The sequence below is a fragment of the Taudactylus pleione genome, unplaced genomic scaffold (assembly GCF_031769625.1).
Source record: "Taudactylus pleione unplaced genomic scaffold, aTauple2 ptg000095l, whole genome shotgun sequence".
Classification (NCBI taxonomy): Eukaryota; Metazoa; Chordata; class Amphibia; order Anura; family Myobatrachidae; genus Taudactylus; species Taudactylus pleione.
This window is the reverse complement of record NW_028284497.1, coordinates 24,207,236-24,351,414: the sequence shown is the minus strand read 5'-3', so window position 1 is coordinate 24,351,414 and position 144,179 is coordinate 24,207,236. Positions and strand designations below refer to the sequence as shown.

The 144,179-nt window shown below is 40.6% G+C and overlaps 1 protein-coding gene and 1 pseudogene across 4 annotated transcripts; both read left to right on the top strand.

Moving 5' to 3' along the window:
- Positions 1-23,575: 23,575 nt before the first annotated feature.
- LOC148526680 (spindle assembly abnormal protein 6 homolog) lies at positions 23,576-122,411 on the top strand. Of its 4 annotated transcripts, XM_088470062.1 has the most exons (17): positions 23,576-24,020; positions 57,571-57,631; positions 58,259-58,338; positions 58,602-58,706; positions 60,460-60,631; positions 63,807-63,884; positions 64,993-65,112; positions 65,500-65,691; positions 67,954-68,148; positions 68,372-68,461; positions 68,545-68,724; positions 79,825-79,906; positions 81,901-82,037; positions 105,287-105,445; positions 105,746-105,843; positions 120,306-120,394; positions 121,192-122,411. In XM_088470062.1, the coding sequence occupies exons 1-17, from the start codon at positions 23,956-23,958 to the stop codon at positions 121,281-121,283; spliced, it is 1,995 nt and encodes a 664-aa protein (XP_088326188.1). In that variant the 5' UTR covers positions 23,576-23,955; the 3' UTR covers positions 121,284-122,411. The 4 variants fall into 4 exon arrangements, with proteins under 4 accessions (XP_088326188.1, XP_088326189.1, XP_088326191.1 ...); XM_088470063.1 differs by lacking the exon at positions 105,287-105,445; XM_088470065.1 differs by lacking the exons at positions 105,287-105,445; positions 105,746-105,843; positions 120,306-120,394; positions 121,192-122,411 and adding an exon at positions 83,477-83,823.
- Positions 122,412-135,652: 13,241 nt separating this feature from the next.
- Positions 135,653-135,770, top strand: LOC148526679 (5S ribosomal RNA; annotated as a pseudogene).
- Positions 135,771-144,179: the final 8,409 nt, after the last annotated feature.

Below are 144,179 nucleotides of genomic sequence, written 5' to 3'. Positions count from 1 at the left end.
AGTTGAATAAATCTACAAAATTTGAGCCTGTAGAAATTGTTTTTGAAAACTAAAGTATTAGTGCTAAGTATACCCGAACCACATGATCCTATACTTTTGCTATAGGCTGTAGAGATGGAGTTAGAGGATGACATATTGTTCAGAAAATTACAGAACCTATAAAATAGTGATAATGGAAAAGTTTACTCTTCAAACATTGGAAGACTTCTTACCTAAAGTTCTCTTGTTGTCACAGAATTCTTCTTCCTTATATCCTCATATATACATGTAAATGAAAGGAAAAATATTTGATAGTGTGGTAACTTCCGGTTGATCAAATTACACCATTTGTGACACTGCATACACAGATCTTTAAAAAAAAAAAACCTCCTCAAGTGCAGAAAAAACAAAGATTTCCTGATACCCAATAACAAATAATTAAATATAACATCTTAATTCTTTATGGGAAACCTTTTGGCCGTATGCTTACAAAATAAAGTAAAAATGCACACGTTTAGAGGTTTCTTTAAAATGTCATCGCTGAAACAGGAACTCCATCAATGGAAAGAAACATAGCAAAATAAAATATATGCAGTGGTTCTCAACTTCTTTCCTCAAGTACAACCAACATGTTATGTTTTGTGGATTTCTTTAATCATGCACAGGTAGGATAATCTATTTTGCTGGGTCAGTAATTATCTCACCTGCTTCCACAGACAGAAATCCTCAAAACATGATCTGTTGGGAAAACTTGAGAGTTGAGGTTGAGAACCACTGACCTAAACTATTGTTTTTTAGATTTGGCATTAGCTGCCCAATGTTGTAATCAGGGGGTCTTCTGGCCTCAGCTGTTGTTGCCATAGAACTGGAAAGGGAAGAGAAAGTGTCATTTGGGGAATGGTGCACAATGATGAACAATTCTAGTTATGAAGTAAAATTAACTTTTAATAAATATACATTAAAAAAAGCCTAGAAATGGGCAAAATTCAGTGAAATATGTTTTAAATAAAGATACAGAAATAAGTCTAAAGTGTGTAATGAAAAGAAAGATGTGTAATAAAATCAATTATCCCACTGTGTGTTACTGTTAATTTGTGTAACTATTATAATTTATTTAGTATAATGAAATTATAAACTTATACCCAGTGGACGATTGGCTGGTGCATGCAAAAGCAATATCCAATACTTTATCAGAATAATTAAAATTAAAAGGATATTAATTAATAGAATATGCATCAGTTAAATTAGGATCCACTTATGATAGCATACATCTCATTCTCATTGGATCAAATATTCAAATATGGGTGCAATAATATAGGTCTTGATGTCTTTAACTGAGCCTCTGATATTTAATAGGCTTATTTTTATGGGATGCCATGCGGCCGGCGGTCAATCATACTGAATCCATTTTTATATGACCAACCTTTATACAAAGGCACCACATACAGATCCTTAGGAGGAGAAACAATATAGTCTGAAATGTTGCAAACCTCAGAAACGTGAGACAGTACATTTAGTATGATGTCATATTAATATAAGAGAAGTTGTACTCTCCCTTATTTAGCCCCTCACATAAAGGGCAAATATATATTGTGGGAGTATATAGTTAAACAACCCATATATATGGGTATTCAGACTATGTAAATATTACATCCTACTTATGCGAACCCTCACAATATATATGACAGTATATGCATATTAATTCTTTATTCTTTTATATCTACAATAATTATTTATAGATAATGTTCATTCATAACACCGCTTTTTGCCCTATTCAATTGTAAAACAGGCGAAAATGCCTGTGTGCGAATGCAGCAAAACTAGTGAAAAGGACAGTTTTTTGGGGGGGAAATCAGTCTGTACCCCTAAAAAGCTTAACTGTCCCAGGGAATGAATATAGAAGTGCATTAATAGACCCAATAAAAGTAATTAGGGATCTTATATTGTGTGAAAGGGCTGTTATATGCATATTTGTATAAGCGTAGAAACATTTTATAAAGCAGGGTCTTTTGTGAAAAATAATTGCTGTAGTTAAATTGGGGGTACATGTAAATGGGTACTAGTGTATTTTTGTGTTTGTAAAGTACAGATTTAAGAAATGTAAAAAACACCTGCTGCAGCCACCAGCAATCCTAAAAACACTTGTCCCATCCACAGAGCACCCCAAAATACCTATCCCAGTACTTTAGCCCTATTTTCAAACACTTTTTACATTTTCACCCCAAAAATGACATGCCTTTTTTAGGGGGTATTTAGAAATTTTAACTTTTTTTTTGCCTAATTAGTCATTCGTGGGGTGCCCAAAGGGTTCTAAACAAACTCCCCACATTTTAACTCATAAATAGGGATTTTGCACATCTTTTCTCCTGCCTATAGTGGAGTAACTTTTTCGCCTGTTTTTGCCTATGGAGTTTTCGCTCAGGTGAAAACGTCCTGGAATTGAATAGGGCGATACTTTGGAAAGTGGCAAAAACCATGCTTCGGCGAACACTTTTTGCCGATCACGGCTTTTCGCCTCTAATTGAATACGGACCTTAATGTCAGCACTGTAATAATATTTTCTATATACCACAGCTTACTTGCCATTTAAATTGTTGCTTATTTCCAAATGTACAGCATTTTCTTACTGTCAACAATGTTGCAAATTCACAGCTGTATATATATATATTATATATATATATATATATATATATATATATATATATATAGACCAAAAAAGAAGAAAAAGTCATTCCTTAGTGGGGCACTCACGAACTATTGGTCTACACTGTTTGACTATATAAATGTCAACTGAATTGGGGAGTTATCATGAACATAAAACATAACCTTTATTAACAAAATATAATAAAATTGTTGTTCGTGAAATATAATAGTACACATAAAAAATCCAAATGGAACAAAAATGAAAAAAAAAAATAAATGATTATGTTGTCACCAAGTTTCTGTGTAATATTGATATGTTATCATATTGTTTACTGATAATAATGATAATGGTATACCTTCTGGGTGTCTGTGGAACTGGGGATAAATCAAATGTTCAATTATCTTGTAATAAACAGTATCTCAAGGGTCCAGTCCTCTACCCTAGTTTTTCCTTATCTCTCTTATACAAAAACGGAGTACATAATCATAGGTCGTCCAACCTCTTATATAATGTTATGTATTGCTCCGACAGATGGCATAGATGTATCACAGAATAAGCCACCAAATAATGCTAATGTAAAAAGGTGCACATATACTGTATCTGGCTTACCGTATAGACGATGTCATTTCAGGATTACTTCATGTGAGTTTGATCACCCAGGAGTTAATGCAGTTCCCACAGATAGACAAATCTGTTAATAATACCCCTTTTACACCAACCGAATAACCCGGTTATTGCCGGGTCAATCCGGGTCGATGCTCTATGTGAACGGCTTCCAGAAATATTTCCCGGGTTGATTTACCCGGGAATCTTACTCGGGTTGAGAGCAGGGTTGAACACGGGTTGTTCCCGTGTCATGCGGCAGTGTGAACGGGTGCTACTCGGATTATTTTACACGGCTACATTCTGCTATTAGCTGATTGGAGCATCTGGGGTGCTTCTGATGTCATTTATCAGGGCCCTGCAGAGAGATGCACACGCAGCCATTACTTGCCTGCCTAACCTCCTGCACACAGCCTGAACCACAGCCTGACCAACTCCCACAAAATGCAGGCTGAAACACAGGCTGCCACAGTCAGAACTGCAGCCTGCACCACAGCCTGACCAGCAGCTACAAACGCAGGCTGATACACAGCCATAACAGCAGCCTGAGCCACACCCTGTTACTACAGCAGCATGTGTACTGCATCGAACTGGACCGATGCCGATATACAAGAGCTACTGCTCATCAGGGCGGAGGAAGAAATTAAACGCCAGATGACTGGCACAGTGAAAGATGCAGTAGTGTACCACAATATAGCCCAGATGCTGGAGTCCCGAGGGATAAAACGCACGCAGCAGCAAGTGGTCAATAAATTGAAGGCCTTGCGTAAGCAGTTCACTAAAGTGCACGATCATAACCGCAACAAAAGTGGTGCAGGCCACAAGGAATGGGTGCATTACCAATTGTGCTAGAGCGCTTTTGGAAATACAGCGCTTTCAAACCCCATAGAACTGTCCTCCTCAATTGCGCCATCCTGCTCCAGCCAGCAGGAGGATAGTCAAGAGGTACCGGATACACAGGTTACCCTGCTGTCCTCGCAAAGCAGACCATCATCACAGCTCCTACTGACCGATGAACCTGGAGAAGGTAGTGGGATGGATTCATCTCTGAATGCTGACAGGATGGATTCATCTGTGAACGCTAACAGAATCGCTTCCACCATAGATGAGGTAGTTGAGACAAGCTCAGAGACTGCGCCCCCTAAAAAGACCCCTCCGCTATGCGCTAATAGTAAGTATTTTAAAAAATAAAAACACCCACATTACACACACACATATTACATTCACTTAAATCCAAATGGTAACTGTTGCAGAGTGCTGCTAGCGTGCAGGTAGATAGAAGGCCACAAGCACATCTACGCAAACACCACTGCTATCTTTATGTCGGCTCAGTGCATATTATTATTTTTATTTTGTTTCTCCCCTTTGCAGTCTACAATGTGCCACCCAGAAAGAAGAAGCTCAACAGGTCGGAGAAAGCAGCTAGAGCGATGACTTCTGTGATCGTGGAACATCTCCGTGAATTGGAATGCCGATATTCAGAGGAAGGAGGATGCTAGATTGGATCGGTTTCTAGAGTCCGATAGGTAAATGCAGCAGTCATTTATGAGGCAATTAATGGATATGCAAGAGAGACAGATGTTGTTTTTTGAGCGCACATTTGGTCGTGGCTATCCAAACCAAATACATGCATTACCACAGGCCCCAGTGTACCCAGAACACAGATTTGGGCAGTGCAATATGGGGCCCAATTATTACAACCCTAGCACTAACCCTAACACAACAGAAACAAACCAAGAGTCACCACAGTATACAGTGTATAGGCAATAGCCATAAACATGGCCATTTTAAATATTTTATCGTTGTACCAACCGGTACATGTTCTATTTTAGTTTTGTTTTTTTATATTGTGTGGCTAAAATTATCATGTTTATTGTGTGAAGGCACTTTTCATTTTTTTATTACTTTTATAGTATATTGTTTTGCCCGCAGGGATCTATAAGGCACTTTTCTTTTATACTGGGCATACGATGTTTGACATATGTTTTATACTGTTTTTGTACTTTTTCTACAATCTGAGAATGTGTTAAAACTGTTCTATTAAAAAACACAATATATGCGCATGGTTAAAGTAAAAAAAAAAAAAACTTTACAACCAAATAAACCAAAAACATGTTTGGAATATCAAATTTTGCCTTTTTTAAATCAATAAGGGAAGGTTTGTGGAAATGGTGGCCCGGATGAGCTCGGCGCTGTCCTCATGCTCCCCCATGTAGCTTACTGCATCACTTGTAATGCCCCCCACCTCAGTGTCCTGCACATTCCACTCGGGAAGGAAGTGGTCCTTTTGAATTTCGCAAATGTTATGCAGTATGCAGCAGGCTGCTACTACATGGGACATGATTTTTAGGTCCACATCATTCCTCTTCATAAGACAGCGCCAACGTCCTTTTAAACATCCAAAAGCATTTTCCACAGCCATCCGGGCAGAGCTAAGGCTGTGAGTGTAGGTGACCTTTTCCGGGGACAACTGTACATGCTGTGTATAACCCTTCATTAGCCAATGCTTCAAAGGATATGCCGCATCGCCAATGATGTGGACCGGGACCTCCACGCCATCTATGGTCACCGATTTCTGTTAAACAAAAAATATGGTCACTATAATGAGAAGTGGCATAAGGTGTATTCATATGGTGGTCAAGTAGGTTTCAAAAATTTCATGTATTTTATAGCACAATATATATGTTGGCAAATACTTTGGAATATCATGCATTCCGCACCATTTCACACTTCATATTTTGCTAAAGCACATAAGAATAGTGGACATAAATAGAAAAAGGACCATATATTCTTACCTCTCTAGGGAAAAGCCATCCACCCCGCTGTTCCTCTGCTATGCTGTACAAGTCAGAGTTGGCTAGTACTCTGGCATCATGTGCCCGTCCAGGCCAGCCTATGAAAACATCTGTAAAACTAAAAAAAAAAAAATTGAGTATTCTACCAACAAAAAGCATAAAATAAAAGTAGATATGAAAGAATAATTTGTACAAATTTACTTACCAGTATCGGTGGTCCACAACAGCTTGAAGAATAATGAAATGCCACCCTTTACGATTATAATAATCCACAGGGTTTTCATGGGGGCGATGATGGGAATGTGGGTCCCGTCTATGGCACCAGCACACTGTGGATACCCATGCCTGAGGAAGCCTTGGATGGTTTCATCTAGGCGCTGTACTTCTGGCAAGGAGATAAAGCGCTAGTACAGGGTATCCACTAATGCCCGCGTCACCTGGTAAATGATCTTGCAGACTGTGCCAATCCCAACACCAAATAGACAGGATAGTGTGCGGTACTCTCCTTGGGTAGCATACCACCAGAGTGCAATGGCTAATCTCCTGATTGGGGTGATGAGCTTTCGGTAGTTGGTGGTCGGCATCATTAGTGCTGGTGCCAGTAATTCCAATATATAATAAAAGGTGGCACGCGACATCCGAAAGTGTTCCAGCCACTGCTCCACTTGGAAAGCTTCTACAGTCAGCATGAAAGCTTCTCCATGGTGGCGGTCTCTGGCCCACATTCTTCGATTTCTCATCGTGGTCAATCTCATCATGGTGGTGATGTTGGCTGCAATCAGTGCTCTCCTCCTGCGTAAATATTGGCATCGAAATCTGGCCCTCTCAGCCAAGAATTGCGCTCTCCTCCTCAAACCCTGCACAAGGTGCCACATCATAAAAAGCTGCATCCAATTCTCTGTTGCTGAAATCAACAGAAAGCTGAAAACAGTGAGGACATCGGGAATACCCACAGGTGCTCCGTCTGCCATCATTGCTGCAATGCTGTAAGCAGTCCCCCCCCTCTCTTTTGTTGCCTTTTGTGACCTCATCTTTGTCAGCCCTTAAAAAAGTAAATTTTTAATGACATCTATAGGGAAAAGCAGGGATTACCCAGGTTCAGTGTGAACGGGGAAAACCCGGGAATTGACCAGTGTTCAAATTCCAGGATCGGACCTGGGATTTTGGTGTAAAAGGGGTATTATAATATATTAGTACCATTTTATGTGGCAAGATCACCTCAATTTGCTCATATATAAAGAGCTGTATAGCAGATATCTTAATTCCTGCCATTAATGATGGGTGGCTCATTGATAAATGTTCATTTTTATTTTTTCACTCTAATAGATGTACCAGGGAATCAATATTAGTTCTCATAGACCCCTTATTATCTTTCATGAAACCTGGTATGCCATCTAGATAATACAATATTAGTAGGTAATAGCTCTGGATAGGACTTGGTGGACACCCCAGACAAATGGACATGTTTACACAGATTAACAGAGCTCAATGTTTCATATTGCATCTCATTCTGCAGCCTGTAGATATAATGTTTCACATAAAAGTGTAATCAATACACTCCATCCTGCGTACCCGCTGTCTAACAGACACCCTCTGGTCACAGTATAATGTGCATATTCTTGGTGATTTTTACAAACACAATTACAATAGTAAAAACATAGTACACGCTGGGTAGCGTGCACCACATGATCCTGACGTGCGTTTCGCTCCAACAGCTTAATAATCAGACACGCGGTGCATGCTACCCAGTGTGTACTATGTTTTTACAATTGCAATTGTGTTTGTAAAAATCGATTCTGTTGACATTTATATAGTCAAACAGTGTAGACTAATAGTCCATGAGTGCCCACTAAAGAATGACTTTTTCTTCTTTTTTGTTCTATATATACTGTGATAATTATTCCAGGGTGCACCTCCTTTAAAGATACTATATTCAGGAATCAGTGTTATATTATGGATCATGGTTATTAGTCATGATAAGGAAGGATTATTGATAAACTAATATATACCAATATCTGTGCGGGTATTTTCTCTTTTTTTAAATTCACAGCTGTGTCTGCTAAGACTGCCCAAAATTTTCTCTCTCTAGCAGTTAATAAGTGAAGTGTTGTTTTAACCATTTATATTGATATTAATTAACAGCAGCTCTATTATTCTGCTCATAGCCTTGTAATAGTGTTAAGGTGCCTACACACATAGCAATGTGCTCACGATCTGACATCGTGTACGATTTCCCTTCAAACTCCCCCGGCAGCTCCCCGGCAGTCCTGCTCATGATTTGGCACATGATTTGGTGTATGTACAAACGATCCATCGTGCATCCTTTCTTTTTTTTCAGTGCATCGTGTCCCAGATTGTCATATCTGCCCTACAGCATGGCAGATCTGAAAATGAGATGTGCGACCAGCGGGGACACACATCCGCATCATGATCATGAGTGGGGACTCACGATTAGGACATATTTTACATGTTGTCACCATGACTCATTGAAATCGGGCAAATCGTGTAAAATATCACTGTGTGTGTAGGCACCTTCAATGAGAGCTCCAAGTTTGACAGATATGTTCCATTTATAAATATCATACAGAAGGTTCACGTGTAACTTTGAGCCTTATGAATGAAAAGTGGGCCTGATTCAGAGGATTTCTGATTTGGCCACCAAGGTTCTTATTCAATGTGTGAGATGTCCATTTGGTTCTGTGAACATACCCTCTCACCAAAGAAATCATTCAACAATGTGGCCAATGGCCAAATATGAGTAAATCAGAATAATTTTATTCTTGATTAAATGATGAAAATTAGCATAAAAAGCAATTGCTTACATCAAATGTATAAAAAGAGGTGTCGTTGATAATGCCAATATGAAGGTATAAAGATAGCCTGGTGATTATCCCTTTGATTTTTGGATTCCAAGGCTGAACATAAACATGGACTTTATAAGTGGCAAACCAATGCTATACATTTCGTCCTTCTCCCAGACTTCATCAGAGGTAAAATCTTTAAAAAGGGTGATACAGTACATAGGATGAATGTACAGGACGGCACGATACACAAAATACATAGAATGCATACAACTAATGTTGCAACATACAATAATTGTTGAATTTTTAAACATATGTTCTATATACAATAATTGCATTTGCAAACACATACATACCTAGGAAAAATGGTAGCAACACTAATAGATGGTGTAGTCAACCAGAATTGGCTATGGGCATGGTGAATCCCACGGTAACTCTGGGAAGCCTAACAAATAACATAATGTTACTATTAAGTTAGGAAATTAGATCAATATATGAAAAATAAGCCAATCAAATGGGTCAAACAATTTAGACATAATGTTTTCGGCACCTAATATTCATATTAAGAAATAATGATGTGCACAATTATACAACTGTATAATGATATGGGCGAAATCTTCATACATAGGGGTCTCAGTATGTGGTGTCTCACACTTGGGCCAGACAAACCTGATGGTTTTTTATAATATTATATTATTTCATTGATAGCTTATGCTTATATTAAGTAACAAATATAGGGATTACACATTTAGAGTATTGCTTTACAAAAATAACTAGTGCTTAAGTTTGTTTTACAATAATTGAAAGCTATGGAATAACTGGATAATTGAAATTGGCATTTTTTACTATACCACTGGCCATGATGTAGATATTAAATTGACCTCACTTTAGTCTGCTGTTGTCGGGTCCGGAACAATATTACATGTCCCGCTGAACAGTCGGACAGTAGTAACAGCCGCAGCACTGATGTGATTAATTAAAAGTGTCAATGTATAATTACAACCTCGTATCTGGATGGGAACACTATTGTATGGCCCGCAGTCTATGCTGACAACATGTGCATCTATAAGGAAGCCGACAGCCGCCGATATGAATATTAGTATTGTGAGTGCCTACGGGAAACACCATTACATGCCCCGCAAGTTACAGTGACAGCAGGAGCGGCGTATGAGGACTGACAGCCGCATATGACACCACTAATGTTAACAACAGAATTGTGAATGCCAAGTATAATTACAGCTGTAAGTGCATACAAAATAACATGAAAATATAATAGATATTGGTGAGGAATAGATGCAACAAATTACTACACTCACAATTTGTTTGCTGATCCATCATGCTGAGGCAGGTGACTTTATAATCAGTAATAATATACTGCCTAAATTTATCTATCCTGATTACAACACGGGCTGGCAGAAGGGGATATGTAATATGAATGGCTTGTAACTATATTCCACATAAGCATTTAAATCATGGTGGTAATCATATTCAGCATCTCCATTGAGTGAATACATCTCCACATCTATAACGGCCCAATAACCTGACTGTTATATAAAACAACCACTCTGCAGGGCACTGTAAAGGTGCCCACACACATACCGACTTGCTCCCAATCAGCCAATGTACACGATTTCCCCTGAACTCTCCCCAGGCAGTCGTGGTCACGATTTGGAGTTAAAAATGTCCAATCTGACTTAAGATCTATCGTGCAGCCAGTGCATTGTATCCCAGATTGGCTAATCTGCCCTACAGCACGGCAGATCTGAAGATGCGATGTACGACGAGCGGGGACGCGCATCGGCATCGTGATCAAGTGTAGAAACTCACGATTTGGCCATTTTTTACATGATCTGTCGTCACGATTCGTCGAAATCTGCCAAATTGGATGAAAAGTCGGTATGTGTGTGGGCACCTTTACATTGTTAAGCATAGCAAAATGCTACTGAATTAGCAACATTCATGATACAAAATATCAGTAAGGAAGAACTGAATGAATGTATGCATGTCACATCAGAGAACATACTGTACACGGGGCCTGATTCAGAGCCGTTCGCTATTTGCGGTCGTTCGTTCAAAAACAAGGGGTGGCTATTCAAATGATCAGTTCGCAAATTGCAGTCTGTTCACACCTCTAAGTCTGAATGAGCGAGCAAAACATACGCTCGTTTATTTGTTAAAAACGCCCACTGGCCGCACGCACCATACGTCATGTCCGCTATTTATTAGATTAATCGAGTACATCGACCAGCGTATGAACTGCTCGCTATTCTTGTGGTTGGTTTTTGCTACCACAATCTTGCGAGCAGTTCTGGCTATAAAATAACCTAGTGACGTGGTCAATGACGCTGCTGTATTAATTATGCACACCCATAAAACGCCCGTTTTGACCTTTAAGCACGCCTGCGTTCGGATCTCCACTCCCCATTTTCAAGCACCTTCCCCTGTTACCACCCACATACGCCTCATTCTGTCACTCAAATTAGCAAGCATTCGCTATATTGCGAGCACATGAATTTCGGCCGCACTGACTGGTTCGCGCATGCGTATAACGATCCGTACGCATGCGCAGATGTGCGAACATCGCTCGGAACGAGCGTACTGCCGCTAGCGAGTGGCTCTGAATGAGGGCCACTGTCTGAATAGTAGCATAGATAGTTAATTCCTTAGGGAAAATTATTAAAGCAGACTAATAATATTGGCAATAGACCAATGGTACTAGCATGATTTAAAACACTAATCTTTTCAACACTACTTAATTCTATTTTTTCATTTGATATTTTGCCTAATCATCCTAAGAAATTAGTTTAAACATATGAAATAAAGATTATTATGTTTTAAACACATAACATTACCATTAGAAACAAGGTGAAACTATGGACCTCATTCAGAGTCGGTCGTACGCATCCGATGTTTCCAAACCACGCATGCGTACGGTTAGTTGTGCGCATGTGCATACGAGACCTTGCGATCCAAAATGCTGTCGATCATACGGCTTAGGAGCAGGAAGTGGCTTGAAACTCCATGGGAAATAAAGAGTGGACTATTGTAATCAATAATAGAAATAGCAGCTATACGCATTGAGCTATAGTCCCTTTGAAATTTTATTATACATATTGAGTTAGGATCTACTTCAGAGCAATGAACATATGACTGGTGCAGGATTACTGCTGTCTCTTAGTAATTGTAGAATGTAGTTGCTCTCCATTTTTACACAAAATAATCATTTTAAAATGTACACATTAAAGTTTGTATTTATAATTTGAATAGCCCCTAAGGGGTTTAATGAAAATTTGGGACTTTTGTTTTCTGTAATACAGGACCCTGTTTTTTGTTTCTGTTCTTTTATTATCTGCTTTGACTGTCATAGAATGTGTATCTATGGGGTTGCTTATTTATCCATCAGGACCATACTACACAGACTCCCCGTTACACACTATGGGCCTGATTCAGAGCCGCTCGTGAGCGCATAGAGCTCGCAAGCGGCTCGATGTTTGGCCACGGTGCATGCGCCGCGTCCAGCGTGCGCGAGCCCTGTCGAGCGACTGAACTTCAGTCGCTATGGGGCTCGCTACATGATGGGGTGGCTGTCGATGGTGAGTGACAGGTCACCCCGTTTTGTAGGCGGGTAGGGGGGGTGGCTGCACTGCATTCCCTTAGGAACGCTTGCCATTTGTGGGAGGACCTACTGACATCACTACTGATGTCAGTAGTGGACTTCCTGCTCTATTAGACTCGGGCTTGCGGCAGCCGATACCCTACCCCAGGATCTTGTTGCAAGCCCGATGGTCGCGATAATCGCGATAGTCTCCAGGCCGCTGGCACAAGCTGTGGGTGGACACCCACAGCTTTGCGAGTGGCCTGGAGACAAAATAATAATAAAAAAAAACACCCACAGACCCAGTGAGCTGCCTGCGGCAGCGAGCGGGTCTGAATCAGGGCCAATATACACATCCTGACATCCCGCAGTTTTTTGATAGGGTTGAATAAGTTTTCCTATTGGGGTTGCTACTGGTAACAGCCATGTAACCATATTTTTTTTATATCTGCACAGTATATGGTTTGCTTTATTATGATTATGCAACAGTATATTTTTTATGTTCATTGCGGTTTGTTGAACACTTTATTATATGATTGAATTGCTTTATGCTATGATTACTTTGTCCCGATCCTTTGAATATGTTATTATGTTGTCTTTGTGTTTCCCTTGGTGATGGCCAGATGGTGCTGACATCATTTGAATGCGGCGTCCTGCCAGAAGCCGGGTGCCGCGCGTGACACGTGGGGTGGTACTGGTGTTAAAAGTAAGTGATTGGATGTATGTCTTTTGTATCCTGATGATGGAGTACAGTGATCGCATATACACACTATAGTGTGTATTTTACCCGGTATTGAGTACCGGGGACTCACTTTTTCAAAATGGGTGGGTATCCGGGGACGCGCTCTGCTGCGTCCATTCCTGGCTCCCTGATGACCTGATGGCTCAGCTGCAGTCTAACTCGCGGGGATGGAGTCAGGGCAGACCTCATCGTTGGCACCTTATCTGGACTATGCAGTGGCACCACACTACAGTGATATGAGGGGGTTTGGTGGCGAGCGGGGGAGGGCGCTGCTGAGTCCCCATTGATTTTTTTTTTAATCACAGTACTGGCGGCAGCAGGTCCAAGCTGCAGCCGCCATCCGCGCATACCCTCGGGCACCCCTACCCAGCTCTAGCTACTCCCTCCCCTCCTCCTTAACAGGAACAGGGCGCTCCCTGCACCGATTATGTCCGGGCTCCCCTATGCTTGCACTGCGACTGCATTAAATCAGGCATGGAGGGCCGGAGCAGAGATCACATGACCTGGCACAGAAAAGGTTTGTTTAGTCTATACTGCACTCAGTATGGAAGTTAAGTGCCTTGCAGTGAGGGAAGCCACGGCCGCCGGAGGATGTAAGATTAGGTAATTTCATGTTCATGCTGTGGTATTAGGAGGAGAAAGGGAAGCCATGTGTGGGATTTGGATATGGGAAGGGAAGGAGAGCCATGTGTGGGATGTGGATAGGAGAAGAGGAGTGCAGTGTGTGGGATGTGGATAGGGGAAGAGGAACACAGTGTGAGGGATGTGGATAAGGGAAGAAGAGCGCAGTGTGCAGTATGTGGATAGGGGAAGGGGAGTGCAGTTTATGGGATGTGGATAGGGGAAGAGGAGCGCAGGGTGTGGGATATGCATAGGGGAAGAGGAGCGCAGTGTGTGTGATGTGGATAGGGGAAGGGGAGCGCAATGTGTGGGATGTGGATGGGGAAGGGGAGCGCAATGTGTGGGATGTGGATGGGGAAGGGGAGCACAGTGTGGGTTGTGGATGGGAGATGGGGAGCACAGTGTAGGATGTGAATGGGAGAAGAGGAGCCATGTGTGGGATGTGGATGGGGGAAGGCAAACCATGTGTGGGATGTGGATGGAGGAAGGGGAGCCTTGTGTGGGATGTGGATGGGGGAAGGGGAGCCATGTGTGGAATCTGGATGGGGAGCCATGTGTGGGATGTGTATGGGAAAGTGGAGCCATGTATGGGATGTGGATATGGGAAGAGCAGCACAGTGTGTGGGATGTGGATGGGGGAAGGGAAGCCATGTGTGGGATGTGGATAGGGGAAAGGGAGCGCAGTGTATGGGATATGGATAGGGGAAGAGGAGCGCAATGTGTGGCATGTGGAAAGGGGAAGAGGAGCACAGTGTGTGGGATGTGGATAGGAGAATAGGAGTGCAGTGTGTGGGATATGGATAAGGTAAGGGGAGTGCAGGGTGTGGGATGTGGATAGGGGAAGAGGAGCGCAGTGTGAGGGATGTGAAGAAGGGAAGAGGAGCGCAGTGTGTGGGATGTGAAGAAGGGAAGAGGAGCGCAGTGTGTGGGATGTGGATGAGGAGCGCAGTGTGTGGGATGTAGATAGGGGAAGAGGAGTGCAGTGTGTGGGATGTGGATAAGGGAAGAGGAGTGCAGTGTGTGGGATGTGGATAGGAGAATAGGAGCGCAGTGTGTGGGATGTGGATAGGAGAATAGGAGCGCAGTGTGTGGGATGTGGATAGGAGAAGGGAAGCGCAGTGTGTGGGATGTGAATAGGAGAATAGGAGCGCAGTGTGTGGGATGTGGATAGGAGAAGGGAAGCGCAGTGTGTGGGATGTGGACAGGAGAAGGGTAGTGCAGTATGTGGGATGTGGATAGAGGAAGGGGAGCGCAGTGTGTAGGATGTGGATAGAGGAAGGGAAGTGCACTGTGTAGGATGTGGATAGGGGAAGAGGAATGCAGTGTGTGGGATGTAGATAGGGGAGGGGAAGCGCACTGTATAGGATGTGGATAGGGGAAGAGGAGTGCAGTGTGTGGGATATGGATAGGGGAAGAGGAGCACAGTGTGTGGGATGTGGATAAGGGAAGAGGAGCGCAGTGTGTGGGATGTAGATGGGGAAGAGGAGCGCAGTGTGTGGGATGTGGATAGGGGAAGAGGAGCACAGTGTGTGGGTTGTGGATAGAGGAAGGGAAGCGCAGTGTGTATGATGTGGATAGGGGAAGAGGAGCACAGTGTTTGGGATGTAGATAGGGGAAGAGGAGCGGTGTGTGGGATGTGGATATGGGAAGAGGAGCGCAGTGTGTGGGATGTGGATATGGGAAGAGGAGCGCAGTGTGTGGGATGTAGATGGGGAAGAGGAGCGCAGTGTGTGGGATGTGGATAGGGGAAGAGGAGTGCAGTGTGTGGGTTGTGGACAGAGGAAGGGAAGCGCAGTGTGTGGGATGTGGATAGGGGAAGAGGAGCGCAGTGTGTGGGATGTGGATAGGTGAAGAGGAGCGCAGTGTGTGGGATGTGTATAGAGAAAGGGGAGTGCAGTGTGTGGGATGTGGATAGGCGAAGGGGAGAGCAGTGTGTAGGATCTGGATAGCGGAAGAGGAACGCAGTCTGTGGGATGTGGATAGGGGAAGAAGAGTGCAGTGTGTGGGATGTGGATAGAGGAAGGGGAGCGCAGTGTGTGGGATGTGGATAGAGAAAGGGGAGCGCAGTGTGTGGGATGTGGATAGAGAAAGGGGAGTGCAGTGTGTGGGATGTGGACAGAGGAAGGGAAGCGCAGTGTTTGGGATGTGGATAGGGGAAGAAGAGTGCAGTGTGTGGGATGAGGATAGAGGAAGGGGAGCGCAGTGTGTGGGATGTGGATAGAGAAAGGGGAGCGCAGTGTGTGGGATGTGGATAGAGAAAGGGGAGCGCAGTGTGTGGGATGTGTATGGGGAAGGTGAGTGCAGTGTGTGGGATGTGGATAGGGAAAGGGAAGCACAGTCATGGCATTTTGGGAGCAGCTGCAGGATAGAAAGGAGGGTCATGGAGGAGAAGCATTAGTAGCCTGCCTCTCTGACTGAGCCCCTGAAAAAAGAAGACCCAGCTGCTGCTGCTGTGTGACAGTCCCTAGGCTGCCTGTAGATCTTCTGTGCTGCTAGCCAGATTCAGCTGCCCGCAGAGACACTATGGTGAGTGAGATTTGTGGTGGAGGGAATTTGTGTGTTTGTGCTGTCAGTGTGTGTGTTAGAGAGTTGGGAGGGAGGCTGTCTATACCAGTAGCATTGAGTGCGGTGTGATAGGCAGCCTAGCAGAAAGTCAGATTGGCTGCTTGTCAGTACAGTGCAGCTACTTTGCGAAGCTCAGTGAGGAGAGCAGGGAACGTCCTGAGACAGCTACCAGGACCAATTTGTGTGGTTTTCTTCATGTGGGGGCCAATTTTGTTCATTTTTTTTCCTACTGGGGCCAATGTCATCTGCTACATGCTTCAAGGTCTGTAGCTACTAAATTGTTAGATTTACAGAAAACCTCGAAAAAGTCAAATAGGACCCCAACTTTTTAAGTGAGGGGTTCCTGGGACCCACATTTTTTTTTGTCTCAGCGCGATCACTGGAGTATTAAGATCTCTGAAACTTTGATCACCTATACCTGCATTTTCTAAGTATTGACCTGAGTGCCGCCGTTCAAGTGTGATTTTTATAATTTTCTTTATATATATCCTGCACTCACATGTCCAAAACAGGATTTTGGTACTTACTGATAAATCCCTTTCTCTAATTCCACAGGGGACACTGGAGTCTCATAACAGTGGGGATAGATGTATGCTAACCAGGAGCTGGCACTTTAAATTTAGAAAGAGTGACTAGCTCCTCCCCCTCTATACCCCCCTTCAAGCCAGTCTTAGGAAACTGTGTCCGTGGAGAGCTGGAAAGAAACAAACTGCAGAGGAGGAGGTGAAGCAAGTACACATAATGACAAACAAACACATAACATGTGTAAACAGGTTGCAACCAACAGTTGAATAAAGAAAACAACCAGTCATAACGTAAATGACAATCAACCATGGCAGAAAGGAACAGTGCTGGGTGGGCATCCAGTGTCCCCTATGGAATCGGTAAGTACTAAAATCCTATTGTTTTCTCTTTCATCCACTAGGGGACACTAGAGTCTCATAACAGTGGGGACATCCCAGAGCTCCCAAAAATGGGTGAGAAAGCGCTGAGAACCCTGAAGAACAGCACAGTCAAACTGCAATGCAGAGGCCATGAATGTATCAAAACGATAACATTTTACAAAGGTATGTCGGACTGACAAAGCTGAGCCATCGAAACCCCGCGGGCAGCCACCCACGAGGGACCGACAGAGCACTTGGAAAGCGCCGTGATGAGAACTGGAGGTTCCTTTGAGAAGGCCACATAGGCATGCCTGATGGTCAGATGGATCCAGCGTGCAATAATCTGCTTGGAAGCTGGCCCACCAGGATGAGCTATGTCCAGGGGCGTTTTAAGAGAGAAGAGGGCCCATGTGAACTTCTCGTGTGGGGCCCCCTAATCTCTACCTGGTGGCTGGCAGCCGACTGACGCGGCTGGCCAGCCACCAAAGAATTAGTAGACTCCGGGCACTAGGGTGTGCCCGGAGTCTACTGCGTATGCGCAGAACGCCGAAAAAATGGCCACGGCGGTCATTTTCCACCATTCTGTACATGCGCAGTAGACTCCGGAAAATGGCCACAGCAACATTTTTCCGGTGTTTTGAGCAGCAGTGACACCCAACGCAGGACCTCGGACAGGTAAGTTTAAAAAAAATATGGGTGCAGTGTGTGCGGTGCCCCCCTGGACCCGGGAGCCCGTGTGCCACGCACACACTGCACCCATTATAGATACGCCACTAGCTATGTCATATCGGACAAACAGGGAATCAGTTTTCCTGAGAGGTGTAGTCCTATCCACATAGATCCTGAGAGCCCTATCGACGTCTAGGGATCTGGGAGCCAGAGAGTCCTCTGGAAGAACCGGCACCACAATAGGTTGGTTTATGTGGAACGCAGATACCACCTTAGGAAGGAATTCTATCTGCGTATGGAGCTCAGCCCTATCCGCATGAAATACCAAGTAAGGAGGGTGAGAGAAAAGAACCCCAAGCTCCGATAAGAGAAGAACCACCTTCCACGATAGGTACTTCAACTCAACAGTCTATAATGGATCAAACAAACAAAGAAGACTGCAGGAAAGAGAGAACAAGATCCAAATTCCACGAAGCCGTGGGAGAAATAAAGGGAGGTTGTAAACAGATAACCCCCTCGAGAAAAGTCTGAACATCTGGAAGCAAGGCCATTCTTTGCTGGAAGAAAATGGACGGTGCTAACACCTGAACCTTCAGGGATCCAAGATATAGGCCCGCTGAGAATTCTGCTTGCAGGAAAAGTAGAAGCCTGGACACCTTGAATGCTGGAGAAGGCGATCCCTGACGTTCACACCAGATCACATGTCTCCAAATATGGTGGTAGTGCTTTGAGTGATGTCCTTCTGGGCCGGGAGCATAGTAGGGTTCACAGTAGATGGGATCCTCCTTTATTCTTAAGATAGCCCTTTCAACAGCAACACCAGCGAACATACCCACCTTAAGTCTGGAGATCCTCTTGCAGCGGTCAAGGTCACAGATTGTCTATCAGCAGTAGATGTACAGTAGGTAGGAATACCAAGCTCTTTGTGGCAAATCTGTGGCAAATCTAAAAGAACCGTGGCCATCTCCCTCTTGATGCATAGCAGAAGTCGAGGCAGAAGAGGAATCGGCGGAAACAGGTATACAAATCGGAACTGCCAGGGTGTGGAGAGTGCATCCACTGCCACGGCCTCTGGATCTCTTGTTTGAGAGCAGTATAGAGGCAGTTGAAGGTTGTGTCTGGACATCATAAGGTAAACTTGTGGAAGGCCCCACCTCTGAACAAGCTGTTGAAACACCTGGGATAGATCGTCCACTCCCCAGGATGAACATCCTGACGACTGAGGTAGTCAGCTTCCCAATTTTCCACCCCTGGAATGAATATTGCTAATATTGCCATTCCTCCGCCCAGAGTAGAATGCGGCTTACGTCTTTCATTGCCGTCCAACTTCTGGTGCCACCCTGTCGGTTTATGTATGCCACCGCCGTGGCATTGTCCGACTGGACTCTGACTGACTGACCTCGCAACAGGTGATGTGCTAGTTGAAGAGCATAAAATGCTGTCCATAATTCTAAGATGTTTATGGGCAGTCTCGTTTCCAGTTGGAGTCCAGCGGCACTGGAAGTGGTTCTCTAGAGTCACTGCCCCCCACCCTCCCAGACTCACGTCTGTGGGAAGGAGAATCCAATTCTATACTCCAGACCTCTTGCCCTGCAACAGGTGAGAATAATTCAGCCACCAAAGAAAGGATATCCGAGTTCTGGAGGCCAGCTTCACTCACTGCTGAAGGACTAAATGGGATCCTGACCACTGAGAGAGGAGGTCCACTTGAAAATGCCTTGAGTGGTAATGGCCGTATGGTATGGCTTCGAAGGCTGCCACCATCTTCCCGAGGAGCCATATACACAGGTGCACCGATACTCGTCAATGTTGTAAGAATGGAAGTTGCTTTTTCCTGAGGAAGGAAAACCTTCAGAGCTACCATGTACAAAATCATTCCCAGAAATTGAAGCCTCTGTGTGGGCTGCAGATGGGACTTGGAAAAGTTCAGGATCCACCCGTTTCATATGAGGAGCCTGTAAGTCACCAGTATATTTTGTAATAATTGGTTCCTGGAAGGAGCTTTAAGGAGATCGTCCAGGTAAAGGACAATTGTGACTCCCTGAGTCCAAAGGAGAGCCATCATTACAACCATGACCTTGGTGAATACCCTTGGAGCCAAAGATAGGCCGAAGGGTAAGGCCTGGAATTGAAAATGAGAGTCCCGAATTGCGAATCGTAGGAACGCCTGGTAAGGCGGCCAGATGGGAAGGTATAAGTAAGCATCTTTTTTGTCTAAAGACACCAGAAACTCTTTTTCCTTGAGCCCCGCAATGACAGATTGAAGGGACTCCATCTTGAACTTGAATACTCTCAGGTAGGGATTGAGGGCCTGATTCAGACCCGGTCGCTATCAGTCGACCTCTCGCTGCTACCGATGTTTGCTAATCTGCGCATGCATATGCATCGCAGTGCGCGAACTACTCATTGACATCGGGAAGTGCTCGCTCGCCCGGCAAAGACAGCCCAGTATAATGAGTGACAGGAGACTCCATTTGTGGCTGGTAACAGGGGCAGTCCAGTAAAAATGGGGGAGTGGAGGTGCGAACGCAGGCGTGCCTGAGTGTTTCAACGCCATTTCAGAGGCGTGCATAATTAACAGGCAGCGTCATTGTACACGTCACCTGCAGTTTTTTTTACACTGAAATGCTCGCAGTGCTAGCGGTAGCCCAGGGTCTACCACAAGCTTTGCGACCGCTTACGATAGTCCTCGATGTACCAATGTTTTTCAGCACTTCCTGGAGATGACGTGGGCTACTAGGGGGCTCACCATACTCTAACGGGCATCTGCATAAACAAAGTGATCGCTCGCTAAGACATGGTGGGCGTGCTTATGCCTTGGCGAGCAAACGCTTCCCGTGGCGTCACTTTGAAAAATTTGCATACACATCTAGTGAGCATACGCAGATAGCGACCGGGTCTGAATCAGGCACTGAGATCCTTCAGGTATAGAATAGGTATGACCGATCCAATCCGGCTTTGGGACCACAAACAAGCTGGAGTAGAACTTCTACTTTAGCTGGTGTGGGGACCTGTACCAACACTCGAGAGGTCAGAAGTTTGTCTACAGCTTTGTGTATCACTACCCTTCTGTCGTAGGAAACTGGCAAACCTGTGGTGAAAAACCGAGGTGGTGGCTGGATCTGGAAATCGAGTTTGTACCCCTGGGTGATGAGGTCCTGGACCCAGGCATCCGGACTGGATTGTGTCCACACTACCCTGAAATCTCGAAGATGAGCTCCCACCCTGGGGTCCTCCAGGTGAGAGGGAAACCCAACATGCATTGGGTTTGGCCGAGGGCTTATTGTCCTGGAGTGTAGAGGTTGCTTGGCTCTACCACTGGAGCCACGAGAAATGGTAGGTCCTCCTCTGGAATGGCCTCTGAATCTTCCTGGGGCACGAAAGAACCGAAAAGACGGTCCTGAAGAAGCCTTACGGATAGCCAGAGCAGCTAAGTTGACTTACCCCCATAGCCTGAGAGATCCACTTGTCCAGTTCGGGCACAAACAGGATATCGGCAGTGAATGGAAGTGCTTCCACTGCCCTCTTTGATTCTGCATCAGCCTGCCACTGTTGCAGCCAAAGAGCTCTGCGTGCCGATAATGCTAGAGCAGTAGAACTAGAGGAGAGATTACATACCTCTTTAGACACCTCGCCGATCTGTTCTGCTGAAGGAATAAGATCTTCAGCTGGGAGTCCTGTCCTTAATCCCTCGGAAAGCTGTTTAGCCCAGGCTTCAATCGCTTTGTTGACCCAACAGCCTACTAGCACAGGGTGAAAAATCACACCCACTACTGTGTAGATGGACTTTAGGGTGTTCTCCAATTTCCTGTCTGAAGCTTCTTTTAAGGAAATGGCCCCTGGTACCGGCAGAATCGTTTTATTAGACAGACGAGACACTGAGGGATCTGCCGAGGGTGGTGTCTCACATAACTTCCTGCTGTCTGTAGGAAAAGGATAAAAGTAGACAAGTCTGTAGGAGACCTGGAACTTTTTATCCGGGTATTTCCAGAGATGAGTATAGCATCCAGCTCCTCTGAAGCAGAAAAAGAGGCAGCCTGTCTTTGCTTTTTACTTTTAAGAGAGATGGCAGAGCAGAACCCTGGTCCGCTTCCTCCACTTTTAATACCTGGCGGATTGCTAAAATCAATGCCTCTATGCCCTGGGACGAAGGTTCCTCCCTAAAACTCTCCCTTCTCTATAGGGGGCATATCCTCATCCTCAGAGTCATCCGACTATAGGACTGAGGGCAACTGCCTATTATTGGAAACCTGTGGGGAAGACCCTGTGGAAGGGACACGGGACGTCATGGCTTTTGTGAGCCCCTCCTCTGATTTAGCTAGTGAACGAGCCCAGGCTGGCTCAGGGGAGAAATAGTAGACGTCTGAGATCTGGAAACCTTTCTTTCTCTACGAGAAGCCTCCAGCTCTGCAGACAGGTGTGACATAACAGAAGTGAACTGTACCGCCCAAGTCAGCTGTTCCTGTGCCTGGGGTGGTCCTTGAGCCTGAGACTCTGAATCACATTTATCACACTTTAGGGAGCTAGATGAACTTTTCTGCACAGTTCTTGCAAGTAAAAGACTTTTGTGAAGCCTTTGATTCCCTTCCAGCCATGGTGCACAAACACTGACATACAAACAATGCAGTAATGTAGAGGACAGTGTAATAATGGAGACTGAGATATGATATAGAGAGGAAGGAGTTAAGGGCAGAGAGGGGAGAGAGCCACACCCTCCCAAGCAGTGCTTTAGTGTTGGTTAATATATATATATATATATGTGTTTGTATTTGTATGTCCTGATTGTCTATATAATATTTGTGGTTTGTGTTTTCAGATGTCACTATGCCGACATCCCCACCAGTGGCTACATGTCTGCCCACTGGAACTAGCTGAGGACCCGGTGGAATGCAGGAGGATGAGAACCGTGGAGCGCAAGCAGCGTTCACCATGGTTACACTTCCTGTCGGAACCCGGAAGTGCGTCAGCGGGAGCCTGTTGGGCGGGACTGGTGAGCAGCACGGTGGCTGGGCGTCAGGTACAGTAAGGGGGGTATTTAAGGGGTTTACTGTTTGTATGTCTTTTGCTGTATGTGGTCCTGAGGAAGGGGTTGTGACCCCGAAACGTACGCTGATATGAATACATTGCATTTTTGTCCCATCAAAGTTTCTGAGTGCCGTTTTTCCATTGGAGCTGTATACTATTTTTCTAACGGACACCGGAGTAATTTATTCCTGTATTGGAGTGCCGACTGACTGTGGAACTTTATGTGTATATAATATACTATATATATATATATATATATATATATATATATATATATATATATATATATAAACACAATTTCACTGTGATGGAAAGTGAATCGTCTCTAATTGTTGCGTTTATGCACTTCATCGGCATTTCTTACAGTAAATTAGTGGACCCCATGGTGTTTTCCTTTTCCCAATATTAAAGGAAACAGTACTGCATACAGAAAATAGTTGCGAGTAATTTTATTTCCGAAGCGCGATCACATGCAGCAGCGTTGTTAGTAGCAGAAATCACTTCCTAAACACAATTCGGGGCTGTATTTGCACACCTGCCCTGGGGTCATATGCAGGTGCAGAGTGCTGTGTATCACACCCCAGAGCTGCTGCCGGAGAAAGAGCTGGGAAATGAGACAACAGGGAAAGCCAGAGGGCTGCAGCCGGCGGGAAGGTGGCGCGAATCCCCACGGGAGCCGCGGCTGCCTGAGAGTAGAGAGGATGGTCCTGGGCAGAGGGGGAGGTATGAGGACACATGGGTGAGGCACCTCGCTACGGCACAAAGCCAGCATGGTGCTGTTTGCTGGGAGATAAGCACGCCGTACACAGACCGCAACTTTTATTAGTAGTAGTAGTAGTATAGATAGCAGGTACCTGGTCTTTCTGGCTCCGCCCCACAGTCTCCTGTAGCCGCTGCGTGCCGGGCTCTGCTACCAGGTGCACAACGCTGAGCCACCCCGGGAGCCTGACCTGCTGTCCCGGAGAGGCCTCCCCGGGTGACGCGAGATATGCATACACAGCACAGGACATCACACCCGAGAACGCTGTCACCATGACTGAAGAGCTGTTTTGTAAAGTTGTCTCCATTATCATCAAATGTCGGGACTGTGAGGACAGGTAGGTGACTGCAGCCTGCTTTATCCTCCCAGGCCATTCCCTGGGTGAGATCGTCCGTGTGTTGGTCCTTTATCCGCCATATTAGACGTGTCTGTCAGATGGCTTATTTTGTATTATGAAATGATTTGTCAGGATGGAGGCAATGGAATTAGTCCACATTATTACAGAACGAGGACTACAGGGTGTAATACTGTATTTTCCTCTGCTGGCTTTCCCTGGTTGTTACACTCTGTACACTGGATTCTGCAATATGATGAATAACAATGATTGCTGGATCTGATTTATTGTTTAATATTAATCTAATAAAATGTTTTACTCTTATTCCAGCAACTGTCTCGCCCACGTGTAACTGCACAGAACCAAAACCATTGTCCCAAATAATTAGCCCACTCTCCCTGTGCAATTAAGACCTTTTTCTGCACAGTATATTCATTCTAGGTCACATGCTGGTTATTAGCATTTTACATTTAAGTAAAGGACCCCATACATCTACAGGGCAATCTGCCGATCGGACCGGAACCGCCGGTCATTGATGGTTGCCGATCCATTGGGAAATCTGTGACATTCGATCTTGATATTTGGGGATTGACAAACTGCCCCAATCAATTGTAGATGTATGGGGGCCTTTACTCACACATGAGATTTCAATCAAATTGATCAGACAGATTGAGGTTTTGATTGGTTTGTGCTGAAATGTCTAACTAGCATAAATATATAGATGTGTCCACATAGACACCTATCATTTTTGCGTAAGACTCCTGTTACGACTTAGGCGCTTTGTCACAATTCCTATGGCACTATTAGCTACTTAGTACACTATGAGTGAATTTTTCATCTTAATTTGCTAATAGTGTATAAAGTGCTGTATTTAGAATTGGCATTTAATATTGCAAAGGAAGTGGTACAAAGAAGCAGACACACAACTTAAGAAAAACCTGCATGGCAAAGTCCATGGCACACCAAACGTGGCTATTTGGCATAATTTGAAGATAGTTTTATGTGGACACATATGTATAGGCATTGTCAGCTAGCAGTGTGAAAAGTGTTCATGACCTGAGCTACAGGTTCATCATTCAATATATCGGTGGCTGTAACCAGGGGTGTATCTAGGGATCCGAGCGCCCCTGGCAATGTAATGGACTGGCGCCCCCCCTACCCCCCATAATTTATGAATAATTACACTATACATTAAATAAGTACTTACAATGTTTCCCCAGCTACCCCTCTTCTGTCTCCCCAGCCAGCCCACATGTTTCATCAGCCAGCACCTCCGTTTGTCTCCCCAGCCATCCCGCTATACAGTGCCCCGAGCAGTAGTACCCCTATGCATTGCCCCCAGTAGTAATACCCTCTATGCTGCATTGCCCCCAGTAGTAATACCCTCTATGCTGCATTGCCCCCAGTAGTAGTCCCCCCTATACAGTGCCCCCAGTAGTAATCGCCCCTATGCTGCATTGCCCTCAGTAGTAGTCCCCATATACAGTGCCCCCAGTAGTGGCTACCACCCCCCATAAAGAGCCCCCAGTAGCGGCCCCCCTATACAGTGCCCCCAGTAGTAGTCCCCCCTATACAGTGCCCTCAGTAGTGGCCACACGCCCCCACAAAGTGCCCCCAGTAGCGGCCACACTCTATACAGTGCATCCTAGTAGCCACGCTTCCCCCTGTGCCATTCTTATACACACAGAAAAAAACCCACAACTTACCCGAATCCCCGCTCCTGCTGTGACCGCTGCTGTCCGCTCCTCCCGGCCCGCTCTGCACTATGGGAGAGACGTCATGACCATCACCCGCTGCTGGGGGAGCCGGAAGGCGGAGCTCACAAGTGAGCTCCTGCAGGCTGCCTCTGTGGACGACGCAGCAGCTAATGAGTCTGTCTGACTCTCATTGGCTGCTATAACAAACATACAGGCGCCGCTGTACTCACTGCGGTCTGCCCTAAATTTGTGGGGCCCGGTGGACTAGCGGTGGCTGCACTGTCGCTAGTTCCGGTCCTAGTAGTCCCGGCCTGAGTCCACCTCTTGGCTGCTGGTGGCACTGCTGGACGACGCCCCCCTTTGGCCGGCGCCCCTGGCGAGCGCCATCCTGGCCAATGGGTAGATACGCCCCTGGCTGTAACAGAAGAGATGCAGGTATTACTGAGGTAATCTTCCTACCACATTTATCTCCTTGCCTGATAAGTCATGTGGCTTGAAATCTGGACCTTAAAATGTTCCTATTTGATTTATTGTCCTTTACATTTGTAGGAAGAATACAACATTGTTCTTTTACTGTTTGGAATATTTATTAGAAAACAAAAAGATCATCAAAAGAGATTATAAATCCTTTTTTACCATAGTGCAATTTGGATAATGAAAATAAACATCCAATTACTATTGTGGGCTAAAGGACTTTTTTTTTTTTTTTTCACTGCACCAGCTTTCACAAATGTTCTATGGGAGTAATAGGCAACATGATACAACTCAGAGGCTGCTTGGCAGCTCCCCAGCCTTCAAAAGGCCACAGATTACCCATAATCTATATAATGGGACCAATTTAATTCAACATGATGTGTTGCCAGCCATTTCCCCCCAAAAAGTTAGATAACACTTTTTTTATTAAATGTTTTATTTGTAATAAAATTTCAAAAAGTATTTTAAAAACAGCTGAAGGCTCAGAGGTTGGCTGTGGCATGTGTCTCTAGGGCCCCTTGTTGCCCATATCTGTAATGTTGCTATAATGTCACTAGCCATAATCTTAGTTTGGATGTATTTTAACATGTAATATTGTAAATTGTACTGAACAGAAACCGTAGTTTTGTTGTTGAACAGTCTATCTGGATGTATGCTAGATTTGCTTTATAAATAAATATTTTTATTTATGTCAGACTTGGAAGATGTTCTTCTGACCTCTGGGATTCTGCCTATTTGCACCTTTCAAACAATAACCTGTGTAGAATAGGTTTACGATCTATGGAAATGTCCCATACAGGAGCTAGTGTTGTGCAGTCATATTGTCTACATTGAGAATGTTGAAAACTTTGTGCATATGCAGTGCAATTCCAAACTTATTTGGAAATTCACTTTTTTTGTTCACACCCTGTGGGCGTAAAAGGTAAAAGGTAGGGAACATCTTTATTTTAAAGCAAAAATGGCATGACATAGTGCAGAACCTTTGCTACGGCTGTCACAATAAATAATTGTATAATAAATAATAAGTGCACTTGGGGGCAGTGGTATTTTAAAAGAGGGTGGCATGTGCAGCCTCTGTTTGGGTCCCTTCCTCTTTGGCAGTGCACCAGATTCTGGCTTAATGCCAGAATCTACTGAGCATGTGCGAGTCTCTGGGAAAAATGGCACCCACGGTTTATGCCCGGAGACATCTTGCATGCGCAAGTCGCAAAGAAACTAGCCGCCGCCATTTTCTCCTTGATTTTTGCTGCTCTCTTGAGACTACAGAAAGGTAAGTATAACTAAATATGGGTGCAGGGTGTGCGATGTGGATCCCCTGGACCCAAGGGGCCGTGTGCACCGCACACCCTGCACCCATTATAGACACGCCCCTGCTTGGAGGGGTTTAAATAGCATTATTTGGCCAATAAATAGGGTGAATTGTTCAGTGAATAAACAGTTAAGGGAATCCTCATATTTAAGGGGATGGTGTATGTAGAAGATACAACATGAAAACTTTTTTGAGACACGAGACATCATTATTACTATATATACTATTAAAATAATTTTTTGTTTTAAAGATTGACGGAATAGTTAGATTTTTAATACCAAGAAACATAATGCTAGCAAATTAATAGACAAATCCAGTAAATGAATAATGTGTCTTACATCAATAAAACAGTCAGTAGATCTAATCTAACACTGGATGCACTACATTTTTTAAGATTTCTGTATTAAACCTGAAAGTGTTCATTCACAGTTACTGTTCATTCACTGGCTAATTCGCCCTACATGTCAGTTTAAAGGTGATTTTCTCTAAAAACTCAATAATGGGTTAAATGAGGTGGAACAGGTATGTGGAGATGTTGTATTGATGATATAGGTGTATTAGAACTTGGAGGTGAGATCTAAAAGTGTTTCAACTTTTTACAAACTTGTATTAAAACACTGAAAAATTACTATACAGACAATTTTCTGGACCCTAAAATGCTGGAAAGACTTTAATTTGCTGAAAGAAAACGCTTGCTATCATTTTTTAACCAGTAATAAAAAGTGCAAAAATCAGACATTGACATCTTGTAAGAACCTCCAGTCTACTATATAGTCCTGCTATCACATTTGCCATTTTTTGGGGATCGAGGATGGTTTCCCCACATTTTAATGCACTTCTCCCAGGTCGCTCTTCGTAGAAAACTGTTGCAACCTCACTGCGAGAACCATAAATTGTCAGTTGTAATTGAATCTTGCATTTATCAAGTGCACAGAAGCACGCAATGTGAGTTGCATGAAGCAAACTTGCTCCTAATTGACTTGACCCCCTACGTCAGAGCTACCTTTGAGAAAAAGAACAAGACAGTAGGCTTCAAATCGTGGAATGGCCAGCACAGTCTCCAGAATTAAATCCTATCAAATTGATTTTTGGATGAACTGGACAGAAGGGTGAGAGCAAAGTAACCAAAGAGTGCAGCACATTTGTGGGAACTTAAGGCTCCCATACATCAGCAATCGATTGTAGCAATTCTTTAATTTGCAGATGATTATATAAATAAAACTGCAATGTATGGGCTTCACAGATCAGAACCAAAAAGTGATTGGAATTGTCCAACATGTTGGATTTCACAGGTCGATTGGGTCTGTAGATTGCTATTGTATGGAGATGATCAGCAGATTTGCAGAACGTTACTATTAAAAGGATGGGCCTTTCAAGATTGGCAGATCTAGTTTTGCTGAAAATGATATGCAAATCATTGAAAAAGATCTGTAATGTATGGGCGCAGATTGCTGGATTGCAAAATCCTAAAATCGGGCAACAAATCTTCAAATTGTTCAGTTGTGGTTTTCAGATTGCTGATGTATGGGGGCCTTAACTCTCTGAACAATATTTGATTTCCATTGCAGAAAAAATGCTACAGTGGAGTAAAAAGTCTTGAAAAAGTGTCTAATAACCCTTTCAGACAGAAAAAAACCCCCAGTAATTTCCCTGCTCTAGCTGGGTCGACTCGGGTTTTGTTTGTCTGAAAGGGTAAACACGGGATCAAATACCGGTACTTCGACCCAGGTATTTACCTGGGGTTTTTCCCGGGTCTTACACGGGTTGGCGCCGATCTGCAAGGCTCCGACCCGGGTTTTTCAACTCCGTGAATAGTAAGCAGCGCTTATTGGCTGAGATGGCGTGGCACTTGTATGATTGGGTGAACGGCAGGGTCTCCATGATTAGATGAGTGGGAGGGGCAGTGGCGCTGGCATCTGTCATAATTGTGCTGCTGAAAAACAGAGCAGTCACCACCCACTTTTCATGACCTCATCTCTGTGTGCCATAAAAGCAATCCATTTATTATGACACTGTATATTGTAGGGCTAATCTGGGTTCTGTGTGAAAGGGGTCGACCTGGGAATTTCCCGGGTCTTATGTGCTGTGTGAAAGGGTGTTAGGAGCAAATTCCCGGGTTGAAAGATATGGGAAAAACGTGGGTTTTTGGGATTTTTCTGTCTGAAAGTGGTATAAATTATTAGTTGGCTTTCATGCATTTTCCCTTGCCTTAGAAACTGTAACAATTTACCTTTTTAGCAATTCTTTTGCAGTAGATGTATATATGACTTTTGCATGTTATAGAAAATATTGTAATTTCTGTGGCTACTTTCTTGGAACTCGTTCAGCTTGTTGGTGAAGGAATGTAATTGTTCCTTTTGTTTGCTAAAATGTCAATTTCTCTATGTAATTTCACAATAGAAATTTTAAGAAAATTATTTGTTAAATGTCTTTGATGTTAATATAGGGCTTAACTCTGTACATAAACCCGATATTTACACACATATCTGATGACTTTAGATCAGCGCAGAAGCCGCACTGCGCATTTGTAGATCTAGGGCTGCAATGTCACTTGCAGTGCACCAAATGCTGCAGCTAATGTTTGGAGGTGGCATCATGGAGTGTTCCAGAAAACTGATGCATCAACCCCATTTTCTGGGCATGCCGAAGCCAGTAAATGTGTCATTGGATGCAGCTTCACTGGCTCCGTAATATGACTTTCGCAGATATACCGAGTAACCTGAGGGTTACTCGGATGTCCAATCACACAATTGATTGAATGGCTGCGTTGGATCATAGCTGGCAGTGGGCGTCTTTTGCATGTTTTGGCACAGCTGATGCATACAAAGATGTTACTGCGTTTGTCTCTAAATCAGACCCATAGGCAATTATTTCTGTATTCTGCATACACTTTGAAACTAGTCATTAACTATAGTTTAAAGCTGCACCGCCACCTACTACTAAAATATTAATATTCTGATTCCCATATTAATCTGCTGATTTCCCCATCCCACTGATGGGAATCCTCATCTTATACAAAGGCCACACATGAAGCCCTCCGGGCTTCAAATGGGATGCAGATTACCTTGAATTTCAATAATGAAAAGAACAAACAAGGCCCAACCATATTTCTCATTCCAAAATGCTCCCACTCGCTTTTCATTTGCTCCATAATATGTCACTCAGACGTCCTCACATGACCCCCATACCAATAAAACATGTCCCCCAGTCTTTGCCATATGCTTATGGGTCATTCCATGGTAACTCACCTGATATGGCAAACAATTAGCAATTCCTATATACAGTTTTTTTTAAAACTTGATCTGTCTTATTTTCTCAGTAAATAAAATTTCACATAAATTCCTTTGGTTGTTGATAGCCATGCATATACTTGATATGTCACTTTGTATAACGAGTTACCATGGAATGATACTTATCATATCTCTGCTATGGGCCATATTCAAATTGAGGCGAAAAGTCTGAGGTCAGGCTTTTCGCCATGATTGGTAGGGGAGAAAACACATGGCACTCAGAATGTGATGTATAAAATTGTTAAGGTGGGCTTTTCCGACATGTACAACATTATGCATCATGTCTCAGAAGCACCCATCACAATGTGTAATATGTGTGCACTATATAAATAAAAGTTCTCTTAAATAATGTTGTACCCTGCCTTTCATATTTAAATGACACATCCCTTCATAAACCCAGAAATACACAACTTATTTCTAGGTTGTTTGCTCTTAATTCCCTGTGCTGTGCTTTTTCCATGGGTCTGCAGTGTCAGTCCAAACCATCTGTGGCAGATGCAAGGCCACTCGTAAGGTCAAAACTTGTTTCACTGCAGACTAATCTCCAACAAAATGTGTCCTAGGTCTAACACAGACAGAGCAAATCCGTGTTAGAGGAAGAAGTAGGCTAGTGTTTCCTGACCGAACGAGTGCCCTAACATTTACCACCCCATTCCTACTGCAAGTGACGCACTGAGGTTGTGCTTTTCTTCTTTACTGATAATACCATGCATTTCCTTAGGGCTTATTCACTTGGTGTTTCCTACCTTTGTATAGATGTATATGTTTGGTTTATTTTGCTGATATGGTCATATGAGCCACCTTCATCTTATAGTTTAAATGGGCAGTGATCATTTGCTTGCATCAAAGTTTTCTGTTTCTGGGCCTTGTGCAGTTTGTATGCATCAGAATTATAAGAAAACTGCATAACCTATCTGTATGTAACTTTTTGGGAGAATAACCTCGTTGATCGTACCACTCTTCTTACAGTAGATACCCAGGTGGGAATGGGTATGTAATGCCGGCTGTCTGGATGCCTCCTGTCAGAATAATGACAGCGGCATCCCAATGATTGGTATACCGACAGGGGTCGGGTAAGTATACTTACCCTCCACTCTCCCCCCCCCCCAACCCTCCTTTCTTGTAGCCTAACCCTAACCTTCACCACCCTGCATTATAACCTTCCCCATTAGTGCCTAAACTTAACCTTCCCCATTAGTGCCTAAACCTGACCCTCCCCCCTTCGTGTCTAAACATAACCGTCCCCTTTTAGTACTTAACCCTAACCTTCCCCTAAAAAAACCTAACCCTAACCCCGCTACGCTACCTAACCCTCCCTCCACGGCTAACGCTAAGGGCGCCCTGGACTTACCACATTCGGACTGGCTTCCTTCGGCCTTCGGGTGTCTGGATTCAGGTAGGCGTCTTTATTTCGACACCTACCTTATGTCCCTTGTCGGGATTTCACTATTGGTATTGAGACCGGTGGCATCACGGCTGCCGGTCTCATAACTACATCCCACCCAGGTGCTAATACTGAATTGGCGCTATGGCATGATAAGCATAATTGGTTCTGCGCATGCCCAGAATACAAGCTGCATGCATATGTATGTATGGAGATGTTACACTTGCACCCAATTGCAACTTGAGCTGCAGGACTTGGGAGAATAGAGGTGGTCTAATGTAGGCTGAAAACATTAAGGGCATGTTTATGTAGTTGTGAACAGATGTAAAGCCCTGTACAGAGGCTTATCAGTTGCGACTGTTGACTGCTGTTGCAACTACACACTGATTATAATCGCCAGCACTAGCTAGCCACTTCTGATTGCGAATTCATGCTGGATCAGAAATTTACAAGTGTAAAGCTGGCCGTCCACTATACAGTTTTCTGTCAGATATCTGTCCAATCAGGCTGGTTGGAATGAAAATCTGGTAATGTATGGGAGCAAATGACAATCGACCATTTGCTCACAAACACTGGAAAATAGCCAAAAATGGTTGTTTAGACAAATTGGTTAAAACGCACAAATGTAACCAATTAGAATTTATTTTTTTTGTCCTTTTTTCAGTGTTTAAAACCATATGATTGACTGTCATTAGCTCCCATACATTACCATGTTTTCATTCCATACAAAGAGGAGAGAAAGCAGACTTTTTTTTTTCTATGGGGCACTCTTATTGATCTCTATTTGTATTGATTTGTATAAATATAACCTTTATTAATGTATTCGTTAAAATGAATGAGTCTAAAAATTAATTAGACAAACTGTTAATTATTATGCTCGGGGTATACACAGCAAAAATTTTTTTCAAAAAACATCCGAGTTTAGTTTCTCTCATAAATAATGTGGCTACCCAATTCTGCCACTCCTACTAATCATCAAATATATACAGTAGGTAGGACATGCAAGCAACAGCAAATTTTGAGTTCCACATAAATGCACCCACATGTAATAAATTGCGTATTAATTTTAAAATAAAAAAACTCAAAAGAAAAAACCTGTAGTGCAAAACCCTTCAGTTCAGCACTAAATCATAAAGGCCAACAGAGCAGGTCTGAATTATATCATATCACAAAACCATGTAATGGACACATAGGCCCTGATTCAGAGCCAGACGCTCTGACCAGAGCGCTCGCTCTGAATCAGGGCCGTCCTATTTAAATTTGGAGCGGCCTTCTGGCCGCTCGCATAGCTGTTGGTTGCCACCCACAGCTTATGCGAGCGTCCATGATGATGGTCGCAATGGTCAAGACCATCGCGACCATCGGGCTTGCGACGAGACCCTGCGGTAGGGTCTCGCTGCCGCGAGCCCTGGAGTGATTTTGGCTCTATCAGAGCCAAAATCACTCCCACTGACATCACTAGTGATGTCAGTGGGGCCGGACCAAGACGGTAGACGTTCCCATGGGAATGCCTCCGTCTGACAGCCACGCCCCCGGCACCCCCACCAAAGGGGGCGTGCTGTCACTCACCATCGACAGCACGCCCCCTTTGGTGCGAGACCCGGAGCGACAGCTTGGCTGTCGCTAGCCGGGTCTCGCGCATGCGCATTTGGGTAACATCGACCACTTGCGAGCGTCCTGCGCCCGTGAGCGGGTCTGAATGAGACCCATCGTTCCAACCCAGTTTATCACATTCATTAAATATACCCTGTGACTTTTTATACTTGTGACATGTACCACTTTTGCTGGTAACTGAATAACTAGTGTTCTCAGTATATCATCATAGGATTAAATCCTGTTTATAGTAACACAATTACCACATCCATATATCCATTATAAACATGAGCTGCGGTGTTAGATCTCTGAGTACCAGTGTCATATGTATCAATTTATACTGAGAAAGCATGTGTTTGTGCGTCACTGTTAAATCTTCCCACTACTGTCCGTATATCAATTGCCACAATATTATTAGTAAGTGAATAAAGGAAAAAGAAAATGACAACCTCCACTCTCATGACATATGATCTAATCTCAGCATGCCAGTAGATATAAACATAATGTCAGAATATAACACATCAAACCACACATGCTAATGAGTGCTCTAATTGAGATGGCACTTTCAGAGCTCTCAATTCCTGTATCACATGAGATTAATGCTCGTTTAGTGGGTGTAGGTATTGGAACAATGCATATCACCGTCTGAGTGGCGGTGTCTGCAGGGCTGGTTCCCGTGTCGGCTGGTCCCGGCTAAGGTAAGTGGAAGACGATTGTTTTGCCTGAGCAGCTTGCTCACTTCCTCACCAGTGTTTTCATTCCAACCAGCCAGATTGGACAGATATCTGGCAGAAAATTGTATAGTGGATGACCAGCTTTACACTGGGACGCCAGTGTTAACGAACTGCATACCAACGTCTGCTTACTAATAACCAGCTTGCTTGCCTTTTTAAAGTGAGGACTCTGAACTGGCTACTAATTGACTTATGTTTAATTGGACAACTAACAACAAAATTGCGGACTTTGCTATTTTAGCAAAGTTACTTGATGTGTGGTTTAGATTCCAAGTTATGTAAAGGAATTTAGATACTTCGTATATTTTTTGAAGTTACTGTGGCTTTTAGTATGTGTTTTATGCTTTTAATAATAATAACCATTATTGGTGAAACCAACAAATCCCGGACGCAATGGCAACCAAGATTTTGGTCCTGGCGATTAGGTTTTACAAGAGCCAGGGCAGGTACAGTAAAAGTAAAGCTAATAAAAGAAAAAAAAAAAGTTTCTCCGGAGATGGTTACAGAAGTAGGCGAGGCATGCCTGTCACAGGAGGAGGAGTGTGTGCCCGCCTCATTCAGCTAGTGTGGCTCCGCCTCCTCCTTTCTGCAAGGCAGCATGGGTGGTGAAGGAGAGAAGTCTCCAGAGCCTCCTCACCGCAGCGTGTAAGTGGGGGTGGGACAGACGGACGTAGAGACTGACCGTCTCACGGGCCATGCCACTGCGCTGTGACTGCCCACCAGAGTGGATGGAGCTTACCCGGCCTGTGTGGGATCAACTTAGACAGAGAGTCCATGCAGAGCCAGTCCCCCGGAGATGAGTGCTCTTAATTTTAAAGTAAGTGGCCGATACCCCTCCTAGCTCGCACAGTGTGGGGTAGATAAGCAGGCAACCCCTACAGTCTGGGGCTCCTACAGTGCATGCTGTTACTTGTATTTCCCCTACTTGTTTCCTCAGCCTAGTGTATTCACTATAAGGGGAAAGTCCCTATGGTTGTATGGAGGAGCCTGCCATTAGCTCCACTTTAGGTTTGCAGATGGGTGAGTTGTGTTGCACCGTGGGGAGGGCATTATTATAATGGGTACCCTGTGTGGTGGGTATTAGTTTCAGTATAGGGCTCTGTATTATGTACCACCCATCAGTAACTGCCCCCCAATTTATGTGCCACTCATCAATAACTGCCCTCCCTTCACACAGAAATGGATGGCTCCCCCTCGTATAACAAAAGGAATCTTTTATTATGAAGCATGAGGCAGATCTGGGCAAACCTCTGGAATAAAAAAAGCTTGGATCTCCATTAGAGCGAATCGTTAATGTATACATCCACAAACAGATGAAAGTCATAAGTTCTACTATATATAAACAAAATCATATGTATAGCTCACTCTCTGTTGTTGAGGCTTTGCTTTAGTGGGTACAATTCTTCCATATATTGTTGACTTGCCCACGATATCCACATTGTTTTGACAAGGGGAGTGACCACCTCTGTTTTGTGACTACATTTCTAATCTATTAAAACCTATGGTAATATCTTTTTTGGTTTTCCAATTAAGGTGTTAGACACATGGACAAACTGACCATCCATAAGTAAGGCAGGAATGCCTGGCATGAAACTGTTCAAAGTGCTATGATGCCTCTTCCTTACATCTACTGTACAGTAATATCTGGAATCAAGCCGCTATTGTGAAGATCACAGCATACTTAAATAATCGAACTCACACTTGCATACAAATTTTCCATTTTGCCTGCCAAGCAATTCTGATCTGTTGCCCAGCCCGAATGGGGTGACATTCCATTTTCAGTGAGCGGTGTGTGCAGCGAATGTTTTAATTGTAAGGGGCACTATAAGTTGGCATAATCTGAACTGAAAGGCATATGTGGCATAATTTGAGATGGAGAGCAATGTAATGTGGCACAATATGAAGTGGAGGCGCTATAGTGTGACATCATATGAACAGAGCACTATATCATAATGTGAATTGGGGGTACTGTGTGACATAATCTGTATTGGCAGCCCTACGATGTGACATAATGTGAACCAGGGCACTACTATGGGGCATATCATTAACTAGGGTGCTTTTATGGGGCATTACATTAACAACTTCTGTGGAGAGGGGTCACTCTAAAAGCCTTTGGACAGGAGTCCCTGCAAAATGTTGCTATGGGTCCCACAAAGTTCTGGTTATACCACTGCTCTTCTTATAGCATCTGACTTAGATTCTATCTACGACAGAAAGGAGCCAGACAGCCATGGTGGACTATACCTAATGTTATCCCCAAAACTCCAGCCATCTTAAATGCTAGCTTAAATTTCACACCCTCTGTCACAAATCTATTACATTTATTTTTCAAAATGTATTATACATGCTTACCAGTTACTGGCAGTAATAATCAATCTGTCTTTTGTAAAGCTCTTTTCTCATCTAGCTTAATTTGTATAGTCGTTTTTTTTTTGTTTTTTTTCAGAGATGTTGTACAGCCATGGCCAAAAGTATTGGTTTACACACTGTTTGCTGCCTCCAGTGTTTTTAGACCTTTTTGTCAGATGTTACTCTGGTATACTGAAGTAAAATGACAAGCCTTTCATAAGTGTCAAAGGATTTTATTGACAATTACATATTAAGTTTATGCAAAGAGTCAATATTAGTGTTGACCCTTCTTTTTCAAGACCTCTGCAATTCGCCCTGGCATGCTGTCAATCAACTTCTGGGCCACATACTGACTGATGGCCACCCATTCTTGCCTAATCAGTTTAGAGTTCACTCTAGCTCCAGCGGCAGGCAGGGCGCCGGAGCTACAGAAGGCACTTACGTGCGCTGAAAAGGGGGCGTGGCCATTGAAAAGGGGGCATGTCTTTAAGACACGTCACCTTTTTATCACTCTTGGGGGCATGTCTGGCACTTACGCACATGCTGGGCAGCTCCCAAGCGCTGCTGACAGGGAGAATAGATGCTGGGCGCTGTTGAAGATGGCAGCCTCGGACTGTGAGGGCAGGGCGCTTTTTGCCCTCCTTCTGGAGGGCAGGGCACAGCGCCCCGCTAAAACAGCCTAGCGGGAATGTTATCAATGCTTGGAGTTTGTCAGAATTTGTGGGTTTTTGTTTGTCCACCCGTAGATTGTAGATTGACCACAAGCTCTCAATGGGATTAAGGTCTGGGGAGTTTCCTGGCCATGGACCCAAAATTTCGATGTTTTATTCTGCGAACCACTTAGTTATCACTTTTGCCTTATGGCAAGGTGCTCCATCATGCTGGAAAAGGCATTGTTCATCATGAAACTGTTCTTGGATGGTTGGGAGAAGTTGCTCTGGTAGGATGTTTTGGTACCATTCTTTATTCATGGCTGTGTTCTTAGGCAAAATTGTGAGTGAGCCCACTCCCTTCGCTGAGAAGCAACCCCACACATGAATGGTCTCAGGATGCTTTACTGTTGGCATGACACAGGACTGTTGGTAGTGCTCACCTTTCTTTCTCCAGCCAAGTGTGTTCTAGATGCCCCAAGCTATCTGAAAGGAGATTCATCAGAGAAAATAACTTTACCCCAGTACTCAGCAGTCCAATCCTTGTACCTTTTGCAGAATATCAGTCTTCCCTGATGTTTTTCCTGATTGATTTCGGAAACTCCCTCAGGAGTTTGCTTATATTTTCTGTTTGGAGAATGAAAACATAGACTTCTTGTACATTTTAATTTTTGTGAAAAGTGCAACTTTGTCAAATGCTTCAGAGCAGGGCTTTTAAACCACTATCCTCTAGTACCACTAATACCCCTTTCAGACTGACGACCTGGGAAATACATGGGTTTATCAACCCACGAATTACCTGGATCTCGGTCAACAACCCTAGTACAGAGCAGAGTTGTGGACCCTGGACTTCGACCTGGTCATTTGCTTTCACACGTAGCAAAAACCCGGGTTGATGCGCGTTTGCTAGCATACCCCAGGTTGATGCGCGTTTGCTAGCATACCCCGGGTTGATGCGCGTTTGCTAGCAAAAACCCGGGTTGATGCGCGTTTGCTAGCAAAAACCCGGGTTGATGCGCGTTTGCTAGCAAAAACCCGGGTTGATGCGCGTTTGCTAGCAAAAACCCGGGTTGATGCGCGTTTGCTAGCAAAAACCCGGGTTGATGCGCGTTTTCTAGCAAAAACCCGGGTTGATGCGCGTTTGCTTGCAAAAACCCGGGGTTTTGCTTTGTGTGAAAGGGGTAGAACAGGTCATATTTTGTTTAATTCTGTCTGTGGAAGCAGGTGGGATAGTTACTGACCAAGTAAAATTGATTGGATTTGATTAAAGAAATCTACAAAACATGACTTTTTGGTGGTACTTGATGATTCTGGTTGAGAACCACTGCTCCATACAGTAATAATCTAATTACAGGTGGGGTAATTTGAAACGCATTCCAATATAATTCTTTAAACACAAGTAGAAAAAGGGAGGATTGAATATCCTAGCCTTGATTAATAACATTCTCAGTTAATAATCTTGATTGAAATCTGTAGAAAAATACATCCCCTCCCAAATTTTCATCACTTAAACATTTCTGATGCATTGGGATTTGTTAGCTAACAATGCTTTGATATAGAAACACTAAAAAAAATTATATTCTATATATTACGATAGAGAGGAGGGAAAGAGCGCTTACTAGTGTAGTAAACTTAATTTCATAAGTTATTTTTGTAAAGTGCAAGTGCTGATCGATATGGACATTCCAGAAATAAAATAAATGTTGCTTATTATATTATGATGGGACAAGCAGCAGTTGGGACAGAGCTGGGGGCAGGTAGCAGTTGGGATAGAGGGGGTTTAGGGCAAGCAGCAGTTGGGGAAGAGCTGGGGTATAGACAGGGAGAAGTTTGGGTAGAGGGGAGTAAGGCAGTGCCATGGGTAGGGAGAGGTAAGTGAAGACAGCAGTTGCCTACCCTCCAACATGACCCGTTCCACCAGGTACAAAATTCCTGGACTTCCCACCTAATTTATGATTGCAGACTGCTATATATATATATATATATATATATATCTCACCAATCTAATCCAAATGACTCAATGGGCGGAATTCAATTGTTTTCGCGGCCTGCATCTCCCGTCTAAAGTGACAGGAGTTCGCGGGCCGCTATGCAATTGTTCTAGATCTTCGTGCTGATCGCATCCAAAGTGGTCGGGTTTAGCCACGCAAAGCAGCAAAACCCAACCAAAGTGCTGTGCGCGATCGCGAAAAGTGATGTTTGGGCGCCCAAACATGTCACTTTTCAGCTCTAATCCCCCTGGGGCTGCGAGCTGAAATGTAGCGCTGTCAGCTGATCGTGCCCGACAGGAGCAAGAATTGAATAGCTCCATCGGGCGCGATGGAGGCAGAAATCAATTGAATTCCGCCCAATGGCTGCTATTCAGTTGTTTTAGTCGCCCCCTTCTGGACATGTGTACGAATAGGCGCTATACGGAGCAATTCAATTGTTTCTCCGTCCTGGCGCCCATTAGTATTTATCACGGCTACAAGCGCCATGTACAGCGGTTAAACCCGTCTAAACCAAAAATATGGACTTTGTACACATTTTTTCTCACACCCCAGGAGACTGGTCGTTTTTGTAATCTACCATCGCCCGAACATGCTGGTCAACCTGACAATGTTAGTGGATGATTGATGTGCCTACACTGAACGACTGATCATTTAGTGTAGGCACATCACAGACTGTGAAATAACTGCACGATTACCATGTCTTAATGCTCTCGTTTCACAGTTGACTAGTGGATGTGCGGCATTAGTCTCAAACAGATATCCAAGTGTCTCTTATTAAATTAATTAACAGTCTGGTGGTGTGTCCTAGTAGCATTGCAACTTGGATGCATTTTCTGCTTAAAAGACCGCCATTGCTAGCAGTCTCACGGGACTTGGTACACCAAGAGGGTACACATCTGTACTTCTGGTTCTGATTAAGAATCATCCATTTTCATTTAACCATGTGGCTTTCACTTTCTATCTTGCTTGTCGTTAATTATTCCCAATGCATGCTGCTTTCAGCACCATGGCAGCAGCCATATTTGAATAGTCCTGAAATACATCTATGCATAAGAACATAGATTGATATTGGGATTAAGCTAAAAATAAATATGGAACTATGATCCGCAAAATAACAAAGTTCATTCCTTACGTTTCTCCTCAACAGGGCACAACTACTGTATGCATGCTTGTTTTCATGACTTATCTGTATCTTATCTTAACATCATACTTTTGCCATTTAAACTCTGCTCATGACATTTTGATGTACAATGCTCTCTTGCTTCTCCAAGTGTGTGGCTTTTACTCATCCTTTTATGAAAAACCTGTGATATTTTGGATTATGTATTTTCTTGAATAATCCTTCAATAAAAATATTTAAATAAACTTGATGGAGCTGCTAAACGACAGATGTGTGTGTTTACTGGGATACACACATACAGTCTATGCAACTCCAGGTGTGAGCAGCTATACAGGGTATTAGGAGTGGAAAGTTTTGCGTGTCAGCAGACTGTGTTGACCTGTTATGATTATAGTATATATTCTATATAACCCTATTAAAATAGAAGTAAAACTACTCACAAATAGAAGTTCAGATTCTGAGAAATTGAAGGCGCAGGATGGCAATCAGATGGACCAGGAGCTTGATCCAGGAACTTTCTCAGTGCCGGTAGGCAAGAGACAGACAAGTGTCATAGTTATGTTCAGGCACAAGGTCCAAGGCAGGCAGCAAGCAAAGTTCCTAGTCAGAGGGTCAATAACACAGAGCCAGGAGACAGTGGCAAGCAATGATAGTTGGCAGAAGTGGGCTTATGAATCCAAATCATAGGTTCATTTGTAATTAGGTATTGCAGCGTGTAATTTTCAGGGATATGTTTGCATGGAAAGGGTGATCTAAATGGACATCTGCTTTAGGGGTAAATTTACTAAAGTGACAGTTTTTAGAAGTGAGTTTTAAAAGTGATGTTGCCCATAGCAACCAATCAGATTCTAGCGATTATCTTCTAGAGGGTGCTAGTTAAATGTTGAGTAGAATATGATTGGTTGCTTCTAAAACTCACTTCTAAAAACTCTCACTTTAGTATATTTACCATTTAGTCTGGAAACTATGTCTTCTCTATTCCAGGTGTGTGTTTGTATGTGTGTGTCTGTGTGTGTGATTGGGGGTGGGGGGGGGATGTTGTAAACTGTCACTACTGATCGCTGCCTCACATGTTCCTTATCAATATTTGGGAAGAGCCAATCTCCAGAGGACATTTGCTGCTTTATGGTATCTGCCTGGCACTATATATATATATATATATATATATATATATATATATATACACATTTTGCACAACCGCATCAATGTGCCTACCACACATAAGGCTACCAAGTCAAATCCTCATTTTATTTTATTTTTCAAAGATATTAATATGTCCGCATTTGCAACTTTTGCCCACCACTAGGCACAAACGTTTTATTGTCTGTTACGGGATGTCATTAGGTCGACATAACAATGTTGAATAAAAAACTGCATAAGGTAAACAGCGCTTTAGGTTTGAAAGATCAAATGGCTTCATTAATAAACAATATACATGCAAAACTGTTGTCATTTAAACAAATTATAACATTGTCTCAAATAGTATTATACAGAAAGCTGCAAAAGAAAAGTCGTAGTTTAATAAATAAAAAATGGTTGCTAATTAATGATGATTAATATGATGCTCATTATTTTATAGTTCATATGAAGCCAGTATAAATAGTTTATGCTGCATGAAACCTCAATCTGTGTATAAAGTTGATGCTCCTCTATAAAAGGAGAATTATATATTTTGTTTCCCTTGGTGGTGGTGGTACAGAGCGTACACACTTGAGATTGTGCTCTGCATGGATTCCCACTAATGAATTATCTTCATATAAGATGGACAATGGATCCTGGGAGTTAGAATAAGCACCCCAACTATCTGTGCTTTTATTATTTAATTCAATAAAATTAATTTCTATCACTAACCACTTTTATTTTCTATACATCAATGTTTCATTATTTAAATGAGTAAGATATTAGGGGCCTGGTTCATAGGTGGACACAGAAGCACATACAGAAGCATCTATTGGTGGTCACCCATCTGCTAGGGTGTCAGTCAATGGATTTATTTTGAGATACAAGGCAGGGCTGTCCCTTGTCGCCTGCTCTTCTTGCCATATTAATTGAGACTTTAGCATTGTGTTTTGGTCCAGGACAGATAAAGTGGCGTTATACGCCGATAATATATGTTACTTTTAGTTTCTGAATACAATAGTTTTATGCCTCTTGTCCTTGATTTGATCAGTTTGGCAAGATCTCATGACATTCTGTGAATTGCAACAAGTCATCTGTTCTTTCCCTTAGGGGCCCGTGCCCTTTGTCCCATTGCCCCTCTTCCATTGCAGTAGATGGACACTTTTAAATATCTTGGTATATGGATTTCTAATGGTCCCCAGAATATTATAGCTTTATATGTGAAGCCCCAGGTGGATCACTTGAAATCTCTAGTGATGGTGTGGAGTAAGCTTTCTCACTGGTCGCATTAACCTAATCTTGAAGCTCTAACATATATTGTAGCCTTAACTCTTATGTCTTTCACAATTCTCCAGTTTCCATCCCCTACTAAATTTTCCATCAGATTGACAGCCTCATTTCCTCTCTGGTCTGGGTGGAAGGCTATGCCTGCATTACGCTTAATGTGCTTACTAGTCCTCTCATATCAGATGGTCTCGCGCTCCCTCATCTTCGGTAGTGCAGGTTGAGTCTCCCATATCCAAAATGCTTGGGACCAGGGGTGATTTGGATAACGGAATATTCCGTATATTGGAATATTTGTATTTAATAATGCAATATCTTGGGAATAGGACCCAAATATAAACACAGAATGCATTTATGGTTTATATATATATATATATATATATATATATATATATATATATATATTATATTTCACAGTCTGCAGGTAATTTTATATAATATTTTCAATAATTTTGTGGCTCAAAGTTTGTGTACTGAAATTTAAATTCATTTGTGTTTCATATATCCATTATACACACAGCCTGTAGGTCATTTTATTCATTATTTTTAATAATTTGTGCCTTAGACAAAGTTTGTGTACATTGAACCATCAAAAATCAAGGGTTTAATTATCTGTCATGCCCAAAAAATTATGTATTTCGGAATATTCCGTATTTCGGAATATTTGGATATGGTAGACTCGGCCTGTATTATCATGCTTCCCAGTTGGCTCATTTGTGGTAATAGCTCAGACCCTGATCCTCATGCATTAAATACTATTATGATAGCCCAGATAACCCTGAATCATACTTCAGATGGTACTCAGTGGCATAGTATCTAGAACTAATATTTCTCTGCTAGTTCTGGCTGCACGGGATATTTGATTTTGTCATAAAATTATTATGGGTTGGGGGGGTTTAGATCCAGCTACCCTTTTGAGGATTTCTTTGGCATTATGTGAGCTTTCAGCACTGCAAGCTAGGGAGGTTTGGGGCCTACTGTCTGTACATTGGGGATAATTGATGAGGACCTGCTAGATAAGTATACTCACCAATATGTCCTCAACTAATGCATGCTTGCTAAAGTTTGCATTGCTCCTGAATGGACTCCTCAGGTCCAGTATACCATACCTCACTTCCTTCAATTAATTTTACCAATGCACATGAAAAATACACATATTTTGTCCAGGAATGCTGAATCTAAGTTTGATTTCATATCAGCCAAATGGTGTAATTCAACATTTGGTCCCGTTCTGGGGCGGAAGCTGTCTCTGTCTATCATCCTGGACCTGGTTTACAGCAGCTTGCGGCGTGTTGGTATATTGTCGCTCTATGTATATATATATATTGTGTTCTTCTCTCTTTAATGACTATGTAGGCTTTGTGTACCATTCAAGACCACTTTTGTATGATTATATGTTATCTGTTCCGGTGTTTTACCTGGTGTGTTGTTCAAATTAATTTAGCATTGTCTCTACTATTTTGTAATTGTTGTTTCTGCTTTTTTGTTCAAAAGGAAAAAAAATATATATATTGAACAATCCATTAAAGAATAACTAAAGAACATAAAATAAATAAAAGGCATTTATCCACTGTACTCAACACTAACATATCTGGTGTACAAATAGGAAGTGATAATATAGTTTAAACAAAAAATCATTGACACTCTGTATTTGCCAATACACCATGAGCACTTCAAGCTGTGTACTGTTCTGTGTGCTAAAATAGGGAATGTTATTTCCACATATTGCTGCTAACCAGTTATTCCACATACTTTCCGCTAATGCAAGTTTTGCACTAGAAGACACAATGGCCTAAACAGGGCTGTAGTGAGCAGGCCTGGGGGAAGGCATTGCAACCTAACAGCGGGAGGCATGGCCTTGTCCCCTTAGGGAACAAAAACATTTTGCGGTGCTGGGCAGGGGGGGGGTGCTGTGAGCCAAAGTTGCTGAGATCCTCATGCTTGCCAATTTTCCCTGCTTCCAACACATCAACTTCAAGAGCTGACTGTTATCTTGCTGCCTGACATATCCCATCCCTTGACAGGTGCAATTGTAACCAATATTATTCACTTAAATTGTTAATGTTATGACTGATATATACCTTTGTATCTATATACAAGCCGGAGTCTGGACTATCTTGGATCATCAGAATCCCACCCTCTGACTAAGTCTATGATGAAATGTGTTAGGGCTCCAAAACGCTCCAGACTCAATCTTGTTCCGAGTGCTGCTCTCTGGTCTGAGGTACTCCAGCCCGGCGTGGCCTATCTCCAATAGGTTAAGGCTTGGTATGGCGTTGCCCTGGGGCAGATGTGGTAGGAACTGTTTTGCTATTTGTGGAGATCATTAAAACAATGTGTTTGCCAGTCCACAGAGTTTTTATTTTAGGTACGGGTACTAACTGATAATGTGCACCACTGTTTCTTAATAAATAGCGTTCATGCTCTTTGTGGCGCTCCCTCTTATCTTCTTGACAGATTTCTCACTTGTGGGATATCGAGTTTATATGAAGAGAGGAGCTGCAGTTTCATTATAGAAACCTAGTGCCGGTTTGAAACAATTATACACCTGTGTATTCTTCAATGTAGTGCATTACTTTGAATCTCGGACTTACACAGACACTGTGGTATTTGCTGTGCACCCGTCAGTATTTGTTGTGTGCGTATGTATGTAGTGCATTTTCGTATAGCCCTTTTGGACCCTTCACCAATTTCAATCACCTGTGTGGTGGAAGGATACCTTATACCACAATTCTATCAGCATATGAGAATCACTGGTCGTTCAACATTTTTCCTTCCTCATCCAAGCAAGGAGACCCAATCTTATATATGCCAATCTCAGCAGTATATGCAATCTTGCTTACAATCTCTGTCACCCTCACCAAAAAAATTAAAAATAAAAGAACCTCCTGCAGATTGCATGGTGAGAGACCTAGTGTCACCTTTTGCTGCTGCCGCCCAGGCGTGGTGACTTATCCTGAAGAAGGTGTGGAACTTTTTGTGCGCTAGGTGGACGATCTCGATGAACTCGTGCTAAAGCAAGATTGCATATACTGCTGAGATTGGCATATATAAGATTGGGTCTCCTTGCTTGGATGAGGAAGGAAAAATGCTGAACGACCAGTGATTCTCATATGCTGATATAATTGTGGATTATTCCACTGTTTAAGGTACCCCTCCACCACATAGGTGATTGAAATTGGTGAAGGGTCCAAAAGGTCTATACGAAATTGCACTAGGAGGCGCTCCTTTTCCACTTTTTGTTTTATAGGTTACAACTGCTTGAACTTCAGTTTTTTGGGAGACAGAGCTGCCACCCTGAAGATCTGGGGAGTGCTGCATCACTTATTTCTATATAAGACTAGCGCCATATACCACTATTTTGCTGAAAAAAAAAAAATATATATATATATTTATTAATCTCTCTCTCTCCAAGGGAATGGAGAGGGGGAAGGAGCTGATCCTTAATTTATCCACATATGTCCTTGCTGATTATGAATATTTGCTACTTTCTAAGGGGTTGTGTTTCATCTCTACTTATACAGCAGACTCATTCCAGTGGTCAGTAGACCTATTTAAGATTGGTCGTAAACATAGATTGAGTGAGCTTTTCGATAACATACGGGACTGTAAAGTAGTTAAGGAAGTGAGTAAATTTAAGAATAAAGTACGTTTGATCCTAATTCTTCAAATCCGAGTTTGAAAACTTTTCTTAGAATAGTGGATACAGATTGGAATGATATTTCCAAACAAAAAACAATAAAAGCTTTGACAATCTGACTCCAGCTAAGAAGTTAGTTTTAAAAGTTCTGCGGAAAAACACTTCTATTGTTATAAGGAATGCTGATAAGGGGGGTGCAATAGCCCTGCAGGACTTTGCGGCTTATGATAAAGAAATAAGGAGGCAATTGTCTGCACATTTTACTTACCAGAAGTTAGATTATAACTCAATTATAAGACTCAATAAAGAGGTGGATGACTTCATAAATCTTGCATGTACTAATAATTGTATTGAGGATGAGGTTGTGGCATTTTTGACGGATGAATTTCCAGTTTGCCCTATTTTGTATACCCTACCCAAAATCCACAAGACGTTGGTGGATCCTCCTGGGAGGCCCATAATATTTGCTAGGGGTTCGATCTTATAACCTGTGGCTTAATTCTTGGACTTCTACTTACAACCAATCGTCAAGAGTGCCACAAGTTACCTTCGGGACACTGGTCATTTACTATCTGATTTGAGAACACTTGCTGATCTTCCACCTGAATTTATGCTGGCGACATTAGATGTCTGTTCCTTGTATATGGTGATTCCCAATATACAAGGTATTGAGGCAGTTGAAAATGCACTTTGTGAAGAACCGTATACTGGTCCTCCAATACAGTTTGTTGGAATTGTTGAAAAAGGTACTAGTGTGTAATCATTTTCTGTATCAGGGGGAACACTATATCCAATTAGCCAGTACAGCGATGGGTTCGAATTTGGCTTTGGCCTATTCAAACATTTTTATGTATCAATCTGAAAAAGAACACATACTGAGCAAATTTGGTGAGCAGATCTTTTATTATAAAAGATTTATAGACAATGTATTTTTAATGTGGTTAGGTGATGAGTCCTTTTTAACACCATGGTTTTGAGCCTAAATAGCCTGTCTAGCCCAATTAGCTTTATCTCTGCCGTAAGTGGGCCAATCCACTAATTTCCTTGATGTTACGATATTTAAAAGCACCACTAGGTTAGAATATACTATGTTTTGGAAACCTACCGATAGAAATACCCTTTTATGGGCAAGTAGTCACCATCCGAATTCGCTGAAGTCAAACCTACCAATCTCACAGTTCAGCCAATTTTACAGTCAGAATTATTCCATAAAATATGTAGGAAGTACAAATACAAGAATGGATGTGAGAGGTTTAAGGAGCGTTGTTACAAGGACTCAGTGATAAAGAGTAATCTAATAAAAGCCAGGAGACATTTCTCTGGTATACATCCTCCGTCCAGAAGTGAAATGGACAGTGATAAACGATTTATTCTAAACACTAGGTGCGATACCAACCTTAAAGAGATTCAGAGGTCCATTAAGTGAAATTGGCCTATTCTAACCACTGATCAGTCTTTTAAAAAAATTAAGGAGAGCACCACCACTTCTGAGTATAAGTAGAGAGGTCCAAATCGGATGGATCTTCTACTACGACTTAAAATGCACCAGAGAAGCATGTCTGATGACAACTGGTTGACCCAGAAGAACGGTTGTTACAGGTGCCTTGGATGCACTACATGTAGATCTATGCTGACCGGGAGATTTTTCTGCTATCCACCTAACAGAAAAAAGTTCTACCTCCGAAAGCGTTTGACCTGTCAGATTGACCATGTTGTATACTTTTTCTTGTCCATACGGATTGTATGTTGGGAAGACAGTGAGAACTTTCCGTGAACGGATGAACCAACATCGTTCTTCAGTCCAATTGGCATACTCCACTTGAATTTCTGACAAGCTGGTGGCAGTGCACTTCTTAAAAAATGGACATCAGATTTCCTCCCTTAGGTGCATGATAATTGACTGGATTCCACCTTTGAAAAGCGGTGGAGGTCTTATACTATTGAATTGTGAGGCCAAGTGGATATACCGTCTAGAGACAGTCACTCCAAAAGGGCTAAATAAACTTAATTCATTATCTATGTTCCATTAAAACTTTGAGGCTAAAGTAATGTCTCCCATAAGTAAGGTCAACATAAGTATTATAGTATGATTTAAAATTGATGGTGATCACTAAAGGTGTGAATGGTGCTCTAGTGATCAGCCTCCGATTTTTGTGTTTCACTGGCCTATGCGTTCCATGACACGGACTGGTTGATGTGCTTCCGGTTATGGTACTTCTGGTTTCTGCATTTCCGGTAGCGGAACTGCCTGAGTCCAGTGACCACTGTCTAAGGCAGGGGTTCCCAACCACGGTCCTCAAGACACACTAACAGTCCAGGTTTTAAGGATAGCCATAGTTGAAAACAGGTGACTTAACTAGTACCTTAGTTATTTTGATTTAACCATCTATGCTTAAGCATGGATATCACTAAAGCCAGTACTGTTAGTGTGCCTTGAGGACCGAGGTTGGGAATCACTGGTCTAAGGGAATAACTACTGGTGAGTTCCCTAAGGAGAGAAAGTGGGTAAGCTGACTTGTCTATATGTATGTAGCTTGCCCCATAGGTGTATGTATATTAGTGATGAGGTTAGGGTAAGAATCGGGACATAGCCATTATGATGTCACTAACGGTGGCATCCCACATGGCGTCTGAGATGTAAGCCTTTGATATAAATAGCCACTTTGAGACACACACACTTTAGGTTTGTGTTTGTGACGATTGGTGAGTTACTTAACCTGTCTTGACAAAGGCTTGTGTAGAGCCGAGACCATGCTTGTGAAGTAAATAAAAGCTTTTGGGAATTTTTTTGGCGTAAATTTTGAGAAGTCTGGTGAGTGCTCTACTGTACACCTACATATATATCTGGGAATTCAAGCCGAGAGGATTCCCTGAGATGGTGCACCCCCGCAGCTGCTAGTATTGGAGGCTCGTCAGTGTGACTATTCCGTTGATAGATAGAATAGATAGATTGATTGATTGATTGATATATATATATATATATCAATCAATCAATCTATTTGAGAGATATATATTACACACACACACACTTGCTTCTAAAGTATAGTAGGTACATTCGCTCTCGTGCCTTCCACGGGTCAGTAACCCAATTGTACACAGCTATTTGGAGGCACTGAGAGACTTCGTGTAAAGGTAAAACTGCCTTTATTGGGACAATAAAGGCAGTTTTACCATTGCACAAAGTGTCTCAGTGCCTCCAAATAAAATTAAAATAAATAAATAAATAATATATATATATATATATATATATATATATATATATATATATATATATTATACACACACCTATACCTATTTTCTAGATGGAAATGATAACAATGTAAATTAAATATCTGTCATCTGGTCACACTAACAGGTTCCTTAGGAACTTCTTGCATCTGGTTCATTCTCGGAGATAATGGAAATAACGTTATTGTTTGCAAGGTATCTCAGTCCTATTGCTCAATGTGATGGGCAAAACCAGAGCTGGTGACTGCCAGTCCTATAATATATTTGGTCCACCTTCACATAACTGAACCTAAGGACGACCTATAAGCACAAGTTACTTAAACATTTTGCAAAATTTCTCAATAAAAAACTTTTGGTCTAAGAGTGCCATGAAAAACATATTGATACTCAAGGGCGCCGTGATTCAATAAAGTTTGGGAACCACTGGTGTAAGGGATTGTATTCTAATGCGTTTCAATCAACTGCTTCCTCGGGGAGATGTTTTGATGTACGTTTTATATGTGCTATTATATCATAGTTTTTGCTTACTTCCTAAAGCAATGTGACAATTCACAATTCAATAAATAGTAAAGCAAAACATTAATAAAATTTATATGCTTGTATTGAAGATAAAAATGTTCTATTTTTAAGTACAATGAGCCAAATAAGTTGTGTATTTTTAAGATTTGCATATATAATAGTTATGTAGTGTACTTATTGATGAGTAAAATCTTATCAAATTTTAATCTTCCAACCCATTGTGACTCTAATAAATGGAATGTAAAAAGTTAAAAAAATAATGTTAAATTGTTTTAGAACATATATGTTTGATGTTCATGGGTTTGATCTATTTATGATAAAAAATCCCTACATCAGAAATAAAGTTTAAGCATTTTTTTAGGGAGATGTATCCATGTTAAACTGCATATCAATTTGCCTCTCCTTTGGAGATTCTGTCAATCATATCTCCTCTACAAGGTGTTTGAGGTTTCTTTTATGCAAATACATTTTAGGAGGAATTGGTCTTTGTTATTAAATTTCATAAAATATGCTGATGCATCTCTTTTCTCTAGTTCGATCATTTATATTTCTTATATGTTTGACTAGTCTTACCTTTTAGTGTTCTTATTGTCAGTCCTATATACTGTATTCTGCATGGACAATTCTGAGAGGGTATATTACCCTTTTGCTCATGGGGTGTTAATTGTTTTTACAATTTTTATTATTGATGGATATGTATTTTGTGGTAGGTTTGCTGATATTTTGTCTCGTAGTTTTGCATATCTTGCAGTGGACAGAAGGGGATGCAGTCGGCATCCCGGCATATGGGTTGCGACTGTCTGAATACCAGTACCAAAATCCTGACCTGTCGGGATCAAGGCACCAGTATCCTGACCGCCGGCATCCCGAAGTTAAGTATCAGGGTGTTAGGGGGAGGTTAGCATTAGGTAGCAGGGTTTGACACTAGGGGGAGGGTTAGGCATCAGGAAAAAATGGTTTGGATTACAGAGGGGGAGGTTAGGTTTGGGGACGGGGTGTTAGGTTTAGGGTGCAGGGAGGGGGAGGTTAGGTTTGGGCACTAGGGGGGGTAGGTTAGGGTTAAGCACCAGAGCGGGAGGGTTAGGGGAGTGGCTAGGGGGAGACTTACCATCACTTTCTATGGGTGTCAGGATTTTGGCTTCAGGATGCCGCTGTCTGTATTCTGAACAACGGCATCCCAGCAGCTGGGAATTCATACTAATTCTAGACAGAAGCCTTTTCCATTTTCTTTAACCACTTAACTGACAATTTTTCTCCACAAAATCGCTCAGAAATTGTTGCCATTTTATTATTTTAATAAATTCTTTATTTTATTTTCAAAATAAATTTTCCAGTATACTGTTCAAAGACCACATTAATACAAGAATGTAGGTATGACAATTACGTTCCATTAGAAAGCATTACACAGTTAAGAACAGGTTCAACACCATACTTATGTGTTCACAGGGGGTTGCAAAGAGAAAAGCAAAGATCATAAACACATCAACATGAGGAAGAAAAGACATACCAGGAACACACAAGGGGGAAGCTAGGGTAGGAGGGGGCATATGGGATGGGAAAAGGCAGTTTGTGGCACCAAAGGTATACAATGGGAAGATGCGGACTTTAAAAGTTTAACCAGAAATCTATAGTTCAACAAAAAGCCAGCCAGGACCAGATATTTAGTCTGAGTCCCTGGGCAGCAAGGCATTATAGGAGGGGAAAGATTTAAAATCCATCCAATTGTGACATAGTGTTCCATAATCAGAGTGCTTCCAAGGTGCCAAGTGAAGTGAGGGTATTGTCCAAGGCCATATAGAGATCTAAGCAAATCCCACAATGAAAGAGGTATAGGAGAGCGCCAACAAACCGGAATCACTGCTCCAGCCGCATCTTGTATATAACATTCATTGAACTGTTTGTCCAGTTATGCATTAGGACACCCCTGCACCAGTTAGGATGAAACCAACGCAAGCTGGTCCATTTGGCCATGTTTTAGGGTGGATAGGGTCCTGGTTGGACCTCTCATTGATGTACACTGGGCAGAACTTTGATCCTGGGAGCCTGTTCTGTGCCTTCCACTGGATGGATTTGGTTGAAAACTTCAGAGTGGGAACATTGGATCCCAGAAGACCTACTAGGGAGTTGAGGTCCCGGTCGGACTTTCCATTGGTGTACGATGTGCAGATCTTTGACCCAGGGAGCCTGTTCTGTGCCTTCCACTGGATGGATGTGATGAAAACTTTACATCAGTGGCATTTTCTCTGAGATGCCTAATGGAGTTGTTGGGGTATCTGTTGGACCTCATGGTGGAGTACACCGGATAGAACGTTCTTAAAGGGTGTGTTGTAAGAGCTGCTAAGCTGCTGATTTATTTTTTAAAATGTTGGCAGTTTCATCCACCTCATTGATAACTTAATAACCTGAAGATTTAAACCTGGGAAACGCTGGGTACATCAGCTAGTTATTCATATGTTTAAATGGAGATTTGTTCTATTTGGATATAGTAATGTCTCAGTGCGGTAATAACCAAAAATCCTGTCCCGTCGGGGCAGGTGAACCCAGAATCTCTGATGCTAAGGCTATAACCTTAATTCAGAATGGAGTGATCAGTGGACTTTCCCACCACATGTGGAACAGAGAAACTCAATCCTTATGGCACCTACAGCAGAGAAGGGACACTCCTGGAGAAAACATATGCAATGTAGCCGAACAACCATACCACCTCGTCAGTTTCCGAAACTTCCAAACTAGAGGAACATGCACTGGTAATCTGATATACTCTTTCCCACTTAATCTGCTGGATACCTCTGGGAATAAAGCCCTTTATCCATGCTTCTTGAAATACAGGACAAATAGGAAGGCGAGTCGACAAAAGTATTTGATGTATGCCAGAAATCACATGCTTAGGGGCAGTGAGGTGGGAACGTTTAGCCTCTAAATAAATATTAAATAAAGCAAAGTGGCAAACTTGTAAATAAACCGGTAATCTTTTTGTTGAACTGGCATCAGCAGACAATGTCTCAAAAGACTTAAATACCCCGTTAGAGACTAGGTGACCAGGAGGATGCATTCTGCCTCAAATTCCCAGGAATGAAAAGGGGGTTATGTACAATGGGAGTAAGCAGATATACCACTGAGGAAATACCAGGCTTTGTGCACAGTTTTCTACACAGTCTCAAGGTAGGACCCACCATCGGATAATCTGAGCCAGTCACTCTAAAGCACCACGGAATTACCCTTAAATTAAAGTTTGTGGATATAGACTCCAAGTACATCCATTGTTTCTCCCCTGAACCCCTTGTACAATTTAAAATCCTACTTAAAGGGGGGTATCCACTAGACGATAAAGTTGAACGATTGAACGATAATGACAAAATCGTTCGATAATCGTTCAAACATCGTTTGAACATCGTTTGCAAATCGTGCAGTAATTGTTTCTAACGATGTACGATGCGCGCTCCCGCTGGTCGTTTGATCGTCTCCTCCATCGACTGAACATGCAGGTCAATTTCACTTGATTGCTTACAAATCGTTTACACATCGTTTACACATCGTTTACACATCGTTTACACATCGTTCATGCTGAACGATCAAACGATGAACCACTGTCTGCCCACTATAGCTGAAAGCTCTCAATTACAGATTAAAACAACATAGTTTATTGTTAGATCTTTTGCAAATCGTTTGCAGATCTTTTGCAAATCGTTTGCAAATCTTTTGCAAATCCTTTGCAAATCTTTTGCAAATCCTTTGCAAATTGTTCAGAGTGGAAGATCATATTTCAAGGGAAACTTCAAGGGAAAATCGTTAAGAGGTTGGACAGGGATAAAATCGTCTAGTGGATGCCCCCCATAACACAGTTGCCTGATTGTAAGATGAAATCTTAGGCAGTTGCCTATCTCCCTCGGATGCTTAAACCTGTTTTTTCTGCCCCCAACACAAACTTATAAATAACATTATGTACAGCTGACAAAAAGCCACACAAGGATCGTTTGAAACAGGTACAAGATTCTAGGAAGCACATTCATTATGATGTTCATTTGACCTAGCCTTTTTTTTATTAAATAAAGCTTGTAAATATATTGAAATATATAGTTACTTTTTCATCTTTTAAAAAGATTGACCAATATTTATGAAAAATTATTTTCAGTTGATTTGAAAAGCTATTACATTGTATAATTTCATCTTTTTGTTCAGTAAGTTTTTCTCTTCTGTTTTTTTTTTCCTCTATGCAATAGTGGAAGTTTTCTAGCTGTTCTTTTGTTTTCTTAAATGTCTGCTGAATTAAGCCTTTTTATAGCCTGTTCACAAGAAATTGTCTTTTAATTTGCTTGCTGCTTGTTCATAATTTCTGTTTTTGGAACAGGTTTTTTTTGTTTTCCTTTTGAATGGTCTTTCCAGTATACTTGTCAACCATTTGTCATGATGAGTGCTAGTCATGCTAATGTAGCTATTGCATTCAATTGCCTTGATATGTCTTTGTTTACAGATTACTTTCTTTGGCATAGTTCTCCCAGGTCTGAAAATACAACTTTTTCTTAGCGTTTAATAGAAGTCATTCTCATTGTGGAGCATGTAATAAACTTTTAGCTGATTATTTCCCTCAGCCACCAGAAACCCAGGCACAGCCTTTAGAACAAATGAACCGTTAATTTCCTGGTGGTGACATAAATGTAAATAAGTTTGTCATTAAGGAGAAATTGTATAATCTACATAAGTGTGGACATATAATATATGTTGTACAGCTAATGCTTGGCCATTCACTAGTGCGATTTTGGGCCGATTGCCCGATTTTCGACACGTCGTACGTTGAATCGTGTCGAAATCGTATAGCATTTAGGTAGGAATACGATCCCTTTCGCGCTCCTGCAACTCGTAAAATTTATTGTTTCATCAGATGTGCAGCCCATATTATCTATCTTGATCGTATGCCGATTGTGCCGTGTATTTGCGCATGCGATGCATCGTGCATCCAAGTAGCGTCATTTGCTTTTAAATAAGACGGATATACGCACGGGTGAGGTAGATCTGCGATGCATGCATCTGTATTTAATAAAATAAACAGATGCAGGGATGGTTCAGTGAGAACCATCTGTAAAAAAAAATAAAAATAAAGTTTTCCCTACAGATGGTTCACACTGAACCATCCCTGCATCGGTGTTTATTTGATTACAGACAGATGCATGCATCACGGATCTCCGTCACCCGTGCGTGCATCAGTCTTTTTTTTGTTTTTCTTAAATGACGCCGGTCGGACGCACGATGTATCGGGGTGAATTATCGTATGAACATCGTGTGTCAAAAAAAGTACCAAATCGTGCGACCGGGACTGCCAGGGAGCTGCCAGAGAGTTTGAGGGAAATCGTAAGATGAATCTTCTCTTATGCTGGTTGTATTAGTGTATGGCCAGCATTCGTCTCCCTGGTGCCAGTTGGTCCTTAGGCTCTTTTATTGATCTTGATTGCTTCTCTAGCTTTGAATAATGAGATAATGATGAAGAGCCATGGTTATTTAATCCTGATGTCGTGAATGTTCTACTGAAACATTATAAAAAATATGGGGATACGTGTTGCCCCAGTTCTGGCTTCTCTAAAAGAACCCATGTTTGTGGAACATCAGTGTTTCTAGCACACTTGTTTATTAAAGAACTTGATAAAGAACCCAGTTGTGCATGCTATATAATTCACTGTTGGAGGGTGGATCGCTGGATGGAGCCACCACCAGAGCTAATATTTACTTATACACTAGTTTCTGTGTAAATAGAGAACAAAGTGTCTTTCAAAGATTTCCTGGTATCTTATCAGGACAAAGAGTTAACTGCAGTCTATTTGTGGGAGCTGCACTAATACCAAGCCAGCAGAGACTGAAAGCTCTCCCGGTTTAGTGGGATTTTTACGGTTCACCTTAGGCAGTTGAATCTGGGGTGGCAGAAGTGTTTAGCTGGATAGAGAGTCCAAGTCCAGCTCTGGATCTGCTTAGCTCCATGCTTTCTGGGTGCCGTTTGTGGGAAGCTACTGGAACTGCCTTGGCGTCTACAGCCTTGTATGGGGAGGGGCTCTAGAATGCACACCCTCATAGTAATGAAAGGTGCTATCCTGCTGAGATTTTAAAGTAATATACACAGGAAAATAAATTGCAGATGCACTATGCGATTATTACTGTTCAAACTTAAATGTATATTGTAATTATATATCATATCAGAGGTAGTTAGCTTATCGTTGGCCAATGATACAGGCTTGCCCACCAACGTCAAGGTCACTTCATTGAGCAGGTCCCTAACACTCTGGTGTTCACATCTGGGGTGCAGGGCACAACGAATAGATGCCGGGTGCATGCGCCCTGCATCTGTTTACCGGGGGATGGGGGGGAATTGATATGCAATCAACCTTTGATATAAAAGGTTATGCTCCACTCACACATACTCTGTCAAGATGGATCAATGATGTCATTATGCATCACTTACATGGGCAATGGACATGAGTTGCTAGAAGTGGAAATGCAAGGGCAGTGGCAAACTCATAGGCATGCAGGGCTTCGGGGATGATTTATGCACGGAAGCAGAGCGGTCATCTCTTCATACATTTACCGGACATTATAATCTGGATGTGATATCTTGTTTTGCTTAGTTTGGATGGATTATTCATTAAACCGTTATTCAGCCAAATACTTTTTGTTGCATTTATTTGCACTTGTACTGTTTATTATACTTCTCCCACCCTCTGCTTTTATCTTACACTTGTGTTCTTTCCATGTATAATCGCTGCCATGAAGTTGAAAAGAAAATTCGAATGATCTTTGTTAAATTCATTTAATTGAAATGCTCCATGGCAGCCGCTTAGTCCCACCTGTGTTGTCTGTTTTCTGTAACAATTTGGGAGATTATCTCAGTGTTTTTTATTTTTCTCAACTCTGTTCACTAGTTAACATATACTTTATGGCTGCCATTTTATTTTTGTGTGTTAAGGTTCTAAAAAATTCTTATATTGAAGCATTTTGATTTTTATGTTTGCTATTCTGTTTTAATTCTTACAAACATTGTCCACACTAAAGCAATCAATTGACTCTCTAGCTATTTTAAAACAAGAGATTTTCTTGAGATGCCAGACATCTGGGGATGTCTTTATATATCAATGTACAAATGTGCAGTTTCATTATATTAATAAACACAAATCACCTTCGTCTTGCTACAGACGCTCCAGTGTCAGACTAACAGTTGAAACACATCCATCATCAAACCCAGTTCATAAAAAGGTAGGTTCACATTATTTATTTGCAGTCATTTGAGAAAATTAGACTGGGCTCATCTGTGTATTCCATGTGGCCTACTTGATGATGTGACTTTAATCTATTACCTCCATGGTGTGTTACACAACACTAGAAATGAATTATCATTACAGAGGTGTTTGAATTGAGAACGGAATGTTGGATTTTTTTCTGATGTGTTATATTCAGTGGAAACTTTGAAAATAGTGAATCCCATAATGATCGTGCCAATATTTCTTAATTAATTTAAACTGTGGTGGTTCTGATTTGTATTTATAAGCTGCACTACCACATAGTAAAATATTTTTTAAGTAGCCCTTGCAACTTTAAATGTCTATGGAGAAGGTTTCGAAGTTAGAAGACTGACAAGGAACACTTAATTGGGTGGGGTACCCTAGTATATGTTATTCAGGTAGTACTTAAACTATACACTAGCTTATATTCCTCATTATAATACATTCGTGTGTGTATGCATATATATGTGTGTGTGTGTGTGTGTGTGTGTATATATATATATATATATATATATATATATATATATATATATATATTTATTTTAGTATTCTTTCATAAAAAATGACTGACCTTCTGTATGTATGTTGTTCCTTCCACTAGGACTTAATTGTTCGACTATCAGATGACACAGATCCATTTTTTCTCTACAATCTCACTCTAGGGGAAGAAGATTTTCAAAGGTAAATTTAAAAAGGATACAGTATTTGATTTATCTTCGTAACTTCTTCTTTTAGAACATTCTTAAATGCGGTCTAAACCTTACAATTAATTACTATTTTTCAATCTATATGATGTCATATTATTTTCTGTTGGCCTCTTATCTAAACTTGTTAAACAGCTTGAATGTTTTATGTTTCTGCAAACAGTGTTTAGATTTGTGCCTTTTTTTTCATAATTTTGCTTGAAGTTATAATTTTTTCCCTTCTATTTTTTTTCATCTAAGCCTAAAAAACCAGCAAGGATTACTAGTGGAATTTTCTGCATTTCCTCAGAGATTCATAGACCTTTTGGAGCAATGTATATCTGAACAAGATAAGACTGTACCTAGGTACAAATTTCTTTTACACTGTCTTACATGTGACATTTAAGTATATATTGGCAATTTCTGATGTTGAAAAGAATTCTAGATCTTTAATTTTGATGTATGTCCAAGTTAACATATTTGTTCTAAATAATAAGAAATGATGCAGCAAATATGGGAGTGCTAAAGAGACACAAATTGTAATCTATGTTTAAATAAAAAAATTAAAAAAAGACCAAGAAATCATAGTGGTGAATATATTTATTCTTGTTTCAACATTTAAGTATGACTAGTTATGGCAGTGGTAATTGTCAGAAACCTGCAATTTAAAGTCAGAAGGGACAAATGTGTAGCATATTTAATCATGTGTATGCAGATGGCAGTTTCTCTGGTACAATGACAAACCACTGGGTATTGGCCATAGACAAGACTATAATCTCCTGGCCTTCAGATGATGGCTATAATGCAGTACAGATGTCTTTTTCACTTTTAACCTTAGAAAAAGTACACTAATGTTAACTGATCTTTTAACTTATTAATCCTGCAGTTTGTACTGTTGGTATATACTGCAGCTCATATGTATTTTTTCTTCACGTAATCTGCTCTACTATAGAAATTTGCAATGTGTATCTGACAAATTAATGTTTATTCAGCAGATGTGCATCTTGCCTTTAACAATAACATACATGATAACTCAAACTTGTTAAATGTAGAAATCATAGTTTGAAAGAGCCTGCTATAGATGTTGCAAGTTCCAAAATAAAGCAAAAGTCAGTACAAATTTCATTTTCGTATGTTTCAATACTTAATGTTTTCAGTGGAAAAGACAGTTGAACAGCTATTTTTAAAGGAAATATGAAGTTTAGATTACATTTGAAATAAATCTGTCAATATTTGTTATTTGAAAAATAAGGTGCTTAGAGCTTCCTTTTAAAGTAAAAGATTTTATTGTGTTTAGCTCATTGTATCGATCTTCTAGAAGATTGCAAGAGTCCTTGATTCTGCCCTGGGTCATCACTCCTTGAAAGATAATGCTTCCAATGTTTAACACCTTAAGAAAAAAAAAAACCTGCATGTGGTTGGATGATGGTTACTCTGATGTTTGATGGGAAATTAAAAGTGACAATCGCCATGTGCTCATCTCTGATAATCTACAGATAGTATGTCTTCTTCATGGGGAACACTATATACACTCCAATAAATTTACAACACAGTGTTTGGTTTGTTTTTGTTTTGTTTTTTGCCCCTGTTCTCTTCCTTTAGTGATAAATGGATTTTTCTTTAACATTTGCTGTAGAGAGTTTGAGAGTGATAGAAGTTTAGACACGGTGTCTATTTGAAGGCATATACAAATTGATTGCTTTTGGTGTGGAACATTCATGCTGTGTTAAGAAAAAGATTATGCCCTCAACATGCTGCTTGTGTCACAAAGAAGGTGCTAACAGGAGCTTTAACAGAGATTTTGATGAGAAGAAAAATATATTTTACCTACAACTTTAACTGCCTCTTAAGAGGGAAAAAAAAATCAAACATATTTGCATGTATATATGTCTGTGTATATAAATACATATCTAGAAATGTACTGTCTGTATAATGTGCATGGGTATATTTGTGTGTTTGTGTGTGTGTGTGTGTGTGTGTGTGTGTATATATATATATATATATATATATATATATTTGTGTGTTTGTAGTTATTTGTTAGTGATCCATATGTCGTATATAATAATTTGTTTCAGTGCAGACCTCTATTTAACAAAGGGGTTTATTTTGTCATTTACAGGTTTCTATTGCAGCTCCTGACATCCTCGAATGGACTGGATTGTATGTCTACAAACTTAAATATAATTGAGACCAATCCATTCAAGCACCTTATCCACCTCTCTTTAAAACTTTTAGAAGGCAATGATAGTGATGTGAAAACATATCTTGCCAACTGCATTAAGAACTTAAAGGTTCGTAATGTCTTGTTTCTTTAAATAATTGTAAGTGCATTTATCATGTATTAGTGTTTATTTCCACAGTCATCTTAGTAATGGAATACATATAAGCAGTGGAGTTGTCTTTAGTCCTCCACTAACGTTATATTCATGAGACAGGCTAATTGTAGGGAAAGGGGGTGTCAACAACCACTGCATATGTTTGTAAATTCCAATAATAAATACATTAGTGTGGCATTAATGGACCAAACATTGAGTTAAATGCAATTATCTTGTAGATACATAGTGAACCTGTGTAAATGGAAACTCCAAAGCCATAAGATCAGACAAAAAGTCTACTTATTTATATCATAGCAATCACTTTGATAAATGGCCCCACATTTTGAAAACCTAATGAGTCTTCCCAAAAATACACAGAAGAGACTTACTCGAGATAAATAGCATTTATGTGCATATGTTTAGTCTGGCTCATCTTCAGATGCATCCAGCTATTCAATACTAGGGCTTGTGCCAGATGTACATCTAGGGGCTTTTGTAATAGTGTTCAAGTTTTGACACTTACATCTCATGATATTATACAGATAAAATAAAAGCTTGATAGTTTTAGTAAATGCAAGCATTAAGTCGCATACCCTTTTTGCACACAATGTAATACTGTTGCATACATGAGGGTATTCTCTTGACAGTGTTACTTAATGTAAAGTTGTATTTTCAATATAAAAGGCAAATTACATTTAGATTTTAAACAGTGTTCTGTTTAAATTAAAGACAATATTTAATTTACACTTTTAGAAATGAAATAGGAATTCTCTTTCTTGCAGTGGTCCAAATGGAAATAGACTATTGCTTCTTCACATTTATAGACGCAATACTAAGTTAAGAACCATTAGCTAGGGCAGTTAATATGCGTGATGACATTTATGATTCCATGTCTACTTGATTATAAATTGCAATCTTCCAGGCCCCAGTTCTTGGGGACATGGCCACGTGTTAGGATCTGGGTACATTGTACCTCTGTCTGTATGCATATGTCAAGTGCTTTGGTTTATTGTGGACATTGTTTGGGGGAATAATGTAAATTGTAACAAGACTATACAAACCTATATATGTAAACCCATGTCTATCAGTTTTTATTTGAACAACCTAATTACCTTAAAAGTTAATTCTGTTTATTAGAATTGAAGAGCTGCAGATTTCTTGATACTGTGTATCAGAGATACAAAAATGTTGATACTTTGTTTGCTGAACAACAACATACCACACATTGCAACATTAATAAAAGGCAGACTTTGAGTGCACAGCAGTTTTCTTTATTTTAGCCTCAAATATCTCTTACTTTAATCAAATTTTTTACTATCATTTTTATATTTTGCTGATTTTTTTTAATTAAATTGAAATATGTACTGTATGTTATTTACATTTTTAACAGACCCAAGTCAGTGCAGTTCAACTTTTGTTATGTGATGTAATGTATGCACATTATAACAGGGAAATGCATTTCTTATGTTTGCTTCTTATATTGCTGTGTTTGGGGTATGATAAATTATCAGTTAAGTTGGGGACACAGTATGCAATATATTGTGTGATCTTGGTACTTTCAATAGGTTGGGTACTAAATGTCGACAGTTGTAATGGCGACATTCATTATTTCTGCATGAGAATGTCGACATGGTCATAATTTCAACCTTGTCCATGTTGACATTCATCATGTAGACCAACGATGAAATGTCAACAGGTTCGAATGTTGACATTTCATCCAAGTGGCCCACCCGTGGCTAACCTTGCTCCCGATGGCTGCAGTGGCTTTAGTGGTATTTTCCAGCTCCCAGCGGGCCAGTGACTGTTACGTCCGGGTCAGAGCTCCCAACCTCTGGAGTTCCAGTAAGTTTTCTTCCATCCCTAACCATAATCCTCTCTCTAGTGTAGGGGTGAGTAATAAGTGGCCCCGCAACTGTTGAATAACTACACATCCCAGTATGCCTTGCCACAGTTTTGCTAATTGCCCATGCTAAAATTGTTGCAGGGCATGCTGGGAATTATAGTAAAGCAATAGCTGGAGGGACGCTTATTTGCCCCCACCCCTGCTCTAGTGCCTATCCCTAACCTCCCCCCCTAGATGCCTGACCCTAATCTCCCCCAACAGCCTAATTTTATCCCCACCACCTGCAGCCTAACCCTAGAGTCAACATTTCATCTGTCGACATTCTGAGAATGAAAGTTAACATTTTTACTTTCAGCCTTTTGACTACATCCCCTTTTTGATCAATCTGCACAACCATCATATAGGGTGTACCCAAAATCCATCGTTCATTGTATTTTCCCATTGGATGTTCTGCATTTGCAATGGGATGCATGTAACAATATAATGCGTCGTCATGTGACTGATCGTTTACTATGATGTGGTGTCTGGTTACTTTGTATCACTACACTGCTAAGTCATACTATCGTTCAGTTGTGTACCCAGCTTTAGACTTACTTTGCAATTAAATATAAAAACAAAAAATAATTTAAGGGTTAATGTTACATGTATACAGTCAGGCGCATAAATATTGGGACATTGACAGAATTTTCATATTTTGGCCTCTATGTTCCAAACAGTTGATTTGGCCACACCTAATGTTTTTGCTATCTCTCTGATGGGATTGTTTTGATTTTTCAGCCTAATGATGGCTTGCTTCACTGATAGTGACAGCTCTTTGGATCTCATATTGAGAGTCGACAGCAACTGATTCCAAATGCAAATGTCACACCTAGAATCAACTCCAGACCTTTTACCTGCTTAAATGATAATGAAATAATGAGGAAATAGCCCACACCTGTCCATGAAATAGCTTTTGAGTTGATAGTCCCATTACTTTTGGCCCCTTAAAAAGTGGGAGGCACATATAGAAACCATTGTAATTCCTAGACCGTTCACCTGATTTGGATGTAATTACCCTCAAATTAAATCTGAAAGTCTGCAGTTAAAGCACATCTTGTTTGTTTCATTTCAAAGCCATTGTGGTGGTGAATAGAGGCCAAAATATGAAAATTCTGTCAATGTCCCAATATTTATGCACCTGACTGTATATTATATTAGCAACTGCAAGATGGTAAAGATAACTATCATCTTCCTTCAGTAAATAAGAATGTATTTAATTATTGAGTGAAATATATCATAACTCTCTGGATATTTGTTTATGCATTTTAGTTGGAAAATTGTTTCTTAAAAGGAAAATTGCAAAAATCTAAAGATGATTTTTCTCAAAAACTTTCTGTAACACAGCAGGTAAGTGCTCTTCTCACCCTGCTTCAATTATTGGAACAGATCTATTGCAAATGCTTACTACACCACAGTACTATAGATTTGTGTCTTTTTTTTGTTTTCATTTGTATTACCCGTTCTCGATTAGGTTACTTTCAATTTCAGACGGTTATGTATAGACGTTAACTGCTTTTAGATACTCCATGAAAAATGCAATACAAATCTCTCATCCATGAGCCACCTGCTCTTCTTAGCACACCCTATTGGCCAGGCCCCAGCCAGCTGCAGGGCTTCAGCAAGGGGCGTTGTGGTGACGCTGGTGAGATGCAAGGGATTGTGGTGAAAAGCAGGGGCCTGTGGTGAAGATGCAAGGCGCTGTAGTGAAATGCAGGGAGCAGGAGTGAGAAGCAGGGGGCTGTTTGAGATGCAGGGGACTGTGGTGATATGGCGCAGGTTATTATGAGATGCAGCAGTCTGTGACGAGATAAAATTGCTCCTTTACAAAGAAGAGGCGAGTCGCTAGCTTAATTTAAATATGACACATTGTGATTTAGAGTAATTTGTTGAATGAAGTAAACTAAATTAGATCACTGCTAAAGTAGTTTCCCTAATAAGGGAGGCAATGCCCAGATAAACTGCAGGAGCACAAAGAGTAGTGCTGTCACCAGACATGTGACTTGAGGTTACAGGACTTTCAAATGCATGGTGTAAGGTGTTTTTTACTTCTAAATCTTGTCTTCCTCCCAGATTTGACCTTTGAACTTCATTTGACCTTGCAGGCAGACTAGTGTGATGCAGAGTTACAGGGCCTATATGTGAGCACTAGAGAAAGATTATAAGAAGTAGGCCATCACTTAAGGCTCACATGTATTATTAATAAATATAATGATAGTGATAATAAAACCAGTTGTGTTATGATAAATTTGGTTATCAGTATCCTGTGGGGAACGTGTGCTTATGATGCTGAAATACAAACACAATAAACCATAAATTCTTATGGAGTCCTACTTCCAGATAGGAAAAATAATTTCCTGTAGTTTTTTTATTTTATATACAGTTATGGTTTTCTAAACGTGTATTTGAAAAGCAAGATTCATTACAATGCTTATCTTATGAACATCTACCTTAACAGGCTTTGGCAGAGAAATGTAAAGAACTGGATAAGTTGAGGAATGAATGGACATCGCAGACCTCTTTATTAACTAGCAGGCATACACAGGAAATTGCAGCTGAAAGGGAGAAAGTCTTACAGGTTGGGTACAATTTTTATGTCTGTTTGTTTATTAAAAGCTTTTAAAAATCAATTGAGAGTGAGGAATGCACACATCTTATTCAATGTAGAATTATCTGAATTCTCCATGTGCACTTCATGCTGTCTCTAAAAGCTCTTTGTAGTGTGGAAATGAAAGACTGTGGTACTGTGTTAATGGGCAATCACACTTTGTTCAGTAGAAATGAAAAAGTGCGGTGAAGTTTCATCTTTTTGCAGGTTAACCCTCTGTTGCCAATCTTTGGATGCATCATCTATGTATATTTGCTTAGTAGTATAATAAAGGGTCAAAAGTGTTTGGAGAGATTAATGACCTGATTTAAATAGATATGTATAAAATGATCCTAAACGAGCATCCGTTTTTGGTAGATTCAAACGCAGTACCACCATCAGGCTGAACAGCAAAAGAAGGAGCTGGAATCCTCTAGCAGCAGAACAATACAGCACTTGGAGTGCAGAGTGTCTGAGCTGGAAGCAGTTAATAAAGATCTGACAGAGAGAAAATATAAGTCAGAATCATACATGCGAGAACTTAAAGGCAAGCTTTCTGCAATGGAAGAGGTGTGTAGTCTTGTGCACTAATGTGTGTTTAGAATTAAGGTGCTACATAATTTATATATATTATTGTTAAATATAAAATCTTTAGAACTATTGATTCTTTCCTTATGAAGCTTCAAAAAAACATTGGTGAATGAGAAGTTAGATATCAGAGATTTTAAACTTGCCTTTTTCTGTATTCTTATTAGATTGTCAAATAATATGATCTGGTCTGTCTCTTGATTACAATTTGGCTGAATTAATTGAGCACAATTGATAGCTTTTATGGGGAAATAAGTCATGCACACTAACTAAAATAGCGATGATGCCAAACTAATGTGAACATAATAAGCTTTATGAGGCTTTTAGTGACTACTTTTGCAAGATAAACTTCTCCAATACATAAGTTGGCACTTCAGAGTATAACATTTACAAGGAGCCCTTTATGCACCTGGGACCTAACTTTAGATTTGTGAGTAAATCCTGCTAAAAGGTAGTTTTACACCTTGGCAAAATGATGATGTATTATAGGTTGCATCCTAGAGAAAAATCCCACCTGCAATCTGACTGTCCTACTCTAATTCAGGCTTAGAGGTGCAGTGTAGGGCTTTGTGTTAAGTTTATTAGAAGTGTAGTTCTCCTTAATTATTATATCTTTGTTTCCATCTTGAGTATAAACATACTAGTACATAATTGAGGCTATTTTTTATTTTTTTTTGAAATCTGAAAAAAGAAGCCTTTTCAGTTCATTAAAGTCACACTATTCTGATATACAGTAGAGTTGTTTATAGAAACTTCTGTCCCTTAACCTGTTAAACAAAGTACTTTAGTTGAAACCAGGGAAGACCATAGGAAACACACAGAAGTCTGGCCCATAATACAGAAATGTGTTTTGTTGTTGAAGCTTACAATAGGAAAATAACTGTTCTTGTGAGACTATATTCCCTTTGATAAATTTTGTACACACTTTCTAGGTAAACCATGCGTGGTTGTGCTCTAAGTTTGTCTATTGGTCACCCGGAGTGTTATGTAAATTTGTCTCTGATATTTGCACTTGAGTAAGTCTTTCTCCATTTTTTTAGCTTAACTAATTCTCCCTGGGGTGATACTATGTTAATTTTTTGCCAAGTTCACATATATTTATATTCCCTTCTAGCTGTATTTGTTTTTTTTAAATTCATAGAACATTTTTATTATGTTAAAAAAACGGATTAAGCAATTTATATTGCATTGTTTGCTCATCTGTAAGTAATATTGGTGGTATTGTACATACATATTTACTAGAAGATTTGTGTTGATCTGATGTTTGTACTGGCCCCCCAAGAATTGTCTTTTATGTAGGAGTTATTTCACAACTTTTGTCTTTTACATATGTTTACCAGAATTAAAGAAGGTGAATCATAGTTTGTACCAGACATAGTGTTTAAATGCTGTGTCTTGCTGTCCCATTCAACTATAGTAAATAAATAGTATATATGCTTGGTCAATATTAAACCTGTGTCTGAATAATTGGTTGTATCTACAACGTAGAGATGCGGTGTGTATTGTCTTTTATTCCAATATGAAATTTAAACAAGGATGATACAAATAGTGTAATCCATTTCAAAATGAATGTGTTTAGAAATACATATCATGTTACACTTATGCATATGAAGATTAAGTGGCACACTGGACATTAAATTCTATTACAGATGTTCAGAGGTTGTGATGGTCATTCCGGACCTATAGTTTATTGGTTATGGGATAGACTTCTCCAAAATTCCACTCTAAAACTTTCAGGCAATGGGAGTTAAAAAAATAATGCCCTGACACAGTAGATGGTCCAGAATGCCCAATAGACATTTTAGAAGTGATGGTGTAAAATAAATAGTTTAGACACATCTTAAGAGCATAATATTTTCTGGTGAAAATTTTTAATATTAAAATAATGGAGGTAAATTATCATGAAAATGACTGTAACTTATTATGGCAATTGCAATAAATTTTGTACTAATTTGGTCAAAATTATTGTATCTTTAATGGAAACTATTTACAAAAAATCAAAATAAATTAAAACAAATAGTATATTGACTTCATTTTCTTGGTAAACGAAAACCGAAGGTTGCACAAAGATGTTCACAAGCTCTGTTTGAATGGATGCACAACAATGCTGTGTTCTTTTCATAAGGATATCATCTATTCTTGCTCATAAAGAGGATAATCATGCTTTCATGACGGTTTGCTTCTGACTGTATATAGTTTTAGATACTTGATAATTTTGTTTCTATTTGCAAAAATGTTTTTCAGGAAAATCATAGAACTAAACAAGAGATGACGTCACTTAGGAGGGAGAACACTACCCTGGACTCTGAGTGCCACGAGAAAGAGAAGCTCCTAAACCAGTTTAAGATGCGGGCGGCTGTTCTAGAACAGGAAGTCAAGGATAAGGAGCAAGTCGTAATACGAAGTACAGATGCTTGTGAAAGGGCTGAAGAACACAAGGTTTGTATCGCATAAAAAATATTGACTTTTTTTTTCTTAGAAAGTATCTAAAATTTGAAAGAATTGTGTGATTAAAATGTCTAATTAGACAGTGCTTGTTTTATTCTTTATCAATTGCATAATGAAATTAGGATTTATCACTAGGTAATTTCGTACACTGACCTTTCCTGTATCTGCTGCAGTGAATCGATTTTTATGTGCGATTTGTATTTTTTTCTTTCAGAAAAATCTAGAAGAGTCTCTGGAACAAAAACGGCTGCAAACTAGCAAGATTGAGACTACTGTGAAATCTCTTTCTGAGGAACTTATAAAAGTATTTTTTTCCCCATAATTCTAAATTTTTGTGTAAATGTAGATAGCCACATGTTTTTAATGACCACATACATTTTCTTGTAGGCTAACGAAATTATCAAAAAGTTACAAACTGAAATGAAAAAGTTAATGGACAAAATGAAACTAAAAAATGCTGTGACAATGCAGCAAGAAAAAATTTTGGGAGAGAAGAATCAGATGCTACAAAAAGAGCAATTGGAGCTAACTAATGTGAAACATACCCTGAAGATGAAAGAGGAAGAGGTAATACTGTGAAAAGAGAATCCTTTTGTGTGTGAAAGTGAATATATTATGGATAGATTTGTCTGTTTTCTATAAATTGCAAAAGAAAAAGTTTAATATCTCTGAAATCCAAGTACAGCATGATGGTTGTACAGTACCTCTAGAGAAGAGTTGCCTCGTACTGATTGCCGTTGACATACATCTATAATCTATTTAATTTAGCCTCCTTGGTACTATTATATTGTATATTCTGGTCAATCTCTAATCATTAGCCAGATCCACTATGATTTTTTGGGACAGTGTAACAACACCTCTTACCTGGAACTGAAACAAAGTAAGAGACTGTGCATTAACTACTGATAAGTAGCTGTAATAAGGATTACTTGAATAAGCCAACACATTTCTTTTTTTAAGAACATTTGAAACCAGAATAAGATACATTTTAAAAATATGTATAATACATTTACAAAAATGCATCAAACATACAGTCAGTAATTAAAGTGGCAGGCTATTTAGGAAATCTGTATCTACAGTGGGAGACTAATTAAAAGACATGCTGGGGGCAGCACCTTGTGCTCTAATACAATTGAGAAGCATAGAACAGTTGTATTTTTAGCTGTAGAGAGTATATCAAATGCCTCCAAACGGAATCGTTATGATATCCCGGCGGCTGATTGAGCCGCAGGTTTAAATACAGATGCCGGAAGCCCGATCATTCAGGATCACGACATGGGCGGAAAGTACCATAACCCTCTCACTCCCCCCCCTTTAACCCTAACAGTCCCTTGGTGGTGCCTAACCTCCCTGGGGGGTGCCTTACCCTAACCTCCCCCCAATGGTGCCTAACCCTATTGTCCCCCTCAACCCCCTTGCTAAGTATCATACTTACCCGTTAACTTACTTTCAGGATGGTGGGGGGTCAGAATGCTGATGTCTGTATCCCAATCCTCTTTTGGTTAATCATTGTCGGCATTATGTCAGGCATTGGGATTCCGGCGTCTGTATATTGGCGCCTGGGATCCTGTCCGCCGGGATATTAAACAAATACCCTCCAAACCGATCATCTTTGCTAGTCCATGACAAAAAAATCTCTTTTGGTGCTAAAGCAGAAAAAATGCATGGACTTACATGGATATTGATTTAAAATATACACATATAACCCATAACATTGAAGCCACTGACAGGTGCAGTGAATAACCTTGATTATTTTGTTACAATAGCACCTGTCCTGAGGTGACATATATATTAGACAGCGAGTGAGTAGTCAGTTCTTGAAGTTGATGTGTTGGAAGCAGGAAAATGGAAAAGTGTAATGTTCTCAATGAATTGTGATGGCTAGACAACTGGGTCAGAGCATCTCCAAAACAGCAGCTCTTGTGGGATGTTCTAAGTATGCAGTAGTTAGTACCTACCAAAAGTGGCCCAAGTAATGACATCCAGTGTAACACCCAAAGCTCATTAATTTCTTTGGGGAGTGAAGGCTAGCCCGTCTGGTACTATCACACAGAAGAGCTACTGTAGCACAACTTGCTGAAAAAGTTAAAGCTGGCTAAGATGGAAAGGTATATTGTCCCAACGGAAGGGAAAAAAAAGGGAGAATATCTGAAGCACAGGAGATATATATGCGTGTCTTAGTGGGTAGGTCCTATCCAGAGTGTTAAGATAATAAGGCCCAATACAGTTAAGAAAGGTCAAACACTGGAGGTGCTCCCATGAGCGTAACATGTCAAAGTTGAAGAGAAAAAATATGTATGTATTTGTGAGTATATATGTAGACAAAAAAAAAAGAAAAAAAAAGCGCTTAGAAAATGGTCTATTTACTATAACAATTAAACCCGATATATATTATACACCAGCCGGTATAGCTAAAAAAAAAACAAGTACATAAAAAATTATAGCAGCACTATTACCAAAATTAATCCCATTATGCCTCACGTCTACATAGCATACTACGGGCCGTATTCAAATAGAGGCGGAAAAGTATCGCTGATGACGTCCTTTCGCCAGGCGGAAAGTTTCTGCTGTATTCAATTCCAAAGACTTTAAGTGTATGCAAAAAGTCAATGCAATGTAATTGGCAGTAAAGTTTCGCCTATGAATAGCAGGCGGAAAAAAGTGTAGAATTGCGTTTTTGAGGGGCAAACTTCGGGAAACCCCCCTGCACCCTTGGGACCGTCCCCAAAGTTAAACTATCAAAACATTTTTAAAAAATACTTTAGAACGCCCCAAAAAAGTACTTTCATTTTGGGGGCGAAAAAGTTCAAAGCTAGGGGACAAACTTAAAAACTAGCGAAATAGATTTCTGGGGGTCCCCAAATATGGAGCAGGTGCTTTTTTGATTGGAGGAGCTTGCTGCAGCTCGATTTTTTACGTGTTTTAAAACTTTACTTTAGCAACTTAAAAATATGCTAGCACCAATTTTGAAGTAACCCAAATTTGCTGGGAGTACTTATTTTCACAAAAAAATACTGCTTAATGCTATTCTTCACCACTTGTGTTAAATGTCACAACTTAAGTACCCCAAATACCTTCATTAGGGCTAATTGGGGGCATCTATAGTGATCCCCAATGTTAGTGCATCTTTTGGGGGGTTTTGGGTTGGGTTCCCCATTTTTGACAGGTCTTTTCGCCTGTTTCAGTTTCACCGGGTGTCGTTTTCGCGTCCTTTCTAATTTTATACGGCGAATAGCAGGAGCGTGCCCGATACTTTTCCGCATGCAAAACACACAATGTAGGTGAAAAGTCCAGGCATGCAAAAGAGTAACGCGGGCGAAACTAACTGAATACGCCCCGAAATCTGTCGCCTCCATGATTCGTATTTTTCATTTATTCAATGGCCGTAATTATGTTCTTTTTGCTAATATTCTGACATTGTGACATGACTCGATAAAGGGTGGGATTTAATCTCTCCCATAATGTTCCTTCTATGTTCCATATAGCGTATGTGGAGTGCTCGTGTAGTATTTTTTATATATATACATATATATATCTATATCTATAGATATATATATATATATATCTATCTCATGTGCATAAAAGCATTTTTAATATAAAACACACATAGAAAGAATCCAGTGGATAATCATATAAAGTGTGCTAGTACCATAAACTAAGGCACTGTGGGCTGGATACCACATGGTTTTAGCAAGTAAACCTCAAGGCAAATAACCAACCGTCCACAAATGCCACCGGGGCGCTTGAATACACACTGTGAGACTCTCCATGAGGAAGCGGCGTGTGGCAGCAGCATGTTGGAACCACGATCGGGGCACAGGACTGGAAGGGAGGCGCTACATTCATACATACTTACATACATGGATTTACAATTCAGAAATTCTTTTGATACTCTCTTCAGGTAGCGTGTGAAGTAAACAACACTTTTTTTTGGCTTGTGCACATGATGCACAATTACATTTACCACAACTCTGATAGCCTGGAGGTAAGCTAGGGAGCCATGCCACCCCTCTTAAAATGACTAAGAACTAATTTTGATTTAAAATTTCTGATTTCCTAAAAATCACTTTGCCCTCCAGATTTATCTTTTTTGCAATATTCATCCAATTTAAATCATGAAGTATTTCTTTTTAGAATACCTTTATTCTCTTGCACAACCATTAACGTGTGTAGTGAATTTAGCTGATCTTTAACTTTGCTTAATTTCTAATTCAAATTCCTCTCTGTCTATTAATCTAAGTAATGTGTCTCTGTCAATCCTATTTACTTCTTCATAGACCTTTTGTAATATGTTCTCTGGATATCACTGCTCCAGGAAAGATTCCAATAGAGTTTTCACCTGTTGATGATATGCCTGTTCAGTAGCACAATTTACATTTAATCCTGGCATATTGTCCCTTTTAGGGATATTTTTTTTCCATATCCGGGAGTGTGCGCTGTCAAATCCAATTTATCTCCCATCACATAGAGCGCGACATAGAGCGCGACATTGAGTGGTACTACATGTGCATGTGAATTTCAAACCATGAGTATTTTCATATAGATCGTCCATCAATTGGTGCAAAGAGTGAAGATCCCTATCCCAAATAATAAACAAATTATCAATATACCTGCCATAGAGGACCAGGTGGACCCCGAATTCCTCACACCACACATGTTCCTCTTTGAGGTGTCCCATGTATAGGTTAACGAAACTCGGGGCAAACCTGGTCCCCATGGCAGTCCCACATGTATGTAAATAAAATTGTGAATCAAAAGTAAAATATTTGTGCTGAAAAATAAATTTGATTCAAGTAGAAATTCTCGCAGAGTCTGATATATTTTGATCATTTTTAAGAAAATGTTCCTCAGCTTTAATACCGTGTTAATGCGGTATGTACTACACGAGCACTCCACATACGATATATGGAACATAGAAGGAACATTATGGACGGGATTAAATCCCACCCATTATCGAGTCATATATAACAATGTCAGAATCTTAGCACAAAGAACATAACATTTACTGCCACTGAACAAATGAAAAATATGAATCGTGGAAGTGACAGATGTAGTATGCTATGTAGACGTGAGGCATACTGGATCATACCGTCTAGGCTCCCTTTTGCCAAATGGACTTAACAACACCATCAAAGTAAACAACATCTGAGTTGCATACAAATAGAACTATAGTGTTGCAGTTAATTTCCTGTTATAATATCCAGAATTGTTCTGGGTATTCTCTTTCTGCTTTTTTGGCACACCTTGTATTAATATTCATAAATAGGTGGTGAGCTAGTTGCAACCAGTGTGGATTTTGAGATATATCTGGTTACCAACATGGGACCGGAGGTCCCTCCGGACTATGTATTTGCACTAGGATCCTTAAGAGATTCACGGTAGCTTAACACTGCTTCTTGATATGTTCGGACTGCAGCATTAAATTGCACGTTTATATACACATAATCTTGACATTATGCAGGCAGCGCTCCTTTAACTAAAACTTCCCATGACCATGGTCTGTCATATTACCTATATTTAGACAATACTATTTCTAAAAGGATACAGTGGGTTATGAATAGTATCATTTATATTGAATTAACTCAAATCATGTTGAGATTAATATATAGAAGATTATCAAGCCAAATATGACCATACTATGTTTATAATAATTTGTTATCTTGACCCTGTACAAATCTCTACATATACTGTACCTAGAATACTAGGTGCATAAATATGATATAGATTGTTTTTTCCAAATATTAGGTGAATAATTAAATGTGTACTTTCTGTAGACTAAAAATAAAACAAGAAAATGGATATATTAAAATGTAATGGAAAATAATATTAAATATGAGAAAGAGATACCCCCCCCCATTCCCGATGATGGTGGGGATATTATCCATAAGTGTTGACATTTCCTTCTTATATAGTTTCTGTATTTTTATATATAATTTTTTCTATATGATTATATTGGTTAGATGTGATTGTTTGTTTTTATTTGTATTATATTCTGTATTAGATTGATAAGCATGTGTATAACATTTGTATTGGGAAAAAATGGCACAATTACTTCCAATTAATACTGCAGTATATACAAACAGTATAACGGTTTACTTATGCAATGATAACTATCAGCACAACTATTTTTAAGTCTGATTAACTAATAGAGAATCCTATAAATAGGAAGTTTGAATGGAATGAAAGAAAATGAAAAGTGAATGCAGGATAACTTCAATGCGCATGCACACACCACACTTTCCTTTTGAATAGATGCTTGGATGAATACTAAGTAAGCTGATTCTGAATGGAGTTACAGAACAGGTGATTGGAGGTTTGCTTAACACACGTGTTAAGTGGTGAAGTGCAGGTATATAACAGATATTGTCACCTATATTCTATCTTCTGATACTGGTTTAGAGGTGGGGAACGCGTTAAGATTACTGGACACCAGCAGGAGTTTGAATTTTATTTTACGAGCCTTCTAGAATCTTGCTGAATACATTGTACTGGGATCACAGTACATAACACAGCTGATTGCTCGATCAGCACTGGAGAGCAATCTAGCTCACTAATCAAGTGGATGCAATGCTTTTTCCTCAAGAAAGATAAGTGGTATACGATTGCTGGCTTTCCATACATAATTCTATATACTGTATTGCCTGGCCAGGAATGTTTGTGCTATTAAAGACTGATTTGACAGATTACAAGTCTTGTTTGCGAGATTGCTGGTGAATAATTGCTGCATATGCTTATAACTATTAACGCAACTTACCATATATCTGAGATAAGGCTGAATTGCTACTTTTGTGCTCTCAGCAGTGGAAACACAGTTACACAGTCTGTGCTTTTAATAGTGGATACAAAGTTTTCTCAGTGACCAAAATCCAGTAACCGTTTGGAAATTGCTACGTATACCGATGAATGTGATCCAAGCCTTATAAACGTCTTGGCATTTACGAATAGTGCTGCTGCTAGTGACAACGGCTGTATAACTTAAGGTTAATGAATACAACTGACTGTGAAATTAGTGTGTGCTATTAACACATACGACAGATATTTAACCGCTGCTTGGGTTGTACCAATGCAAAGTGATAAGTAAATGGACTGTGATTCTAAAGCAATTATGATATTGTTATAAATTTTTGCCTTCTAAAACGATTAAGCAGAGTTATCTGATTCTACTGAATATGTGCTTGTATAATGGGATTTATTTTGGTAATCGTGCTGCTATAATTTTGATTTGTATCTGAGTATTCATATGCATGAGTTCTTATGTATGAATGTTTATATGTATGAGTATTCGTATGTATGTGTATACGTCTGTCTGTACATATGTATGTATTTGTATACATTGGTCTATACATATGTATGTATGTGTATACATCTGTCTATATACATACATATGTATATAGACAGATGTATACACATATGTACTGTATGTGTAGACCGACATATACACATATTTATATATGTATAAACAGATGTATAATACACATACATACATATGTATAAACAGATGTATACACATGTATGTATGTGTATACGTACGTATGTGTGTTTTTGTGTCTATACATGTGTGTATAAGTATACAAGTGTCTATACGTGTGTGTATTTGTGTATGTGTGCATATATACAGTGGTGCTTGAAAGTTTGTAAACCCTTCAGATTTTTCTGTATTTCTTCTGAAATTTGGCCTAAAACTACTTCAGATTTTCACATGTCCTAAAAGTAGATAGAGAACCACATCAAACAAAGGAGACAAAAAAATTAGACGTGACAGACAGTGGCAAAAGTATGTGAACCTTTGCTTTCAGAATTTGGTATGACCCCCTTCTGCAGCAATAACTGCTTGTAATAGTTTCCGGTAATTGTTGATTTTGTCCTGAACATCAGCCTGGAGGAATTTTACCCCGTTCCTCCGTACAAAACAGCTTGAACTCTGTTATGTTGGTGGGTTTCCTCCCATGAACTGCTCATTTTAGGTCCTTCCACAACATTTAGATTGGATTAAGATCAGGACTTTGACATTCCAAATATTTTAGTTTATTCTTCTTTAACCATTCTTTGGTCGAATGACTTGTGTACTTTGAGTCGTTGTCTTGCTGCATGACCCACCTTCTCTTGAGATGCAGCTCATGTACAGATGTCCTGACATTTTCCTTTAGAATGTTCTGGTATTATTCAGAATTCATTGTCCCATTAATGATGGCAAATCATCCTTGGCCAGATGCAGCAAAAAAGGACCAAACCATGATACCACCACTACCATGTTTCATAGATGGTACTGTATGAGGTATTTATGCTGAAATTCTGTGTTCTCTTTTCTCCAATAATGCTTCTCATTTAAACCAAAAAGCTCTATTTTGGACTCCCCTGTCCACAAAACATTGTTCCAATAGTTTTCTGGCTTGTCCAGGTGATTTTTTTTTTTTTTTTTTTTTAGCAAACTGCAGACGGGCAGCAATGTTTTTTTAGAGAGCAACGGCTTTCTCCTTGCAATCCTGCCATGCACACCATTGTTGTTCAGTGTCATCCTGATGGTGGACTCATGAGCATTAACATTAGCTAATGTGAGAAAAGCCTTCAGTTGCTTAGAGGTTACCTTGGGTTCCTTTGTGACCTTACAAACTATTAGATGCCTTGCTCTTGGCATGATCTGTATTGGATGACCACTCCTGTGGAGGGTAATAAATGGTCTGGAATTTCCTCCATTTGTACACAATCTGTCTGATTGTTGATTAGTGGAGTAAAAACTGTTTAGGGATGGATTTGTAACCTTTACCAGCTTGATGAGCATTATCAACTCTTCTGGTCCTCAGAAACCTCTTTTGTTTTTGGCATGATACACTTCCACAAATGTGTTGTGAACATCAGATGTTGAGAGATCCCTGTTCTTTTAAAAAGACAGGTTGTCCAATCACACATAATTTGTTTTCTCCTTCAAAATATCTGCTAAGCCTACAGGTTCGCATGTGTTTTTTTTTTTTTGTCTGTATATACAGTCCGGTGCATAAATATTGGGACATTGACAGAATTTTCATATTTTGGCCTCTATTCACCGCCACAATGGCTTTGAAATGAAACAAACAAGCTGAGCTTTAACTGCAGACTTTCAGAATTAATTTGAGGGTAACTACTTCCAAATCAGGTGAACGGTATAGGAATTACAACGGTTTCTATATGTGCCTCCCACTTTTTAAAGGGCCAAAAGTAATGGGACTATCAACTCAAAAGCTATTTCATGAACAGGTGTGGGCTATTCCCTCATTATTTCATTATCATTTAAGCAGGTAAAAGGTCTGGAGTTGATTCTAGGTGTGACATTTACATTTGGAATCAGTTGCTGTCGACTCTCAATATGAGAAACAAACTCATCAGAGAGATAGCAAAAACATTAGTTGTGGCCAAATCAACTGTTTGGAACATTCTTAAAAAGAACGCATCGGAGAGCTCAGCAACACCAAAAGACCTGGAAGACCACTGAAAACAACTGTGGTGGATGACATAAGAATTATTTGCCTGGAGTAGAAAAACGGTGAAGGAACTACAACGGTTTATATATATATATATATATATATATATATAATGTGTGTATAATACTGTGTGTGTGTGTGTATATGTATATATATATATATATATATATATATATTACTGTGTGTATGTGTATATATGTATATATATATTAATGTGTGTGTATATATATATATATATATATATATATATACACAAACATTATACATATATATGTATGTATAGTGTATGTGTGTGTGTGTGTGTATGTATATATATATATATATATATATATATATATAAAATTATATACACACACACAGTGGAGGGCAAAAGAGTTGAGATAGCAGTATGTAAAGGTAACGGTAGGTGATGCTACCACACTGTGACATCTCGGAAATGCATCAGTTGTAATCTCTCAACTCATGAGTCAATTTTAACACTATTAAGGCTGCTCATGGCAAGGCAACATGAGCTATCAGAGTTCGAATGGGGCATAATTGTTAGTGTGGACATTTAACATTCGGGATGTAGCCAGGAAGCCGACGGTCTAAATACCGACCGCCGGCTTCCCGACTGTCTAATACTGGCAAATAGGGGCATTTTAAGAGAGGAGGGGGTCCGTGTGCACTCCTCGTGCAGGCCCCCTCCTCTCTCTCTGGTGGCTGGCAGCGACTGACGTGGCTGGCCAGCCACCGGAGCATTAGTAGACTCCGGGCACTAGAGTGTGCCCGGAGTCTACCATCATGCGCAGAACGCTGGAAAAATGGCCACTCTAGTGCCCGGAGTCTACTGCGCATGCGCAGAACACCGGAACATGGCCGCGACTGCCATTTTTCCGGTGTTTTGAGCAGAAGTGACACCCGACGTGGGATCTCTGACAGATAAGTTTAAAAAAAGTATGGGTGCAGTGTGTGTGGTGCGGGCCCCCCCTGGACCCGGGTGGCCCGTGTGCCCTGCACACACTGCACCCATTATAGATACACCACTACTGGCAAAGTGCTAAAGACAGGTGTCGAAATCCTGTCATTAGACCTTCGCCAGGAGCACGATGCCGAACGTGGACAGCGGTGGAGGGGGTTAGGATAGGGACTCCTGGGGGGAGGACTTAGGGTCAGATAGCCCCCCAGGAGGGTTAGGTTTAGGCTAGGGGAAGGGGGGGTTAGGGTTAGGCATCCCCCTGGGAGATTTAGGGTTAGGTTCCGGGGAAGGGGGGGGGTTAGATTTAGGCACTGGGCACTGAGAGAGGGGTAAGAGTTAGGCACCCCTAAGGGAGGGTTACGGCAGAGTATTAGGTTTAGCGATTCTTACCTTAATTAGCCATGCGGCCGGTGGTAATACCTACTACACCCCAATATTCCTCGAACTACGGTGTTACGTGTGTACCGGAAATATCTCATGGAATGCATTACCACCCATCGTGGATGTAAATGGATGCTTAATGATCATTGACTGGTAACCACTGTTTTGCGTTGCTTGATTACCATTTGCAACCCATCATGGATTTCATGTGCCCCCACAAACAATGGAATATTCCAGCAGCATAATGCACTGTTTTATTGGTACCAAGCTGCCCAGGATTGATGTGAGGATCATTCTGGAGAAGTCTGATGAATGGTGTGGCCACCACGTTCATCCAACATGAACCCAATTGAGCATTTATTGGAAGTGGTGTAGAGGTCCATTCGCACACAAGATCCTTCACCTACAAATATAAGGGAGCTATGGGAAGCTAATCAGATGGCATGGGTCAACATCTCCTCAGAGGTCTTCATTCCACTTGTGGAATCGATGCCATGTCTAGTTGCCAGGCTAGAAGAGGTTCTACATGATACAAGGCATCTATCCCATGACTTTTGCCACTTAAATGTTGCTGAGTACTTAATATAGATCTATGCATATTGACAGCTCTGCTTTGAACTATTCCATAAAATAATACAATACAAATGGGCAGAAGGGCACCAGATCACATGATATGCCAAGATACATATATTTTGTTAATTGTCATCTTCTTTGTTTAATGTGAGACATGGCACAGATGAGTAGAAATACAGCAAATTTTGCACCAATTGACAGGCTACCAATGTGTGTAATTATTTAGAATGTTTACTTTGCCTTCTATTCACTTATCTTAAGGCTGTTCATAAGTTCTTTATTTGATGATACATTTCTTAGGTGTTGAAGTTACAGGAACAGCTAGACACCACAACTGAGAAATTGGAAGAAAGCAAAAAGTTGTTGAAGACTAATGAAAATGGTAAGTGCTACAAAAGTATTTATGCCATTATTTATTAGCCATAATGTTGCTTAAAACTCTCTTCATTGTTTCCACACTTTTAGTCCTGTTTTTTATCCCCTCGTTTGCAAGGCTTAAGATATATGGATTTTTTTATTTTTTTTACTTAGAAACATGGTCATAAATAACAGTAAGTGACCTCTTATTTCAACTGGATCATTTTTGCATAATGAAGTGAAAAAAGCCTATAACCATACACATGTTTTTTTACTATTCTGCTTTGCAGTTTTGTTGGTGTAGCTCACATTTCTACTATATTTTGTAGTATTGTGCTGATACTTTGTCAAAGCTGCATTCACTAAGGCCATTCCTGTGTTTTCATGATACTAAGAGTATAATTTTGGTATTTTTTCAAAATGGTGACCTTTACATTTCTCACTTGTCCTTGAATAATGTTATTTTTTTTTGTAAGCAATTAACAACATTTAATATATTGTGATGTATATTTATTATAATAACATTCCCTAATGTCTACTTATAGATTAAACCGATGCTTCATTTGACCATTTTCATAGGTCTGTACATACTGTAGCAAAGAAAAAACATGAAATCAACAATAAGGAACTGGAGTTTATCTTTAAGTCATAATGAGGATAGAGTAATTTATGTGTAATAATTAAAATTTTAGCATACATGATATGTTTTGCTTTTTACTAAAACTAGACACTGTACACTAAGCCATTTATGTTATGTTTGTGTATTATATTAACAAAAAACTAGCTTTTAGAAAGTTATCTGTTAAATATGCTCCTTCAACCTAATGACTAAATCTGTAACCAACTGCAGAACACATGCAGGGCCAATTTACACATATACAGTACAATAATTTGACAATAAGGCTTCCTGCCACAGTGCATATGTTGCAGTCATCATCTACCCATGTTTTTAATGCTGCCAGATGTGTACCCAAGAAAACATTTTTCTTGGGTATACAATATAAGTGGAATTTGGCTACATAGTGGAAAATAGTAAACTAGCAGATGAGACTTGCCTCCATTTAGCACTTAGGCGATAATCAACTACTACCTATATGACCGCCATGTAATGCAGAGAGCATTAGTGACCACCACGTAATGCAGATCGCATCAGTGACTTACAGAAAGCAGAGAGCATTAGTGAAACTGTGAAACTGCAACTGTGAAAAGCTGAGAACCATGGCTGCTATACAATACAGAGAGCAGCAGTGGCTTCCATACAAATCAGAGGTAATCAGTGGCCACTATACAATGCATAATCTTTCAGTGACCACCATATAGTACAGAGAGCATCAGTGACCACCATATAATACAGAGCACATTAGTGACAGCCATCTAATACATAAATGTGAATGCCATATGATAGAGTATTTTTGATCGACTTTCAATATAAATCCTTCATCAATAATTAACCTTTCCTCAAAAACTTAACTACTTCAGCATCATAGTAACAACCACATTCAATGTAATTATAATTTATGAAAAGGGGTTAAATCTAGTAATGTACTTATTCCATACTATTTAGCTCCAACTTCTTTAAATTTATTCATGTATATAACCCCCTAATTACAACCATTTGCTTCCTGCCAATATTCTAATGAACTTGTTGGTGATGTCATCTGTACCTTATGTTGCAGCAGTAGCGTTTAGAAAACGGAAAAACCCGCTGACACTACTACTGCTGCTGTCAGTGAGGAGGAGGAGCCATGCAACCTAAAGCTGCAGCCCATGGCTTTTGGTAGATAACCATATGTTGACCACCCTCCCTCTCTGCTCTACCTCAGATTGTGTCTGCAACTCTGACACCCCCTTTCCCTCTGTGCCCTACCTGCCCCCTCCCTGCAAAAGCAAAAAACATATTTTCTAGTATAGACATCCAAGACCAATTTTTTTGGCTGTGACATAAATGCCTATTTTTTTTAAGATTCTGTCCAACGCATTAGTGATGAAACCATATTGTCTGTTAATCATTTCTTCTAGTAATATCCTGGCTTAACAAGCAGTTGAATGAAAACAAAATTACATCTTTGCAAGGTCCTCAATCATTGTATGAGATGCCTGGTTCCGTTAAAACCATAAGTCCTGTTTCAAATCTGGGAACAATGCAAAATAACCAGGTAAGATAAGTTTTCCTTTATGGGGATAGAAGGAATGAAACAACTGTTTTCTCTATTGTTAATGAATTCTACATGATCAATTTAATGCCACAATGTTGGAAATGTAATACTGTTGTGTCTACATACATCTAGCCTCCTTGCGCGTCAAACAGCCCTTCTAGTCGCGCCATGCCATCTTTTTTTTTTTGCTACTTTTTTCCTTAAAATGTCTTATTCAGCAACTCCTTATGCTGATAAAAATGGTATGCTGCAACTGCAGCGGTGTTTGCATGCAATATAATGCATTTGTGTCATAGCCGCTGACACTTTAACATAGTATTTTGCATGCAGATCTAACCGCAATCGCATACAGAATCTAGGCATGCCGCATATCACTTTAATCAGCATAAGCTGCTTGTGTTTCATATTTTGTATCACTTAGCAAACAAGATGCATTTTAAGGGAAAAAGTTGCACAAAAAGATGTTTAGCGTTTCCCAGTCACACAGCGTTGTGTAACACGACTTGTAGCACACGGAGGATAGATGTGTGTGGACACATCTGTATTTTGAAGAATTTCCTTGTGGTAAATCACATAGAATACTGTGATTGCATTAAACATTTGATGGTGTGCTTTATTGTAGACATAAATGTAAATATGTAAAGAAGGGATCTAGAATGCACACCCTAAATATATATATATATATATATTTTTTATTTTATTTTTTTTTTTGGGAGGTGTTACCTGTGGAGACTATTGTTGCAAACACAAAAAGAATTACAGATGCACAACTCCAACATTACTAATTATATATAATAGTACATTTTGCAATAAATAAATAGAGGTTTGGGCATAATCATGGCTATGGGCCTACCCACTACGCCCAGGTAACCTCTGAGGGTAGGTCCATTAGAGTGATGCCCTGGGGTGGCTCAGCTGAGCTTGTTTAGGGATGTCCTGCGCTCTGGATTTCAACCCCAGTATGTTAGGTACCTACCCTCAGAGGTTACCTGGGTGCTGTGAGTAGGCAGAATTCTATTGCAAAATGTATTATATATAATTAGTAATGTTGGAGTTGTGCATCTATAATTCTTCTTTTTATAAATGTAAATATGTTTTTTGCTAGAACAAACCCCCGAAAATTAAAGCTGAATATAACTATGCTTCAGTGGAGGGTTTCATTTGCATGATATACAGATGATCCCCCCCCCAAATCATCTGGCTAGAGCAAGCCTACCATCACTCCCTCTGAGCCAGACGATCATAGAATACTGTCTTGAGCCACTGAATACAGAGTTAAAACAGCCAGACAAGAGTTGGGATAGATTATCTTATGGGATTTTTTTGTGAATCGATACAGCATGAATATCATTGGAGGGGATCTTTTTCTTTTTGGTCAAATCTCTATTTTGTGTATATACTGTAGACTGGTGACCCTTTTTCTTCACCGCACACAGCAGAGCACTACGCTAACCATGCAAGCATTGGGAAAAGTGCAAAAAGGGCATTTATTGATCCAGACAATACATTCTACTGGCTGTGTCGAATGGATATTAAACCAACACCAGACCATAAATATCTATATACTAGTATTGAAGAATCTTTCATGCATCACTGTGTCATTAACCAATTTGAACCAATCCAAAAGCATTGGACAGTTGAACACCATTCAGGTTTTTCTAGACAGATCTTAGGAAGCATCATTATCTTGATTATACTGTATATTTATCAGTTTTGTGTATCCTGTCTTGCGGCTTCAACTCAAAGCTGTTGAGAAGACACCAGATACTGTATATTTTGCTGTATTGATTACCCAATCCTATTCTTGTAGTTACTGTATCACATGGGCTGTTATGTGTCTAGCAACATGCTTATGTTTTTCTGCTACGCAAATGTAGTTCTTGGATCCTTTCTACCTATAGTTATTCAGCTACTAATTGTCATTAAGATATACTGAAATGATTACCATTAATTTAAGTTTCCTTGAAATACTCCAAAGCAGCCATAAAGGTATGAGTAAGCGCTATAGTCAGTAGTAGAGATTGGAAAAAGAAACGCTCAAGAAAGTTTTATATAATGACTCTTGTGTTTAGTGTCTTGAGAAAGCGCTTATGTAAAACATAATTAGACAACCCAGGTGGGGACATCTCTATCATGAAGTATTTCAAGGTAACTAATAGAAATAATTTGATTTATATCCTTTTCAACTCCATGGCAGTAGTAACTTATGGGATTTACAGAAGCTGTATATCAAACAGGATGAAATTAGTGTAATTAACAGTACAAGTACAAAAATATTGTAACAGAGATCAGCAGAAGAGGTCACATCCATAAGATGATGTACCTTCATTACTTCTCTTACCTCACACTAGTCCCCGTCGTAAACCTGCACAATGACTACCTTTATCTGTCTTGGCAAATTCTGATTGGATAAAGCTTGTCCTTGACTGGGTCCTACAGGAAGGACAAAAAATTTATCTGTTTTCCTGATTTCTCTCATTCTGTACAGGAACACTATTGAAAGTGACTGAGTATCTGTTCCTGTAGCTAGCTGTTGAGAAAGCACCAGATTGCTTTTTGTTGTATTTATTATCCAACCCTGTAGGATTTCTATCACCTGGATTATGTCTGACGACCTGTTCAGATTTTCTGTTACAAAATTGTTATCCTATTAAGACCGTGCTAGAACTCATTGCTTCCTCAGAGCTGCTATTCAGTAAGATTCTTTTTAGAAGTTGATTGTTCAAATATTGGGAAAGCACGCAGGATGTGAGAAGCTATTGAAATTTGGAAATTATGTTCCCCTACCCCCTAGCAAATTAATTGTACCAACTAATTCCAGAAATGATTTAAATAAATGAGGACACCCCAGAGTCTGTAAACTTAATGTCTCTACTTCTACTGTTGAGGAGGGAACATGGAATTTCATTAAGATATTCCCTCTGGGTATAGAGTGGAATTTTGTGTACCCTTGATTGATAAGCATAATGTACTCAATATTGCAGAGACAATGGCTTAAATGTAGTACCACCAAACTGCTAAAAATACTGCTTGCTTGGCTGATAGCTTCTTCTCCAAAGTGTTGGCAAGAGGAATATGTAAGACTTCTTGTTCTCTTATCCTGTGACAAGTGTTAGAATTAGAGACTTTAAGTCATTTAGTCCAGTTTATCCAATTCTGTGACTATGGATCTGCCATACACAGATTTCCTGGTTACTAGTGCTAGAGCCATAATTCTTGATTACAACCAGAAATCCATTGTTTTGTGCACTTGTCGCAGCACTGGGGTTTAGTAGATTCGAATTTGGATCCCTAGGGCTAGCTACACTTGTGGGAGAGTAGAACGAGCTTAAGTATCAGGAATCCTGGAGGAAATTCCCTTCTATGCGTGTGCCTAGAGGAATCAAGAGAATCACAGATGTTGAGAGTGAAGCAAATCAGATTTATTCTCACCCACAGGGCCTAATGTAATAGGGTGAGAGTTTAAAAATGTAACAGTTTTCTCTCACATTTTCTAAACTCAGCCAATGTAATAGTCACAGAACAGGCAAACTTGCATGTTTTTCAGACTCAAAAAAAAAACCGCTCAAGATTTAAACTCTCATCCAGGTGTTTCCTGTTTTGAAAATACAACTTAATGTATTAGTGTGAGAGTTTTACTGCTAAACTCTCACATTTTCTAAACTTTCACCCTATTACATTTGGCCCACAGTATACATTGCAGGACATAACAGGCAGGAGACACAGGATCATACAGGTCAATAACGATTTAGTCTAGGAAAGACTAAGTCTACTGCTGAGCTGTGGGCAGAATTAAAGGCACTTGGAAATGCACATGGAATGTGCTGCAGATAAAAACGGCACTTTTATAATGCTGGTTTAAACAAAGTATTAGAGCAAATAACAGAATGCAGGTTAGAGCCAATGTGGGTTAGCTCTAGAGCCTACCGGGTATAAGACAATAGGGGAGATGTATAAATGGATGGTAGAGGGGAAAACTGTAACTGCACACGTTAAGTGCTTCAGTTATCATTTCCCTGCATGTAATAACACATTGAAGCAAGCAGAATGACTGGCGCTATGTGCCCCTGTTATTATCATCATTGCTATCTACAAGATGGCATGCCAATGTGCTAGGTAATGTATGAACGGTTAATGGCAATGACCATTCATACAGCTGCAGCTGTCATTGCCCTAACACAACAGCAGGGACAGCACTGACCCTGGCTGCGGTGGCTGCTGGACAGCATGTGAGATCTCGCTAATGCCCAGTGGAGCCGACCGGGAGGTAAGACACAGAGCATTAACACTGGGCTGATGCGCTGTGGGCTCTGGCAGGGATTGCCGGAGGGGGGAGTTTTCACTCCGGCAGACGAGATGTTCTTGCATCTCATCTGTACTGTTCCCTGCTTTGCCTCGGTAGAGAGGTGAAGCAGGAAGAGTCAAGCCACCATAATACATCTCCCCCCGCAGTGAGCAGGTTCAGAAGCACCTAGTAGATGCAGCCTGAAAACACTGATCAAGGGCAGAAGCACTATTGAAGAATTGTTAATTCAACAAAGTCCAGGAATAGCAGAAGCACTGAGAATATAGCAACAGAAATATACTTCCAATATAACTGGGATAATGCTGATGGCAGATTCTAGCTTGTGCACAGGTAGTGAAGATTGCAGTTAATAACTGAAGAGCTCTATATGGTCTTGCCAAGATGTATCAGAACAACTGACTGAATGGCAGTGTAGGGAACAGAACTCAGAATTAGCAGGACAAATGCTAGAAGTAGTATTGGAAACGAGCTGATAAACAGAGCTGTTTGCAGTATGCAACAGGTGTGATTCTCAAGAAGCAGACTTTAGTCCAAATAAACAGGTATAAGTTTGTATGCATGTAACACAGCAGGATTGAACTTGTAAGTTGAATACAGCAACAAATCAGGAACAGGAGACCAGACTTGGGCTGATGCAGAATAACCTGATTGTCTGACATGGAATTCCAGACACAGACAACTAACACAGATGTTCTGACCTGTTAAACAGACACAGTGGTTCTAACATGATGTTCTGGCAAGCGAAGCACTGTAAAGCAGGTATTTATCAGGCAGTCACATGTGAAGCCCATAATTACAGAAGGACATGGTGGAATATGCTGGGCAGGCACAACAGGGAAAAGCAGCACTACTGGTAGAAGAGTGGTACTGCAACAGATTGTGACATTGAGGCCTTGATATTGCTTCTCCTCATGTGAACCAATTCTACTAGTTGGTATTCGGGAAGACTGAATACAGGACAGATATAGGTTTCTGGATACCCTGAGCTTAGTAATAGAGTACACTGGAACTTTCTTTGGATACACTGTAGTGAGTGCCAGTAGTACGATTGAGTTAGACTGTGAGAAAAGATGAACTGAGACTGTAGTACAACAGGCAGGCTGCAGGTGATATTGAAACTGAGTGCTATGCACAATAGAAGCAGGCTGAAGGTGATGTTGGAGCTGTGTGCTGTGCACAATGGAAGCAAGCTGCTGATGATGTTGGAACTGTGTACTGTGAGCAATTGAAGCAAGCTGCAGGTGATGTTGGAACTACATGTTGTGTGCACAATAGAAGCAGGCTGCAGGTGATATTGGAACTGTGGGCCTGATTCAGAGCCGAACGCTCTGACCAGAGCGCTCGCTCTGAATCAGTGCCCTCCTCCACAGCATATGCGAGCGTCCATGATGATGGTCGCGATGGTCTTGACCATCGCGACCATCGGGCTTGCGACGGAGACCCTGCGGTAGGGTGTCGCTGCCGCAAGCCCTGGAGTGATTTTGGCTCTATTAGAGCCAAAATCACTCCCACTGACATCACTACTGATGTCAGTGGGGCCGGCTTCAGACGGTAGGCATTCCCATGGGAACGCCTCTGTCTGGCAGGCACGCCCACCAAAGGGGGCGTGCTGTCAATCAACATCGACAGCACGCCCCCTTTGGTGCGAGACCCGGAGCGACGGAGAGCCCGTCGATATCCGGGTCTCGCGCATGCACACGACGGAGCTCCCTCCATCATGCGCAGTGGGGGAACATCGACCCGCTTGCGAGCGTCCTGCGCTCCCGAGCGGGTCTGAATGAGCCCCTGTGTGCTGTGCAGGTTTTCTGAATAGTGCAAGCTGAATGCTGTGAAGCAATTGCTGGAGCAGGTGTGCTGGAACACAGGCGCAGAATCCTTATGAAGCAAGGTAACTGGAACAAGTGCCTGGTAACTGGAAAAAGTGCAGAATGCTGTTAACAATACTGATGACTGGATCAGATGCAGAAGAAACCAGGATCCAGGGTACTGATCTTTAGGGAGATAAGTTGATTAACAGTCAGCAGTTCCTGGTTTAAATAGGGTGCCCTTATAACTGATAGGCTGGATGAATCATGTGACCAGAAGTTGCAAAACTGGTTTGTAAAAGCTTAGCATGTGATGCTGTCCAAGATGGTGGTGCCCATGATACAGAATGGCCAGAACTACATGTTACAGATGAGTAACCACAAGTTTCAGGGATGCTGAAGGTGACTAGCAGGGACACAGATGGCAATAAGGTCACACCGCTGGACCCTGTAATAGGGGCTTGGACCCCAATGTGTGACAACCACTACACATCTTGAGTGTTTTAAGCAAAATGAAAGCATTTGTTCATATAATATTACGATCGAAACATTTAGTTATGCAACCCAGCCTCAAGTATTCCTCATTTTCTGCAAGTTTGTATTCTTTAATGTATGCTTCGAATACATTTTAATTACAGTTAAAATGTACTCACTTACCCAAGTCAGAGGCGGCCATCTAGTCAAGGGCTGCCTCATGAGCCACACCAAATTTGGCCTTTGATAGACAGCAGCAAGAACAACAATAGGCAAACTTCAAAACAGAAAGAAAAATGTCACACATGGTCTTACCCATATTATACACGGTACCCACTGCTTGGCCTGACTGTGTAACTCTGTATCCAGGACAGTTTTCCAAAGACAGGCCATCTCCTTTTGCTTTACTTCAATGTTTTCAATTAAATATTATCTATTTTCTCTTGTGTATGCTTATGAATGCTTTCTGCCTATACCATCACTGTACACTGTTGTTTTTTTGTTTTTTTTTTCTACATACATCTTTGTCTATCCATACGATTTTTAAGTGGACTTCCATTTTCCAATGGAATATTTATCCTTAGGGGGACTGGCTACAGCGGAATCAATTCCTTGTGATAATCTACAAATATGGAGTATTTGAGAGACATGTGGGTTTGAGAGATCCTTTCTGCCCATGTTTTTGTTATTAAGTATATAGGGCCTGATTCCGAGTTGTACGCTAATGCAAGCGCATCTGCAAATTTTGCAGCTTTGTTCTCTGCATGCGCAATCGCAGAAGCTGGCTAGTACACACTCAGGAAACTGCCCCGACGCGCCTGCTTTTTGGCGAGGACTCCCTGTAACCACCCACAAAATGGTCTCTTCCTGTCAATCAATTGCAAGTGAACTCTCACAGCGAGTACGATCACAATTCATTTGCAGCGTGTGCGCAATGCGGCTGTGACGCATGCGCATACCACTGATAACTTACATTTCGCAGACCTGCGTTATTTAAAGCTTTTTTAATAATACTTTTATATTCTTAATTATACTCCTGTGTACATCAAAAAATAGTACCAAATCACATTTACCTATAAGGAGGTAACATACATTTTTAAGAAAAAACAAGGTTTAATTGTAGTGTAGATGATATCACTGTGTTTTTGTCTTAATTACATAATAAAATAAAAATAAAATAAAACAATAATAGAAACAAGATATTAACGATTTTTTTAATAATTATGGTTTTGTTTTTTTGTCTTCATACTTCGTTTTGTCACTTTTTGCTTATAAGCTTTTTCTGTGTCGTCTCTGTGTATTATCCAGCAGTAGTAGTAGACCCTGGTATCCTCTTTCTACATCTTTAACGTCTTGGTGGAACCGTTCACTCTGTTCTTCACTGCAGTCTTCGAGATTATTTGGGAAATGCTCAATAAGGGAATTCAAAAAATTTACCTTTTAAACTCCTATTGCAGCCAAGGTTTCTGTAACTATTAAGCATTTCCCTGACAATTTCTTTGTAGTTTGTATCCTTGACATTGCCTAAAAATGATGAAATCACTTGTAAAGTATGAGTGGTGTGTACTGTGTCTGTGTGTAGCGTGTACTATGTGTGTGTATGTGGTGGTAGGTAGGGGTTAAAATGAGCCGGTACAGGGCAAAACTGTGTTGCATCTGTTGTATTTGGTTCCACCTTCGCCAGCTCACCTTGTAATTGTAGTTGTGTGTGTGTGCAATGTTCCTTTAGACCAGAGGTTCCCAACCATGGTCCTCAAGGCACACTAACAGTCCAGGTTTTAAGGATAGCCATACTGAGCACAGGTGACTTAATTAGTACCTCAGTTATTTTGATTTATCCATCTGTGCTTAAGCATGGATATCACTAAAACCAGGACTGTTGGTGTGCCTTGAGGACCGAGGTTGGGAATCACTGCTTTAGACAGTATGGGGTTTAGGCCCTTTGTAAATTTCAGCTCCATGGCCATGTGGACCTTAATCTGGCATTGGACGTGATGGGAAGTTTTATGACGAGAACAGAATTACAACGTTCTATACTAGACTTCCCTGAGAAAGTTTGGTTCAAACGAAATGTGTTGGTGGGTTCCTGCTCACCATCTTTCAATTCCACACCCCCTGCGGAAATACCATGGTTGGAGGTTTCCCTGAATTTGGTACCACTCAGTTCGAACTATCCGGATTTCTGGTTGGGTGAATTGTCTTTGATATGTTTTGTGCCACGTTATTCTTATGTACAGTATGTGTTCTTAATCCCAATTTTTAAACCATAAAGTAGTGATATACTACCCTATGAGTTTTCTTTTGGTTTGGTGCTGGGCTATATATATATATATACACACTGGCAAGTACAGTTGATTTATGACTCTCTTAGGTTTGGGGTACAAACCTGCACTCACCATTCCCAGACCTGGGGTACAAAGCGTCATGTGACCACATTGCTTAAATGAATAAAAACATAAGTCAGCACTTGCCATCATGGTACATAAATAATGTGGTTTTGGTTAATGGATTGATCAATGCATTTAAGCCTGCAGCCTACATGGGACCCCATTTCTCTGCAGGTGCTACACTATCAGTCATACTTATGAAAACCTAGTAACTGCTATCAAAATTAACCAAATAATAAAAGTCATAAATCCACTTCAGTGAATTTATGACTTTGTATATTTGATTAATTTTTTATTAACATTTTTTGTGATCACAGCTCTTATGCACCCCTGTGTAAACATTTATTTTAAGCTGCGTCAGCTGCATTTTTGGTAGTATGAGAACATCTGTTTAGTGATTGTTTCACCTTTAAAAGCTATAAGTTAGTTGGCAGGTGAGCTTCAAACCAATCTTCAGTTTAAACTCTGTGATATCAGTTAGTTAACTATTTGTCTTGCAGTATTCTTACAACATTTAAATTACTTGGTTTCTCTAAATTGTACAGTGGTCATTGCTCTGGTGCCAGTATGCACTATATAACTCACCAGCAAGCCCATATAACCAGTTATATTTGCTTTCAGCTGTGTTAATCTTACTGCTCTGAGAGGTTGATTATATAATTTCTTGCTCTGCTTCTTATCAGGACCAGAGCTTGCCATTAGGCTACCTTAGGCAGGCACCTAGAGCACCTACTTTTTGTGGGCACTTGAAACAACATATTGCTCAGCTCCTGCAGGGGAGGGTTTGCTTCTTATATGATGTTATTTATTTGCATTCTCCAGCACATATGGATTTCAGTGGAAGGAAGGAGAAAAAGAACTGTGTCCTGGAAATTTTTTTTTGCTGTTGTATGAATTTTTGTTTTTTTATTCTCTTGTGAGAACTGTTGGTTTGATCCTATTGATACCCCTAAATCTATAAACCCAAAATGTTGCTGTTTAGCACTACAAGTCGCATAACAAATAATTGCTTTCCAGACTTATATTGTGGTTCCAAAGCACAAAAGTTCTTATTACAATAAAAGAAAGTTGCACGCTTTAATCTAACACCATTAGCGCAAAATACAATTAAATACAAAAGGTACAAGCCGATACATACGCGTGCGCACTGGTCCCAGCATACAGTCATCTTTCCAGAAGCCTGTGGTCATTGAAAGAATGTCTGTATACTATAACTAATGAGCAGGCTATATACCTTACAGAACAAAGAAACTAGTTAACAGGTTTCCATTGGACATTCTGGTATGATGCAGGTCATTGGACAGTTCATACAGCATCACTGGGGGTATGTCCCAGTTCCTCAGATGTTGCTTTGTATGGTTTTCCCACCGCAGAACTGGTTTAAACTAGTCAAAAGACACTACATACAACTTTACATTCTAACCACTAATTTCATATAGTTCATATCTTGCGAACGCATGATGCGATTTCCTTGTGGATTGAACCGGAAATCTGCAAATAAACAGTGATTTAGAATGGTACCAAACATATGTCTACTAGCTTATGTACCTTAAATATCGTACACATTACATTTCACAACATAAGTATTTGCTATTAAAACCTCTAATATTAAGCTTAATGGTTGGGAACCTTTTTATAAGAAATTGAATATGTAAGTGTGAGAATATTGTGTAGTTTCTCTAGTTTGCACTGTGCGTATGTGTGGGTGCGTGTGCACTGAAGGATGCATGCGCATGCAAAGGTGCATCGTGAATTGCACCGACATAATTCAGATGAGCAGACGTCCAAATCGTCAGTTAAAAATTGTATTGCGATCATGTGCAATTATTCGACTTTGACAATCATTTTAGAAAAAGATGAATTTCTTCAATAAATTGGGGAGTGCATGAAAAAGTTGCTCTTCATACACAATTATATATTACACAGGGCACAAACAGTCATCTTAATCTTTTTTTCTAATGGTGCCATGCTGAGGAAAATTTATACGCCTTGGAAGGTTCCACTCTTCAGAAATATTGTAAATATGTTACAACTTTGAGTGTTAGGCCTGGCGTACCATGGAGTTGGTAGCATATTGCCGCCTCTCCCATGCCAAACATTCTGTTTACTGATGGTTCTCTCACCTGACCTGGCACCTTGTTACTCCTTACCTGTTGTGTCGTGGTGGACCCTCCAAGAAGCATTTACTCGCCTGCTAGCTGGCATTTTGTGTGGCCAGGTTCTCTGGAAATTTGGGCCCTGTCTTGGTTTTCTTCTCTGCTCCCGTGACTGCCTGGTGGTGCTGTGCCTCACAAAGGTGGCAGTTCATGTCACTGAAGTTCTTGGTTTAGCTGTGCATGTCCTTTTTAATGTACAACAAATGGGTGGGTGGGAGGCCTCAGGGACAGTTTAATCATGCCCTACTCTTCATTATGGCTTTGTCTACCTTGCTGTAAAGTCTGCTAACCTGTTACTCCATCTCCATTTACCTGTACTGGCCTGAGGCCTGTGATTTGTTGTTTGGAGAAGTGTAACTGCCATGTGTTGTGCTGTTGCTCTGTCGCTTAGTTTAGGTCACTGCAGCCTTTGGACAATATTGGTGAAAACAATATTGTGAGGTGGTCAAAATTGACTGGATATGAATGTCATTGATGTTGCTAATACTTTAGGAACAAAAACATGTCCAAATTACATGATTTTAGCCGTTTTTATCAATTTTTAAAGAAATTTAAAACCACAATATTTGAGGGTGGTTTTGTTAAAATCAAAACCAAAACACAGAAGTCTGCACACATCTCTACTTTAGACTAGTTTATTTAAGCAAAGCACTTTACACTGCTAACACTAGAACTCTTTCTGATGGAACTAGGCCTTTTGCAAAAATAAGTATGGATGCTAGTACCAAAAATGTAGATGTGCTGAAGTTGTAGATGTAAAATGAATTGCATATAATAACTATTTTGTTTTAATCTTATGTCTTAAAGTGCACATCAACTAGGCGATGGGGTAAAGACAGTACGATTATAACATTGTAATCGTACAGTTGTTCCCTATCCCCCATAGTGCCTACACTGAATGATTTGTCGTTCAGTGTAGACACCCTCCCTCATCCCTGAACATGGCCAATCTGTCGTTATTGGCAGATTGACAGGCATGTTCAGGCGATGATTAATGTCGGAAACTACCAGCAGGAGCGCGCATCGCTGGTTGTTTCTGACATTGTAGTGCACGTTTTGTGCACGATTAATGAGCGATTGATTGATTACGATGTCATAATCATTAAATCGCTCATTAAAATCACCTAGTGGATGTGCACCTTTAGAATTATGTTGACACTACTATCTCAGATTCTACCTATTGCAAAGACATAAGATAGTTGTTATTCACTACCAATGTTGCGTTTCTTTATTTGGGTTATGAGCGTTTCTAAATTCTTTATAAGTTTAATTTCTGCTGATAGCACTTAGGTTATGCTAAGTGGTTGATTAAACAGAAACCCTGGTTATTAATCAAATATCTTGATGCAAGCTCCGAACACATTAACACCTATTGGCCTTGGCATTTTGCAATTGCTCTTTAAAGATCAAATACAAAGTCAGATTGAATAAGTATCTTTAATTATTGTGGTTTTTAATTCTTAAGATCAATGACCTCTCCAATCAAGGAAAGCATATTCTTGATTTCTTAGCTGCATGCATGTCTTTGTAATCTGTCTATAAGAGAATGTCTACATCTGTTTATCTTTGAATGAAATGTATTAAGTGTCAATATTTAACTCACTCAACAGAGATATTAGATTATGTATATAAATAGGACAAAAAGTCCAGCTCCCAAATCATTAATATTAACTTAAAAATAAATGGTCTCTGTATTTTAAAAAATGACAAAGAATAGGTATAGTGAACCTTATATATGAAGAAATTATAAAACATGCACAAATCATAAAAGCTTTTGACTTAGAATGTCTCTTAATGTACAGTAAGTCCACAAAGCCGAAATATAAATCATGGATTTTAGGAGAGTCAAGAGATCTGTTCATTCTGGAAGTATGTACATACAATACAGAAAGGTTCTCACCTGCTTGTATGTCTTTCTGCTTGTGCAAAAGACAGGACTGTATCTGTGATAGTAATAGACAGGTGAAAGCTCTTGCTGGTGCATGACTTTTCCTCCGATATTAGTGATGTCAGGATGAATCCTTGATAGGTCAGGCTTATGCTCGCCAGTTATGCAGATGGTTAGTCTCCGCATGTTTCAGAGGTTTTGTCCCTCGACTCTAATGGAGGACTTAGTTTGATGGTGACCTACTTTTAGATCTACTGTTTATCAAAGTCAGAAATTAACTTCTCTAGGGCCATGTAGCTGATGAGAACCACATTGTTTATTAACCAAGCGTTTACATATTAAATATGCTGAGTAAAATTATTTCTCTATCCTTCTTATGTTGGACTCTGGAACTCTGGGTTAGAGGCTTAGCTGCAGTGTGCACAGTTCAAATTTTGTTCTATGAGACTAAACTCCTCCTCCTCTATACACCTGAAGCCTGCTGGGATAAACTTATGTTTTTGTAAAGTATCCTCCAGAGCTCTCTTGCTAGACTGCCTTATGCAGACGTTTCTAAAAAAAAATACCTTATTACTTTATACTCCTTTTATTTTAATTGTGTTGGCATCTCCGTAGCAAGGATAGTCGACTGGATGCCTGAAGCAGGAGTACGTACTACTGTCCTATCTGCTTGCTTCAGATGTAGAACTGCCTCTGAAGGTACAGTCACAAGGTAAGTGGATCTAAAGTCCAGGATGCAGATGCTGTCTACACCTGTCATAGTGGTCTGCCATGTGACTCACTGGTGGTTGGGGTCAGGTGTGAATTCCCTGTCATGGCTGCCCCACACTAGGCACAGGGGAATTAAAGGGGTGCATCCTTATGGATAGTATAGATTTCTAAATACTGGGCACTGGGGAGAATTGCTAACCATATTCAGCACCTCTTTATTAGCAGGCTTACCTATAAGCCTGACAATTCACTGTTTAAGAGGAAGAAAATACATACTGTTTTCTTCCTTTTACTTGGAAGATCTTTTAGACAGGAATGAACTAAACCAGTTTTGGGTTTTAAACATCATGCTGGTAGCAAACACATTATATTCTACCCATTGAGTATACAGGGAGTTGATATCTAGGATGGATGCTCCCATAAACACACTTGCCCTCAAACATCATCATTTTGATTTTGAATGCTGTGGATTTATTGGAAAAGCACATACAAGAAGATTGAAACAACACTTAAGAATTTATATAGAGTGGTGGGGCCATCCCCCAATAAGGCATTCAAGTTGGAGCATTTCATGGAGTGTTTGCAGTCCTGTATGCCCTTATAGGATTTTCTATCTTCCGAACATCCATGATATATCAGAATTCCTGGCTTAGGGTATGGGAGCAGACACAGAGTACAAAAGGATTCTAGGGATCCTAACATTCTCTGGGAATGTATTTATATCATGGTGGGAGCAAGTCTGTTTCTCTTCTGATGCCTGTGGTCTTTTTCCATCTCAGACTCCTGGGTGAGAGGAATCCTAAATCAGGGCTACAACCACAACCAGGTGGTGTTTCACCAATGGTTTTCCTGGAGCTAAAACAAAGCATTTTACCCTAAATTAAGTCATTCTGGTTTTTATTCTCTGCAGCCATAGTCATTTTAGTCTCCAGAGAGCAGAACCAGTTGTGTTTCTACTCAGGTCACTTTTTGGACCAGAAGTTGGACTAAAATAGTTGGCCCATTTTGAACCTGAAGTCTCCTAAACATCCAGCTTTGGATGGCCAGGTTCAAGGTGGAGTCTTTGAGGTATGTCATAAATCGCATAAAACAAAAGGAGCATATACAGTCAGGTGCATAATTATTGGGACATTGACAGAATTTTCATATTTTGGCCTCTATTCACCACCACAATGGCTTTGAAATGAAACAAACAAGATGTGCTTTAACTGCAGCCTTTCAGATTTAATTTGAGAGTAATTACATCCAAATCAGGTGAACGGTGTAGGAATTACAACGGTTTCTATATGTGCCTCCCACTTTTTAAGTGACCAAGGAATTGTGCAAACCATTATAACATAGTTATGTAATTAAGCATGTATAGGGGATGCAGGGCCTGATTTAGACCCGGTTGCAAGCGCTGAGCGCTCGCAACCGGGTCGATGGTGGCCCAGAGTGCATGCGCATGATGGAGCTGGCTCCGTCGTGCGCCTGCACTAGATCCAGATAGCGATGGGCAATCCATCGCTCCGGGTCTCGTACTAAAATGGGCGTGCTATCGATGTTGAGTGACAGCACGCCCCCTTTGGTGGGCGGGCCAGGGGAGTGGCTGCCCAAACGGAGGCGTTCCCATGTGAACACCTCCGTTTGGGGCCGGCCCCACTGACATCACGAGTGATGTCAGTGGGAGAGATTTCGGCTCTGTTAGAGCCGAAATCTCTGGGGCTTGCGGCAACGAGACCCTACCATCGCGACCATCTTCCTGGCCGCTCGCTATAGCTGTGGGTGGTCACCCACAGCTATGTGAGTGGCCAGGAGGCCGTTCTAAAAAAAAAATAAAGACCTGCCCTGATTCAGAGCGAGCACTCTGTCAGAGTGTCCGGCTCTGAATCAGTGCCGCAATCAGGAAGCGACGGTCTAAATGCTGACTGCTGGCTTCCCGACTATCTAATCCCAGCAGGGGTCTAATGATAGGCGTCGAAATCCCGACGCCTATCATTTTCCCTACTCCAGGAGCCCGGCATACCGAACAAAGGTAAGGCGGGTGCGGACAGCCGCTAAAGGGAGGGGGGAGGTGGGGGTTAGGTTTCAGGGCTCCCAGGGGGGACTTGGGTGTAGGCACCATCCCCGGGAGGGTTAGGGTTATAGGCTAGGGAAAGGAGAGGTTAGGGTTAGGTACCCTTCCAGGGAGCCTTAGGTTAAGGCTGCGGGGAAGGGGGGGATAGGTTTAGGCACTTACAGGGGGGTTAGTGTTAGGCACCTCTAAGGGAGGGTTAGGGGGGAGGGAGAGGGTTAGGTTTAATTAGGAAAGAAAATACCGATCGGAAAGTATTCCATCGGGATTGTACCGCCAGGCATAGGTCTGTCGGTCATTCATGCCAATCCCATGTATAGGTAGCTTCTTAACTTCTATATTCCCGCCATGTATATGCATCCCCATAGGCAAAGGTCATACAGCATATTATGCAAAGTAGGCAAAATAATCATACAGACCAGTTGAATAACAATGATATGGATAGGTATACCCATTACTTCTTATGGGCAACTTAAGCAATACTTTCTGGGGCAGCTTAACTTCCCTGAGATTTATCCTGTATACACTTACCCAACTAAGGCATATCTGCATTTTTCACTGCTAATGTGGTAGCTTAAAACCCAGTGCTGAAAATGGCATGCGGCAGTTTGTATTACAAATTTAACTTCTTCCTGTATAGGCAATATTAAAGAGAAATGATAAGTAAAACATTTACAGTAGCCTCTAGCAATATGATAAACCTTATTAGAGAAACACACCAATGCTTGAAATGTCAATACAATAAGTAGTCAGTATTCTAATACATAACATTTTTTTTTTTAAATACGTTTCTCTATAACAATGCTTTGCATATATTTGTGTATTCATCTGGCTATGGTCCAGCCAGTGCTCAACTGTGGTAAGGTTAAAAGATAAATTTGTATACATCTCCCTAGGCCCCCAACACATTTAGTGGGGATTTCAATTAGCCACGATAAGCCATTTTTCTGCTAAAAACGGCTTATTGTGTAATTCTGTTAGCCACAACTTTTTGTGAGTGCAAATTCTTCATACTATTTGCCACGAAAAGTTTTCACCACCTCCTTAGTAGGTGAAAAGTTGTGCAAAACCCCTATTTTTGCCTAAAAATGTTGGGACTTGGTTCAGAACTACTGGAACACCCTCTTTAATGACTAATTAGGCAAATATTTTTTTTTTAGTTGGCTTATTTTGGCCAATAAGGACATTTCATATTTGTGGTGAAAAAGTACAAAGTGTGGGAAAATGGGTTAATTGATGTGGGGCAGGTATATGGGGAGCTATGTGAGTGGGATAGGTGTATTTAAGTTTGTAGGTGGGTTTTAGAGGTGTATTTTGAAAGTTTTTAAGGTTTTTTTAAATGACAAAAATATACAGTACTGTGCAAAAGTTTTAGGCAGGTGTGAAAAAAATGCTGCAACGTAAGAATGCCTTCAAAAATAGTTTATGGTTTATTTTTATAAATTAACAAAATGCAAAGTGAATGAACAGAAGATGAATCTAAATCAAATTCGTATTTGCTGTGACCACCATTTGCCTTCAAAACAGCATCAGCTCTTTGCACACTGTTTTTGAAGGAACTCGGCAGGGAGGTTGTTCCAAAGATCAACAGAGTTCCTTCAAAAACTGTGTGCAAGTGTACCTAGAAGAATTGATGCTGTTTTGAAGGCAAAGAGTAGTCACACCAAATATTGATTTGATTTAGATTAAATTGCACTTCCCCAATATTTCCCAGTATTCTTTGTAACATGTATTTTTGATTGATCAGATGTTGAAGTTGGTGGTACAACGATAGTGTTTCTAAAGGCATGCCACAACTGGTGTAAGATTGGTTGTACCCAATGCCCATAGTAATAAACCGATGTCAATAGTATCAAAGTACAGATTGCAGATCTGTCTTTGTAAACCTAGATCAGTCACTTCATTTTTTCTTAACATTATATGCAAAGCATCTAGGTGTTGCTGAAGAAGGAATAAGATTATTATATCATGATCTATATATACTAGCACCAAAACTGCCAGTTATCCTACTGTGACCATTGTACAGCTGGTAGCAAGGCGTAGACTGCACAATGATCAAATAAATCTACTAGCTGGGGAGGCAGATAGTATAATCTCAAATAGGATATTCACAATAGATCTTGCAGAATCTGTACATTCAATAAAATAGGCAAAAACTGATTGGTTGCCATAGGCAACTTCTCTACTCTTTAGAAGGTTTGATTCATCCCCCTCCCCCCCAAAAAAATAATTTTAGTCACTGATTTCTGGATTGGTTGAATACATTTGGCTTTGTACATTTCAGTGAAATTCAGAAAGTATTTTAACTGCTTTTAGGTGCTGTAGAGTAAAAGAAAAACATTTTAATACATGTAATTAAAGGTTTTGAATTAGTGCTTAAACATTCAATATTGGGTAGCATGCCCTTCCCCCAAATCCTTACTCATCCTGTGCTGGTTGTACTTCTAACAGGAAGACTGTAAAACTGGGGTCCTGCTATCACAGTGAAATCTAGCTACATGCTGGCCATCATGCAGAGCTGTTGCTATTGGCTCACTGAGTGAAAAGAAGACAACTGATCCCTACTTCCTACCCGTTACATGAGCCTAAAAGTTTTGACACACGTTGATTCCCCCCGAGCTGTATTGATCACACAAAGAATTTACAATTACTGTATATCCATGTACAGGCACACAATATGGATTTGGGGAGTCCTTTAATAAACTCCAGTTTCATTTTAAAATTGTGTTTGCTTATTTTTATTCTTGTGGTACAGTGTGTGTCCATTTTACAGGGACCGCTTATGTGCAGTTGTGCCATTTCCAGGGTTCCAACCTGGGTCATTACCCTGCACCCAATTGTGATGTGTGGGAATATAAATTTTTATAAAAGGTGGAAAACGTGACCTTTTAGTTTTAAACCTGAAAAACAACAAGATTGAAGAGGATCCTTCTTGAGAGATCTAAGGTGTATATTTATTAAAGTGTAGATTTTTAGATGTGGAGTTGTTGCCCATAGCAACCAATCAAATTCTAGCTATTCTCTTCTAGAAGGTGCTAGTTATTATTTATTATCCTTTATTTATATGGCGCCACAAGTGTTCCGCAGTGCCTTACATAGTACATAGAGCTAATAGGTGACCAAGAAACAAGTAACTTACAGTACATTACAGTGCAGGGCAAGGACACGACTTGTATACATTGCTGAAATAGTGATTAAAGCACTCACAATAAGCTGCCGGGAGTTGGCAGTCCCATGTTAGGTGTCCTAATGGGGAGTAGAGAGTAGAATAAAGTGTAAAGAGAAGCACATGAGGGAAGAGGTCCCTGCTCATGTGAGCTTACATTCTAAGGGGAGGGGCAGACAGACAGGTGTGACACAGAAGGGGTAGATAGGAAGGAAAGAGAATGAGGTGGGTTAGGATGAGTGCTGAAAGGCCTTGATGAAGTAGTGGGTCTTGAGAGCCCGTTTGAAGATTTGTAGAGAGGTGGAGAGTCTGATAGGGAGAGCATTCCAAAGGTAGGGAGCAGCACAGGCAAAATCTCCGATGCTGGAGTGGGAGGAAGTAATCAGTTGGCAAGAGAGGTGGCATGCATTAGTTGAGCAAAGTGGACGGGCGGGAGTGTGAAGGGATAGAAGGTCAGAAATGTATGCGGGAGAGGATTTGGTGAGGGCTTTGTAGGCGAATGTAAGAACCTTGAATTGGCATCTGAAGAGGAAGGGGAGCCAGTGTAGGGCTTGAAGGAGAGGGGAAGATGAGCCAAGCAGCAGCATTGAGAACCGATTGTAGTGGAGATAGGTGAGAGACTGGGAGGCCAGCTAGGAGAAGGTTACAGTAGTCCAATCTGGATATGACCAGTGAGTGGATGAGGGTTTTAGTGGCACCCTGGGTGAGGAAGGGTCTAATCCTGGAGATATTTTTTAGGTGAAAACGGCAAGACTGTGAGAGGTGCTGAATGTGCGGTTTAAAGGAGAGGGAGGAGTCTGGGATAACTCCAAGATAAATGCCAATCTCATTGGTTGCTATGGTAAACATCTCCACTTCAAAAATCCTGCACTTTAGTAAATATACCCCTTAGAGTCTACAGTGTAAAGGGCAAGAATTGAGAAATGATGCTGCCAAGAATTTTGAAAGTGAAATAAAAGCAAACAGAAGATGATAAACGATGCTGTGTACACACTAGATCTGTGTACAAAGCCGACGACAGATGCAACAGAATGATTTGACGTGTGGTCCGTACACACCTCACAATTTGGTGAACGACTGCATGATATGTCGTTCCCCCGCCACATCCAAATGCATGTGGTCGTCAGTCACATCATCAGATTGAGAAACGTACAGCAAATCAGAAGATGCAATTTGAATGATTTGTTGTGTTTGATGGATCGGAATGACAAATCATTTACCCAGTTTGAGGAGTAAATGTAATATTCTCTGGGGAAAAAAATATAGGTTTAAAAGAAGAGAAACTGAAGTGGACAGTCTTAAGTAGTGCCTTCAGGCAGGAGGAACTGTTCTGCCATCTACAGTTTTGTAGAAATGCATGTAATGAGATTAAATTACTTGATCCATGAATTGTTGCTTTTTAAAGAGTACATAGAGTTACATATCTCTTCGGTGGACAAAATTACTTTGAGTTAAGGATAATACTTAAAATTTTATGTGCAGAGATAAAGGGGCCTATCCTTTAGCAGATGTTTTTCTGAACGATGAAAGACAAAATATATCTATTGAAAATTCTGGTGGCTGTGCTGAAAGATATGTCATGTACATGACATATTTTTGCAAAAGATGAACGATATCGCATGACATCATTCAGGGAGTGGATTTTTTTCTCTCCAGTGCTTTGTAGCTGCTGTTAATGTCGTTCGTCGTTTACCGCATATAAACTGCCAAATATTTCAAATATCTGGCAGCGATATGCGATAATTGACCAACAAGTTGGACAGATGAAAGATAAAATTTATCGGCCGCAGGAGTGCGCATCTGTCATCTTTCAGGGCCTATCCATAGCAGATAAATTGAATGACTGAACGATATATCGTTCATTCAATTTATCTGCTAATGGATATTCCCCTTAAAGGGAGCCAATGCAAGAATTGGTAATGTGTGTAAGCCTGGCAGTGACTTTCATGGACTGTGGTGGGGATAGTGTCTTGAGGCAAAGACCAATATAATAGTGCATTTGAAATGTGAGTATTTAAACTAGAAGTACAATTTAATCTACTCCATGTCTGTCTCTACTCATGAGTTACTGGTATGTGGACAATGTTATTTGGGGCACATACATATTTATGTATTTGCAGAAAAAATAACTTCAACCCGTCATCTCCACTCTGCTCAAGATCTGCGTCTCTCCTCCTTACGCATTACTTGTTCCCATGCAAGGTTACAGGACTTCTTTCTGGCTGCACCCACCCTCATTCAAGCATTCTCCAAAAACTCACCTCTTCAGACAAGCTTATCAGATTCCAGAACCGCCCACACAACCTTTATAGCTTCCCTATCTAACTCCCTTCTTATAGTTTACACACATCACATTTTCTCTCTTCAATTTCACATCCTCCTGACCCTAGGCCAACTTTCCAGTGTGACTGGATCATACAGCTCAACAAGAATCTCTGCAATCGGGCCTGGACCAATTTGCAATTTGTAGTACCTATCCTTGTGTATCAACACCTAATTCCCTATAGATTGTAAGCTTTAGAGCAGAGCCCTCTTTCCTTTTGTCTGTCTTTTACAACCCAGTCTTGTTCTATTAATGTTGATTTAAATTGTAAAGCGCAACTGAATATGCTGCGCTATATAATAAACTGATAATAAATAAAAAAGTTCAGAAAAAATATTAGAACTATTTTTTCTATTCATTTTGCAGAGGTTAATTTGTTATCACCTTTTATTGTTCTCATATTTAAAAACAGTAAAGTGAAGTATGGTTTCTGTTTTTGTCTTTCATGCACTGGGTTGACATTTGGTCTGTGCTCTTTTCAAAAGAGGTGCTATTGAATTTTTGTGTGTGTTAACTATGTAATTCTTTGAAAGTATCCTTATTAAGAAACACTTTCTTCAAAATGGCTCCCAAGTGAACACTGCAAACATTATGTTGAGTTTCTGAGGTGTGGAAACAGATGGTGGTAAACTAAATCTGATGTTAATATGAAGGGGGGAAAAAATCTTAAGATGATATAGACAGGTGTTGATGGCAGGATATGGCTCCCTCTGGTTCTATGGAAAATAATACCATGGAACATGTTACTGTGGACTGTGTTCTCTGTTGGTAAAGAATTAGGAAGGGCTGCTGTAAATGTTCTCGTCTTGTCCTCAAGACCATCTGTTGCACTTCTGATGGGAAAATACAGAGGTTTACTACTATTGCCTGCTTCAATGTTTGTTCCCAGATGTTTTTTTTAACCTGCTTGATGTACGCTGAATTTTCTCATGTCTATAAAAATGGAATGCAGTGCCTGTCTTTTATATACAAGTACGTTAAATAGATAACTAAACAGACAATACATAGCTAAGTGTATATTTACATTTCTAGTGTGTTCCAGCTGTATAGTTTTTGCATGGAGTTAGCAATTCTCTTGGTAGTATAGGCAGTAATCATGCATATTAATGATGGTTTGGAATATTTTATGAAGAATAAGTTTAATAACTTAACATTAAAATAAGGTACTCAGGTTTTACTATCCATCTTTGATTTTCAAAACTATATGACACTTATTTCCTAAGAAGATGGATATATATAATTTAGTGCTGCATGATAATGTAGGTGGTGAACAAATGTTTGTTCTGACTGCAAAATTTAAAAATAAATAAATATTTTTTCTGTATTGTGTATAAATGCAAACCTGTAATTTATCTTTTATGATGTCTGTGACTTGCCTATTGTACAGAATCACTGCATATTTTAATCCTGTGGATTGGTAAAAATGTGTAAGCAAGTTTGCCAGCCTCTATTTAGCAACTATTTTGTAAGTAAATTTTTTCTAATGAATATATATTTAACCTCTCCAGCTTCCGTTTTCTCAATATTGTAATTTCCATTTGGCACTGATATTGAGTGTGGATCACAAGGTGACTGTACCCAGAAATTCTGTAAGCCAAAGCCACTGTAGTCTTCCCAGTGCATTTATATGCGGTAAAATTGGAACCAGTAGCATTCCAAAATATACCAGCACCAGTAAATTGCAAATAAGTACATTTACACTTGAAGCTGATTTTTCTAGTGTTGTACAATTTTTTTACATGAATTAAAACCAATGTAAACCTGATGGAGTGTGTGCTCTAACAACCATTTGTTTCTATTTCTTAAGCAGTCATTTGACATTCTTATATACCATGGCTAATATGGACTAAAGGCTGTAGCTCTATATAATAGATATTAAAATAATATAGTTTTTGAAATAGGATTTTTTTTGCTTGCTTTTCTAATTTTAAACGCTAGCATTATTTGTACTGCCTTTTAAAATCTTTTCCTTTTTTTCAGCTGCCACTTTCCACTGGCAATGACCTTTACTTTGCTTCCGTGGTATCTCATCCAGTTGGCACTTCTGTAGCTCCTATATACTATCCTAACAGTTTTACCCCTGCTTTGCGAAGGAGTGCTCCATCTCCAGGCTCCTTTACATCAAGGCTTGGCCCTCAGGCAGGCATCCTCACCATTGTTTGTTTGTTTTTCACTCATTTATTGAGCTAAGGCACAATCACAATTCATGCTTAATAAACAGCACTTTACTAAACAATAACCTGGAAGATGCATAGTTAGCCATTTGTAATGTGTCTACATAGTAATATACTTTTAATTTGATATAGGCTTTTAAAGTTAGACTATTTGCTCTCTTGTATAGCACCAGTGCTGTGATTGTTATTAATTTATCAGCTGTATCATCTGGTCAAACTTTTTTTTTTTTACATGAACCAATGTTTTATTTTTATTTTCCTTTAGGTGCGATTCAACATAAATTCTCCTGCTGATTGCGGTCCCACTCATGAGCATAGGCCTGTGCCTTCAACATCCACTCCTATATTGCCATCTACCTCATGGTATGTATGTTTTCTTTATGCATTACATGGTTACTCTTTCAGTGGAGCATCTTTGTTGTAAAATTGCAGTATGTACAAAAATAATTTTAGATTTGACTTCTACCAGGATCTGTCTTTGTACTTTTAATAGGGTAATTCAAGCTGCCCCACCCTCTACCAACATCTAACGTTAATGACCAAAATTGTAAGAGCCAGTAGAGTTGGAGGCTATAGATTCCTATTGTTTGTTTTATGTTCTTCAGCCATATTTCAGATTAATTGTCACACTGGAGTGTGACAATTAATTACTCCATTTATGGTATATGACCATCTGTGGAAATCAGCAGATGACTATAGATCACTTAATGAAAACACATAGTACTGGTTTATCTGGTTTTCTTGACACAGATAATGTGTTTATTTTATTCTATGCTGGCTGCAGGGGATGCTGGTATAATATACATTAGCATCAAGCACTAGTAGGTTTAGTGATATATAAATTATTCATTAAGTTACTACGTATAATTTTTCTAAATCATACTATGGATGCCTAATATACAATTATTTCCTGTGTATACAGACTGTGAAAGACTGCTGCTTTAATCATTAAGTATTGAGACTTGAATAATTTATCAATATTTGCTGTATCATTATCGCCTATAAATATTATATCTGTCTATTTTCATGTTGTTTGTCTCAGTATTGACTTATACATTTTTTTAAACATAATTTAATAAAAGTTAGATTTTACATTAACTACTAAGTGTGCCCCCAAAAAAGATTAGAATTTTTCTTGTTTTCCCCCCTTGTAAATACGAACATAGGATATGTTTGAATTGTTGACACTAACTCGGTGATGGAGATTTGCAATTTCTTTATACACTCTAAAGAAAGGTTTGTGCTGTTTCAAAGTAAGCTGTGATAGTCTGTCTTTGTGTCCACCATTCTGCTATAATAACTCCAAACTCCATGTTTTATATTTGCATATGTTGCTTGAAGCCTGGTTCCTAAAATTGTATAGTGAGGGGCTGGGCATGGCAAACTATATTTCGTTTCATGACCGAGATGAACTTCATGAAACATAAAGTTAATTATACTGCTTTTTTGGATTCCCATTTTACATGTATTTTAATGTGGCCTTTACATTTTAAGGAAAAGCTTGAAAAGTGTTCTATACTTTGAAATTTGAGGTTTGTCATTTGTATGTAAATTAATATTTAAAAAAAATCATAAAATCTAAATAAAAATCATATGGTGATCCTGTTATCTGTTACAAAATTAATATAAAGTATCATGCTTGTTTTGATGGTTTTTTTTTTTTTTTCAATCTTTGTTTTAGAATCTTTCTCCCTAATTTTTCAATGTGCCTACAAGAGGATTAAACAAGAGTTCATATCTCATAATACATTTACTCGTTTGAATGATTCAAGATGGCTAGTATAGGTCAAACTGTCACCTAATTGGTAATCATTAGGGGTGAGCGGGTTCGGATTTCTGAAATCCAAACCCCCCCGAGCCCCCCCGATCCGAGGCAGATCCGAGTCAGGCTCGACTTTTCCCGCCTGACTCGGATCTGAAATCGAGGCAAAACGTCATCATCCCGCCTTCCGGGTCTCGCGGGTTTTGGATCCTATATAAGGTACCCGCGTCGGCGCCTTTTTCTCACTCGGCTGTGGACAGTGAAGAGGGAGGGTGGGAGTTAGGGCTGGCTGGGCTGTGTAGTGTAGTGTAGTGTAGTGCAGAGTAGTGTTGTGCTGCGCTGTGCTGCTGTTGTCCATAGGGGCTGTGTCCACTACTTCAAAGTCCATAGGGGCTGGCTGTGTTGTGCTGTGCTGCTGTTGTTAATAGGGGCTGTGTCCACTACTTCAAAGTCCATAGGGGCTGGCTGGACTGTGTTGTGCAGTCAGTTCTCCATAGGGGCTGTGTCCACTCCAAAGTCCTGTGCAGTGTCCCAGTCCTAAAGGTGTGCTGTAGTGTTGTCCAGGGGGTGCTCTGTCCATCAGGGGTGCTCCCCCCAAGTGCTAAAAAAATATTTTTTCTGTGTTTGTGAATTGTGTGCGCAGTAGCCGCACGTGCATCAACAAAGTATTGCCAAGCGTGCGCCTGTGTCATAAGTAAAGGGCCGGCTGGCTTGACAATTGAAGGGTGCTGTAACCCCCAAAGTACTCTCCAAACCAAATAAAAAAATATTTTCTGTGTTTGTGAATTGTGTGCGCAGTAGCCGCACATGCATCAACAAAGGAGCAGCGCCAAGTGTGCGCCTGTGTCCCATAAGTAAAGAGCCGGCTGGCTCATTTCTTAAAGGGTGGTGTAACCCACAAAGTGCACTACTCTAGAGCAAAAATAAAAAAATATTTTCTGTGTTTGTGTGCGCCTTAGCCGCACGTATATATCAAATCGATATAACATAAATGGAGGACCAAACTTTCTCCGATAAAAATAAAATAGAGAAAGATCAAGAACCACTTCCTCTTAGTGCTGAAGCTGCTGCCACTAGTCATGACATAGACAATAACATGCCATCAACGTCGTCTGCCAAGGCCGATGCCCAATGTCATAGTAGAAGCCACATACAATCCCAAATGACAAAGTTCAGGAAAATGACCTTAAAAAAAACATTTAAATCATCTGAAGAGAAACGTAAACTTGCCAATATGCCATTTATGACACGGAGTGGCAAGGAACGGCTAAGGTCTTTCCTTATGTTCATGACTAGTGGTTCAGCTTCACATGACGATGGAAGCCCTCCTCCCACTAAAAAAATCAAACGAGTTAAGCTGGCAAAAGCACAGCGAAGAACTGTGCGTTCTAAGAAGATATCACAAATCCCCAAGGAGAGTCCAAGTGTGGTGGCGGTTGCGATGCCTGACCTTCCCAGCACTGGACGGGAAGAGGTGGCTCTTTCCACCATTTGCACGCCCCCTGCAAGAGCTGAAAGGAGCACCCACAGTCCACTTGCTGATATGCAAATTGAAGTTGTCACTACAACAGGATGAGGATACTGGTGTAGCTGGCGCTGAGGAGGAAGTTGGCGAGGAGGATTCTGATGGTGATGTGGTTTGTTTAAATCAGGCTTCGGGGGAGACAGTTGTTGTCCGTGGGATGAAAAAGCCCATCACTGTCATGCCTGGGTAGAAGACCAAACATTCCACCTCTTTGGTCTGGCAATATTTCTATCCAAATCCGGACAACAACTGTCTTGCCATATGTACCTTATGTAAAGGTGGAATAAGTAGGGGTAGGGACGTTAACCACCTAGGAACATCCTCCCTTATACGGCACCTGCAGCGCGTTCATAATAAGTTACTGTCAAGTTCAGAAACTTTGGCTAAGACCGTAAGGAGTCCAGGGACACCTAAATCCCGTTGTCCTGTTGTATCCAAGCGCCTGCAAACCACACCGTCAACTCCCTCCTCGTCAATTTCCTCCTTAGTCAGGATCGGAAGTAGTCCTGCAGGCCATGTCACTGGCATGACTGACTCTCCTATCGGGGATTCCTCCAGAGGATCCTGCATTGCTACGCCTCCTGCTGCCGCTGTTGCTGCTGCTGGGAGTCGTTCATCATCCCAGAGAGGAAGTAGGAACTCCACTACTTTTACTAAACAATTAACCCTCCAACAGTCCTTAGCGAGGAGGATGAAGTACGACAGCAGTCATCCTGAAGCAAAACGTATAACTGAGGCCTTGACTGCTATGTTGGTGTTAGACGTGCTTCCGGTATCCGCCATTAGTGCAGTGGGATTTAGACAATTGATGGAGGTAGTGTGTCCCCGGTTCCAAATCCCCTCTAGATTCCACTTCACTAGGCAGGCGATACCGAGACTGTACAGAAACGTCAGAAAAAGTGTCCTCAGTGTCCTTAAAAATGCCGTTGTACCCAATGTCCACTTAACCACGGACATGTGGACAAGTGGAACAGGGCAGACTAAGGACTATATGACTGTGACAGCCCACTGGGTAGATGTATCACCTTACGCAGCAACAGCAGCAGCGTCACCAGTCGCAGCTTCTCAGAAACGCCAGCTCGTTCCAAAGCAGGTTACGCTGTGTATCACCGGTTTCAGTAAGAGGCACACCGCCGACAACCTCTTAGAGAAACTGAGGGAAATCATCGCCCAGTGGCTTACCCCACTTAGACTCTCCTGGGGATTTGTGATATCTGACAACGCCACCAATATTGTGCGGGCATTACATCTGGGCAAATTCCAGCACGTCCCATGTTTTGCTCACACAATAAACTTGGTGGTGCAGAATTTTCTGAAAAGCGACAGGGGCGTGCAGGAGACGCTTTGGGTGGCCCGAAAAATTTCAGGCCACTTTCGCCATTCAGCGACTGCGTGCCGAAGACTGGAGCGCCAGCAAACACTCTTGAACCTGCCCCGCCATCACCTGAAGCAAGAGGTTGTGACGCGGTGGAACTCAACCCTCTATATGCTTCAGAGGATGGAGGAGCAGCAAAAGGCCATTCAAGCCTCTACATCCACCTATGACATAGGCAAAGGAGGGGGTATGCACCTGACTCAAGCGCAGTGGAGAATGATTTCCGTGTTGTGCAAGGTTCTCCAGCCCTTCGAACTTGCCACACGTGAAGTCAGTTCAGACACTGCCAGCTTGAGTCAGGTCATTCCCCTCATCAGGCTTTTGCAGAAGCAGCTGGAGAAAGTGAAGGAGGAGCTAAGACGGAGCGATTCCGCTCGGCATGTGGGACTTGTGGATGAAGCCCTTCATTCGCTTTGCCAGGATTCCAGGGTGGTCAATCTGTTGAAATCAGACCACTACATTTTGGCCACCGTGCTCGATCCTAGGTTTAAAGCCTATGTGGTGTCTCTCTTTCCGGCCGACACAAGCCTGCAGAGGTGCAAAGACCTGCTGGTGAACACACTGTCAGCTGAAGCGGAACGTGACACATCAACAGCTCCTTCTTCATTTTCTCCCGCAACTGGGGCTGCCATGAAAAAACTTAGGTATCCTAAGCAACCCGCTGGCGGTGATGCAGGGCAGGCAGGACCAAGTTTGGACATCTGGTCCGGACTGAAGGACCTGGCAACAATTTCTGACATGTCTACTGTCACTGCATATTATACTGTCACCATTGACAGAATGGTGGAGGATTACATCGGTAACAGCATCCAAGTAGGCATGTCAGACAGTCCATACCTGTACTGGCAGGAAAAAGAGGCAATTTGGAGGCCCCTGTACAAACTGGCTCTATTTTACCTGAGTTGCCCCCCCTCCAGTGTGTACTCCGAAAGAGTGTTTAGTGCAGCCGGGAACCTTGTCAGCGAAAGGCGTAGGAGGTTGCTTCCACAGAATGTGGAGAAGATGATGTTCATCAAAATGAATTATCAGCTCTTCCAGGGAGAGCAGCCTCCAGAACGTACAGAGGGACCTGTGGTGGTGGATTCAAGTGGGGACGAGTTAATACTTTGTGAGGATGAGGATGTACACACTGAAGAGGGTGAGGAATTGGTGGATGAGGAGGATGAGGATGACATCATGCCTCCGTAGAGCCAGTTTGTGCAGGGACAGATTAATTGCCAGCTTGTTTTGTGGGGGCCCAAAGAACCAATCATTTCAGCCACAGTTGTGTGGCAGACCCTGGCGCTGAAATGATTGTTTTGTTAAAGTGTGCATGTCCTGTTTATACAACATAAGGGTGGGTGGGAGGGCCCAAGGACAATTCCATCTTGCACCTCTTTTTTTTCTTTGCATTATGTACAGTTTGGGGCCTAGTTTTTCAAACTGCCATCCTGTCTGCCACTGCAGTTTCACGCCTAGATGGGTCACGTGTTTGTGCCGCCCACTCGTGTCGCTTAGCATAATCATCCAGCTACCTCGGTGCAACCTTTTGGACATAAAAACACTATTGTGAGGTGTTCAGAATAGACTGGAAATGAGTGGAAATTAAGGTTATTGAGGTTAATAATAGCATAGGAGCAGAAAAACCTACAAATTCTGTGATTTTAGCTGTTTTTATGCTTTTTTTCAAAAAAATACAGATCCAAAACCCAGAACCCAAAACACGGAAGGGTGGTTTTGGCAAAACCAATCCAGATCCAAAACTCGAAGAAAGATCCAGATCCAAAACCAAAACACAAAACACGAAAAGTGGCCGGTGCACACCCCTAGTAATCATACCTATTTGCAGTAGCGTTGTTACAATCCAGAAGTGTAATTATAACCTCATAAAATTGCTTCACATTGTCCAACCTCCGTATTTCTTGTAGACTGGACAAGCACAGCAGGGTCATTCCATGCCAAATCATCCAAAAAATTAGTTTTTCAATCCGACCATCTCAGATTTTCATGAAATTTGGTAGGATGATAGACGGCGTAAAGTATTTTTCATCTGTAAAATATTAGCCCTAGTGATACACAGTATTCATGCTAAAAACTTCAATTTATGCTTACAAGGTCATTTAAAACAATTCAGAACTTTGCTTCTAATTGTTGTAGAACTTTCCTGTCAGTCTTGTTTTGAATCTAAGGTACCATAGTTTTCATAAAAAATAATTTTATATTTAAATATTGACTTCTACATTTCAAGGTCACATGATGTGACCTTGAATATCTAAAAAAACACCTTTCTTTTTTTTGTACATAAAGTATGTTCTACACTTAAATACATTCTCTCTTTTGGTATAAGTTTAATTTTGGAAAGCCTTTGGGAAAAGGAGTAAAAAAAATACGGCAGTTGTACCACTAACCATGCACCTAGCAAGTTCAGACTTTTCTTGTGATGTCTCTCTGTGTTCTAGAGATGGCCATCAGTGGTCACCATTGATGGCACCATCGGTGATAACCATTGATGGTACAATAGCAATCTATGATGAACCTTCGATGGTTTGCACCACTCATTCTGGCTGCAGCTTCTGCATTGAGAATTAGTGATACAAGACATGCTTGCCTCCGAGAGGGGGCAGCCAGGTCGTCACAGAGGGGGTGTGGCTGGGGACATTACCCACCATTAGAAGCGGAGCAGGGGGCGTGAATATTTTGGCTCTGCCACTGCTGCCGAGATTACCAGAATTGTGAAGCAAGGGAGGGGCCATGATGATGCGATTCAGTAGAGGGGTGAGTGTTGTAGTCAGCCGGATGGGAGACTTGCCTGCTTTTTGGGAGGGCCACTTGGTTTTGGGAACCTCGGGTTTATCTAATACAGTTTAGCAGTGAATAGTGGTAGTCTGATCAAGAGCATGACAAATGGATAAGAAGTACATTACATTTTATATTAAAGGACATAGCAGCAGTAGATCACAATTAAGGAAATGACAGTGTGACCAATTAGATGGGTGTGGTTCATTAGATGGACAAATAGTTCAACAGTATATAAAGTCAGGTGCATAAATATTGGGACATTGACAGAATTTTCATATTTTGGCCTCTATTCACCACCACAATGGCTTTGAAATTAAACAAACAAGATGTGCTTTAACTGCAGACTTTCAGATTTAATTTGAGGGTAATTACATCAGGTGAACGGTGTAGGAATTACAATGGTTTCTATATGTGCCTCCCACTTTTTAAGGGGCAAAAAGTAATGGGACTATGTCGATCTTTTGTACTTGTCAATCTATCATCCTTGTTTTCCCATTACCTATCTACTATCTGGTGTTAACCTGTTGACCTTTTTACTGTCAACCTTTCATCCGGAACCCAATTAGATCACTTTTTTTTCTCTGGTATCAGCTTGTATACTATTGGTCTTTGCACATTGAGAGGCAAGTTACTGGAATATGGTCCAATTTGACCACACACGATTGGCCAAATTTTATGAGATCCAATCATTTGACACTCCATGTCTACTATTTCAGGTCAGTTGAGGTGTATCTGTGACCTGTTAGCTTTTATTAGAAATGGCACCACATGTAAACCAATTGCAGTGTCACATGTAAAATATGTATGTGTTTAACATAATAGTGTTATTTTTATACAAGGCACACGTGTGTGTGTGTGTGTGTGTGTGTGTATGTGTATGTGTATGCATTCCCATGATATAGCCCTTGAGAAAGGTGTTTTAGAATCACCAAAATGGCTACAAGGCATTTTGACACCTTCAAGTTCAGGTACTTTGACCTTCTTTTACTACACATGCAGCTAAATTATTATCCTATGTTCCATAAGAAATAAACTGTACTTTCTCCACATTTTTTTAATATTGTCATCTGTCTCCTTTTTTTTTTCTTTAAAGGACTGACTAATAGGTACCTTTGCACCATCTTCTTGCTTAACTACTTAACAGACTAATATTTTTACCCAAAACCACTCATAATTTGTCAGGGTGATTTTATGATTGACAACTTATTAAACAAATGTTCTTGACCCAATTCAAACACAATTTAATTTAAAAAAAATGCAGTCTTTTTTTTTTTAACACAACATTCATATTGATTTTTAACATTTCGGTCATCAATATATTGGGCTATCAATGATCAGATCATCATGACATTATTTTTCCCCAGTGGCTGCTCAGAGGAACAGCCACCAGGTGTACACTAGGGGACTGAGGGCTGCTTCATTTACATTCCCCCGGCAGCTTCTCCTTTCTGCAGCTGCCTGTTGGGGGTTTCGGCCAGTGTGCCTTTCTGACTGGCTGCATTGTTTGCAACCATGTCAGGTAGTGCACAGCCTGGCATGGTTGCAAACAATGTGATTATACCAGGCAAGTGGTTAAGGAAAATGTATGTATACAGATATATATTTAGTGTCACTGTTGTTTGACAAATTGTATTTTCTTCTTCCATAGGGTCCACAGGAACTACCTTGGTGTATGTGGTTGGAGAGATCCAGGCACCAGTCAATCCTTTAGCTCCCAGAATGCAATGGTCCTCCTCCATATATACCCCTCCGCCAGCCACAGGCATTCAGTTTTTTGGTTTGGTGCTCAGCAGGAGTTTAGACGCACCTTTTTGAACAGGGGACTGCTCTGGCAGTCCCAAGCTTTAATTTTATGATTTGTTTTAGTTTACTATTTTACTGGGTTAGCAGTGCTGAGCATCCTAATAAGATGCATGCACTGCGACTCCTTCTACCTCCGCCAATGCCGCAACACCAGTAACATCTCTGGTGATTTCGGCAGGTCACAACGGAAGTTGGCTAGCAGCGATGCTGGAGGCCTGGACTGCAATCGGACGCACACAGATGTTGAGTAAGGCGATTCATCATTTACAGGGAATCACGCATGGCAGTCCTTGCTTCCGGTGATGGAGATGCATTGGAAGCCGCTACGGTGAAGGCCCGGCCGCTCCCCTGTGTCCTCACTAGACCACCGGGGCCTTATCGTCTGACAGCGGGGATCGGCAGTAGACGCATCTACTGCCATGAGGCCAGCGTACCCGCCAGGTTGATGCAGCTTAGGGGAGGTAGGCTCTCCCCGGCCACTCCTCTCCTGACCCGGACCATACGAAAGTATTACTCCTCCTACCCGCCTTATGTATATGAGACGCTCACAGTCCACCATCGGTGCTCTGCTGATGCTGTTTGTTCTCAGTAGGTTTGGGTTTGTCTCCCTGTATACCTCTCTCCTGGGTCATGTATATAGTGCTCTACATCCTACCAAGCTTGGATGTTGGTCAGTTGATTCAGAGCTCATTGCGATTTAATTGCATATGCATTGTATGTGATTGTGCTAGCTGCTGTTTGATACTGTTTTTTATTTCTGACTGTCCGTTATAACTATCACTGTTTTTCTCCTCATCCCTCTGTACAAAGGGTGTGGGCTTTTCTGTGTACTTGTGTAGCAATAATTATTTTGGGGTGAGCGTTTGTGAGTGGGTCCCCGGAGTTGTTCTGGCTGGACCTTTTTCAGGGCATCACCACTTAATTCACATAGAATATTTTTATCACTTTTCTAATTGTTTGTTTATGTCATTTTAATTCTTTCACATTTCATTAACACATTGATTTATCCTTACACATCTATCCTTTACACTTCAAGATCACCTTTTTTCCCTTTTTCATGTGATGCCCTGGGGATGGTCCTTGGCTGGAATTTTTTGGGGGTACCTTGCTTCTCGAACATGAACCCCTTAATGTTAGGGACGCCAGTATAGAGGATCCTTGACGTTGGCCTGGCGCTTATTCATATATTTGCAAATGTATGTAACTAATACCTCTGAATCTCTCTATTATCATGTAGGAGTTAAGTATTTTTTGTTGATTTTGCTGCAGTGTGCTGGAGGGCAAATCCCTTTTTTCTGGATTCTAACACATCAGATGATGTTCCTCTTCTGAGTTTCTCTTGGACGGGGAAGACTACCAATCTCCTGTGGATGTCCCATCTCTGGTGAGAGTGGTTACATACATCCTTAGTATAGAGGAAGAGGAGGTTCATCCTAAATCTAATACTCTTTAGGCATCAGAAAGTGGTAAAGGATTACTTTCCTCAGTCTGAGCAGCTTACGGGCCTCATGACTGAAGCATGAAGCACTCCTGGTAGATGTTTCCATGCTACAAGGAAGTTAACATCTTCTTACCCTTTTTCACCTGGTGAATGTACTAAGTGGGAAGTTCCTCCAGCTGTATATGCTCATGTGACATAATTGGTCATGAGCTCTACATTACCTATTTCATCTGCATCCTCATCCAAGGATGTTACAGATAGGAAACTTGAGACATGTTTGAAATCAGTTCTCTCATGTCTAGAGCTATTACCCAGCTGTCTATGGCCGTAGCCTGGGTAGCCAAGGTGATGGAAGAATGGGCAAAAGCTCTAGAAGACAGTATGCCCCAGTCTACCAGAGAACAACTGTCCTATTTCTCCCAAATGCAAAATGTGGCTGCTTATGTGGGAGAAGTGGTTATTGACTCAGTCCTCTTGGCTTCTAGAGTATCGGCAACTTCAGTTGTGCCTCGCAGAACCCTTTGGTTAAGGTCCTGGAAGGCAGATAACGGTTCTCAGAGAGCCCTTCAATCTCTGCCTTTTGCTGGAAAAATGTTGTTTGGTCCAGAATTGGATAACATAGTGGCTACCTTGGCAGCATCAAAATCTGCCGGATTGCCATCTGCGACTACCTCTAATTATAGACAGTCTTAATTTCGGACCTTTCGCCTGCAAGGAAGGGCAAAGGGACAGTCTTTTTCCAGACATAATTCCCATGGGAAGGCCAGACTGCAGACCAAGAAATCACAGTCTGTCAGACGCCCAGCTTCCAAGCCGGATGATAAGCCATCTGCCTGATGGGGCGGGCCTCCCATGGGGACTCTCAGGGTGGGAGACCGACATCTCCAGTTTTCTTACGCCTGGCATCAGACAACAATGGATGCTTGGGTTCAAGAAGTGGTCTCAGGGATATACCCTCACGTCTGAGTCATCTCCCTCAGTTTTTTTTGTACAACTCCTCCATCAGACCAGGTCAAGGCCCTGGCCCTTCAAGATGCTATTTGTGCCTTGCTGGTTTCAGGGTTAATAGTCCCCATTCCTCTGGCCCAACAGGAAAGGGGTTATTATTCACATTTATTCTACCTATGGTCAATTATGCTGGCCAATGGAACCTGGGTATTTCATGGTTTCCCTGGACATACAGGATGCATATCTCACCAAAGATTTTTGAGGATTGCGGTTCATCAGCAACATTACCAGTTTCAAGCTCTGCCCTTTGGTCTGTCCATAGCCCCTCGCGGGTTTACCAAATTAATGGCAGGAGTCTGGATACTGCCATGCTTGGACGACGACCTGATATTGGCCCAGTCTCCAGAGATGTTACAATGTCATCTGCAGCGAACCATTGCTTGTCTACAAGACCATGGCTGGATAGTCTATTGGAAAAAGTCTTCTCTTTCTCCAACTCAACAGATGGTACATCTGGGGTTGCTACTGGATTCTCTGGCACAAAGGGTCTTTCTACCAGGAGATGAGATTTCTGCTCTACAATTTCGGGTGCACAAATTGCTCTGCAATCGTAGAGTATCGGTTCACTCAACAATGCAGGTCCTGGGGTCCATGGTATCCACCTTCAACATAGTGGCATATGCCCAGTTCCATTTCAGGCCCCTGCAGCGATGGATTCTGTCTCAGTTGGAAAGTCAGTATCATCTCAAACGATCGTCATCTCACCAAACGTTCAGTTCTCCCTCTCATGGTGGCTACAGACAGCTCATGAATAAGGGTTGCCCATTATGGATCCCAAATTGGGTTCTCACTACTGATGCAAGTCTTCAAGGATGGGACGTGGTGACAGGTCATCGCACCTTTCAGGGAAGATGGACAGCTCAGAAAAGTCACATGCCCATAAACGTTTTGGATCTTTGTGCAGTACACAAGGCACTCATTCTGGCACAGAACCTCCTTCAGGGCAGGCCAGTCCAGATTCAGTCTGACAAATATGAGCACAGTGGCCAACATCAGCCATCAGGGAGGCACACGAAGTCCAGCAGCCATGAGGGAAATGGAGACCATTCTGGTTTGGGCAGAATGCCATCTTCCAGCAATCTTGGCAATATTTATCCCAGGATTCCTCAACTGGGAAGCGGACTTCCTAAGTCATCAGGACATACAAGCCAGAGAATGGGTTATCCACTCAGACATCTTTCAGCTCCTGGTGGACAAGGGGGACACCCGGATGTAGACCTCATGGAATCATGTCACAACCATATGGTCCCCAGGTATGGCTCCAGGATAAGAGACCCTTCAGCCACCCTTGTGGATGCTCTGGCGGTGAGGTGGGATTTCAGGTTGCCATACCGGTTTCCTCCAATCTCCCTCCTACCAATGGTCTTCATAAAATTAATTCAATAAGAAGTGGCAGGGTGATACCAATAGCCTCTGCTTGGCCCAGGCGACATTGGTTCACCGATCTGACATGTCTATCCATAGACAATCCATTTCCTCTACAACTGGATGTGTTAGAACAGCATCCCTGCCTACATCCGGACCTACCTCATCTGGCTTTGATTGCATGGCTCTTGAATATTCCGCCTTAAAAGCCAAGAGTTTTTCTACTTCTGCGATTCAGACAATGCTCAGGGCAAGAAACCCTTCCTCTGCCCACATCCATTACAGAATTTGGCATTCTTTTTTATCCTTGGGTTTTCAGGGTCTCCTGAGTTCGTTCTTTTCTCCAGGCTGGACTAGACTTAGGTCTTCGCCTGGCTACCTTGAGAGTTTAGGTTTCTCTATTATCAGTTTGCTTCCAGTTGAGAATTGCTCCCCTGCCAGATGTTACAACATTTTTGCAGGGTGTTTTCAACCTTCGACATCAGTTTGTCCCTCCGGTGGCACCATGAAATTTATCCTTGGTTCTCAGGGAGATGCAGGTTCCACCCTATGAGCCCTTGGGCACAGTGGATCTCAAATGGTTGACAGCGAAGACATATTTTTTTTCTCTTTGCTATCTCCTCAGTTTGCATAGTTTCTGATTTGGCAGAACTTTCATGTTAATTTTTCATCAGAATAGAGCTGTCCTCCGTACATGGATGGTTTTACCTTCCAAAGGTGGTATCCCGTTTTCATATGAATGAAGAAATTGTAGTCCCGGAATTTCAGTCTTAAGACCTTTCTACTGGTGAAGTTTCCCTAGATGTGGTTCGAGTCCTTTGTATCTACATTATTCGTACCAACTCCATCAGGAAATCAGATGCGTTTTTTGTGTTTATATGGTTTTCCCAAGCGAAGTTGACCAGCTAACAAGCAGACTCTGGCTTTCTGGCTGCATATGACTATTTCCCAGGTTTATACACAGGCTGGTCTCCCTGTCCCTAACACAGTGACAGCACATTTGACTCTGTCTGTGGGACCATCTTGGAAGTTTAGACATGGCGCCTCTGTGGAACAGTTGTGCAAGGCGGCCACTTGGTCTTCTGTCCACACTTTCATCAAATTTTATGCATGTGATAATTTTGCCTCCCAGGGTGCTTCCTTTGGGCGGCGGATTCTCCTCTCTGCTCAGTAGCAGCCACACCCTTAAGGGAACTGCTTTAGGACATCCCCAAGGTAGTTCCTGTGGACCCTGAAGAAGAAAATAAGAGTTACAGTAGACTTATCTTTAACTCTTTTCTTCGAGGTCCATAGGGTCCACAGGCCACCCACCCTGACGCACCTGGCCTCAATTGGTATCTGTTCCTTCTTGTCACTGATTCCCTCATCTTTTGTGAAAGTGTTTCTAGTGTAATTTATACTTCCTTCTCCACTTTTCTTCTTCTACCATTAGGCTTGTTTACAAACTGAATGGCTGGGGGTGGGGTAAATATGGAGGAGGACCAGTGCATTCTGGGAGCTAAAGCTTTGACTTTTCGGTCCCTGGATCTCTCCAACCACATACCCCAAGTTAGTTCTTGTGGACCCTATGGACCTTGAAGAAAAAGAGTTAACAAAGGTAAGTCTACCATAACTCATTTTTTGTGGTTTTTTTTAGATTGTGATAAGTGTGTCTGATCTATTTAACAGCCCCTTTAGCAGTCAGTGTTCCAATTGTACTTTATACTTTTAAAAACTATGTAAATCTTATTACTTGCTTTAATGTGTTATTCAATTGTATATATTACAGTGACCCAGCTGGATTAGATTTGAAGTACCTTAAAAGAAATGGAAGTGTTCCTACAAAAGTACTAAAAAATGGGACTGGTCCAAGCTCGGGTAAGCTTAGAGAGAAACAGGGAGATCAATTCGATTTTGATAAAATCTCCTGGTTTTAGTGACATACTGTACAGTATATTCTCACCTAATCTGCTAAAGATAGATGTCCACTTTCAATCTTCCAATAGAAAATTACTGCATTGTGCAAGGTAGAGCATGTGGAATCTAGCAAAGAGTGATTTTCAAATTTGCTCTCTGGTTTTAAGACAGAGATTACCTGGAATATTAAATGAGTGAGATTTCGCATTCATTTCAATGGACAATAAATTTGAATGGGCACTGAAAAGCCATAGAAATGCATTATCACTTGAATAGGGAATGCTGAATTAATCTGTTTATGTATTAGAAATTCAATTGTGGATTTAAAATTGCTATCATGCTGGAATAGTTCTAAAATAGACTTTCATTTTGTTGCCACTAATACCATTGGTTTTTCATTGGACTGGAGCTCAGTACCTGCTCAGCCAATCACATGTGTCATTATAAATAAACATTGCCTCTAATTTGTTGAGCTTTTCTACTTCTTTTGTACATTGCCTATTCAAATGAATGAGAGAAGCTGTGAATTTAATTGCTCAGAAAGTTTTGACGATTGATGTTTTAGTTATGGTTATGTTCAATGATTTTAACTACATAATTAAATCTATCTCCAAGATACAAATATATCCAGAGAGTCAAGTTAGCATACTTAATGGTTAAAAAAAACCTTGTTCTATAATGAATTTTAGTAATAAATGAAAATAACTTTCAATGTATACAGTAATTCTTTTTTTTTTTTTTTTTTTTTTTTTTTATAGCTCCAGCAAGGCCAGCCTTAACAAAATCTGGGAGTTCTCCAATACTGTCAGCCTATTTCCCAGGACAACAACCCAGACTTCCTGCCTCTTAATATACTTTGTACAATTGCATTTGCAACTAACTAAAGCATTGGTTTGCGTTTGAACTGTGGTCAAACAAAACTGCCAGGGAAATAAAACACATATTAAGCTTAAACCAAAATGTAATAGTACTAATAAATTTTTTTATTCAAATGATGTTTCATGAGGTACCCACCCCCCAACAAAAAGCTCATTGAATGTTTTCAGGTACATTGGTTAGGAGGGATATTTACATTATTTACAGATATGCATATTTTATGGCTGTGTTCATCACCATGCTCATCATATGCACATGTTATCATTTGTTTGTTTATTCTAGTCGTCATGCCTAAACGCACAAAATCCATTTTTATGTTCTTTTGTTGTCTAACAAAAATTGTGCTCTGCAAAATACCTATTCTACAACAAAATTATTCTTAAAGTTCATGTGTTTAATATATGTAAGATATATGAATTATAGCTCACATTCTTTTTGTTTTTGATTTACCTGCATTCAAATAAGCACTATGATTATGACAGAGGTGGACTAACTACTTGCTCATTACATGTTTGTGAAAAAGAAAATATGCGACTAATTGAAGGCTTTAAGAATCTGTATTTTCTTTTATTTATTTTTAGTTACTTTGTTACAATTCACTAAACAGTAATTTTATATAAGCCTTGTTCGTTTTTTTTTTGGTTTTTTTTTAATGCAATTAATTCTTCTACTTGGCCAAGTGTACCCTATGTCAATTTTCATTAAAAACATAATCACATGTATACTGCTGCTTTCAGATACAGGATATTTTCAAATGTAAAACCATACAAGTCTTCATGTTTTTTACGTCAGTATTAGAAAATGCATTATTTTTTTCCATCAAAGCAAATGTTATATTCACAATAGGCTAATGCATGCATTTTTTGAATGGGTCTAACTGTAATGGAACTTTTAAGATCTAGCTGTTTTGAATGGGTGAGCAGGAATTTTATATTTTTCTATGCAAATGTAATGATCAAAAGCCATTTGTTTTGTCTTGCTTTTCCTGGTATATGGAGTCTTTTCTTCATAAATTGCTTTTCCTTAAATTCCCATTAAGGTGTATTTTAATGTTTACATCCTGCCTAGTGTGTTAAACATTTCAGTATATAAATACACATTTTGTATTGTTAAACATGTATTTAATGTCTGTAAAATAATAAAGTATTTATATTTTGATTATGAGTTTGAAATTGTCTAAATATGTAGTTAATGTTCTTTACATGACAAGGAAAAATAGATGTTTATTCATCGGATTCCATAGGGTCCACAGGAATTACCTTGGGGTATGTGGTTGGAGTGATCCAGGCACCAAACAGTTACAAGCTTTAGCTCCCAGGATGCATATATACCCCGCCCCTAGCTACAGGCACTCGCATTTTTGCTGGTGCGCAGGATCAGTGCACCTTTTTAGACAGGAGATTGCTCAGGCAGTCCCAAGCTTTGTTTTTTTTCTACAATGGGTATGCAGTGCTAGGCGTCCTAATGGACACCCATGCTGCTGCTCCATCTACCCCTGCCGGTGTTGCAACACCAGTGAGTTTGACTAGCGAAGATGCTGGCCCGGGACTGCAATCGGAAGACACGGGGATGCAGGTAAGGTGGTTTGCTGCTTGCGGGGAACCACGTGGCAGTCCATGCCTTCAGCAGTGGAGACCTGCCGGAGGTTGCTATAGTGGGGATCTGGGGGGATGACTGCTTCTCCCACTAGACCATCGGTGCATATAAATCTGGCGGCGGCCATGTAAAAGGCCAGTGTGCCCGGTGGATTGATACAGCCAAGGGTAGGAAGGCTCTCCCCAGCAGCTCCTCCCGCAGCCCAGATGCCGATCCAGAGGTGAGGTTTTTTTTTGCACATCTGGGTTGCTCTTTCCTGCCTCCCTTATATATGAGACACCTAGAGACCACTTTCAAGTGCTCTACTGTAGCTGCGAATCTCAAGAGGTTTGGTAATTCTCCCTGTATACCTCTCCTTTGGTGGCCAGGTTAAACAGAGCTTGATATCCTTCTAAGATTTGTGCTTTTTGTAGTTGACTAAGAGCCTATTGCAAATATATTGCTTAAATACATTATGTGACTTATGCTAGTTCTGCTGTTATACTGCCTTTTTTGTTTCTGAAAGACAGTTATAACTGACAATCACTGCTATTTCTCCTCATCCCTTTGACAAGGTATGGGGTTTTTCTGTGTACTTCACATTTACTAGATATTTGTGAAGGTGATCACATTGCATAGTTACCTTTATACTTATATATGCTAAGCGTAAAGGGAAACGAGTAATGCAGGTTTTATTTATGACTGTCTGTTATAACTATCACTCATATTTTTCCATTTAACCATCAACTATAGGTGTGTAAAAGTTAAATTGTACTTCACATTTGCTTGTGAAGACTGAGCTGCCCATCCCCCTATCTCCTAATTAATTATAGATGCTCAGCTGCAATTGAATGTTTGATGAGAGATTTGGTCTCTCTCTCTCTCTCTCTCTCTCTCTCTCTCTGTATACCTTTCTCCTAGGACCAAGGTATGTAGCATTAGAATCCTACCAACTTTTTGTTGCTTTTATAAATTTATTCAGTGCCAATTTGTAAGTATATTTGTATGCATTGCACTTATATCCTACCAATGTGGCTGCGATTTAGTGCTGATTTGCAAATATATATGCATGTAGATCCTACCAATCTTATGTGTTTAGGTAGATGATTTTAATACCCTTTTGCAAATATTATGTGGCTTATGCTAACAAAGTTTTTGTTTCTTTTTTGTTTTTTCCTAGCCCCCAACTACCTGGTGTATAGGGGTTAGAGAGTACTTCACATTCATTTTAATCTGTAAAGGGGGTCACATTGCATTGTTAACCCTATGCTTGTTGTAGGTTACTTGCAAATATTACCCATGAGGACAAAGGGGTAAACAGGAGACTGTTGTCCCTGTGCTGGTTTCATGTAAATTTTGGGCAGTAGGCCTCTCAGGATTTCATACAGGATGTACTGTGTGTTGATTGTTATACACCCCAAAAGTCCACCTCGCCAGCACCTGTTCAGGGGTCACCTTGAATGTCCTCCTGGTCTTATGTTGTGATGGTTAGTAGATCACTTAGCCCCCACACTGCCTCCCTCCCACTTTGAATTCCCCACAGTGATTACAGCCTGCTTTGTTTCCTCTACTCATACATCTTTCCTGGATGGAGGGTTATGTCCTGTCAGTTCAGAATCTGGCTATTAGTATCTACATATCTGTAGATGTTACATGTGAATAAGGAATCAGCTGTCTAAGCATATAAATAGGGAGAGTGCATTAGGTAGGAAATCACCCTCCCTACTGGGGATTCTTATATGTCACCTTCCTAAAGGTGACATATAAGAATGGGGTGTCTTAAGAGAGGAGGGGGCCCGTGTGCACTCCCCGTGCCAGGCCCCCTCCTCTCTCCCCAGTGGCCGGCAGCCGACTGACATGGCTGACCAGCCACCAGAGCATTAGTAGACTCCGGGCACTAGAGTGTGCCCAGAGTCTACTGAACATGTGTAGAACACCAGAAAAATGGCCGTGGCTGCCATTTTTCCGGTGTTCTGAGCAGCGCTGACACCCGATGTGGGACAACGGACAGGTTAGTTTAAAATAATATGGGTGCAGGGTGTGCAGTGTTGGGCCCCTCTGCACCCGGGGGCCCATGTGCCCTGCACAAAGTGCACCCATTATAGATATGCCACTGGGTTACTCCCCAAGAAGGTTGTTTGCACAACTCTCCCATCAGATTATTTCTAGGCCCTTGCCTTGCTAAATTTAGGGGTGATAATCCTGGTTCCTTTGGCTAACAAGGAAGGAGTTATTACTCAGATTTCTTTTTGATTCAGAAGCTAAGTGGGTCTCATCGCTCTATTCTGAATCGGAAATCTCTCAACAAGTTCATCCATGTGCTCAAGTTCCATATTAAGACCCTTCAGTCAATTATGCTGGCAATGGAAAATGGGGATTTCATGGTTCCCTAGACATACAGGATGCATATCTGCATGTACCTTTGCACTATTCCACCAAGGGTTTCTTGGTTTTGCTGCCGTCAGCAACATTTCCATTGCCCTTTGGTCTGTCCACAGCCCCTTGGGTGTTTACCAAAATAATGGCAGTCATGACTGCTCATCTCAGGAGGAGTCAGGATACTGCCATGCTTGGACGGCAACCTGATATTGGCAGTCTAAGGAGGTTTTACAACATCTCCAGCTGACCACTGCCTGTCTGCAGGAGCAGGGCTGGATAATCAATTGGAAAAAAGTTTTCCCTTGCTCCAACGCAGCAGATGGTACATCTGGGGATGCTACTGGATTCCCTGGCACAAAGGCTTTCTTCTAGTGGACAAGTTTTTGGCTCTGCAACTTTGGGTGTGCAATCAGGGGGTATCCATTCTCTCATAAATGCAGGTCCTAGGGTCCATGGTGTCCACTTTTGACATTGTGGAATATGCCCAAATCCATTCCAGACCTCTGCAATGGCTGATTCTGTCCCAGTGGAACAGGCAGTATCATCTGATATGGCCCAGACTATCCTCCTCTCTCGGGAAGTCCAGTTTTCCCTCTCATGGTGGCAGCAATCTTCTCATCTGAACAAGGGTTGCCCTTTCTGGATAACAGATGGGGTGCTCCTCACCACTGATGCCAGCCGCTGCGGATGGGGCACAGTGACATGTCATCATAATTTTCAAGGAAGATGGACGACCAAGGAGGGTCACTTGTTCATAAACATCCTGGAACTTTGTGCAGTATACAAAGCATTCATTCAAGCACATGATATCCTAAAGGGTAAGCCTGTCCAAATCTAGTTCACATCCACAGTAGCCTATTCAACCATCTGGGTAGCACGCGAAGTCTGGCAGCCATGAGGGAAGTGACAAACATACTGGTCTGGCAAGAATGTCATCCCTGAAATCCTAAACTTTGAAGCGTATTTCCTAGTCATCAGGACATACACGCTGGGGAATGGGCTTTTCATCTGAATGTCTTTCAGATCCTAGTGGACAAATGGGGACTACCAGAAGTACATCTGATGATCTCACATCACAATCACAAGGTCCCCAGGTATGGATCCAGAACCAGAGACCCCTCGGCTGCCTTCGTGGTTACTCTGGCAGTAAGATGGGACTTCAATCTGGCATACTGATTTCCTCCAATCTCACTCCTCCTAAGGGTCATAAGGAAAATCAAGTAAGAGGGTGGCACAGTAATACTGATAGCTCCTGCTGGGCCCAGACACCATTGGTTCACGACTTTCAGAGTCGGTCAATAGACACCCCATGGCCTCTGCCTCTAAGGCTGGACCTGTTGGCACAGGGTCCCTGCCTGCATCCGGACCTTTGTCTTTGACAGCATAGCTCTTGAGTCTTGCATCTTAGGAACCAAGGGTTTTACTATCTCTGTAATTTAGATATTGCTTAGAGCATGAAAGCCTTCCTCTGCCCACATTTATTACAGAATTTGGCATTTGTATTTTCAATGGTGTTTACATAGAAAATATTACCCTGAAGTGCTTGCTTTTCTCTAGGCTGTGTTAGACCTGGGTCTCCGCCTTGCCATCCTGAGAGTTCAGGTATCTGCAAGATCAGTTCGGTTTCGGCAAAAGATCGCCTCACTCCCTGATGTTAGAACATTTTTGCAGGGTGTTTTGTGGGTTCAGCTACCCTTTGTCCCTCCAGTAGCTCCATGGGATTTGTTTTTGGTTCTCTGGGCTCTACAGGCTCCCCCATTTGAACCCCTGAAATCAGTAGACCTCAAGTGGTTAACTGCATAGACAGTTTTTTTCCTTCTCGCTATTTCCTCTGCCCTTAGGGTCTATGATTTGGCTGTGCTTTGTTGTTGCCCCCCTTTTTTTAAGTTTTCACCAGGACAGAGCAGGTCTTCGTACCAGGCTGTGGGTAGTATCCCCCTTTCATGTAAATGAAGAAATTTTGGTTCCAGTCTTCAGATCTCCCTGTAGGTGAAGTGTGCTCTACGTATCTACGTGGATCGTACAAACTCCTTTAGGAAATATGATTCTCTTTTTGTTTAGTATCATTACTCCTAATTCTTCTAGATCTCTCTGCTGCTTTTGACAATGCTGACCACTCTCTTCTCATACAAACACTACAATCCCTAGGTCTTAAGGACACAGCTCTTCCTTGGTTCTCTTCCTACCTATCTGATTGCTCTTTTACTGTTTGTTTTTCTGATTTTGCCTCCTCTTCGCTACCTCTATCAGATGGAGTACCACAAGGCTCTGTCTTAGGTACGCTGTTATTCTCAATCTATACCTCCTCTCTTGGCAGACTAATCCGCTCTTTTGGATTTTAGTACCATCTGTATGCAGATGATACTCAAATCTACCTATCTTCCCCAGATTTATTACCATCTGTATTGGTCCATGTGACTGAATGTCTTTCTGCAATTTCATTTTGGATGTCATCTTGCCACCTGAAACTTAATATTTCTAAAACAGAATTAATTATATTTCCACAGGCCAATAACAGTTACCAACCTGATCTCTCTATCACTGTTGATGACTCGACAATCCACCCTGCCCCACAAGCTCACTGCCTTGGTGTCATCCTTGACTCTGAACTGTCATTTGATCCCCACATTCAATATCTCAAAATCATGTTACATGCATCTAAAAAACACATCCAAAATTCAACCATATCTCACACAAGACACTGCAAAAACTCTAATCCATGCACTTATTATTTCCCGCATTGACTATTGCAATAGCCTGTTTTTGGGAAGGCCAGTAAGGAGGCTATTGCCATTACAATCAATTATGAATGCAGCTGCAAGGCTTATCTTCCTTGCCAAACATTAGTCTGCTGCTCTGCTCTGTCAGTCCCTCCATTGGTTGCCAGTTTTCTACCGTATTCAATACAAAATACTTTTACTTACACATAAGGCTATTAACTAAACCACACCAACATACATCTGTTCACTCATCTCATGCAATATATAGCACCTATGCTTGTGTATCAATGCCTGTTTCCCTATAGATTGTAAGCTTGCGTGCATGTCCTTCCCACCTATATATGTCTGTGTATTACCCAGTTTTGTTCTATTAATGTTTACAATTGTAACGGAATAGGCTGCACTTTGTAAGAAACTGTTAATAAATAGTATCAGACTCTGGCTAGATGGCTTTGTATGACTATTTCTGAGGCTTGCATACAAGCTGATCTCCTTATTACAAACACAGTGACAGCACATTCTATTTGGTCTGTGGGACCATTGTGGGCATCTTGACGTGGTGCCTCTGCTGAACAATTGTGCAAGGCAGCCATGTGGTCTTCTGTCCACACATTGCTCAGGTTTTACGCCTAGGATATTTTTGCCTCTCAGGATGCTCCCTTTGGGGGCAGGATTCTCCTTTTCTTCTCAGGAATATCCCCTCCCTCAAGGGAACTGCTTTGGGACATCCCCAAGGTAATTCCTGTGGACCATTTGGAACCAGAAGTAGTAAATAAGAGTTATGGTATAACATACGCTTTTGTTAACTTTTTCTTCGAGGTCCATAGGGCCCACAGGGCACCCACCCTAACACACCTGATTGTTATTGTGTAATCTTTTTTTTATTTTGTATTTCAAGGATTCCCTCTTCTTAGAGAGAATGTTTCTGGTGTACATTGTCCCTTATTCTCCTCTTTTCTTCTCCTGCCTTGGGCTTGGTTACAAACTGAGTGCATGTAGCCAGGGATGGGGTATATATGCAGGATGACCCAGTGCATCCTGGGAGCTAAAGCTTGTAATTGTTTGGTGCCTGGATCACTCCAACCACATACCCCAAGGTAATTCCTGTGGACCCTATGGACCTCAAATAAATGAGTTAACAAAGGTATGTTATACCATATTTCTTATTTATTTCACCATATGCATGAGCATATTCATAATTATTATCATTGACTACATGTGCAGCACAATCTTTTATGATTGTATCAACATGCCCCCAATATAAGAGAAAAGTAATCTGTTGATTTAGTGAACTTTAACACTAATTCTGTCCCTTGATACTTTATATTTGGAAATCGCATCCACAGTTATAACATAGTTCTTGATCAATAAAGTAATATGTTTATCCCTAAGCTGTGGATCTGCAAAATAATTTCCAAATTATGAAATAGTTGACCAGTTGGATGGGTGACCAAGATTAAGCAACAGTGGAAGTCTATGCAGAACAGGATACATTGTAAACTCCTAATTTAAATCCTACAGTTCAATAATTCAAATTATAAAAGTAGATAAGTCAAGCCACTCTGTTTATATTAATGAGTAAGTGACTACATTTTATAGTAGTCTGTTTTTTTTTTTTTTTTATAGTCAAACTTCACGCAAAACCAAATGGTGTTCTGCAATTTGACTTAAATTTTGCAGACTCAGGGGGGAATCCAATTAGCTGTGGGGTTTAGGCGCTGCAAGGAAAAGTCAGCAAGAAAAGGAAACTGCAGGTGGGTAACGTGCGGGAAGTACAGCTTCCCCAGTTGACACAGAATCAGTGGGTTAGCTTGCATTAACCCCTGGTTTACTGTGCAGCAAAAAGGCTATTTATCTGAACCCTTCTCAAGTCTTAAATATTGCAGTCATACATAAAGAATGTGCAGAGTCTACATTGTGACTTGATCTTCACCAGTATCATGTCTTGGATGGGTTAATTGTATGCTCTTAAGGTAAAATATATTCTGCAAAGTTAACATTGTTAATATTCAGTTGATATGCAGATCTTTTGAAGTATATTTGGTTTACACTACTGTCAAATTCTCTAGAATACCCCTAATCTAGTTTTAATTGAAATGTAAGTCTAATATCCTTAAATGGTCATATGGTAAGTTTTAAAACTGCAATAGGTTAAGAAAAAAAGAGTCACAGAAGGTTAGTCAACTGAAAATTATGTAAATTTCTGACTCATTTAAAAAAGCCTCTTCAGCCCTGGGATGATTGAAAAGGAATGAATGGGACCAAGCTGATCAGTCAGTTTGCGGCACCAGATAGCTGGATGAGCTATGAGCCATGCACTGGACTGGATGGCTAGATCTTCAATAAGCTGGGCACTGGCCCGGATAGCTGTATTGGCAATGGATCGGAATAGGACCGGATAGTTGTATTGGCAATGAGTTTGGCACTGGACCAGAATATGACTGGATAGCTGGATTGGCAATAACCGGGCACTGTATACACTGTATCTAAAAGTGGAAAACTTTTCTCCACTCACCTAATCACAGTGTGATGCATTCTCTGAAAGGTATCTTCTCCCCACATTAACAGCAGGCATACATTTGTGCTAACACAATCACAGAAGAGGTAAACAGTGCTGGCTAAATGGACTAAAGTATAAATGTATGCACACGAAAACCCTGTGTCCCTATTGATTGATTCTTTCAGCACAAGCTGTTCTTTCTTTCAGACTATTAGATTCCAACTCACAGGATTCTGACCCGACTGCATACAAAGGTATCTTTAAACTTGTAAACCGTCATGCATGTGAGCACACCTTGCAGAGAAAAACTTTCTTTAGGGTTCTATCCCATATGCACAGCAAGGTTTCTTTTCCCTCTACGGATTATAAGGAAGTCCTCATCCATGGAGTAAAAAGGTTTATTAACAATAAAAATTCAAAAATACACAAATTCTTAATGATCAAGTCAAAAGAGTTTAAAGTAAGTAATATGCACATCAGTGCATGGAAAGTCTTTTAGATTCCTCAGGAGAACTAAGTACCATAGTCCTGATCGGGAGAAAATGAAATCTGACAGCTTGTTCACCAAGCTGCAGACTCTGGCAGAAAAAAAAAGAGTGGCTTTCAATGTAAGACCCCTCCTGGTTATACGGTGTGCTTCAGTACATTTTGGAGATTGCAAGGTCTATGTTTAATAAAGTTCTTAAGATTTGTAATTATCAGAGATAAGGCAAAGCAGTGGTTGGTGTGCAGAAGATCTATTGATCTTAGGTTTCTAGCAAATATGGTAAGATCACCCTATATACCATCCAGTAAAGTTGGGGCACACAATGCCTTTGATGTCAGGTGCAGTTATAAAATAATTATACAATTTACATAAAAAAATTAAACTACTTGAAGTGGCCACAAGTATTTCAGGAGAAGTGCAGGATAAAGGGAATATAAATGTTGCAGTGCCCCTACAGGTCTCAGGCTTCAGGAAAAGTGGAGAGCACTAATGCAGGGATGGTGCACTCCACACCATTTCCAATGGTCTAGGGCTGGCGAGATGCATCCAGAATATATACTATATTCCTATACTCTGAATTACTTATACTGACATGCTCTTCACACCGTTGAAGTGGAAAAAGTTACAAGTAATTAGAAACATTTTGATTATGAATTTTAAGTCTTATTTAGCATTAACAAGGGGTGGACTGTTGAAGTTAAATCGAAATGGTGTCTGTATTGCTTGCTTGATTGGTTCTGTTCAAAATAATTGTCTTTAGTTAATCCTTGCAGTGACCAAATGGATGTTGATGGGTTAACCACAAAAGACCTGAGCATGAAAATGTGGGTTTGATGAGAATTTCATGAACTGTGATTTTGATGATGCCTTTCAGTCTGGGACAAGACAAATAGTCGTGGTTCTTATTTGTTTTATTGAAGAACTAGTGTAATGTTATCTTCTGAATGTCACTTTGAGCAAGTCATCTAATGTCACAATGATCAGCTGAACATCACCTGATTTTGCTTGCATGTTCCCTAGACCTTTTCCTTCAACATACATTGCTAGTTAGTTTACTATACATTATCCAATTAAGTATCTGTATTGCAGTGACGTGCTGTAAGGTCAATGTCTGGGGATGCACACAAGTATAAAAACAGAGTTTTTATATCAAAACTGTGGTGCATGACAGGGAGTAAGACTCCCTGCCTCCCCTGTCTACCCTGACTGTATGTCCTTGCTGTATTGTAGTTTACTTATAAACACTCCTTTGTAAATTATTTCTAAATTATGTTTATTCTATGTCTTGCAAAACAGCTCCAAAGGCAGAAATCTATCTGACATCTCATTGTACTTACTCCATGTCACTCTGCACAGAAGGGTGGAGGTGTCTCCTTAAGTAAATCATTATATGCTTTACCAAAAACAGACAGTGCATAGAATATTTACCTTATCAAGTTGAAGACTTCACATCACTATCTGCATGTAATGTTGGCTGGTACATGTTCTTAAATCCATGGCCGGCCCCATATCATGGAGAGTTTGTTATTTCTGTGTAGACACTGGCAGGAAGAAAATCTTGGTATGACACATCGACAGGGTTACAGACCCAAGAAACCGCACCCAGACAGTGTAGATAAGATCAGACCACACTCCTAATCAGAGGTGAGTGGTTCATTTGTATCAAAGACCCTCTTTCACCTTACATGAAATGGTTCGACTATAAGGGAAGATGTGCTCAGCCTCTACCAGCTGTAAGGTGGATGTGCTTAGGTAAGTCATTTGGCTGATCAGAGGAGGATATCAGCCTGGAAGACCCTGTAAAATGGTTCAGTCCATCAGCTGATAGAGGTTTGGATGAGATGATTGCATTACTAAAGGATTCACAATTTGAGGGAACCTACCACTGCCTACTATTAACAGACTGGGGTAAGAGGTTAAACTGTTCAGTGAAGCTGGTTATAATATCAGTCCAGGATTTCCTGCACAGCATGGATGGAGGATCTGAGTTTAAGCTGCTAAATTCATCTTTTAACTTTCCTCTCTGCTTTGAGATATGTAAATTTGTCAGACATTTCCGTGTTTTTTCCGTGTGTGTATGTATGTATGTGTATATATATGTGTGTATATATACTCACACACACACAGAAAAAAACACGGGAATGTCTAACAAATTTACATATCTCAAAGCAGCATATTTATCACCAGCTTCAATAGAGAGGGAAGTTAAAAGATTAATTTAACAGCTTAAACTCAGATATATGTGAGTGTGTGTGTGTGTGTGTGTGTGTGTGTGTATGTATGTGTATATATATATATATATATATATACACACACACACACAATACTGTTCAAAAGTTTTAGGCAGGTGTGGAAAAATGCTGCAAAGTAAGAATGCTTTAAAAAATAGAAGTGTTTTGGTTTATTTTCATCAATTTAAAATGCAAAGTTAACAGAAGAGCAACCTAAATCAAATCAGGATTTGGTGTGACCACCCTTTGCCTCCAAAACAACATTGATTCTTCTAGGTACACTCACACAAAGTCATGGATTTTGTAGATTTATAGTTGTGTATGATTAACCAAGCATACCAAACAGGTGATAATGATCATCATTTTCATATGTAGTTTGAACCACAGTCATGAACTGAAACAGAAAGATCTATATAGGATGCTTTAAAACTGGGTGAGGAGCAGCCAAGCTCTGCTGCAAAAGTGAGGTTGTGGAAGACCGTTTCTTGTTATAGGTCATACACCAGGGCAAGACTGAGCACAGCAACAAGACACAAGGTAATTCTACTGCATCAGAGAGGTCTCTCCCAGGGAATGATTTCAAAGGAGACTCTGGTTTCAAGATGTGCTGTTTAAGCTCTTTTGAAGAAGCACAAAGAAACGGCCAATGTTGAGAACAGCAGATGCAGTGGTCGGCCAAGGAACCTTAGTGCATCAGATAAAAAAAAAAAACACATCATGCTTACTTCCCTTCAAAATTGGAAGATGTCCAGCAGTGCCATCAGCTCAGAACTAGCAGAAACCAGTGCTACCCTGGTACACCCATCTACTGTTCACAGAAGCCTGGCCAGAAGTGGTCTTCATGGAATAATTGCATCCAAAAAGCAATACCTCCGACGTGGAAACATGGCCACGCGGCTCAACTATGCATGAAAACATAGAAACGGGTACAGAAAAATGGCAGCCAGTGCTCTGGACTAATGAGTCAAACTTTGAAATATCTGGCTGAGCTAGCAGGCAGTTTGTTCACCAAAGTGCAGGAGAGTGGTACAATAATAAATGTCTTCAGGCAACAGTGAAGCATGGTGGGAGTTCTTTGCAAGTTTGGGGAGGCAATTCAGTAAATGGAGTTGGAGATTTGGTTAGGATTAATGGTGTCCTCAATGCTGAGAAATACAGGCAGATACTGATCCATCATGCACTACCATCAGGGAAGTGTCTTATTGGCTCCAAATGTATTATGCAGCAGACAATGACCCCAAACAAACAGCCAATGTCATTAAGAACTATCTTCAGCATAAAGGAGCCCTGGAAGTGATTATATGGCCACCACAGAGCCCTGATCTCTGGATTCTGTGGGGGTGCCCAGTGATGCTCCTGTCCCTAGTGGTTTGCCAACTACGGTGGTGCGTATGAGTGACTACACTGACTTCCCTTTGACTGACCTCAACAAGGCTGACCCTAACTATCCCAACCCATACTCCCCTTGTAGAGTATTCCTACTTAGAAGAAAGTGAGTGCCACAGACAGTAGTTCAGTGAAGCTCAGCTTGCTGACATCTCTGTAAGGCATACTGTGACCAGTTGGCAGGTAAGGTAGTCAAACTAGTCACTTAATATATACAAATATAAATTCATGCGCACAGATATTAATACATAATTTTTAAAACTCTCAAAGATCACTTGTCAAAAAACTTAACTGACACCCCTCTAAAGAAACCAGTAAGGAGAAATGCATTAGGGCTCAGTATTTGGACACTCTCTGAATCATTTGGAAGCCCTTGGATTTTTTATTTACTGCTAAAGCTGCTCTCATACTCCTCTCAGACGGCGACATGCTCACTACCGAATATAAAGGAATGTCTTGTGGCTGTTGGTCCCCATATAGGGTTATATCTTGGCGCTGAGCCTACCATCCGGAATCAGCTATGTGAAATAACAGTGGCACAGGGTGGGGGAGGTAGAGGTAAGCACTGGCCACTGATATAACAACTGAGACTGTGCAGGCATCTTAAATACAAAGTTTACTTACCCAAGGAATAACTTTACTAATCGCATTATTATATTATCAGGAGTACAGATTCTTCTTTTTTCAACTATATAGGATTTTCCTATGCTTTTTTTCAGCCGCTGATTATAGCCGCTGCAAGTAATGTGATGAACTGATAAATTATTTTTCTGTACTCCTAATAATATTACTAAGGGAGTTGCTTCTTTATGTATTGAAAATAGTTTTAAATCTTTATATATTATAATTAAGTGCTTTTTTTTTAGAAATATATATCATTTAGTCACTTAATAGCACATTGCCAATTTTATGAAATTTTCATACTTGTGTTGGCCTAATGTTAATAAATCAGAATGTATGACTAGGATGGACTAGTTCTTGGGAAAGTTCAGCTTGGTCCAGGAAAATGTAAAAGTCTAATTATTATTTTTCTCTTCGGCAATGATTGTGTTTACAGCCACACTGACCTACAGCAACACCACACTGGACATGCCCAATGTCATTGATCTTGGAAGCTAAGCTGTGTTGGGCCTGGTTAGTACTTGGATGGGAGACCACCTTGGAATACCAGATGCTGTAGGTATCACCGGGAAATAATAAGTGCTGTGGATACAAGTATTGGAGATAAATAGGGTGTCATGTTGATTTAGTTCTTGACACAATGGTCAGAAATGTATCTGAATAAGGATTTTTTTTATGACATAAAACATTTGTTGAGTTCACTAGATATATTTCAGATATATGAATTGTTAAGGACAAATTTAGTGTGGAGTCTGTAAAGAAAGGCATATGGTGTATAGACACAGTAATGCTCACCTGCACATATCCATTTCTGATTGAAACCAGAGTTAGCTCAGTCAGATGTGAGTGAATTCTCTAAGAGGAAAATAGCTCTGCAGTTGTGTCAATATTAAGCTGGGTACACACTGAAGCAACAGGCATTTATTCCTACATCTGAATGAATGGCCTTGAGCAGAGATTGCCTGTATACAATGGAATGAGTTAATGAAGGACAGAACAATCACTGTTCCCTTCTATATTAGCATACCACAGGTGGCTTGCATTGTCGCTGGGTTTGATTTGCAGCACAATTAGGCCAAGCGTCCATTGCTAGGAACTGCAATCACCTGTACACACTAAGTGATAAAGGCAATTTGTTGTTGCAAAATGGTAAATTGTCCTGACATCCTATTGTAACAATACAAGTCTAGCAGGCCTTCTTATAATGGGGAAATAGGGATTAAGCCCTATTTCTGCATTTTTTCTTTAAAGTACAGTATCAAAGGATGCTTTTCTTACAAGGGCAGAGGCTGTCCTTAGGGATGGATTTATTGTTGCCAGTGAATCAGAATGTTTCTATTCTTTGCATTAGTTGTCTAAAATGATCATCAGGCCCGGCGATGGGGGGGTACTAGGGGGACACATGTACCGGGCCAGAGCATTGGCAAGGTCCCGGCACAAGCCTCATTTTTCCCTATTATGCAGTTCATGATGCACTGCATATGCATGTACTTTGAGGGTGTGCTGCAAAGTGAGATCCTCGGTTGTGGTTATGTAAGCAGCAGCCTAGCTCCAGTATGCATTGAAAACACCAGACTTCAGTCTACCAATGAAGACCAGTCGCTGCCGGCATAGGGTTGGAGAGCCAAGACTGCCTGCCCCATGCACAATGCAGGTCAGGTGGGGAAGAGACCGAGATGGGATGGACGAGCTTGGCCAGTGTTGGGAAACAGGCTGCAGACCACGCACATGGAGGGTAGCTGCAGCGTCACACGTGTGTTTATGTTAGCTATAGCCCTGCAAAGGGAAAGCAGTTTCATCTTAGTGAAAACTGCTTTCCCTAATAGAACTCAGGGTGGGGGAGGGTGGGAGTAGGCTTCCATGGGAGAACTGGGGGGGGGAAGGAAGGTTGTTATTCAATCTTCCAAGACAGAATTAGAGTGGGTCTGAAATGGATGGGGGGGGTCTACATGACTTCCATGTGAAAATTGAGGTGGGGAATTGACTTACAAAAGAAATAATAGTGTGAATAAAAAGTGTTCAGTTAGAATTGTAATCATAATAAAATTACATAAATAGGATATTGTTCATATACTAAGCAAACAAATAATTTGCTAAAGCAAAGACATATCCAAATATACAACTAGATTTAATAGTATAACAGTCTAACAGAAACACAGGGGTCTATGTACTGCCACGATTATTATGTATCCATTTTGTCGGGAATATGTTTTTATGGAAATATCCCCACTATGTACCAAGGGGAACCACTGTCCCTGCCAGTTATATCCCCAGCAAATTGTAGAAGTCTTTCACAGAAGTGAAAGACTTCTCTGGGGAAAGCTGACACTGTACATGTGCACAGCACCAGCTTATGAAGCCAGCCGGGGACTGCAAAGGGATAGATCTAAAGATCTCTCTCCTGCCCCTGCAGCTTCCATAGACTTACAGTAGTTTACATCATCTGAAGATGGTGTAAACAACTGGGGCTAAACTTTAAGTTTAGCACATAGAGGTCAGATCATAGTCCCCATTGACAATAATGGGGACTGCGATCTTAAGTGCTAATTATCACTTTGCCTCAGATTTCTGTGAAATCTCCTGTATTGTGCTATTAGGACATAGCAACAATAGATGAAGTTATGCAGAAACTACAGTTTGTACATAATTTTATGTAAAAATCAGCTTAATAAATATATACCCCGCAATCACATTAACAAACAGCCTAATATATACAAGTTGCTACATATTGGGGAGGACCATAGGGTGTGTTGCAGTGCAATTTTGTTGGAGAGGACACGTGTTGTGGGGATATTAAAATGAATATTATTACATCACCAATTACACACCACTGTACATTGCCCTGCTTCTTTCAACTTTGTACCTACAGTAATGAGGGGGCCCCAAACATATGTTTGTACTGGGCCCCAAGATTTCTGTTGCCAGCCCTGGTGATCATGGTCATATGGTATATTTTCAGATTTGCTAAGCTTTTAATATATGCAGGTCTCAGCCTGGCTATTTCTTGGATGATAATCCACCTAGTTATAAAAGATGCCACAGGTATTTGATGTGGCCAACAAATTTAAGGTGCCAGAACTAAAAAGTGGTCCTAAAAGCATTGAAAAAAAGCTCTATGCTATATTTGAGCAATGCTACGACAGACAGCAGACATGTCATTCATCAGGCACAGAGTCTCTAGGAATGACTGATTCTGTACAGAGGTTTATGGACCACTCAGTTGCTCTGACAGAATTAAAGAATAGGAAAAAAAGTTTGTCCAGTAGTCAGTTCATTCTTTCAAAGAAATTGTCTCCATCTAGAAGTCAGCAGAAATTATAACACTGGTAATCATTGTACTATACCAGTTGTATAAAAAATTGTCAGTCTTCTTTGTTTGAAGATACATGGGATGGTGTTCCAGAAAGTCAGGGGCACCAGATTATTCTAAGAGAGTTTGGTACTCAGGCATACTAAACATGACGCGGGGTCCATCAGATGGGGTTCCATTATACAGGACCAGTCTATTTAAAGGAAGGGGTTCTTCTTTTCCTTCTTTGTCCATGTGTTTCATAGATAGTTCCTTAATAGGCACACAGTTTTGGATACCTGTGTGATGTGTATGTATATATATGTATATGTGCTGTATATTAGTTAAATGTCAGCACTCCACTCACCTGCCTTTTTATCATAGGACATGAGATGGGCTACTGGGATACAAGAGTATCAGAAAAGGAGCTTGCCTGGAAGGCTCTATTCTTACAACAAGCTATAGTGGTAGTCACTACCTGTTGTCTTCCTCAAGTAGAGGCAAATGCCTCATTTATCAGTAAAGGTTTTAACACCCTTTGCTACTTAACAAAACCTGGTAACATAGGGTCTGAATCCTACATAATAATAGAGATTCAGAGGTGTTAGTTACATACATTTGCAAATATATGAATAAGCAAAAGGCCAATCAGCTGGACCTTTCTCATGGCATCAGCACTTAATTCACATAGATATTTTTATCACTTCTCTAATTGTTTGTATATTATTTATGTAATTTTAATTCTTTCACACTTCATTAACACTTATTGATTTATCCTTACACATCTATCCTTTTCACTTCACTATCACCTTTTTTCCCCCTTTTGTGTGATGCCCTGGGGATGGTCCTTGGCTAGAATTTTTTGGGGTGCCTTGCTTCTCGGATGTGAACCCCTTAATGTTAGGGATGCCAGTATAGAGGAGCCTTGACGATTGGCCTGGTGCTTATTCATATATTTGCAAATGTATGTAACTAATACCTCTGAATCTCTATTATTATGTAGGATTTAAGTATTTTTGATTTTGTTACAGTGTGCTGGAGGGAAAATCCCTTTTTTCTGTGCTCAGTGTAAATCCCACCCTTTACAAGCACCTGTGGTATGTCATTATAGCTGATTTGAGCAACTACCATATTTTTTGTTTACAGTTTGGAGAGGTATGAAGGGAGTCAGCATTAGGAGGAGGTGCTGATCCTTATATTGCCATTTGGAGGTTTTTTGGGGTACCTCCAAGGTAAGTTAGCTCTCAGCTCATACATGTGCTGTTATCATGCAGTACACTAATTTGTAATTATATGACCCAGAGTGGGTGCTACTATTATGTAGCAATAATTATTTTGGGGTAAGTGTTTGGGAGTGAGGCTCCCGGAGTTGTTCTGGCTGGACCTTTCTCATGGCATCACCACTTAATTCACATAGATATTTTTATCACTTCTCTAATTGTTTGTATGTTATTTATGTAATTTTAATTCTTTGACACTTCATTAATACTTATTGATTTATCCTTACACATCTATCCTTTACACTTTACTATCACCTTTTTTCCCCCTTTCGTGTGATGCCCTGGGGATGGTCCTTGGCTAGAATTTTTTGGGGTGCCTTGCTTCTCGGACGTGAACCCCTTAATGTTAGGGACGCCAGTATTGAGGAGCCTTGATGATTGGCCTGGTGCTTATTCATATATTTGCAAATGTATGTAACTAATACATCTGAAACTCTATTATTATGTAGGATTTAAGTATTTTTGATTTTGCTACAGTGTGCTGGAGGGAAAATCCCTTTTTTCTGAACATAGGGCCTGATTCAGTATGGATTACAATAGTAAGCACAGCTACAAAATCTAACGCAATGCAGCTGCAAAAATATGCTAATGCCTGCCACAGCTCAGCCACAATAGAGATGCCTACTACTGCTTTCTCACATCTGTACTACCTCGCACTCCTGCATCAAAGCACATCGGCCCATCATGCACAATAACAGCAGGTCTGACCAGTTGCAGAAACTACAAGTCTCCTTGCAAGCAGTAAGTACACAAGCTGCGTATGCAATCACAGTAGCTAATTTATGCATGCCCATGCAACAGCGTTCAAATGGACAGGCACATCTTCGTTTCTCCAACCATTCTCCCCCACCACCCCCAAATGCCTGTCACTCACTCTGCGATGGATTCCTATGTGCGTGCGTAATTGCAGTGTGGTACAAGGTTTTACATACCTTGTCCTGCCACTGCTTTGCTATTCACAGGTCTTGGCCTGGGCTGCATCTGAGCTACCACCAAGATGACCCTGGCACTGCCTGGCTCAGAAGTTAGTTTTTTGAGGCACTACAGAGTTAGGGATTCAAAGCTGCTGGTGGTTGCCCCAGATCAGCCAGTCATCAGATCTGGGCCCCGCCAACCACAGAATGCCCCTATTGGCTGGCTCCCTTCTACTATTGCTCTGCTCAAAAAGCCCTCCTTAAATCTACCATTTATGCTTTTAGGTTATCCTTATAGAAATAAAAATAAAAATCTTGCACTCACACGATTCCCAATCATCGCCTTCTTGAGATAGGACAGTTTGCCTTGCTGAAAGGGCATCCCTGTGTTTTGCATGGGTAAATAGTTATCAGAGAACACCGGCGAAAGCCAAAGCTGTCAATCACGACGCAGATGGCATATTAAATAGTGAGAAGTATATAAGTGTGGAAAAAGGGCTTTTCTCTATTTATTAAATAGAGCTTTTCTCCATTCATTAAATAGGAGCCATAGTCTTGGATGGTAATGAATGATGTTTTTAGCATATTCAGATGCAACAATTCCTGTAATCATAATATAAAGGTGGCATCAGTGTCTGGATCAGATGATAGGCAAAAATCAAAGTAATTCTGTATGTTTTCATATAAATTGCAAGGATTTATATAGCTATAATAATGCCACTAGGTGGTGCAAGTGATATTTAAAAAGTTGGTGAAAAACTTTAGTAACAAAAATAGAACAAAAAACAGATAAGCTTCTTTCATGGTGTACAGAATGTTACTATTAATGGGTTATTAACAGATATATTTTAAATTGCACCTCTGAAGAATAAAGCACTTATTACTTATATTTAATGAAAAGAAAAAAAAACAAAGTTGAAGAAAAAGTAGTTTGGAAAAACAGTTATGCAAATAGCTCAGCTTTCTCAAAGTGTAACTGCCTTTTATCTTTCTTTGTTAGATAAAAGGGATGCCAGCTATAATTGGGTAATAATAATATGATGAATTAATTGTGCCTGTAAGTCGCTTTTTTGAACAAAGCATAATATGAGTTAGTATACAGTGCTGCTTTTCGATATCTTATTTCTTAAAGGTTGGCTCTCATAGCTAGATTGGTTCTTTATGATAATCAGACATAGATTAGAAAATATTTGATCACATCTGCAATATTTTTTTTAATAAAGTAACATTTAAAGTTGTGTTATTATATGTGAGATGACACACAATGAATATTGAACCTACAACATCATGGACCATTCGCAGATGCCATTAAAATATTATGTTATATTATAAAAATATGTTTTTGCACATAAACACTAGAGGGTAAGGCGCTTATCATATGTTTAAAGTTAATAAATCTAAAGAAAAAACATTTGACTAAAAATACTGTAAATATATATATTTATAATTGTAATTTACATTTACTGACTCATACTAATTTTGGCACAAGAAAAGGAATAAAAAACTTTGGGCCTGAATCAGAGTTGTATGCTATTGCACAGTGGCTGCGTCTTTGGATGCAGCTTAAGTACTGTGAAATATTATGCTAATGCTGCAGGAGGCATTTTAAATAGATGCCTCCTGCTGGCTTCTGCGATCCACAGCTATGTTCAAGGTTGAAGCATTGGGTCACTCTGCGTGACCATCGATCATCTGAGTAACCATTAGGTTACTCAGGATGGCCAGTAGTTTCACGCAGCTGAAGACAGTGAAGCTGCGTACAAGGATGCAATCATTGATTTCAACATGATCGGAAAATGGATCTGACATGCTCCCCCATTTACTGGGATGCTCCCAGGCACCTCCCCCAGACGGCTGCCGCCTGTCAATCAGCTTTTGCGTCTGGGCACTGTGAACAAGCTCACAGATGGAGAAATGCACATGTGCAGATCTTCAAACATCAGAGTTGTATGCAAACAATCGGGTTGTTTGCATACAACTAAAAGTCCAAAATATTACTAAATAAGGGAAGTGTGAAGGGCAAAAAGGGCAATTAGGATAAAAGGAGAAGGGGAGACCAGCCAGTGCATTTACTAACATATTTACTGTTTTTTCTTATTTTTTATTAAAGATGTGCCCCTGAAGTAGTTATTGTCTGATCACCAGACAATGACTTAAAATGGTACACAACAAATTACATTTTCCACATATGGAGGGGATCTAATAACCAAAACTCCCCATCTTCTGTCAAATCTAAACATGGTCTCTTCATTTAATGTAGTAGTGTAGTGCAAGAAATGGCATGTCTTGTTATTCCTACACATTGTAAATGTGTTTAGTTTAAGACATTCAAAGCTGGAAACAAAAAATGCATTATTATTTCCAATTTTGTAGTACAATAATGATAAATGTAAAAAAAGAAATACTAAAAATATATATTAAATTATACAATGTATTCACTCTTCAAAAGGTGTCAGGAGAGTGCTTTTATAGTAATATCTATTTAGTGCATTTTAAAATAAACAAATCCATACAGAAATGCTAAGATAAAACATATATACACATCCAGCTAATTTAAGAACATTTTATTACACATGGTATGTGGACACCTGTAATTCTGTATGTCTGGTTTTTTTGTGCAGTTCATCAATACTAAATAATAAGCACCAATAGTTATATCAGCAAACCATGCAAATCCTCATTGAGTATGATCAATTGGCAGGTAATATTAGTCACAAATAGGCAAGCATAAATATATTAATTACTGTTACAAAATGTGAGTAGCTTTAATAAGAGCTTTAGGGCCTGATTCAGAGGTGCGCACAGTGTCACTGCCGCAAATCAGTGATTTCAGTCTGTACACGTGTCCGGGCCTCACTGCGTATGCGTCCTGATGGTTACCGCAGGGAACCACAGAACAGATTTGGATGAGGGAGGCAATTTCATTGAGTTGTAAGAGTGCTGGCTATCCTTATGTGGGAGTGTCTTGGTTATTGACTGTGTCTTTTGCCGCAGCTGCACTGGTATCGTCTGTATTTTTACGCCTATCGTAAGTCCTATGTCGGACTTTCAGTGTCAGGATTCAGACAGGCGGTATGCCGTCCACTGGTCTGATAAGTACATCCCCCTGATTCTATGATACTACATACTGGCAACAATTAGGGGTAAATTTACTAAAATGAGAGTTTTTAGAAGTGAGTTTTAAAAGTGATGTTGCCCATAGCAACCAATCAGATTCTACTTAACATTTAAATAGTACCTTCTAGAAGATAATAGCTAGAATTTGATTGGTTGCTATGGGCAACATCACTTTTAAAACTCACTTCTAAAAACTCTCACTTTAGTAAATTTACAACTTACTGTCCTTAAACATGTGTAAACAGCTGTTTTGATTAATATGCCCCTCAGTCTATGTAATTTCTTCTCAATAGTCTCATTCTATTTTTGAAAAAACATTTGCAATATAAAACTACTAGCAAGCTGAAGTTATTGTATTACTAATTGTACAT

Coding starts and splice junctions, on each gene's coding strand:
- LOC148526680 (XM_088470062.1), top strand. CDS start 23,956: ATGACTGAAGAGCTGTTTTGTAAAGTTGTCTCCATTATCATCAAATGT. Junction 63,885..64,992: donor AACTTTCTGTAACACAGCAG/GTAAGTGCTCTT, acceptor CTACCTTAACAG/GCTTTGGCAGAGAAATGTAA. Junction 82,038..105,286: donor GAACAATGCAAAATAACCAG/GTAAGATAAGTT, acceptor CCTTTTTTTCAG/CTGCCACTTTCCACTGGCAA.